General features: G+C 41.3%; 1 protein-coding gene across 6 annotated transcripts; it reads right to left on the reverse strand.

Annotated features, from left to right (window-relative positions):
* Window positions 1–22,018: 22,018 nt before the first annotated feature.
* AGFG1 (ArfGAP with FG repeats 1) lies at window positions 22,019–97,755 on the reverse strand. 6 transcript variants are annotated; one of them, XM_054722888.1, is made up of 14 exons: window positions 97,310–97,755; window positions 85,474–85,567; window positions 51,194–51,309; window positions 47,677–47,839; window positions 46,517–46,667; window positions 39,128–39,247; window positions 38,396–38,467; window positions 36,895–37,104; window positions 35,665–35,845; window positions 31,072–31,151; window positions 30,334–30,426; window positions 26,889–27,047; window positions 24,801–24,886; window positions 22,019–24,233 (listed from the first exon to the last, which is right to left on the reverse strand). In XM_054722888.1, exons 1-14 carry the CDS (start codon window positions 97,474–97,476, stop codon window positions 24,174–24,176), a joined length of 1,752 nt encoding a protein of 583 aa, XP_054578863.1. In that variant the 5' UTR covers window positions 97,477–97,755; the 3' UTR covers window positions 22,019–24,173. The 6 variants fall into 6 exon arrangements, with proteins under 6 accessions (XP_054578863.1, XP_054578862.1, XP_054578867.1 ...); XM_054722887.1 differs by having other exon boundaries at window positions 24,801–24,892; XM_054722892.1 differs by having other exon boundaries at window positions 24,801–24,892; window positions 97,348–97,406.
* Between the last annotated feature and the right edge of the window lie 46,424 nt (window positions 97,756–144,179).

Here is a 144,179-nt window from a genome sequence, read left to right on the forward strand (position 1 = left end):
TGCTTATAGTTCTATTGCTAACGATAAACACGCGAGCAGATGCAAATCAAATCAACAAATACTTGTTGGACACATTTTATGTGCCAGGCAATGTGGGCAATACAAAGAAATGTACGTCTAAGCAACTTCAAACTAGTAAGAGAGATGAGAAAAAAAATTGATTAAATTAAGGACAGGAAAAGACTTAATAGTCCAATAAGAGTTGACTCAAAGTACTGGCTGATTAAGTTCCAAGTGAATATTAAGGTTTACAAAGATTCTCAGAGTTCCAAATTGCTTCCAACTAGATAGTGAAGAAAGGAAGGCTTTATGCAGAAGGCAGGGCTTGAGCTGGGGCATGAATGGGAACTGGCCATGCAGAGGGTGGAGGAGGAGTGAAGGGTGGAGCGTGCCATCTGCCATCATCCTGCTTGACTTGCCTCCTTCCTTCACCTCCAGCTATGTGACCTGATCCTTCTGTACCTCGAGCTCCTGATGGAAATAATAATACCTATATCATAGGGTTATTGTGAAATGTAACACTTAGAATAGAGCTTGGGACACAATAAGTGGGCAATAAATATTGGCTATTACTAGTATTTCAAGTTAGGCTACACGTTGTAAGGGAAAATGCAAGAAATATTCAGGAGACAGAAAGAAAAGCAGAATTATGTGTAGTGGAAAGTTTATTCAAGGGAGTTAGCAGATATTCAAGCTGGAAATAAAAATTGAAACTAGGTATGAACTTTAGGAAGTGGAGACTTTGATAACGCTTTTGCAAGTGAATTATATAGCATGGTAAAATGGTTTTTCAGGAAGATGTATCTGGCAGAAACTTATAGGATACATTAAAGAAAACCTAAAGAGAGACCAGTTAAATGCTTATAGGTTGGGAATTTAATCCTCATTAAAAATTGAAATTCTTTTTTTAATCCTTATCCAAGGACATACTTAGAGAGAGGAAGAGAGAGAGAGAGAGAGAGAGAGAGAGAGAGAGAGAGAGACATTAATAGGTTGCCTTCCATACATGTCCCGACCAGGGATAGAACCCACATCCTGGGTATGTACCCTGACTGGGAATCAAACCAGCAACCTTTCAGTGCATAAGATGACACTCAACCCACTGAGCTACTCTGGCTGGGCTCTTATTAAAATTCTTATTCATCACAATATGTTACACTAATGAATACAATGATGGTAGTTCTTCAAGGGACAGTTGACAACAGAAACACAAGCCAGCTGACCGACAACCAAATCATGTTGCATTCTGCTTTGCCATTCTGAGCACTGGCCTTGGATGGGGGTGGGAGGCTCATCTACAAAAGTGACTGAGACAGGGTTCCTGCCCTATGCTTTGATCATCTCATGGGCCGACGGAAAACTGAGCAGATGCTCTTGGTCCAATGTCAAAGGGTTTTGTTAGGGATTTGGGAAGGGGTATTGGGTCTTGGGAGAGAGCAGTCACAGGACCCCAGAGATGGGATCTGACCTAAACCCTGAGGAACGAGGAAAAAGCCCACTCCCTGAAGGGGCTCACATTCCCTGCATGGTCTTGCTGAGATTGGGGCCTACCAGCACACGCAAGCACAAAGGTGTGTTTTTTCCAGTTGCAGAGAAAGTCAAATCCATTCTACAAGTACTTCCTCCCTAATGCTTAACCCTCGTCTGGTTCCATGTACCAATCAATAGTTTTGAGCTATTACAAAGTTCCAGGCATAATTCTAAGTATTTTACGTGTATCATTTTAATTAATTTCTGCCAATAATCTCCCAATGAAGAGACTGTTAATACTCCTATTTTACTGATGAAGAAAAAGTCGGACACAGGAACATTCATTGTCTAAGGTCACAGAGAAATTGGAGAGTCAGAAAACAAGCCCAGCAGCCTGATCCCGGGGCCAGTCCTTGGAACCACCATGCGACACTGCACTGCTTATCTGCAAAGTTCAATGTCTAGATCAGGGATCAACAAACTAAGGCCCACTTGTTGGCCGGCTACCTATTTTGTAAATGAGGTTTTATTGGAACAAAGCCACTCAAGCATTTACGTGTTTTCTATCGTTGTTTCAGGTCTCAATGGCTGGACTGAGTGGTTGTAGCAGAGATCATGGCTTGCAAAGCAGAAAGCATTAACTATCTGGTTCCTTTTTATTTATGTATTGGAGTAGCTTGGTTAATAACATGACATAAATTTCAGGTATACAACTTCATAACACATCTGTCTACACTATCGAGTTCACCACCCAAAGTCTAGTCTCCTTCTGCCACCATGTATTTGAGCTTCTTTACCCTCTTCAGCCTCCCTAACCCCTTTCCCTCTGTTGTTTCACTTGAGGTTTTTGTTTTGTTTTGTTTTGTTTTTGTTAATCATCCGCTGAGGGTATTTTTTTCTACTGCTTTTTAGAGAGAGTGGAAGGGAGTGAGAGAAACATCGATGTGAGAGAGACACATCGATGGGTTGCCTCCCACACGCACCCTGACTGGGACCAGGGATTGGGCCTACAATCGAGGTAGGTGCCCTTGACCTGGAATCAAACCCATGACCCTACAGTCCGTGGGCCTGTGCTCTAATCATTGAGCACCAGTGAGGGCCCTATGAGATTTGTTGTTTGTTTTGTTAGTTCATTTGTTGCTTTTTGTTTTATATCCCACATATGAGCAAAATCATAGGGTTCTTGCTATCTGGTTCTTTATAGAAAAATCTCCCAAACACTGGCCTATTTCCTGTAGAACTTTTAGTTAGGCAATTTTTGAGTGCAAGCACGTTGTTTTAGACCTGATTCACTGTGATAAGCTGCAATGCAAAGGAGTTAGACACCCTTGTTCTCTCTCTCAGCCCTAATAAGCCACAGCTTCGATGAGCATTTACACTTGACTTCCCTCCTTAAGTGGAACCTGGTTTTGTTTCCATAAGTGTTAGGTGAGCTACCTGTTTATTTACCAGTCCTTGGGATCACAGAAGCCATGTCAGGGTAGTCATTTGAAGTAGTCATTCTTTCCAACAAATGAATATGATTCCATGTAGACAATCTACTTAAACCAGCATAGAAATAACAGTGGGGGCGGGGGTGTATTTGGATCTATGTAATACTTCTTCCCCTGGCCAGGACTAGGATGGAATGAATGAAGCACTTGCCTGGGTTGCAAAATTTAAGGTGGCACCAAAAAACTCAAGTTCTCAAGATAAATAATATATTTTAAAAATGCAAAATATCCATGATGAGCCAAATATCAAAATTTTATATGAAGAGAGGACTGGACTCTGCACTTGCCTGACTCGTCCTACCCTGGTCCCAGCCCTTCTGCTTCTTGACAAAATTTGATACAGTTTAGCACCAACTACAAATTTCAATGGTGCCATGATTCTGCAGATATAAACACGACTCTACCTCCCATCTAGTAAAGATTGTAGCAGGAGGAAAGAGACCTGTGGTTAATAGTAGGGAATCCAAAGGTTCCATTCCCCATGGAGCAGATTTTCAGTTATATTCACTGCACAAAATATTTCTGGGAAGCTCCACCATGAATACTGTGCCAAGGTCTGAAAGGCCACCAAGATGAGCGAGGCTCACTCCCGACCCCACTCCTCCTCTACTGCCTGCAGTCTGGGAGCTAAGAAAGCAAGCTTTTGTGTCCAGGAGACTGGATGTGAATCCTGGCCCTACCATGCAGTGGCTGATACTTCTCTTCACAACCTTGATTACCTGAAGTCGCTAGTGGAGATGATATTAGTACCTGCCTCTTAGATCTTTGGGAGGACTAAATGGGATGATGCTTCTTGGCCATGTCAGCTGCTACCATCATCATCACCATCTCAGTGGGTGACCAAATGATTAATTCACCCTGTTCCCCACCGGTCCAAGTTAGATCGCCACCATCTATTACTTGTGCAAGCTGGAACCATCGTTCTTGAATTCTCCTTGAATCCCACTCTATATCTAAACCGTTCTTGGCCAAGCCAGTGTGGTTCAGTGGTGAGCATCGCCCTATGAACCAGGAGGTCACAGTTCGATTCCCAATCAGGGCACATGCTCAGGTTGTGGGCCCAGGTTGTGGGCTCCATCCCCAGTGTCGGGTGTGCAGGAGGCAGCTGATCAATGATTCTCTCTCATCATTCATATTTCTCTCTCCCTCTCCCTTCCTCTCTGAAATCAATAAAAAATATACTAAAAATAAACCGTTCTTGAATCTCTCCATTGTGGTTCAGGCCCCCACCCCCAGCGCGCAGATCCCTCCAGCAGCGTCTTGTCTGATTTTCCGCCTCTGGACTTATCTCCCTCCAGTCCATTCTCCCTGTGCTGCCAGACTGATATTTTCTACAAAGGACCTCATTCGCCCACCAAAATCCTTCAAAGAATGTTTCTTAGTGTGGAATGTAGCATCCAAACCTTGAATGCAATCTTTCTGCATCTGGACTTCGCTCACCTCTCCAGCCTCCTCTCTCATCACGCTACCCCCTCACACTCAACTCAGCCTGAGCTTAGCTGTCCCCACTGGTCACACTGCCTCTCCCCTCTGGTCGTGGCACACAGAGTCACCTCTGCCTGCGATGGCCTTCCCTCAAATGCTTCCTGCCACACCCTTGTCCCAGAGGTAGCCTTCGTCCTTCATGACTTGGCCCAAGTGTCACCACCCCCTGAGATTTCTACCCTCTCCCCTTACACAAAGCCTGACTCAGGTACCCTTTCTGTGTTTCCATAATAGCCCAGGTGTGCCTGGCACATATTCTTTTTTTCCCCCTTGGGACCCCATTTTTCATGTTTTGAATGTTTCAGGAAACAAAAACCCATCACTACCACCAATTCCCATCACCTTCACCCCACCTCAGAAATCCTTGGGTGAGTACAGGGATCCCTTAGGCAAAATGTCAGCCAAGGGGGCTGTCCCTCTCTCTAATAAATGGCCCTGGACGCAGGGTCCAGTCCCCACACTGGCTGCAGGGGAGCACAGCAGTGGGGGAGCCAGGACTGGGTTCACAGTGCAGTGGCGGGAGCAGCCAACAAAGGAAATGATACAACGTGTGACTGATGGAGAGTTTGATCATGCAATAAGTCATTTTATTAGCAAATTGAAAATAGCAAATGTTGACAGAGTAGAAAAGACTGCATACAGGCAGAAAGCTCCACATGGCCAAATCCAGGCAGGAGTTATTTATAAAAAAGTAGACAGTACAAGTGAAGAAACTATGAGGGTTCCCAGGAGACTCTGACTTTGCCCAGGGAGCATCAGTTCCTTGGTCGCATATTTAATTCATGCTATGTGGTTTGGGCAACTTTGTGCAGAGTGAGAGCAAAGGGAGATCCCAGGAAGACAAAGCCTGAGGCATAAGAAGCGTGAGGGGGAAAGCTTGTGACAGAGGGCTCGAAGGAAAAAGTAGACAGAATGGGGTGAAGCAAAGTCTTACCAGCAGGATAGAGTGTGGCCTCCCTCAGCTGCTGGGCCGGGGTGTATCCCAGCCACTGCCTAGCAGCAGCATTTCTTCTGGCAGCACTTCTGACAGCAGCCCTTCCCACAGCCACAGCCACAGGAGCCACAGCCACAGGAGCGGCGGCAGCAGCAGACCATGGGGACGCTGCAGCAGCCCCCGCAGCAGCCACGGCAGCAGGGGCAGCAGCTGGAGCAGCAGCCGACCCGGTAGCATCTGCAGGTGGTGCAGCTACCACAGCCACCACAGCCACCACAGCCACCACCACAGCCACCACAGCCACCACAGCCACCACAGCGGCCACCACAGCCACCACAACCACAGCACCCCATGGTGTCAGTAGAGAGGACTCAGGAGAGGTGAGGAGTGATAGTCAGGAGGTGAGGGAGGTCTGATGCCCCTTCTGCTGGGGGAGCCCTTATATACCACCTCTGGGGATGGGAGAGGGAGGACACATGACCACTTCCTTGTTATTGTTTATTTCAGTTTCTATAGGAAAACATCAGGCTCCTACTGTTTATTTCCTTACTAGATACCTTTAGTCTTATTAAATCACATAGTTTCAGTTTAGCTAAATTTAACTCTGTCTCACCCAGTGAGAATATTTAGCAGAGGACCTATCCCTATTTTTAAACACAGCCTCTCTTGGAATGGATGAGCCAGGGAGACCCATCTTCCCATGGACATTGTCCTTGCTCACTAGCATTTTCCCAGGGACATCGTGTGCTTCCCTCAACACCTCTCCAGGGAACATTCCTGAGGTCCCTCAGCAGGAGAAGGAGGACATACAAACTTAAATAAAGAAGGTAACTTCCAACATTGCTATTGGGGCCACGTATATCTAAACTTGCGGTTAATGTCTGCTTCTTCTCCCTGGGTAGATGCCCTGACTGCAAACCGTGAACTCATTCAGTGAATTATAAAAATCACCCCACTTGGGACACCCACAGGCTCTCGCTTCATCTTAAGGAACACCTCACCTTTCTGCCTACTAATTAATTCTTCCTGCATGAGTCACATCTGTAGGCGCAGGCTTGATCATAAAGTAGGCAACAAGGCCACTGACATGAGGTTTCAGAGGCCCCAGGAAGCTCCTCTGTCCCTTTTGGGGACTCTGTCATCTAAGGGCTGGTTTCTACAGTATTAGCTCAAGACCCACTGGCCACAGAGGCTTCCCAAGATTTGTTTGGTAGAACGCTAGTTCTGTTACAGGACACTGAGGAGCTAGGCAAATTCCAGGACAAGAGGAATAGGGAAACTGAGACAAGAAAATTTAACAAGAAAATTAAACAAGAGTTTGGGCAGCTTGCAGCTAGTTTGCAGTAAAATCTTATCTTACCCAACCAAGGACTCTTGAGAACAAATGGGTATTACCTCTCTAACCAAAGAATGCAGGCAAGAAAGGGGCGTGTCAATGCCTCTTCTCCCTAACCATAGAAAGCATGGTATAAATCACTCTGGAACTGCTAAGGCAGGAGAGGGGAAGGGGGAAGGAAAGAGGGAGAGATTTATCTCAAAGAAGTCAGCCGTTTGGGGGACATAGGAGAGAAGAGGGAGTGTTCACTTCACTGTTTAAACAGAGAAGCCAGCAGTCTCAGGGCTTGTCAAGATAAAATCGCCAAATATTTCTCATAAATTCTGGGAACGCTGTAACAGAGCAAAAGGAAGACCTTGAGAGTTCATCTGTACCAAGATATCTGGCAGAGGAGTTTTAAAGCCTATAGGCAGAAGGGTATAAAACCTCTTGAACCCCCCCCCCCACCAGGCTCACTTCACAAGTTAGCTAAAAAGCCCATCTGTGCTCTAAGCCAGATGTAGTTTAATAGATTTGCTTGCCTGGCTTCTTTAATAAAGTTATTTGTTTTACTTTTTAATAAATTGGCTTTACTATAATGCAATTGTTTGGAGTCACTCATTTGAATTCCTTCCTACAAGAACCAAGGAGGGGGCTGTCCAGTTAACACCTTTTCTGGTGCTGATGACAGTTCCTTGGGATATTAAAGCACACAACACCAAAATGATTCAAATATGCTTGAAAGTAAGCCATTTAAATAAAGCTAAACAGTTTTTTTTTGACTCTAGATCTTCTTAGAGGCTTCGATTGGTCACGATCCTGTGACTCACAAGGAGTCAAACCTACTAGACCACAGAACTTACTTTCACTCTAGTCAGGTGAGAGCTCAGATTTTGATGGTGGATTTAGAAAAGCACATTAACACATTCACTGCAGAGAACAGAAATAGAAAGAAGGAGCAGTGGTTCTCAAACATCCATATAATTGAAAAATTCAATGACTACACTCAGTAGACTTAGAAATTGGAAAGAATTAATCTACACTTTGTGGCATATCATATAGTTTTAGAAACTTAACCACTTACTTTTAGACAGGAGTACTTCTAATTAGGGCAAAGGATGGCCTATGGACTATTTTCTTTATGAGGACTCTGGGTATAGAAAACTCATGCCTTCCATTGTTGGCCCATCCCAATGCATTATCCCGCTAGTACTTACTAGTAATGTCTTCTGTAGGTACAACAGCAATCTTCCCTGCTTTCATGTTTCCGCTTGTCCACTGTAGATCCAAGAGTGACATCTAGGAGTCTGGTCATCAAAACTATAGACTTGAGGACAGTCTTCAATAATTTTCTTGTAATAGCTAACAACCCTAATTGTTTTAGCCTTCAGTGGAGTTAGGAATAGATCTCAAGGTGGGGCCCCTGGGACCAGCAGCATCAGCATCACAAGAGGTGTTAGAAATGCAAATTCTCAGAGAGTTTGGGGGTGGAGCCCAATAATATGTGGTTAATAAGTCCTCCCAGTGATTCTGATGCATGTTCAAGTTTGAGACCTTTGGACTGTGTCAATATAGGGGAAGATCACTTTTTACTATTTTGCATTATTCAGTCACTTTTCTTATGTTTACTTTGCCTTCAGTATTTTTTTCCATATGTTTTCTTAGAGCTTTGAGCTGATGTTTACTACTTTGAAAGCAGCATCTTTTTCTGGCTAAGACTTTATCATCTGCTAAATTTGCACAATAAAACCCATAACACAGTGCTTCCTGATAATTCTCTTGTACTTCTAGGCTCACATCTCAACACACACATCTCAACATATATGTGATTTTTCATTTCAACAAATAATAACTCAGAGCCCATTTACTCAACTATAAGCCCAGTTTGGGGTCTGGCAGCATGATCACCCTAACAATATCAAGTGCGGAACACTCTTTTTATAATGTCAGTTAGTTATACAATAAGAAACAGAGTCACCGTTTTTGGCTTCATATTGCTATTCAAGCTAAACCATGTGCCAATGCCCTGTCATCAATGGCCAGCTGCCTAATTCTAGACACATCTGAAAAGACAAAAATAGCTAATGCAAAGAGCAGTGTAGCCATCTGGCCATCAACAAAATCTTTTTCTCTAGATATCAGGCTACCCTGTTGTCCCCCACACATGCAGTCCCAATGAGTCTCAACCAAACATCACAGGTTTCCAAGGATGCAGAGGTGGTCTAACCCCTACCCAGGAGAAGATTCCAGAAAATCGGGACTGAAATTATGTTTGGGAAATTGCAATTCTAGGACCTGTGATTCTCTTAGTGATTTCTATACACTGCAAGGAACAATTTTCCACCTGAAGACAGATTCTTTTTAAAGGGAAGAGCAAAAAATAAGCTCTATACTAACAAAAAGCATATGGAAACAGATTTAAAACCATACCACTTGCTTTCATGTTTCCCAAAGGAAAAAAAAATATTTATGTAGAAATACAACAAAACATTACAGGAATATATATACATATATATATTACAGGATTGTTTTCTGCAGAAGGAAGAAATCAAAGAAGACCTAAATAAATGGAGAGGCACGTCATGTTCATGGATTGGAAGACTCAACAAAGTGAAGATGCCAATTGATCTATAGGTCTAATACAATTCCAAAATTTCAGCCAGGTGCTTTGTAGACATAGACAAGCTTATTCTGGACAATTGGTGCAGCCACTAGGGAGAGCAGTATGGAGTAACCTCAAAAAAAATTAAAAATGGAACTGTTTTATGACCCAGAGATCCCACTTCTGGGAATATATCCTAAGAATCCCAAAAAATGGATTCAAAAGAATATATGCACCCCTATGTTCATTGCAGTGTTATTTATAATAGCCAAGCTCTGGAAACAGCCTGAGTGCCCATCAGTAGATGAAAGGATAAAAAAGCTGTGCTACATTTATGCCATGGAATTATACGTGGCCATAAAAAAGAAGGAAATCTTATCTTTTGTGACAGTATGGATAGACAGACCTAGAAAGCATTATGCTAAGTAAATAAGCTGTCTGACAAAAACAAATACCATATTATTTCACTTATATGTAGAATCTAATGAACAAAGTAAACTAACAAACAAAAATAGAAACAGACTCATAGATACAGAGAACTGACTGACAGCTGTCAGAGGGGAAGGAAGTTGTGGGACTAGGTGAAAAAAGGGTGAGGGATTAAGCAACAAAACCCAACAAATTTATAGACACAGACAACAGTATGGTGATTACCGGCAGGAAAGGAGATTAGGGGAGGGAGAAGAGGGTAAAGGGGGGAAAATGATGATAGGAGACTTGACCTTCACACACAATACAAATACAGATGATATAGATTGTACACCTGTAACATATATAATTTTATTAAGCATCACCCCAATAAATTCAATTAAAAAATAAAGTTTATTGGTCAAGCACAGGACCTATGTAGTTAAAAGAATTCTGAAAATGAAAAATAAAGGGAACAAAATCACTCTACCTAACAACCCAGATTATTATATAGACACGGTAATCAAGACGGTAATCATGGGTTGGGAAGAGGGACAGACACCTAGATCAAGGGAACAGGGTAGAGGTCCAGGAGAGGACCCACACAAAGAGGCCCAACTGATTTCTGACAAAGGAGAAAAAGTGATTCAATGGACGAAGAATAATCTTTTCAACAGATGATATTAGAACAATGGCACATCCATGCAAAAAATCTTAACCTAAACCTTACATCAAAATGGCTACTGAACAAATGAAAGGAAGGTCATTCACAGACTCGATTACCCCCTCACCTGTGTGAGCACCTGCCTTTTACATGGTCTGACTGGTATGTGCCTGTTTACAAGACCCTGAAGTTCTGGAGGGCAGGAACCACGTGGCTTTGATTTTGAACTCCCAGGTCCTTTCACAGTATAAGGCATCAATTAATATTTGATGAATGAATGACTTCACCCTCTTTCCAGGGGATGGCAGCAGGTGGTCACATCACCAAGAATCAATTTAAGGCCATTTACAAGGCCAGAGAGGTTGGGTTTTGAACAGTGTCTATGTGAGGCGTGTGGGTCACACAAAGATCTGACCCTTCTTTTGTCGGTAGAGTATGCAATTCAGCCGCGTCATTAGGCTTCGGGCCAAAGACATTCTTCACAGAAAACTCACCAAGCAGAGAAGCAAAGCAGTAAACCCAAAGTACAATGTGTCTTCCAGGAACATTTTAAATTGAAACACTTTAAAAAATGCACGTCATCTAAAACAGCAGGGGGAAAACGCCCCATAATAATACAAGGAAGTTCATTTAAAATAAAATCAATGGTTTTCATAAAGGATACCCAGGTGACCTCTGAGGTCAGTCTCCGAAGCTTCTGGAGGTCACCAGAGCAGGTGATGAAAACTCAGAAAATAACGTCATCTTGAAAGCAAAACTTCCGTGTGTTTTTTAAGATTGAGCTGGTACTTTTTAAAAAAGGCATAAAAATAATCTCCCAATCCATCTAGAGTTGATTTTTTCTTTTGCTATTGTGGTTTTTGTTGCTTGTTAAAAAAAAAAAAAAAGTGTAATTAGATACAAGCAAAATTGAGCTACCAAAAAACTAAAATTCAGGCCAAATAGTTGTGCAATAAGAAGAAAACCTTTGGAATGAGGTATCTAAAATGTCTAATCTATGATGATATTTCATGAGACCATCCAACGTGCTTCCACAGGCTGGAAATTCAGCCTCCAGAGAGACCTACCTGCCCCCATCTCCCACCCAGATTCCACCCACACTTAGCCCAGGGGGCAGCACCTTTGTTTCCTTCAATCACTAGCCTCTTGATCCTGGGTTAAGACATTTTGCCAGCAGGACCAGGACCAAGGCAAGAACAGAGACACAAATCTATTTCCTAGAACCTAAGGCCTTCAAAATAGCTTTTGACTACTTTTTAGGGAGGATGTTAATGAACATTCTTTTTCCTTTGAGTTGTTCTGACACAGAACAGAATCAAGAGTTAGAAACAAGGAGTCATGGAAGGGAACAGAAAACAGGTGTCAGGAAATGTTTGCTCACCTACCAGGAGCCAGTCCTCATCAAACACTTCTCCATGGGAGCCATGGGACGTAGGGCTGAGCATTTTTACCCAGAAATAACCAGATCTGTAATCCTTCGTAAGACTGTGGGAATACAGTGTGGGAGGCTATAATTGCCACAGGCGGATCTACGAAGACTTTGAACTTGAGGTCAGAGAAGAACCTGGGTGTTGTAAGGTTGATGAGCTAGGATGGGTCATGAGGACATGAGAGGGGGGAGATGTCCACCAGAATTCACACAGGTAATTGAAGGGATAACATACAGCAAAACGTTAAGGGCAAGTGACCCGTATCACTATTTGTCTTTTTCTTAGCTCAGAAGTTGATGCCTTGGAACAAGCATCGAATGGGAATGGGGGACAGCGCCCTCTGGTCTTGTCCATATCACGGTGCACCTGTCTGCATGTCAACAAGCCGCTAACCCTCTCTAAGCAGCCATTTCTTCCCTTTGTAAACATTGAGCTCAGATTCTGCCAAGGGTCCCTTCCAGCTCCTAAATTCTTCAGAGTTCAGTGATAAGAAAGAATGGTCCATTTTAACTAAAATGTATTCCCCAGATATATGCTTATTAAGGAAAGTACCGATTTGTCTACCGAAGGCAGGAGTTGTTTTTATTTGGTCTGGATTGAAGATTTCATTGTTACTAACTTGATGTATACAACTAATGTGAAGTGATTTCAATCAAATTTACTTTCTTGATGAGGGTTAAACAGATAATGCTAGAATTGTAATTTACATTAATATAAGGATATAGAATCACATTCTATTCTTAATATTGGGCCAGATACAAAAGAAATATAAACTTGGAACACATAAAAGCTCAAAAATAAAAGCCATGAAGACAATAATGAGGACATAAATCATTGCCACTTATGGAGGGCGTACATACATGAATCAAATTTAATTCTGAAGACAATCTTGAAAGATATCATGTTCCCCTTTTTACAAATGGGAAAATTAACATCCAGGGAGATTAGACAAGTGCCACATGTGCAAGGCTTTGAGTTGGAATGGGAATCCAGATTTGAGAGATTCTACCGCCCCGCTCCTGGTTGCTGCCCTTCAACACCAGCAGTTGCACCCAGCAGGTTGCTGGGTAAACAAGGGCAAATGCGGGCTGGGATGACTAGATGCCCAGGTTATGTTTTAGCATAACTTCTAGCATTGTTCCTTCTTCCTGGATAAGTAAAACCAATTTATCAGGAAATACTTGGAGGACAACTAAACTCTTTTCTCGATTTGAACAGTGTCAGCTTTCTATCACTTTAAAAGTAGCAGAGACTTGCAAAATATCAGGTTCTAATGGAATGGGGGTGGGGGTAGGGTGATTTTCCAATTGTTCCTTGCTTTTCTCCCCGACACCTGTATTTTCTCTTCTTCCCCCATGTCCCCCATCTCAACCCATACATGGCATGACAAAAGTAGATTCTTTCATTGCAGAAACATCCATCTGGGGTCTTCCCCCTTTATCATGGCATCACATGTGAACTCTTAGGCTAATCATCAATAAGTGCTGGAACATAACCAGTGATGACGAGGCTGCTCAGCGCGTCACTTGAGCAGGTGGGTAACATTTGGCAAGTGGCTGATGGCAAAGCCATCCGGCAAGGGAGGCCGTGGATGCGCCCAGAAGCAGGGCAGCCACCTCCCCACTGGGTAATGAGTCACAGGAAGTGAGCCAAGGAATTCAATTTAGGATGACTTATGTATTTTATCACCCCAGGAAGTGAGCCAAGGAATTCAATTTAGGATGACTTATGTATTTCATTCATTTGGTTAAATTACCCCAAAGAAAGAAAAAAGTGCCTGCCACTTGCCAGCACTGGTTTAATGTCAGGGATTCGGATGAAGTCTCCATAGCCCAATACGGCAGAGGAAATATTGGGATAACTTATTCATGCACAGTCTTTATCTTATTTTTGCATTTTAAATTAAGATATCATTCACATACCATAGGATTTACCTTTTTTAAAGTGTACAATTCAGTGGGTTTCAGCATGTTTACAAAACTATTTAATTCTAGAACATTTTTATTGCCTCCAAAAGAAACCCTGTATTAATGGTCATTTCCTATTTCTCCTCACCACCATCCCCCTCCCCCCCCCCCCCCCCAGGTCCTAGAAACCATTAATCTACTTTGTCTCTGTGGATTTGCCTGTTTTGGACGTTCCATACAAATGGAATTATATATGAGGCTTTTTATATCTGGCTTATTTAACTTAGCATAGTGTTTTCAAGGTTCATCCGTTACAGCATGAATCAGCACTTCATTCCTTTCTCATGGCGGAAAATTATTCCACTGTATGGCTATACATTTTATTTATCCATTTACCAGTTAATAGATGGATGGTTGTTTCCACTTCCTGGCTATTGGGAATAATGGTATGAACATTGGCGTACAACTTTTTGTGCAGACATGTTATTTCTCTTGAGCATACACCTAGCATTCGAATTGCTGGGTCACATGGTAATTCTACTAGTATGTTGAACTTTTTGAGCAACTGCTAAACTGTTTTCCAAAACAACTGCATCATTTTCTTTTTTAAAAATATATTTTTATTTATTTCAGAGAGGAAGGGAGAGGGAGAGATAGAAACATCAATGATGACAGAGAATCATTGATTGGCTGCCTCCTGCACAGCCCACACTGGGGATTGAGCCTACAACCCAGGCATGCGCCCTGAGCGGGAATAGAACCGACCTCCTGACTCATAGGTTGACGCTCAACCACTGAGCCACGCCAGTCGGGCTGCACCATTTTCAATTCCCACCAGCAGTGTGTGAAGGTTCCAATTTCTCCACATCCTAACACTTGCTATTGTCTATCTTTATTAGAGCCATCTCAGTAGGTACTTTAAAGCTGACATCATGCTATGCTGCAAGAGATCACAGTACTTGTTGTTTGGGCTTGCGAGCTAACTTCATATCCTCAACTTCTAAATTCCCATGTCAACACAGAACTCTCTCTGGTATTATTAACAACATTCATCCAAAGTTAAAAAATGTTATCAACCCTGAATATTTATATATAAAAACTAAACCACAGAAACACTATGAGAATATATAGGTAAATATTATATAACATCAGGTTGGTTAAGGTTTTGAGCATAAATTCAAAGTTAAAAATTATAGCCGGAACCGGTTTGGCTCAGTAGATAGAGCGTCGGCCTGTGGAGTGAAAGGTCCCAGGTTCAATTCCGGTCAAGGACATGTACATTGGTTGCGGGCACATCCCTGGTAGGGGGTGTGCAGGAGGCAGCTGGTCGATGTTTCTCTCTCATCGATGTTTCTAGCTCTCTATCCCTCTCCCTTCCTCTCTGTAAAAAAATCAATAAAAATATATTTTTAAAAAATTATAGAAAAGACTGTACCCAGCCGGTGTGGGTCAGTGGTTGATGTTCGAGTATAGCCCAGGCACATGCCTGGGTTGCGGGATTGATCCCCAGTAGGGAGTGTGCAGGAGGCAGCCAATCAATGATCCTCTCATCATTGATGTTTCTCTCTCTCTCCCTTCCTCTCTAAAATCAATAAAGAAAATATTTAAAAAATATAAAAAAGATGGATAGATTTGACTCTATAAAAACACAGAACTTCTATACATAAAAAAATAGGAGAAATATTTGCTAAATACACCAGTGATTTTACTTTAATGTCAATATACAAAAAGTTCTAACGAAACAGTTTTTAAAAGATGAGCATTCCAGAAAAGAGGTCTCTTCCTCGAGGGTGCCTCTGTAATTCCAAAACAACATACAATGTGATGAACAAAAATATAAATTTAGGTGATCCCATTACTATGTCTACATTAACCTTTAAAACAATTATAAGTAAAAAAATAAAACTAGTAAAACATGGAGAAAACCAACCTCAGCAGTAATTGAAAGAAAAGTAAGATGAGGCATTATTTAATCTCCCTTAAATTAGCACTTATTAAAAATAATCCCCAGAGATTTCTGACAACCAGACATTGAGGTAAAAATGGCCCATCTGCCTTTTTGTTATTTGTGAAAAATTAAAGCAATCCCTGTAAAAATATCAATTTAATTGAGAGGACAAAATTTTAATGCTTATAAGCCAATAGTGTGACTTTATAATTTATTCCAAGATATAATACAAATAAAAGGTATACACAGCAAGGTATTCAATTAATGTTATTTAAATTATGAAAAAATGATAAATGACCAGGAAGACTACAGAGCAATATAGAAAATGTCTGAGATGTACACTGTTCACTCAGCGATTCCATTTCTAAGACATGATGCCAAACCGTACATGTGCAAAAGTATAGTTCCAAAAGTGGGGTTCCAATTTTTCCGATGCTGAAAAATTGGAACCCCACCTAATAAATCACTGAAGAGAATGGAAATCTATATTTGAAAGTAAAACCCATGATATATTGAGTAAAAGGTTACAAAATAGGAAGCATGATTCCATTCTGTATGAGGTCCTTATGTTAACTATACGTGGAACACAACCTAGTATTTATATCTGCAAAGGATTTTTTTAAAAAAAATCTTCTCTACTTTCAGATTCTTTCCAAGCATATTTTATTTTCACAATCAGAAATATGTTTCCACTTTGGAAAATTATATGGCAAAAGTACATTAAAAACTGGCTATGCTTGTGATGCAAAACTTCCTATGAGCAAAAATATAGTAGGTCCTCAGGTTACGTCAGATCTATTCCTACGGCGAGACGTAACACAATTTTCGCCGTAAGTCGGAACCCACCTACATAAGCACCTACGTCACTCACAAGGAACACATACACAGCAGTAATGAAGTGAAAGAGTAAAAAAAAATTAAAAGAAATATAACAATTCCTGACCTTTACTTGTGGTAAATAGATAATAAAAAACATAAAGCACATATGTACATACATCAAAATGACGGAACTTTTTTTAAAAAAAAATAAATGCGAGATGGCCATGTAACCACGAAATGACATACGTCAAGTCCGACATAACCCGAGGGCTGTCTGTATGGAGAAAAAAACAAAATTAGACAATTTCAGATAGAAAGGCTGTGAGTAGTATTTTAACTTCGATTAACCCTTTGCACTCGACTGCTTTTTTCTCGATTCCTTTATTCTACTCGGGATTTAATTTTTTAAATACCCCAGATTTTACAAAGTGCAGCAGTAGAATAAAAACTGGAGTTTCTTTTCATACAAACTTAATTTGGATTTTTTTATATTTCAAATTATTGATACATTCAAAGAGTATAAAAAGAGCTGCTACCCATGCTAACCGTGTCAAGTCACACTCGACATCCGAGCGCAAAAGGTTAATGACGACGAAACAAGTTTTTTAAACCCAAACTCTGCTGGAACCAGGAGCTTCAAAGTAGTAATCTTCTATAATAATAAAAGGGTAATATGCTAATTAGACCAGACATCTTCTGGATGTCATTCCGGATGTCCTTCCTGATGAAGCTGGGGCCAGAGGGAAGCCAGCTGGGAATAGGGTGCCTGTGGGCGGCTCGAGAGAAGCCAGCCCGGGTCATGGGTGCTAGAGGGAAGCCGGTGCCAGCAGCTGGGGGAAGGAAGGCCTACTCTTGCACGAATTTTCGTGCATCAGGGCTCTACTGCAATATAAATGAGAGAACTTTAAAGTCAGCCGTAAGTCTACTCGCCACTTGCTTGAATAATCTTGGCCAAGTAAACAACGCTATGTCAATTTTCCTGTGACAAATACTGCCTGGAAGCAGTAGTGTACGGTTGTAGCCATTAAATGACATCAATTGTATGAAGTGCTCCTGCATTAAGACTGATCTTCATAATTCTTGGCACATTAATACAACTTCCAAGACATACACTGCTGACTAAAAGTGTCTGTCTCATTCTTCCTCTGACTACTCAGAAAGTTCTCTGGTTCCGGATTCTTAGACTTCATGTGCTAAGATATCTTTTCTATTAATAATTAATCAGGGCTGATATTATTCCTCATAAATTACTCCAGGAAGCAAATCCTGTCCTTGACTAATGATAAATACATTTAGAGAAACTTTCTGAACTTTAATCTTGTAAAGAATGAAAAGAACTTTTCCATTTTTACCTGAGTCTTTTCTAAGGCAAAGAGAAATAATTTTTAAGAAATAATGAATAAATACTGTGCAAATAATTTGGCACAGTAAATTTGTATTTTTCTTCTTAAAAATATGGTATATTCTGCCTGGCCCTGTCTGGCTCAGTGGTTGAGTGTCAACCCAAGAACCAAGTGGTCACAGTTCAATTCTCGGTCAGGACACACGCCCGTAGTTTTGGGCTTGATCCCTACTGTGGGGTGTGCAGGAGGCAGCTGATTAATGAGTCTCATCATTGATGTTTCTCTCTCCCTCCCTCTTTCTGAAATCAATTAAAATTTTTTAAAATGATATATTCTAAGATAACACAGATAAGGCACAATACCAACTAGTAAGCAGATCCCCAAACTGGACATTTAGAAACTCCAAGAGTCATGGGTAGGAGCAATGGCAAAATCAACAAGCAAAACAAATGTGACTAAATGCCAGAAAGCATAGGATTTTTCCACATATTTTAAGGTACTTGAGAGATTATTTTTTCTTCTTCAGATGAAACAATTTCCTAAGTGAAAGTGCAAGTTCATACTTAAACAGCTGGTGAGCCTCAAAATAGAATGACTATTTTATTGAGTTTCCCATCAGGCAGAATCAAGACTAATCTTCATATATATATTATACATAAAGATATTTACATTGTAACAATGTTTTTAATACAAAAAAATCTATAAACAAATGTTCTTCAAAAGGAACATCCACATAATGAAATCTTGGAGCCATTAAAATAATGAGTTAGAACTGGATGTGATAATACAGATAAATAACCATGTTAAAAAGAACCAACATACAAAACTGTACATCTGAAGTAAGGGGGGATGAGAGGCATATATATGTATACATCAGTATTAAATAACATTCCTGAAAGACTATACAAGACAAAATATTCCTCGGGGGTATGGGAATAAGATCACAGGAAGGAGACACTTCTTTACTTCATACCCTTTGTATATTGCATGATTTTAAAAAATCGTAAGCATGTATTATTTTAATATTAAAAAAACAAAGTATTTAAAAAGCTTGACTATACCCATGGTCTTCTATGAAACAGTTTACAATCCTTTGCTGCCTTTTACGTAATGACATTTAGTGAAAATGAGAAGGCTCTTTCGTGTCTGCTTCCTCTGTCCCTGCAGATTGAGGGAAAATGTTGGGAATTTAGTTTAAATATTGCTTAAACTACAACTTGGGTAACATCTACTCAAAATTCCAAAGAACCAATTAAAAAAATAAACAAAACCCAATGGGCACTTAAATTCCCAACTGAAGTATTTTACCAAAGATCACTTTTCCTTTACATGAAATCCTGAATAACATCCTTTTTGTCATTCAACTCCAAAGTTCTGTGAGTTGGACAAGCAGATTTCAAAAATGTATTTAAAGGTATGTTAAATTCTTACCCATTGGCATGACATAAGCAGATTGCACAGAGGTTACCAGGTTTGAAAGACAATGTATTGTTGGCAAAAGCCTTCACTGGAAAATATCATAAATTCAACTACTACAGGACTGGCCCCAAAATCAGAAGAGGAAGCATAAGAGTCCTTTTATGTCAAGTTGGATTTGCAATTGAATGGCCTTAAAATTCATTTGAATGTTTTGAGGCTAAGAAAGCTGGGAGTGGTAGGCTAGTGGCCAACTTAAGAGCACATCTTCCCTTAAAACTATTCAAATTCCAAGTTTTTAAAATACTGTTGAACAAAACACAAATGTAGACAGAATTCAGAGTATATGCCATGAATGTACAACCCCTGCAGCACAGTAACTGGACTTTTAAAAACCAAGGTTTCACAATACTTATTTTCAGATTAAATACCTCAGACCCAGTTTGCTTCTAGAAATGAATTAGTGTTAAAACCTTGCTGAACAATACAAGACTCTTCAAATACTGGATACAATCAGCAAATAACCAATAAATTTAATGAATGAGTTGTCGAATTATATGTCAGTGTGTGCTAGTGCTGGCTTGCAAAAGCTTAGGAGAGCTGCTAGTATGTTACTTCTTTCTAACTCCAAGTTTAATACCAGACTGGTAGGTGAAATCAGCCATAGTGACAATATTTATACCACAAGTATCAATCAGTCAACACTACAAAACAGGGCACTGTTCCATCAGAAGCAGTTGTTAAATATTCACCAGTAAAACATTCAATTACATCTTGGCCATATATTTGCTTGTCCAAATACATCACATAAAAATTTTATTGACATTATGACATTTTAAAAGATGCAAAGAAAATTTTAACTAATGAGGATGCATTCAATGCAATAGGCTAACAATACAGATGTGAGGAACATATTTTACAAATTTAAAAACTGGGGAACAAACAATCAAGTTGTTTCACAAATTGTGATACTTTAAAGATCTTTAATTTAAAACATGCTCCACTAATTACCCTATTAATTTACTTGTAAAGTTTAAATAAGGCCCTAAAGAATAAACTGTACTGATTTTATCAACTTATAAATGAACCCAAATTAAATTGTTTTATTAGATATATAGGATATGCAAACCCTCTCAGGATTGGGAAATATTTTTAAAAATCTTACATATTATAAGCATGATAGCACTTTTAAAAATATATTTTCTTGATTTCAGAGAGGGAGAGACAGAAACATCAATGAGAGAGAATCATTGATCGGCTGCCTCCTGCACGCCCCCTACTGGGGATTGAGCCTGCAACTGGGCATGTGCCCTGACTGGGATTCAAACAGGAGTGAACTCCTGCCCTAACTGGTTTGGCTCAGTGGATAGAGCATTGGCCTGCGGACTCAAGGGTCCCAGGTTCTGTTCCCATCAAGGGCATGTACCTTGGTTGTGGGCACATACCCAGTAGGGAGTATGCAGGAGGCAGCTGATCAATGTTTCTCTCTCTCATTGATGTTTCTAACTCTCTATCCCTCTCCCTTCCTTTCTGTAAAAAATCAATAAAATATATATATTTTAAAAAAGTAGTGAACTCCTGATGCTCAATCACTGAGCAACACTGGCTGGGCTTAACATTTGCAACTTCAACAGGAATTTTCATTTTTCCCACCAACTAAGTAAAAAAAAAAAAAAAATACATAGAAGTTCAGGGAGTGCTATGCTTTCAACTAAATGCTGTTGTTCCAAAAATATACACATTTAAAGTGTAGTGCAGTGGTTTTCAAAGTCTGGTCTGAGGACCCTTGAGGGTCCCCAAAACACAAGATCCAAACTATTTTGATAACAGTACCAAAATGTTGTATCTCTGCTTCACCCATGATCTTGCAAGTTCACAGAGGAGTTTTCCAGCATCCACATGCCACGTGATAGAAAAAGAATCACAATGAGACTCCGCTGTGTCTCTTGGTCCAGATATTTAAAAGATGAGCAAAACAGAATGTTCTCATTAACTGTTTTTGGATAACACTTATTTTTATAAAAATGGTATTTATGTTAACATGTAATGGATTTATTATTGTTATATTTAAATAAACATAGTTCTTAAATGACTTAGTATTAATTTCTAATACAGTAAATTCTGACCAACACATTATATAAACAAAAGTTCTTTGGGGATTATGGTCTTGAGACCCAGTTTCTCAAAATTGTTGGGAAAATGGTAGGAAAGCATCCATTTTACCAATTTCTAGGAACTGTATGTAGCAAAGACAATGTGCACTGGGGGAAGGGACAACTCACAGGTAAACCATTGATATGTTCCTTCAAATTTAGAGGAATTATTTGAACAAAGAAAGTAATTATCTCTATTTTGCACAAAAATGAAAATACAGCATGCCTTTAAACGTAACAAAGTTCGCCACCCTGAAAGAAAAGAAAATTTTCTTTCCTGAGTAAAGATAGAAGATCTGATTCAACCAGGAAGCCAGGAAACAAGGTCTTCAGCCTTGTCACCTTGAGAATTTTCTCCTCTTCAGTACTCTGTGTTCTCTCCATGAAAAAGGGGCTGGAGGGAGACCCCACAAATGTAGAGACAATTCTGGTGGTCTATCGGAAACCAGATGCAAACCTGAATAGGAAAGTCTAACTGAAGTTGGTTTAAATCCACTATAAATCTGGACCACTTCTTAAACTAAGTATTTAATTTTATAAGCATTCATTTCAAGTAAGTCATTGAGAGTTCAGATTTAATTACAAAATTCAGAATTTACTCAGAAGAAATAGTCTTTAAAATTATTTTCATAATAACTGTTTAATTTACGTATTTCTTAGATGGAAAGCTGGAAGGTTATTTGGGTAATGCCTATAATTATATATTATAACTTTGTACATGTGGATTGACTGGGACCCAATACAATCTAAAACAGAGACATTCAAAGACATTTCTTTAGTGTCCCCTCCATGAAAAAAAGGTGGAGGGAGACCCCACAAATGTAGACATTTCAAGTATACACCAACACACACCACAACCGTTGCAGCATTCATTTAATTCTAAAATAAGAGGCATACTGCTCAGAAAAGGGGCAGACATCTCCCAGTCTTCTTATCAAATGGGTCAGGTAAACCACACATTCAGCTAGATATGCAACAAACAGCAATGTTTTAACAAGTCTAAAACACTACACAGGTTGAGTATAGTAGGATAACTCATGTAGCCACCACTGAAAAAGGTATTCAACATGAATAAAATGTTTGAGGAAACAGATGTTCACCTCTTTTAATACCAAAGCTTTTTAAAAAATGTCTAATCATTATAAGATAAAACGTTATAAACACATGCTACCCATTTGTATATGTAATTTCAGCTTTTCTTGATGACAGAGAGTCAGCGAAATAGACAATTATTAGAAGATGATGTGATTTAGTGATCTAGGCTGGGCTGGCTGCCCCTACACTAAAGTCTTCAAGAGTATACTCTTCATAGTTTTTTTCTATCTCCTACCTTTTGAGCAACAACCTCTGAACTGCTAATTTGTTATGGGCTGGGAAACCAAATAATCAGTAAAGACTTCATGACTTAAGTAGGTTGCTCAAAGGCACTAAAAAAAAAAGCTGATTCCAAGTTTCCCAGCTGTGTTGTTTTGATGAGACTGCCAGATTATCTCTGGATGAATGAGGCATTGCTGCACATAAATATTTAAACAAGTTCATTTGAATATTAACAAAAAGATATAACTAAACATTAGTATCATTGCCCTTTTAAACAAAGTATTCTATAACTTCAAGGTAATACTGGGTTCCAGTTTCTTTACCCCCCCAGAGATGAACATAAACAAATGTCCTATTAATAATATCAGTTTGTCTAAACAGAAAACAAATCTGAGGTGCAATCATGTCACAGTTAATGCATGTCTGCTTCCAATACATTCAAAGACAGTATTTTTAAAATCAATATTTAAAATAGGCCTTTTGAAGTCTGAGAATTCAAGATACTTTAAAAAATTTGTAAATACACATACATGCAAATTCTTCATATTTACAAATTTCACAAAATTAAGAAGTTGCAAAGAAATTAGAAGGATTATGGTGAATCTGACAAGCTACATGTAAATGCTTTACCACTGACATATTCCTGAATATAGCAGTCATAGTAGTTTTAATACATTTTCTACATGGCCTTTTTATAAAATTTTCTCTTTTAGACATAAAAGTTAGTCACTAGAAGTCTTCTGAAATCCTAATTTAAGAATTCAAGATGTTCTCAATTCACTACTCACATTTAAGGCCACTTTGGTAAAGGCATTGCAGCAAGAACACAAAAACAATAGCATATTTTCTAATATTTATTTTTTTCACCTGCAAACTGTAGCAAAACATGATCAGCTTTATTATGCAGACAGGTATCCTTCTACATTTTTAAAGAATTTAGGCATGTATAAATAGAAGAGCTCTTTAGGAGGGAAAAATTCAAGACTGAATAAAACCTTCCAATTCTGAGTTTGTAACTTTCCAGTAGCAATGGTTAAAATTATTTCAGGTCATTCATTCCGAGGTACATGACAGCACCTTAAAAGTGGCTGATCTATTTCCCCAGTAACATTTTCCACATAACAATGTGTTAAAAGTTACAAATACTGATATGCACAAATAGCTAATTTCTAAGAAAAATATGTACAGTACTGCAGCATAATGAATGTGGTATCTGCAATAACTTAATATTAGCCAATTTTTAATATACATGATACCGCTACCTTTTTCTGCCAATTCACAGGTTAAAAGTTGTTACTGGAGCCCTCTGTTTTGCACATATTACCTGGTGTTTAATACACAATGCAGGCTTTTTAAAGACTTCTCTTGTGTTTAAAGCTAAGATCAGTGAAACAAGACAACAGTGCAAGAGGCGGAGAGATGTAATGTGACCATGTAAAAGTTCTTTCCAGTAAAATGTCTATATAAGGCTATAAGAAAGGATTGGTTGATGAGCTTCCTGTTGGAAATTGTCCTGTCGGTGCACCAGTCTAAAGGAAAACATAAAACAAAATAAAGAAACAGATAAAAGTGATGAGTGATGAAAATATTAAAGAGTATTTAGATTAGGTTTAATTATTGGCAATCACATTTATTACTATTATTAGCAACATATTATAATAAAATGATTAGGTATTAGGCACTGTGTTGTGCCTTTTATATAATTATTTCATGTAATTCTCAAAATGGACTTGACTCTAAAAAAATGCATTTATGATTCAAACTAAATCTGACTCCAAGACCCCTTTCCACAATGTTTACTACGTCTACAGCTGCTCATAAAGTGTTCCTTTTGCAAGAAAGCAAATTTCATGTTATAAAATAGCTTATTTACTGTCAATTCTTTGATTTCAACTGATTAATATATATATTTTTTTGATTAATGTTTTTTGAGTCACAAAGGAATCTTGCATAGTGGCTCCCTCAATGTGTACACTCCTGCAATGTCTTATCAGTACAGTAGCAAACAGCATCCAGGAGGAGACACATCCTGCTTTTCCTAATTTGAAAATAACATGCAACAACTTACAAAGTGCTTAAAATTGCACCTCACTTACCATAAAAGGATTACTAGATACTCCAGCAGCTGCAACTTGACCAAAAGGGGTTACCATTGGCTTTGTTTGTCCAAATGCTGCAAAACCTGCACCTTGTAAAAACAGAACCACCAATTATAACCCATTCCACCTTTGAGAGACAATCTGATGTTTATAAAACCAATGCGTTTCAGAGAAACTTCTACCAGAGCAACAATAAAATATCAATGTTAAATTGTTAGGTCTTATGCTTTTTCAAAACCAGAAATAAACTTCCTGTGGCATATCTTAAAGAGCTTTTATATTGTCCCCAGAAATAGTTAATTCCAATTTGTCTCAGGTACATAAACTACTGACATTCAAAGGATTTAATAAATAGATGAGCACTGGTGGTGACTATCTGAGAGGGGCTGTAAGACCACACAGCAGTTTCTATGTGAACATCCTAGTGTTCCTTAGGAAACATTTCATCATTATGGCTGTCACAGACCCTATTTCCAAATTTTTAGTTAAGCACGACTTTAGAAATGAATATCCATAATTTTAGGATAATCTTCAAATCTCTGGAATTCAAACTTTAGCCATAAACAAAATTGGGGGGAGGGGGAGCGGGGGAACCACACAAACTAGTCTCTACTGAATCTTCCTGAAAACAAGTAAATATTCCTAACCATAATATATACTGTTGCCTATTTATTACTCTATGTCACCACCACCCACCAAAAAAACCTTAAACAAAATGGCAGAGTTTTCTGATGCAAAACAAAAACACTCAGAGATCAACCAAAGGACTTGTATGCTTGCATATGAGCATAACCAATGGACACAGACGGGTCGGATTGGGGGTGGCTGGGGAGAGGTCAATGGGGGAAAAAGGAGACTTATGTAATACATTAAACAATAAAGAATTTAAAAACAAAAACACTCTAGGCCAGCCGGCGTGGCTCAGTTGTTGAGCATCGACCTATGAACCAGGAGGTCATGGTTCAATTCCTGGTCAGGGCACAAGCCTGGGGTGTGGGCTTGATCCCCAGTGTGGGGTGCAGGAGGCAGCCAATCAATGATCCTCTCTCATCATTAATGTTTCTATCTCTCTCTTCCTCTCCCATCCTCTCTGAAATAAAAAAAAAAATTAAAACAACAACAACAAAAAAACCCAACTCTAGCCCTAGCCAGTCTGGCTCAGTGGATAGAGCGTTGGCCTGCGGACTGAAGGGTCCCAGGTTCGATTCTAGCCAAGGGCACATGCCCAGATTGTGGGCTCCATCCCCAGTTAGGAGAGTGTAGGAGGCAGCTGATCAATGATTCCCTCTCATCACTGATGTTTTTATCCCTCTCTCTCCCTTCTTCTATGAAATCAATAAAAATATATTTAAAACAAAAACAAAAAACACTCTATGTCCTCAAAGTTTCTTTTTAAAATCAAGAGATGTATTAGAACACAGATAAATGAATAAGAAAGACACTGGGGACTCTTTAGAGTCTCTGATTTCTCCTGCATCGATAATCACAAAAACTTACTAATTTAGTCATTTTTCTGAGGCCCAAATACCCATTCAGTAGACCACACTACAGTGTTCTTCAGTTAAGTTCTTTTGTCCAAACACATACCATTATGACATACTAGAGGCCCAATGCACGAATTCATGCACCAGTGAGGTCCCTCGGCCTGGCCTGCGGGATTGGGCCGAAAAGAGTTCTCCGACATCCCCCAAGGGGTCCCGGATTGCGAGATAGCATAGGCCAGGCCAAGGGACCCCACCGGTGCACGGATGGGGCTGGGGAGGGATGCGGGAGGGCTCCAAGGCATGTCTGGCCCATCTCACTCAGTCCTGATTAGCCGGACCCCAGCAGCAAGCTACCCTACCAGTCAGAGCGTCTGCTCCCTGGTGGTCAGTGCACATCATAGCGACTAGGCGGCTGGTCGACTGCCCCCTGGCAGTCGGTGCACGTCATAGTGAGCGGCTGAGCGGTCTTAGCATATCATTAGCATATTACGCTTTGATTGATTTAACGGACGACCGAACAAACGGACACTTAGCACATTAGGCTTTTATTATATAGGACAAGAGACCTACAGGGGACTTACAATTAAATGTCAGATCTTACCATTGGGCTGTTGAGAAAAAGCTGTCTGTTGAGGGAAAGCTGCTTGGGCTGGGAAGGCAGGCTGCTGGAAGCTGCCACTGAAGCTGGTGGGAAGACTATAGGGCGCAGGCGTCCCGAAGCCCGCAGGCATGCTCATGGATGCGGTGCCAAAGGTTGCCGCTGACAGGAGAAGAAAAGGGCTGATCACTTACATTTAAAAGGGCACATTTTGTTTCTCATATTCAACATTACAGCAGAGATATCATTGACCTTGAAAAATATTAAGATGTACATTAAAGGCATTTTAAATTTCAAAACAACAAAGTCAGTTAAGTTTTAGCACTATACAGTATAACAACTTATAAAATTTTATTTTCCTAAAACCCAATAATCAGAATAAAACTAATGAAGAAAAATTTCTCAAAGTATATTAATAAAATTCAACTCTAAACAGCAATCTACTTTTTAAAGCCCATCATCCTGGCAATTCACATGTATACATACTAATTTTTTTTCATTTTGTTTTGCTATATATAGTAAAATAGCCAAATATTTAATTGTATCTATTGAACTGTGTACTATAACATAATATGTGAATTCCTGAAAAAAATTTTAGAACCTGTTTAAAGTAGCTCACCAAAAATAACAAAACTTATAGGAGTTAGATGCAAGCCACGCAAAACCTATGCAGCTTTGTAACCAGAGCCAAATGGGGGAGGGAAATCTTAATAAAAACACGAACACAATTAAAAGGACGTGTTACACTCCTAATAAATCACTTCCAAAAGAAATATATGGACTCCCACAATCCTTTTATGGATGGTAAATAAAGACTGCTCTGGATAAAGGGTTAAGGAAGGTTAGGACTGCTGAGTTATAAAAATTAGGGCACAATGCACAAGATGGAAAAGGACTTGAACTAAGCATTCTTGGAAGAGACAAAGCACACAGTATAAATGAACACGGTGTTCAAAACTGTGCTTCTCCACGGCTTGCCACGTCTAGCCATTATTAACTTTGTGGAACAGAGCAGTCACAGGTTGGAGAAATCTGTGTGAACTACCATTACATATGTGGTATGCTGCCATCATTACCCATTGAAGAATTACTCAGGAAATAATTTGCGTTATAGAAACACAGGTAGTAGCAGAACAGTGTATCACTACTGTTAGAGAAGATTATGTGTTCTAGGAAGGCCTCAGTGAAATAAGAGCCAATAATGTTGTTTTTAATACAGAATAGTAGTAATTATATAGTGAAATAGTTTTAGGTATGCTATCAAAAAACATAACTCACTTAATTTCCTGATTTAAAAATTTTACTCAAATGCTGATTTTAAGCACAGAAATACTAAAAATGTTACAAAAAATAAAAAAACTAAAAAAATGTTACAGATGTTGTCCAAAGTAATCCTCATAATCCTAATGTTTATAACAATGATCCTCAATGAAACTAATTAGAATGTAAAAAAAATTTTAAATTACTTCTTCATTATTAAGGAGAAAAAGAAGGGAAACAGCCACTGGGGAGCAAGTGAATAAAGAATAAGCACACTGCGAGGAAACAGGAGGGTTTCATAACAGACAATGCACTGACATAACTTCGACAAATCACTTTTTAAAAAGCACTAAGAAGCAGAACTTGGGCACAGTTAAACAAAACCAAACTCCATGGAATAATGTGGTAAAATGGTTTGGTATATCAAAAAGGTGTCACTCAAACTACTATAAATTCAAACTCAAGAAAAACAATTGAAAAAGCTATGACATTCTAATATGACCATGGAGGTAAGCAATAATACTTTTTAGCATTAAAACATAAATCACTACAGAAGATTTCCATGTAATTTTAAATATAATGCAATCCCAATGCCACACATTCATGCCCACTCCATTTTAAAACATGGAAGAACTTAATTCCACATGCAGGGATTCAGAACACTAGCAGAAGCTTCCACAAGCAGGCAGACAAACTGCCACAGAAATCTATACATTCGTGGTGGCCACCTACCAAAATGAGCGTGAGGAAACACTTGAGAATGCATTGCTCCAGAAAGGCCTTATGGAAAGCCATAAAGAGACCAATGTCATTAACTTAATGGTAACTATTGTTAAAATAAAAGTAAATGTATTTCATTAAAAGTTCTAAAATTAGAATGTACTCTTACAAAGTGGGTAGCATAACACATGATAAAACACATCCAGTTTATTTGAACTATATTCATGACACTGTAATATTTACACAGTTTGCAATAAAGGGGAGATTAGATAATACCAAATGAAGAAACCTTTATGAAATACATCATTTTAAATAAACACTTTTTTTTTTCATGTGAAGATATAATTATATCCATAAAGACTTGTAGGCCTCATGAGTCACACCCAAAAATGCTATTTACAGGATCATCTAAAAGGACCTAACTTCTGCAAAGTCAAACCTTGGAGAGAGCACCTGGATAATACTTGATTTTTATTTACAACTTTTTATATTAACTAGAAATACATAAAGGTAACTCAAATAAACTGAGTACTACAAGGGGAAAATTATTCGCTATAGTTCATTAGAAGGTGAGTGGCACTTTCAGTTTAAAATATAATAGCTGAAAAGACAGAATAAAAAAAACCACATCTTGTGTTTTCCCACTTGGCATGACTGAGATCAGAGAGGCTACATATAAATAAATCTAATTAATAAAAAACAAATTTAGGTTATGTAATAGAAGCTTTTTGTGTTTGTCTTAACCACCTGGGGTGGAATTATTTCTAAAATATATGTCCATTCATTTTAAATTAGCATACTTAACAATTAAAATTTGGGGAAGCAGCAATTGAGAAAATACTCAAAACATTATACCCCAAATTAAATCAGGTTCCCAAAATTTTTAAAATGTTAACATCCTATACTCTGGTTTCTCTTCAGATCATATAAATCTTTCACCTTTTACTAAAATGTTAACGTCTTAAAAGAGAGATGCGCTAGAAAACCTGATCTTAAGACCTCATGTAATAAAGCCCATTCAGCCCTTGGAATCTCATGTCGAGAGTCAGAAACAAGGCAAAAAACCTTCTTACACTTTTCTACTATGATTGAATGAGTTATATCTCTAATTCTGAAAGCAGACCACCACAGTAAGTCAGAATTACTGTGTACGAGTCCCATCTCTCCATAAATTGGCTGTGTGGTTCAAGGAAGTCTCATCTCCATACTTGGGCTTCCTCCCTGGAAATGAAAGCTGTGACCGAGTGTGGTAGGCCCTAGTTAACTTCTAAGGTCCTTCTCAAATGTGCATTAAGTTCCAGGATTTTATAAACTTTCAGCAAGTATTTGTCTTTAGGAACAAATTCTCCTATCCACTATCCATTCATTTCAGTAAGAAAGAATCCTTATTTTTCTAGTTTGCTCACATGGTTTCTTTGCAATAAATACCTTTTTCAAAACTTGCTGTTCCGTAATTTATATTTCTTACCTGTTGTTCCTCTGGCATTGGTCTGAAATGGATTTGTAGAAGATGCCACAGAAGGACCAGCAGCAGCCACAAATGGATTTGTGGAAGGCGTAGCTTTAAAAAAATTATAAAATACACTATAAAATCATAATACACTTATATTAAAATATATAAAAATATATTTGTTAATATATTTATGAAGATAGAAAACTAGAGCTTTCTAATAATAAACTGTTGCTCTGTCATCTGGTTCTCCATTTGGCCTCTATACAGTGTCCACATTATTCCTCCCCCCTTATCCATGACTCCCACTTTCCGTGGCTTCAGTTACCAACAGTTAATGGCAGCCCAAAAATATTAAGTGGAAAATTCCAGAAATAAACAATTGGTAAGTTCTAAATTATGCACTAATCTGAGTAAGGTGATGAAATCTCTCTCCACCCTGCTCGACTTTTACTTATTAATGGCCCAAAGTGCAAGAGTAGTGATGCTGGCAATTCGTATATGCCAAAGAGAAGTTGTAAAGTGCTTCCTTTAAGTGAAAAGGTGAAAGTTCTCAACTTAATAAGGAAACAAAAAAAAGTTGTATGGTGAATAGCCAAATTTTATGAATTCAACTTTATTTCATCATAGGTATGTATGTACAGGAAAAACATAGTAAATATGGGGGTTGGTACTATCTACTGTTTCAGACATCCGCTGGGTGTCTTAGAATGTACCTTCCACACATGAGGGCGGACGACTACCAGAAACACCTACCTCCAAATGGAGCGGGCACACTTGAAGAAGCAGGCTGTGTCTGTGCAGAAGCACCCACTGGCATTGTTCCAAAAACATTGCTGAAAACAAGTATTAAAAGAGTTCTAATTTTTAAAAAGAGCAAGGATATTCTATCTATAGGATGGCCATTAATATGTGAAAACTCGTCATTAGAAACATACAATGTATCACAGAAGTTCTCAAACTTTAGGTCTCAGAGCTCATTTATATTCTGAAAAATTACTGAGAACCCTAAAGAGCCTTTGCTTCAGTGTGCTCTATTTACCAATATGCATTTGGTACAAAAATTAAAACATATTTAAAATATTTTTTTCATTTAAAAATAATAAGCCATTACTACATGCTAACAAATAAATAGCACTTTATGACAAATATTAGAGGCCCGATGCATGAAATTCGTGCACGAGTAGGCCTTTGCAGTCGGACATCCCTCTCACAATCCAGGTCTGCTGGCTCCCAACTGATCACCTGCCTGCCTTCCTGATTGCCCCTAACCACTTCTGCCTGCCAGCCTGATCACCCCCTAACCACTCCACTGCCAGCCTGATTGATGCCTAACTGCTCCCCAGCCAGCCTGTTTGCCCCCAACTTCCCTCCTCTGCCGGGCTGGTCACCCCTAACTGCCCTCCCCTGCAGGGTTGATCGCCTCCAACTGCCCTCCCTTGCAGGCCTGGTGACTCCCAACTGCCCTCCCCTGCTGGCCTGGTCCCTCCCAACTGCCCTCCCCTGCTGGCCTGGTCCCTCCCAACTGCCCTCCCCTGCTGGCCATCTTGTGGTGGCCATCTTATGTCCACATGGGGGCAGCTATATTGTGTGTTGCAGTGAAGGACAATCTGCATATTACTCTTTTATTAGATAGGATAGAGGCCTGGTGCATGGGTGGGGGCTGACTGGTTTGCCCAGAAGGGGGGTTCCCTTGGGGCCTGGGGCGGTCTGAGCGAGGGGCCTGTGGTGGTTTGCAGGCCGGCCACACCCCCTGGTGACCCAAGCGGAGGCCCTGGTATCTGGAATTTATTTACCTTCTACAATTGAAACTTTGTAGCTTGGAGCAAAGCCAAGCCTGCTCCTTGCTCCTCGGCCAGCAGTGATTTCTGTTGGAGTTAATTCACCTTCTATAATTGAAACTTTGTAGCCTTGAGTGGAGGCTTAGGCCGGCAACAGGATGGCTTATTTTGTTACCGCGGAAACCCAAGCCTCCCTCCCGCTCTCAGTGGCTGTAGCCATCTTGGTTGGGTTTATTTGCATATTTGCTCCTGATTGGCTGGTGGGCGTGGCTTAGGCGTAGCGAAGGTGCGGTCAATTTGCATATTACGCTATTATTAGGTAGGATAGTTGAACAAGGAGTATTTTAATAGCTTTTTTTCAGATAATCCTATATAATAAAAGGCTAATATGCAAATCGACCAAACGATGGAACGACCAGTAGCTATGATGTGCACTGACCACTACGGGGCAGAGGCTCAAAGCAGGAGCTGTCCCTTGGTGGTCAGTGAGCTCCCACAGGGGGAGCATTGCTCAGCTAGAAGCCGGGCTCACGGCTGGCAAGCACAGTGGTGGTGGCAGAAGCCTCTCCTGCCTCCACTGCAGGCTGGCGGTAAGGAGCGAGGGGTCCCAGATTGTTAGAGGGATGTCTGACTACCAGCAGGCAGACATCCCCCAAGGGGTCCCAGACTGCTAGAGGGTGCAGGCCAGGCTGAAGAATCGCCGCCCCCCACCCCCCGCCTGAGTGTACGAGTTTCGTGCACCAGGCCTCTAGTTGTGGATATTTTCTTTGTTATCATACCAAAAACAGCAACAATTCTTAAAAGTTCGTTTCAATATGGAATTTGAAACCTTATCAGTGAACTGTGTTTTGCTGGATTAAAGTTAACATTCATTAGTCTATCTTGCACTTTAAATGAATTTTTTACTGATGTTCTATCATCTGGAAAATACTTGATGCCAATATTCCAAATGTCAACACATTTCCTTATGCAAAATTTCAGGAAAAAAATACATCACATTCATAAATATCACTACTCACTCATCAGAAAGGTAATGGGAAGCTGTCACGCTCATGGTAAATAAATTTTTCAAAATTCTAATATTTGACTGAATGTGTGATTATTATCAGTTATTTTCATTAAATGACAGGCTTAAATACTCTATTTTTTAGATAATACTGCCAAATATCCAAATCTGAATAATCTTGGTTTGCCTATCAGTCATCTTCCAAGGAAAAACAGTGTTTCAGAAAACAAGTGGCTGGTTCATCCCACAACAACCAAACAAGACAGTCATCATCTACACTAATAAAATAGAAACATGCAAATTAACTGTCACTCCGCCACTCCCACCAGCCAATCAGGAGTGAGTATACAAATTAACCCAACCAGGATGGTGGCCGGCAATGGAGCTGGAGCAAGCAGGAGGCTTGGGTTGCCCTGGCAAAGGAGGAAGCCAATCTTCCCATCCGCCCTGGCCAGCCCAGGCCTCCGCTCAAGGCTACGAAGTTTCAACTATAGAAGATAAATAAATCCCAACAAAAATGGCAGCGGCCACGGAGCTGGAGCAAGCAGGAGGCTTGGGTTGCCCCCGGCGATGGAGGAAGCCAAGCTTCCCACCTGCCCTGGCTGGCCCTGGCCTCTGCTCAAGGCTAGAAACTTTCAATTATAGAAAATAAATAAATCCTAGATACTTGCTTCCAGCCAGCCCTGGCCTCCGCTCAAGGAGGCACTGAAAAAAAAAAAAAAAAAGAAAAAGAAGAAAAGGAGGGGCTGGGACCTTGGGTCACTGGGGGTGATCAGGCCAGGATGGGACGGCAGGGGCCATTGGGGGTAAGCAGACCAGCAGGGGGGGCCAGTTGCGAGTAAGCAGGCCGTCAGTGGGGGTCAGTTGAAGGTGATCAGGACAGAGCGGGGGAGGGCAGTTTGGAGTGAGCAGGCCAGCAGGGGGGCAGTTGGGAGTGAGCAGGCCAGTGGGGAGGGAAGCTGGGGGCGAGCAGGCCAGCAGGGGGGGCAGTTGGGGGTGAGCAGGCTGGCATGGGGGGTAGTTGGGGGTGATCAGGCCGGTGGGGAGGGAGGGCATTTGGGGGCGAGCAGGCCGGTGGTAAGCAGGCAGGCAGGCAGGCAGGTGAGCGGCTGGAGCCAGCAGTCCCGGATTGTGAGAGGGATGTATGACTGCCGGTTTAGGCCCGATCCCTGTAAACCAGCAGTAGGACATCCTTCAAGGGGTCTCAGATTGGAGAGGGTGCAGGCTGGTCTGAGGAACACCCCCCGACCCATGCACGAATTTTGTGCACCGGACCACTAGTACCTCAATAAGCAGCAGACCTACCTGATGCATACTTTACTTCCACACACAGAAAATAGACATGTTTAAGGATCAAGATTTAATAAAATTAATTTCTTGACTGTTTCATCAAGAATGTTCATAAGCCCTGGCGGGTAGCTCTGCTGGTTGGAGCACCACCACCCCTACACCTTTTGCGAGTTTTGATTCCCAGTTGGGGCACATGTGGGAGGCAACTAATTGATGTTTCAATCACACATGATGTTTCTCTTCCTCTCCCCCCGTAAAATCAATTAAAAAAAAAAAAAAAAAAGCATGTCCTCGGGTGAAGATTAAAATAATAATTAGAAAAACAGCCCTAACTGGTTTGGCTCAGTGGATAGAGCACCAGCCTGTGGACTGAAGGATCCCAGGTTCAATTCCGGTCAATGTCATGTATCTTGGTTGTGGGCACATCCCCAGTAGGGGGTGTGCAGGAAGCAGCTGATCGATGTTTCTCTCTCATCGATGTTTCTCTCTATCCCTCTCTGTAAAAAATCAATAAAATTAAAAATAATAATAATTAAAAAAACAGAGTTGAATAAAACAATGTATATGTAAGTCACCTGTATTTCTGTATAACTTTAAAATCAAGAAGTCAAAACTGCTTCTTGATTAGAGCTTTTAAAGATCTAATGTTAAAATGTGTCAGACTTCCTGTTACAAAGAATTCCTTTGTACCAGATATATTTGAACACAGTAATAGATATGTCTATTGATAAATACCAATATGACATTGACGAGATATAGAGTTAGTGTTCTGTTCTGGTGCAAACATTTCTAAAAATGTATATTTACAACTAAGGCTACAAAATGTTACTTTCAATGTTTAGTCTTCATGACTAAAAACTGTACCTTAAAAGTATATAATTTCCTAAATGAATTCTCCACTGAGTATAATTAAATTTGTATATAGCTGTCCATTTTGAGACGTGTACATACTCTTATTTACATTTTGGTGTTCAAGAAAATGATAAAACTTTTGATTAAATGAAAAAAATAGAATTAACCTTTTGCACTCGGATGTCAAGTGTGACTCGACATGGTTAGCATTAGAATAAAGGAATCGAGAAAAAAGCAAGCGAGTGCAAAGGGTTAAGCAGTTAATCAAGGATTATATTTTAATTAGCAAATTAAACTCAGTTTCCTCAAATTTATAAAAATATTTAATAATTTTAAAATTATGCCCAGTCTTTATTTAACATTATTATTCAGAGCTGAAAAAAGATTAAAACACGAAGCAGGAACACAAAGACAAGGTACCTGCTGGCATTACTTGTGGAAGTGTACGCATTATTGGAGGTGGCTGCAGAGCTGAAAACGCTGTCTAGTTCTGCCAGAGCTGCATACTTGTCTGAAGACGCACTTGGCTGACTGGGAAGTGAAACCACAGAACTAACAGGAGCTTTACCTGTCGTTCCAAAGCCACTCCCCTGATCACCACCTGTGAACAAACAAATTATCCCCCAAATTTAAAGGTATACTTCCAACTTATCAACCAGATTTCCCATGCAACACATGTAAATTTACAACTGATTTGGAGCTAAGCAAATAAATAGGATTCTAGAGTCATATCTAATAATGTAGAAAATATTGGGCAAGATTAGTTGCAACACATACTGCTGTGGAAAAGACAGAATACTGCTTCTATAACAAAAAAACTTAACACTCTGTGCCAGTAACAGGTTTAGAGTGTGCATAAAGAAGAAATTCTCAAAAATCTCTACTTAACATCTCTGACACACGTGTATTTCATTCAAATAAACATATAAATTTATAAAATACAGGACCCTGATGTGAACAATCAATTAATATCATATTCCCAGGGTTGTCCATAAGAAAAATACAGAAAGTAATGAGAAGAAATATTTACTGCACTTACTATGTGTCAAGCACTGTTCTAAATGCCTTACGTGTAATAACACAACTCCATGAGTTCAATGCTATTTACTACCCTCATTATGGAGATGAGAAAGTAGGTCCTGCAGCCTGAAAGCATAACCTTGCTCTTCCCTACTCTACTATACACTTTGAGAGGCAAAATACTGGCCTTCAAGACCAAAACTCGGCATAAGAATATACTGTAAAAATCATTTTTAAAAAATTACCAAGATATTAATAGAAAGTCGTTCAAAACAAATATATTATAGAAACCACCAAATGTATTAGAGAAACCACCAAATAGCCTTACAGTCAATTCTATTTTTAAGATTCTTAACCGTGTATAGCCATAGATCAGGAAAGCAGGCTTTCTAAGACAAAATTAAATTTCTGTCAATTATTTTCTTTTAAAACCAGAGGTAAACCAATTAGTTTGTATAACTTCAGTTTTGTAGTTGGTATTTCAGATCCTAGAAGTCTTGAACATTTAGTGTAAATGAAATTTCTATACAACCACTAAGTAAAGCATAGCATCCTTACATTTTAATAAATACAACCAAATGTAAAGAACTGTTTAATACAGAAATTTGTATTTGTTTAAAGTCTGATTACCTTGTCCAGCACTGAAGATATTGTCTAAATTAGCAAGTGCCGCATATTTGTCTGCAGCCTGAAGACCAGCTTTATTTGTTGCAACTTTACTAACAGTTGTTGCTGTTTGATGACTCTGGGACGTACTGAAGGTTCCAAAATCAGCACTGGAGGATTTAGGGAAGTTATCAAAATGAGCAAAATTAGCATTTACTGATCCAGCACTTCCACCTGTAACAGAATAAACAGAACACTTGAAATATCTAGATTTTCCCCAATATCCTGTGGTAGATAATATGATCATTTCTTAAATTAAGTATTTTATAAGCAATCTGCATTCCTAAAGATAACAACTGGCAAATAGCATTCAACTTTAACCATCTACACATAACTTATAATTTGCAAATCTAGATTTCCAAAGGCCCTGGCAATATGAAGAGTTACAAATTTCAATGTGTAATTATCTACCCTGCAGTAAAGGATATAATTCACCTGGTTTGAGACTCATTACGATATATAACATTCAACTATATACTATCACCTTTTACTAGTCCTCCTGCTAATAAGATGCCAAGTATCTGACAATACAAGTTTTGTAGCTTCTAACGAAAACTTGGTTGAAACAAATCCCAGGAATAGAAATTTAAAATGTCTTAAGATGACTATTTTGATCCAGAGTTTCTTAATAGGTGATCTTTGAGATCCAGACTTATTTTACTTGAAGAGCTATTATTTAATTCCACATAATAATTTAATGCTCATACACCATGGTTTCCTCATAAAAATCATGACCTATATTATATATTTCAAAGAAAATTATAATATACAATATCAAACTAGTTTAAATATTATAGCAATTTTTTTACTGTAGAGCATAATTCACATACAGGTATATATCCTACTAAGATTTTAAAGTCTGTTCTGTAATCTAGAGACTTCTTTAAAGTATTACCAAAGACTAAAGCTAATATATTTCATTCTATGCTTTTGATACCAGTTCTTTATGCCTACACATTAGTTTCAGCAATCAAAATAATTTGTATATGTAGTTTTATATTAAAGAGATACAAAGCACACATAGATATTTTAAAAACAGAACGGATACACCCCTATTTAAAAAAACACACACACTTTCCATCTATCTGTCTTTTAAACATTCTAAAACAATATGTACAGATAAAATTTCTCAGGCATTAAAACTCTGGTTGTTTCCAATTAAAATTAAGTAATGTGCATATTTAAATGATTGTGATCTGCTATAAGTAACTGGTGAACAAAGTACATACTAAAGCTTTCAAAGTTCATATGAAGAATTTTATTTCAAATTAAAATGGGAATTTTTAAATTAACTCTTATTGTATATTACTGTGTTCTCGAGTTCAGGAATAGTGAAGGGAAAGTAAAAGTGAAATTTATGAAGATTATTAAAAGATGATTAACATTCTATAATTGAAAAATACATGAAATACAGCATAAAACATACAAATTAGTAAAAGATGCCTACTTGACAAAGAGAACTTACTGTGGGTAGCCTGGAGAGGAAAAGCAGAAGTAAATTCACCAAAACTGCAGCTAGATGAAAGCATTCTAAATGCTGGATAGCCAGAAATTATGTAAATGATGAAAGTTAAAGAGGGGGGAAAAAAGAAAATTGAAAGAAAAAGCTTTAAGACAATACACAGAGTTCAAGTAAAGAAAAGTAATCAGCCAAAGATCTAAACATGGGTTCAATGAGTTTCAGAAAACGATATAGTTTATGGAAGAGTATTCAATGTTTAAAGACCAATTCCTGCACAGAAAATGATTTCCCAGTTTGATTAAAGCAATCCTTAAATAACCTACTCTTGACCGATAACATTTATTTTTCAAGTTTGTTGCCTAAAAATTACTTCTACTTTTAGTTCTATGGAAGCAATAAATCAGCTTCCTTTACTTAGAGCCTAAATCACAATGTGTTTTTTGAACCTAAAAAACTTTAGTACTTTAATCCTTCCTTACATAAGAAGTTTAAGATTCATGCGCAGGAAAAGGAGAATTCTGTGAATTAGACAACATACCAAAGAGTTTAGAAAAACAAATGAACACAGAACAAAATAAAGATTTCAGGTTTCCCCAGAGCTTTGCTAGATAGAAGTATTGTAAATTCAGAGAATTATAGAATTTAAGTTTAGAGTAATTTTCAAAACTACATCTAGAGAGTTTTACTCTATTTTTTTAAAGCAAACATTTAGGCATAATGCTGGAGAAGCTCTACCTGTAGTTTGGGGCTGAAAAGGAGAGTGACTTGCTGTGGGGAAACCTCCAAAATTACTCGAACCACTAGACTGTCCAAATGCATCAAAGTTTGCAAAATCTGCATTTGCAGAATTCTGAGCTGTAAATGGTAAGGAACAATACATGTTAATGAATATGAAAACGATAAATAAAAAATATGACAAAAGAATTTGAGAATTTTATGAAAGGTTTTTACATCTTAGAGCTCACTTCAAAGATATTTAGAGATCAGATTTTAAATCCTACCAGTGTTTACTTAGCCTAATTTCAAACAATTTATAAAAGGTTATCCAGAAATTTCCAAAATCACTTTGTACAATGATAAATTTGTATGCAATATACACTGAGTGACCTCAGGAACAGTATCATAAATGTAACCCTATTAAAGAAAACTCTGAATTAAGAGGACTAAATACATGAGTTACAATAAAGCAGATAGAAATTTAGGATATAGGATACATTCTGGAAAATTCATATTTAAAATGGCAATGAGTGATTCACTGGCTGGATGAAATCTGAAACATTGATATAAAGATTAATATCCTCTTTTTGATTCTTTCTTTTTTAAGTTCACAACTTTGCATACCATGGCATATAAAAATAAACTTGAATGTATAACAAGACATGATTGTCAAACAAATAGAAATATTCACATTCTATTAGAAGCTTGCCACTTTCAAACACATTAAAATGTAAGAAACTAGGAAAAATAGGAAAAATTATAACATAAATGCACTCATGCTCAGTGAAAAAGACCCACTGGTATTTCCGACTGGCCATCACCTTAGAGCAAAATTCTAGGCTTCTCTAAATTATGCAATTATATCCTCTAAAAAAATCTCAAGCCAAGAGATTTTTTTTAGAGGACAAAACAGATGCTGGGTAAGATTTTTATAAAGGATCTGATGAGAATAAGAAGTGGTTGATATGAGGAAAAAGAAATGCTAAGTGACAAGAATGAAAAGAATGTCCAAAAAATAGACATCAACATAAATTCTTTGCAGGCATTTCTACTTCTAGAAAGTTTTTGTAAAGCAATAATCTTGCAAATGTGTACGGCTGTTTGTAATAGCTAAACATGTATTTTTATGATAAAATAATTAGAAACTCAAATAGCCAGCAAAGAGGAAACACTGAAATACATTATGGAATATCATATGATGGATATAATACAGCCATTTAAAAAATCATCCTATCTAATAAAGGAGTAATATGCTAATTGACTGACCCTCTGCTATACCACAAAACCACACCCACCAGCCAATCAAGAGCGAGTATGCAAATTAACCCAACCAAGATGGCTGTGGCCACAGAGCAAGCAGGAGGCTTGGGTTTCCCGGTGATGGAGGAAGCTAAGCTTCCTGCACACCCTGGCTGGCCCAGGCCTCCGCTCCATTGAAGGCTACAAAGTTTCTATTATAGAAGATAAATAAATCCCAGATACCAGGGCCTCCACTTGGGTTGCTGGGGGGTGTGGCCGGCCTGCAAACCACCACAGGCCCCTCGCCCAGGCCACCCCACTCCCCAAAGGTACCCCCACCCTGATCCAGGACACCCTTCAGGGCAAACCAGCTGGCCCCCACCTGTGCACCAGGCCTCTATCCTATCTAATAAAAGAGTAATATGCAAATTGACCATCACTCCAACATACAAGATGGCTGCTCCCATGTGGACACAAGATAGCCAGCAGGGGAGGGCAGTTGGGAGGGACCAGCCCTGCGAGGGCAGTTGGGGGTGATCAAGCCTGCAGGGGAGGACAGTTAGGAGTGACCAGGCCGGCAGAGATGGGAAGTTGGGGGCGACTGGGCCTGCAGGGAAGGGCAGTTGGGGGGGATCCAGGCCTGCAGGGGAGAGCAGTTGGGTGGGGGGACCAGGCCTGCAGGGGAGGGCAGTTAGGGGTGACCAGGCCTGCAGGGGAGGGCAGTTAGGGGCAAACAGGCTGGCAGGGGAGCAGTTAGGCATCCATCAGGCTGGCAGGGGAGTGGTTAGGGGGTGATCAGGCTGGCAGGCAGAAGCAGTTAGGGGCAATCAAGGTAGGCAGGCGAGCAGTTGGGAGCCAGCAGTCCTGGATTGTGAGAGGGATGTCCGACTGCCCGTATTACTCTTTTATCCCTAGTAGGATCGGGCCTAAATGGGCAGCTGGACATCCCTCGAGGGGTCCCAGATTGGAGTGCGTGCAGGCTGGGCTAAGGGACACACACCCACGTGCACAAATTTTGTGCACCGGGCCTCTAGTGTAAAATAATATTCAATCTTATACAAAAGTATTTATGACAAAGTAAATACGGTTAATAAATTCCAGATACATTTTCAGCTACTTTTTAAAATATGGTATTACATACATAAAAAATCTGTATTTTAATTAACTCGAAATAGGAAGATTTCAAATAGTTACCTATTTCCTTCTTTGTTTGCCTGAATTTACCAAGCTTTTGTAATGAATATGTATTATACTTATAAACAAAATAATAAAAGGTACTAAACAACAAAATTTTCCATTAACGGAGCTCAACAAATTATAGGAAGAAAATCAGGAAAACTTACAGCAGTTTATGTAATTACTTTTCTGTATGTATCTGAAAGAGTATGACAGTAGGAGAGGAAATGTACCTAAAATAGACCCCTTCTAACTAGGTACCTGTGCCACTTCCCTTCTTGGGTACTCGCATCTAACATTGCTGAAATGTGGGGTGCTATTCCACGTCACTGGTCACACTTTGTTCTTGAGAACCTTTTTAAAACACATTTGTCCTAGCTCTCAAACAGTATACAGAAATACATAAATTAAAAGGCTGCTTATTGCTTAACAATATAAAATTCTATATTTGCAGGATGTCCCAATATTTTTTCATTACTTTTACTTAAAATTCAATTTCTTTATAGGCTAAAATTTTACATTCCCCAAAGTAAATATAATGGAAGAAATACTAACTAATAAATTTTAAAATTAACTTCTTGAAAAATATTTGGGAATATCTATACAGTTTAAGTAACAAATATACAAGTTTAAACAAAGATACCATTTAGTATTGCTAAGAACAGTAAGCAAGTACAATTTAGTGTAAAGGGAGTCAGATAAAAATCAGAGAATTCCATCCTAACATAAGTTACTATAAAGTCTTAGACAAGACCCTCAATTGTGCTGGCTCTACCAGTTTTCTCATTAGCAAAATGAGAGGATTCACTAGATGGTCTCCACTTACAAATCCAGCATTATGATTCTACAATTTATGAGACAATAGAAATTCTTCAAGAGTTTTGAAATACTAGGCAAAAAAAAAAAATTTTAAAAATCCTACTATAAGGGCAAAATATATAATATACATATAGATAATGCAAATATAAACCAAACAAATAGAGAACATGGTATAGAAAATTCACAAATTTAGAATGAATATATTCCAAAAGGTAAACTTCTTAGTTTTTTAAATAATTTAATTATACATTTGAGAACAAATGAAACATATCTGTCCCTTGTAGAAATAGGAATTAGGTCCCTAAGGTAGTTTATCCTTTATAACCTCAAACATGTATGAATATATAGTATATAATATATATTCTATGCTTATATTTATAACTTAAAAAGGGGAAAATATTCATTTGACTTTTCAAACATCGTTAGGAAAAAAATCAGTTCAATACATTTTCCCAGTGTTTTCCAACCAGAGCACTAAACACATTAATTCTTTGTGAAATTTCTATCCATTTTTATTTGTAGACCCTATATCTATTCAGTCTTCAGCAACTGGTTATAATGACTTTTAAAATTTCTAAGTACTGTGGAATAAAACTTTGGTAAACACGACTTTGGTAATTAAGCTCTAATAAATTTAATAATATAAAAATTACTATCTGGAACCTTAAGCAATCTCCAAACAAAAGAGAATGTGACAGACATGTTTTAAATAATTTTATTTCAAAAAGTCCAAAGGAGTCGACTAAGTTAAAAATTTAAGGTAACAAATTAATGACCCTGAATCTTGCTGAGAGCTGTGTTTCTTTTTCAACAAGAAACAGGTACTCATGAGAAAGGATGAGATGGAATTGAACAGCCCTCATCATATTCAGCTGACAGATACACTTTGTTTCACCTATGAAAAAATTTAAATTTTTTCCATCAATTTCCAACATTTCAAAAGAGAACATTTTACTTTAAATACGATTGCTGGCTTTTCTTAAAAGAAAATTAACATATTAGTAATCCTGAACCTGTATTTCCGTGTGGTAACAGGAGATTAAAACATCCTCCTTTATAAAGGGCACCATGGTTTCTTACACACTGTACTGTATTACTCATCTGTGTTTAACTGGGTAGCAAGGCAATTGAGTTTGACACCTCTGGTATAAGCTATGACAAAATTTAATTACCGTTTATAGTTCATAGGTTTTATGATATGTTTATTTAATAAAATAACTATCATAAGTAAGTAAATTGTTTCTAACTGCATGCATATTTGTGGAAGATAAAGTTTTTTAAAGAAGTACTTCAGCTGATAAAGGAATGATATATTTAGAATATCACAATTTTGCATAACAGATCCCAGTATTGGGCATCAAGAGCTAATATTACCAAACCAGGCAATCAATATTATGTGCCTCTTAAACCCTAAGTAGCAGGTTTGCCCCCTCCACCACCACTGTGCTCTAAGAAAGAACCGGCCCTAGCTGGTTTGGCTCAGTAGATAGAGCACTGGCCTGCAGCCTGAAGGGTCCCAGGTTTGATTCGGGTCAAGGGAACATGCCTGGTTGCGGGCTCAATACCCAGTAGTGGGTGTGCAGGAGGAGCCGATCAATGATTCTCTCTCATCATTGATGTTTCTAGCTCTCCTTCTCCCTTCCTCTCTGAAATCAATAAAAATACATTTTATAAAAAAGAAATAAAAAAGAAACAGTAACAGATCAAGTATCTATCAATTTACAGAAAATACAGAAGTCAGAAACCTGATAAAGGACCCCACAGTGGTACAATCAACAAACTCAGACTGCCCAAAACTCAACAGGACAAATAACCTAATTTCTTAAACAAATAAATTACAAAGAAAAAAGGGATAGAGGAAGAACCTATAGGCTAAGAGACATCTCACAATTGCTATGTGCAGACCTTACTTGAAACCTGATCTGAAAAAAACTGTGTATGTGTGATTGAACTGGAATGGAAATTTGAATACTAATGAATTATTATTATTACTAGTGGCCCAGTGCACGAATTTGTGCACATTGAAGGGAAATTAATTAAAAGAAGTATTTTAATATCACTATTCGCCCTTCTCTATAATATAAAGTGTCAACCAAATTCACGATCGACAATGACAGATGGAAACACACGCATGTTTGGTGCCAGTGAGAGTTTTATATGTATCGTGCATGAGCAAGTCAACTTAGCCTTTATAGATATAGAACAAACTTGCTTAATTAAACCTGCTTTCTGATTTAGCTAAACTTTTTCCAGCCCAGTGAAGCACCCCATCTTCCCTTTCAGGTAATTGTCAGCAACACAGCAATAAATATCAACACGAAGCACATTATTATTGTAGATCATGCAGGGAGAACAAAGGGTAAAATATTTAACTGCAGCAGTGTTTGACTATATTCTGTGCAGTGAGAAAACCTGAAGTTGTTGTTTTCAAGGTCCACCATTTCTTACTTCTTTTCAATCGGGTCAAGTTGCTAAACTTTCTAAATCTCCATTTTCCGGCTAATGAAAACAAAATAGGATTCCACTGAGTCTCCTATCTACCTACTCCAGGACTTCTGTGAGGATCAAATGAGATGAGGCATGGGAAAATACATCACAGACATTTGGTTACAGTGTAATATGTTTCCACCTGGCTATAAAGCAAGTCGTGTTCCTGGGTTGAAGAAACTCCAAGGAGGCTAGTCACTAGGGAGAGGAAGCCGGGCATTGCTACTTGAGGTGGCCTGTGGGGATCAGGCCAAAACCCGCAGTCCAACGCCGCCTGCTGCTCCTGCTCATCCCGGCCCCACTACAACTGCCGCAGGCTCGCGCCCTGTCAGTCCTGATCAGGAGAGGCTTGTGATCAGGAGAGGCTTGCACCGCAGCAGCTGCGTTCGCCAGCTGTGAGCCCTGTGTCTGGCGCCCATCCCAAGGGGGGGTGCAGGGCTGGGATGCGATCGGCCCTCCAGCGGGCGGTGGGATGCCCTTGCTGGCCTGGGATCCGGATGCATCCAGCTGATGTTCACGCTGGTTGTCGGGAGCCACCTGGCAGCCGCTTTTATATCATTTCTTCCTGGCAGAGTGTCTAGGAAGGGAAGTGGCCGCAGTGCCCAAGGCCAACTTCTAGGAGGCTGGCGGCGCTGTCAGGATCCTGTCAGGATCGTGTTGGCGGCGCAGGTCCACTGGTGCTGGGCCCTTCTCCAGAGATTGGAACTGCAGAACTACTGAGGGAGTGAGTGGCTGCCGCCAGGACGGGTTAGTCAGCTGAGCGGAGCTCCCACTGTGGGAGCGCACTAACATCAAGTGGCAGCTCCTGTGTTGAGTGTCTGCCCCCTAGTGGTCAGTGCGTGTCATAGCGACCAGTCATTTGGTTGCTTAGGCTTTTATATATATAGATTATTATTGTTATTATTATTATTTAGGGATTGGTAATACTACTAGGATTATGTTTGACAAAGGAAGTCTTATTTTATAGATACATATAAAATAGGTATTGAAGAATAAATTAATATGTCTAAATTTGCTTCAAAATAACTTGAGAAGAAATGACTAGAATGAGAAATAAAACCAGATAGCCATTAAGTGATGAGTACATGAAGGTTATATTATCTGATCATTTCTGAATATCTGAAACTGTCCCTATCAAAGGGTTAAAAATATTTAATTGTCTTTCCTTAGTGTTCTATGGAAAGAAGTCATGTCAATACCTGACATTAAGTATAGTCTCTTTTGTGATTAAAAAGTACCAGGGAGGGCTACATGATTTATACACCTCAACAGGTATGAGTGATCAAACATTCTCAACAGAATATGTTTCCTGGTATTTAAGTTAAAAAATAAATAAAATAAAAAATAAAAGGTTATTGCACTAGCCAGAGTGGCTAAGTGGTTAGAGTGCCATCAGCCCAAACACCAAAGGGCTGCAGATTTGATTCCTGGTCAAGGGCACATACCTGGTTGCAGGTTCCATCCCCAGACCTGGTTGGGGCGCATGCAGGAGGCAACCAACAGATGTGTTTCTTTCACATCAATGTATTGCTCTCCCCCTTCCCTCCCTCCCTTACACTCACCCTAAAAAAAAAAAAAAGAAAAAAAAATATCCTCGGGTGAGGATTATCAAAACAAACAAAAAAGGTTGTTTTTGGTGTTTTATACACATCTGTAATAAAAGTTCTTGGGGGAAAAAACACTTACCTACATGACTGTTGAAATGTGCAAAGTTAGCAAAATTGGCTGTAGCTGATGACTGAGAAGCTGGAGCAGCAAATATGTCTGAGCCAAGATCACTTAAAAGGTCAAACTTCTTTTCCTGCTGCTGTCCTTGAGAGCGACCTACAACAGGGGACTATAAACCACATATTAGCTATAAAGAGTTTCCAGTCAGATCTGCTAAATTTTTACCACACTATTCCCAACTAATCAAGCTTAAAACACAGTTTAAAAATTACACAGTCTTCTATTTGTGGTTTTGGTACTTTGATATTTTTTAAAAAGCACCAATTTTCACTATCTATTCCTAAATTATCTCTCAATTTTAATTACAGAGTCAAAAGCAAAGAAACACAATTACAATAGTGATCACACCTCACAAGAAAGGATGGACTTACTGCTAAGCCAGCGATAAGACTTTCACAGAATACATCCTTTATACATAAGAAGAGTTACAAAATACTGGCTTAACCCCTCTCTTCATTTTTCACTCAAACTTTCTGTAAAACAGAGCAATTTATCCAAATGCCCTAGTATGCATTATTAAAAGAGTGGGATTTAATTCAAATAGTACCATGCCTCAGAATCATTCTTGTGTAGGGTAGACGCTGTAATGTCACACAGTAACAGATTTGTCACAGCTCAGTCAACTGTAATGAAGTACAGAAGTACAAACTTTAGGTACCACTTATCAAAAACTTTCAGTCTATTCAGTTTTTTAGAATAAGATATATACTGCAATGCAAAGACACCTGTGCTTTACAAATCGGGCATGGGGGGGGATTACATTGCTTGAGAAATCCTTTCCTATAAAAGTACATCACAGAGGCTATATTGTTCTGACTCTGATGGTTATCACAGATTCATGTTTTATAATGTATATTATATAACAGATAGCTATAGCAATATTCCTGTAGACCTTCACAAAGCTGTGGAGAATTCAAAGAAATTCATATTAGCAACAGCAAAGGAGCAAATAAATACACATTCCAACCACTTAACCAACAATGCTTTAATGTAATATAAACCACTGGCACATAATGCTACTGGCATACAAAGTTATACTATTGTTTTTTAAAAAGTCTCAAATTCATGGCATTCAGTCCTCAAGTAGAAGCCTCTACAAAGACTTAATGACTACTCACCTGACTAGGTGTGCCCTTATTTAGGTGCAGGGCTGGTGCTGAATCTCCTAAAAGAGATTTCAGTGGTTTGACCTCAGGTGTGCTGCTTGTGCTACTGGCAGAGGAGCCTGAAATAGATGCATGAACAGATGCCACTACTTTGGCTTGTTCTGGTGGGACATACCTAAAACACATGAAAAGTTGAACAGGTAGTTAATTAAGAAAAATTTAGGAAATGTCATACTCAAAAATGATAAACAAAATTCTAATTTTGCATGAATGTTGATATTAATCTTATTTCAAATCCCTCTAGGGCCCTGTTTTGGTAGCTCAGATAGTTACATCATCCTGTCCCGGTACACCAAGTTTGTGAGTTCAATCTGCACTCAAGGCACATACAAGAATCAACCACTGAATGTATAAGTAAATGGAACAAAAATTGATGTTTCTCTTTCTCTCTCACTCTCCCTTTCTACTTCCCTCCCTAAAAACCAATAAATTTTTTGAAAATCCTCTTGTAATTTACTTAGTTTTTCTAAGATAAACAAAATAAGTTAACTGCTTTTTTATAAGACAGCAGACCAATCGTGATGAATAGTTAATATTATAATTAAATTTTTTAAAACTAAAGTATTTTAAGATCATAAGTAACATTTGGAAACAGAACAGAAAGCAGGGAAAACATTACAGTTAAGTCTAAAATATAAAGGCTTATTACAAATCTATAAGAATAAGGTCAACAGCCCGATTTTTAAATGGGCAGAAGCAACTCACAAAGGGAGATATAGAAATGAAAACACTTTTAACCTAATTCATTAGCATTTGATGTGAGTGTAAACGTTACAAATTTTGTTGCTATCTATTAAAATATGTTACTAGGTATGCTCTGTGCCCCAGAAATGCCTCTGCAGAACTCATCCTTAGGAATTAACTGAATGAGTGTACACAGATACATGTACATGTATGTTACCACAGCACTCTTAAATCTGCTTAATGTAACAATACACAGCTATTCTTTTGACACAGAAAGATGTCCAGGTTACTTTACGGTCTTTCAGGTTTGATCCCAGTTGTGTAAATACAGATTCACAGGAGGAAGGGAGTAAAGAAAGAAAAGAAAGGCAGTAAAAATATAATGCCCCAATATCGGCAATGCTGATCTCTAGAGTTAGGAATATGTGAGAGCTTTTTCACTCCTTGTATATCTGGGTTTTCTCCTTCCTCCCCAACCCTCTTTTCAGGTAGGTGGAGAAAGCTGAAAAAACGGTTAAGAGCACATATCCATTCCAGAGACAGTTCAAATCCCAGCTCCACTACTCAATAGCTGTGAAACCTAAGGCAAACTACTTCAACTCTTGGTGCCTAGGATTTCTCATCTATAAAGTGAAGATATGGTTGCTGTGAAGCAAAAACGAGTTAACATTTGTAAAGTACTTGGAACAGTTCCTGATATAGGTGTTAGCTACGTTAAGTGTTAGCTACTATCAAATTACACATTAATCACAAAAAATAAAACTGCTTTGCTTTTTCCAGTAAATGGGAGATGATGGAATATGACAATGAATAGAGGAAGTTATGCTTTCCTATAATTTGGCAAACCACTGATGATATCAATTTTTGAGTACAGCCACATCTTATCAAAGGATAAAACCAAATACTAGCACTTAGTTCAAAAGACTCATCTGACTAAAAGTAATAAGCTAAACGTATAACATAGGAAAAGTTTGAAAATTGGTCAAAAGAACTATTTAAAATCCCTTTAGGTGACAATAGTCTTATTGTTTTAAGAATAGTTGCTCAAAGTAGGGATTTTTAGGAAGTCTGCATTTGGAGAGCTCTTATGCCTTATTAAAAACCAACTGCACTGTTCTCTAGTTACATGTCACAGGTGTGAGGAGCATGGCTTTAAAATGCACAGCCCCTGGCCCTCCTGAATGGTCACTCCCCCTTCCCACCCAGCAATTAAAATTCTCATTTACTGTTAATCTTGTTACTACTATCCTGTTTCTTAGGGCAGAAAAAAAAAATAACACAAATTATAATTACTTGAGGTTTACAGTTACTTGGATTATATTTTGAATGGGTAAATTTCATTATTGTTTACTATTATTATTATAAATTTGGGGAAATATATGGTTTTATTTCTATTGACTCTTATTCACACAAAATTATCTTGCTAACTGAAGGTAAACTATCTCAAATTCCAGCTAAGTCCTATTCAAACTAATATTCTGAATTAGTAAAACTACTGAGAAAATAAAAAATTAGGCCAGGGCTATATAAGAAGAATACATTATGGGGTGGAAGGTCTCTAGGAAATTAACTAAAGTGGTAAAAATATAATTACATATATCATTTTAAAAGAATCATTTATGACACCATGCTTTCACTGTCACCCCATTTTCTAAAATTTTCCTCAACTAATTTTTACTGGTATATTTTATCTACATTCACACCTAATGGTATCTAGTGCTGCTGAATATAGCCCAGGCTAATCTTGCCTTGCAAAATGCAGTCTCCTCAAAAGAACAGTAAGAATACAAAGTTCGCAGAGCACTAAAATCAGAGCTACTTCTTTCTAATGTGCTCAATGAATACAGGTAGAGACACTTCACTTAAAAACCACAGCAAGTATTCCCTCAGGACCAAAACAGGCTCTTGACCGTATCATTCTCTGGGTCAAAATACAGCTCCTCAGAAAACAATAAGCCATTTATCTCTTCGTTATCTATTTCATTTGTTACTCTCTCCTTCATCTTCTTAGCCATCCCCGTAAGGAAAAATATACACTACTGAATATTGATAAAGAAACTAAGAATTCATCATTAATGAGTCTCAATAAATTGACTTAAGTTGTGCTCATATAGCTAAAAATTAAGAGCCCAAAGTAAACTCTAGCTCCACCCTGTTCTGCTTTAAGGGGTTTACTAGCCACATGTCCAACCTATTTTATTTAATTTTAAAATTTACCATCTGATAGAGTGAGGGGGGTATAAAGGCTCCCTTCTTAACCAGGTAGTAAAATGATTTCTTGGATGGGAAGTAAGGGATGTTTTGAGCAAAGACTTACTGAAAGCTGCAGTTAAGTGGATAGATTGTGAGTGGACCACATGAGAGCTTTAGCATAGTGCTTAGTTAGTATACAGAAGAATCTAAATAAATACTTGCTAAATAAAGATATTAAGAAAGGCTTTATAAGACTAAAAGTATCTAAGGAAGCTAACGGGGCTACAGAAGGATTCAAAGGAAGGATCCCTAACTTTCAAAAAAAGGGTAGGAGGCCTGGTAATTACAAGGAACAGGCTGCTGAGTTAAGATAAAGTAGAAATAAAGGTTTTTGGAAACCAAATCCAATAAAAAGCCAAAGTATAATGGGTATCTATCTACCTACCCACCTATTCCTTTATTTCCTATCTACCTAACCTGCCTATTTCCTTCCTACCTCCCTCCCTTCTTTCCTTCCTTATGTCAGACTAATCTTACCCATAATTAATATAATTTGGAAAACCTTTGCTCTAAATACAAACTATTCACTCACCATCTTTTCTTTTCATATTTTTCTTGTAGGAACTCTTTCACTTTTTGTGGATCCCTGAAGTCTGGAATTGCTGAAGATCTATCATCAAATAATCCTAGCCAAATCTGTTTACAGACCTTTGGAAAGAATTAAAAAAAAGTGTTATAAATCAACATCTTCACTTAATGAAATGTAAAGGGACAATTATTATCTCTCAAAAAACTAACCTACTTAATTGTAATAATACTGCTTTCAACGAGAATATTTATTACAATGAGAAATGAAGAGGCAACAAATGAACTGAATTTATTGTTACAGTGTACAGTAAAATCTTAGGAACAGCATCATAAAGAACAGCACTTCATAGGGAAACAAATAGTGAAATGGGATTGGAGAGGACCTGGGATTTTTTGTTGTTGGAACGATCAAGACTATAAGCTCTTAGCAAACCATGTACCCTTTATGAACCTCAGTTACCTCACTCCATAAAACAGAATAAACTAGACCCGTAGCAATTTCAAAAATCCTTGATAGGTTCAAAAATCAACCAAAAAGAACAAACAAAAATTACTAGAATCATAAACAATTTGCTAGTAAAGAATAACAACAACAGAAATATAAGGCAGATACAACTCTAGCTGTATAGTTGCCTCCTATGCATTTTTTCCTCCTAATGGCTAAAAAATGAGAACCTGAGCTATTTAACTTTTTAGACAAATCAAAGAAATGAAATGATGAAGAACTCAAATAGGACGCAAAAGCATAAAGAAAACAATGAAGAAAATTTTACAAAGTAGTCTTCATCAAAATTAAGTTGCTCTTCAAAAAACTAATATATTGAAAAGGCAAGCTACCAACTCATAAAAAGTATTTGCAAAACATGTAAGAACTTGAAGAAACTTGAATGCAGAAAATACAAAAATTTTCTTAAAACTCAATTATAATAAAGACAAAAAATTGTTTAAAAGAATGGGAAAATTTTATAACCACTTTACCAAAATGCAGCCCAACACCATTAGTCATATGGAAAATGCAATTAAACAACACTGAGATCCCACTACACAGATACTACTAGAATGGCTAAAAATAAAAAGATTGACCTTATCTTGTATTAGTGAGAATGTGGAACACTAGGAACTCTCAAGAATGTAAAATGGTACAACCACTTTGAGAAAGTTGGCAATCTCTTAAAAGTTAAACATACACCTACCATATGGCCCTGCAATCCCATTACTAAGTATCTATCCAAGAAAAATAAAAGCACATGTCCACACTCAGATCTGTACACAAATGTCCACAGCAGCATTGTTGATAATACCTCTAAACTGTTAATAAAATAACCCAAATGTCCATCAACAGGTAAATAGATAAATTTTGGAATATCCAAATAGGAGACTCATCAGCAGTAAAAAGAACTATTGATTCAAACAAGTACATAAATAAACCTCAAGATAATTATGCTGATTGACGGAAGTCAGACATCCACCCCCAAAAGTACATACTGTATGATTCTATTCATTTAAATTTTTAGAAAATATAACTCATCTATAGTGATGGAAAGCAGATCAAATGGATACATTACAAAGGGACAGAAAAAAAAAACCCTTGGGAATGATAAAAATGTGTGCTATCTTATCATTGTAGTCATGGCTTCACATATGTCAAAACTCTTCAAATTAGACACTGGAAATAAGTACAAGTTCTTGTAATTAATTATTCCTCAATAAAGCTATAAAAACAAGTCCACAAGTTTCCAAAATTGTATTATTTTGAAGAATACCAATTTTAATACTGCAAAAAGAACACAGTATCTAGCTTCAAAAGCTTGACAGAAATTTGAGAAATCAGAGAAGGAAATGCAGCATCTTTCTCAATCTTACCTGCTCACTGAAGTGGGTAAGGGAGGACAGGAAAAAAGACTCACCCCTTTTCTTATCAAATACCAACCATGTTTCAAAACATTTCTTCTGGCTCCTTCAATACAAATACTACTATAACCTCATTAAGGCAGAAAAGCTGACACGTCACTGCGAGGCCTGGGCTAAGATGAAATCTCATTATAAAAACATTTAAGAGGCAAAAAAAAAAAAAGTGCAGACACCCAGGAATGGTAATGCAACTTACTGCCAGAAATGCCATAAACCCTGTAGTGACCCAGCTTCTGCAATAGTATTTAGCTACTTAAAAAGAACCACAAGAGACTGTCCTTAGCCAGAAAATTGACTAATAATTCCCCAAAAATGTAATTTTAAAAGATTCTGTGACTTTACAGTTACATTCAAAATGGGAAAAGTGGAAGTTTCTAATTCTTCTATTTTTTAAAAAAATGTTTCCATTGATTTTTAGAGAGAGAAGAAGGGAGAGGGATAGAGAGCCAGAAACATAGATGAAAGAGAAACATTATTGATCAGCAACTCCTCCACACCCCCTTTTGGGGATCAAGCCTGAAACCTAGGCATGTGCTGTGACCAGGAATCAAACCAGTGACCTCTTGGTTAATGGGTCGACACTCAACCACTGAGCTACACTAGCCAGGCTAATTTTTCTATTTTAAAAATTCCCAAACAAGAAAACAAGAGATATGGTAGTCATTTGCCCAAAGAATTATTAACTGTAACTCACAGAATTAGTTCAGGATACCAAATACCATAAACATTTAGACTTTACATTCCAAAACCCCTGTTAACTACCACATATAAAAACAGTCCTTTATAATAAAAGCCTAATATGCTAAGTGTCCGGTCGTCCATTCACCCAATCAAAGTATAATATGCTAATGATATGCTAAGGCTGCTCAACCGCTTACTATGACATGCACTGACGACCAGGGGGCAGACGCTCCAACCAGTAGGTTAGCTTGCTGCTGGGGTCCGGCCGATCAGGACTGAGTGAGATGGACCGGACATGCCCTGGAGCCCTCCTATAGTCCCTCCCCAGCTGGCCAACCACCTGCGTCCCTCCCAGGCCCCGATTGTGCATCTCGGTGGGATCCCTCGGCCTGGTCTGTACCCTCTTGCAATCTGGGACCCGGGGGATGTCGGAGAGCTGGTTTCAGCCCGATCCCACAGGCCAGGCTGGGGACCCCACTGGTGCACAAATTCATGCACCAGGCCTCTAGTTAATCCTATCTAATAAAAGAAAAACAAGCAAATTGACCGTACCTCCGCTATGCCCACAAGCCACGCCCACCAGCCAATCAGGAGCGAGTATGCAAATTAACCCGACCAAGATGGTGGCGACCACGGAGCTGAAGTGAGCAGGAGGCTTGGGTTGCCCCCGGCAATGGAGGAAGCCAAGCTTCCCGCCCGCCCTGGCCAGCTCTGGCCTCCGCTCAAGGCTACAAAGTTTCAAATATAGAAGATAAATAAATCCCAGATACCTGCTTCCAGCCAGCCCTGGCCTCCGCTCAAGGAGGCGCTGAAAAAAAAAAAAAGCAAAAAAGGAGGGGCTGGGAGCTTGGGTAGCCGAGGGCTGTGGCCAGCCTGCAAACAGCCATCAGCCCCTCACCCAGGCTGTCCAGGCACCCCAGCAGGACCCCCACCCTGACCCGGGACACCCTTCAGGGCAAACCAGCCTGCCCCCACCCGTGCACCAGGTCTCTATCTATACTAATAAAAGGGTAATATGCTAATTAGACTGGGAGACCTTCCAGGAGACCTTCTGGACTTTCTTCTGGACAAAGCCATGATGGCGGGGCCGAGGTAGAGGCGGTCAGAGGCCAAGAGGGGAGGGCAGTTGTGGGTGATCAGGCCAGGATGGGATGGCAGTTATGGGTGATCAGGCTGGTGGGGGTAAGCAGACCAGCAGGAGGGCCAGTTGGGGGTGAACAGGCCGTCAGTGGGGGTCAGTTGGAGGTGATCAGGACAGCGGGATGGGGGGGCAGTTTGGAGTGAGCAGGCCAGCAGTGGGCATTTGGGGGCAAGCTGGCCAGTGAGGAGGGAAGGTGGGAGCAAGCAGGCCAGCAGTGGGGGGGCAGCTGGGGGTGAGCAGGTCAGCAGGGGAGGCAGTTGGGGATGAGCACACTGGCAAGGGGGGCAGTTTGGGGTGATCAGGCTGGCAGTGGGGGGGGGCATTTGGGGGCGAGCAGGCTGGCGGCGTGGGGCAGTTGGGGGTGAGCAGGCTGGCAGGCAGAGTGGTTAGGGGCAATCAGGCAGGCAGGCAGGCAGGTGAGCAGTTAGGAGCCAGCAATCCCGAATTGCGAGAAGGATGTCCGACTGCCGGTTTAGGCCCGATCCCTGTAAACTGGCAGTAGGACATCCTTCGAGGGGTCCCAGATTGGAGAGGGTGCAGGCCGGGCTGAGGAACACCCCAACCCCCACCCCACCATGCACAAATTTCATGCACCAGGCCACTAGTGAATAATAAGTAACATACAAACACATTTTTAAAAGATGGATTGAACAGGGAGAAGGGAATGGGACATATCTACAATACTATCAACAATAACAAATATATTTTTTAAAAAGATAGATTGAAGACAGATGATAAAGTCATTGTCTTGGCACTCATCATGGGAATACAAAGCAAAATGAAGTGCTTGATGGTAAACTTATAGATATTTGACATGAGCAGCCAGTAGGATTTGCGCAAAATTCTTTACTAACTGCTGATAGTTTTGCTCCTTCTCTTGGATAGGCCAAACTGCTAGGGAAAATCATTCAAACTAACTGCTTGGGTCCACTACAAATTAATGCTGTGTCACTAACAGAGCTTCTTCACATTCTTAGCTCTTATTTCTAGCTACATTACCCCACAAAGGCTATTCTAGGTTGCTCAAAATCCTAAACCTTATCTGCCACTCTTGGCAATGGAGTTAAGTGAAATGGCTTTCAAAATGGAATTCCTTAATTCCCTGGACTGGTAGCATCTGAGTCACTTAAAAACTTGTTGTAATGTAAATTTTCAGGAGCCAATGAGACCTATGAAATCAGAACCTCTGGAAGTAGCAAGCCCGCCAAGTGATTGTGAAATAGGCCAAACTAATGCTTTAGAAAAATCTCAGCCAGCAGATGGAAACTTCCTTTCCATATATATATACTATACACTTCTGGCATTTCTCAAATTTACTTAAGACACTAAACCTGTTACTAGGCAAGGTTCTTTCAACAGAGACAGTGTTCCGGGGACACAGTGTCTATAGTTTCTGTGACCCAGTCACATTTTAGTCCTTGAAAAGTTCGTTTCTGCTCCCTAGAACTGCTCTTTCAGGTTTGTAGATTTGCTGATAAGAAAGTATCAAGTTCTATTTTCTGCTTATTTTGCTTTCTTTGTTTTTTGTTTTAGCAAAATAATAAACATCATCAACTCAAAAGGGAAGGCTTGTCAAGGTTGAAGGTGAATAGAGTGAATCCACTACAACTGCAGGCAGCATTTAGAATCTGTGGTCATGAGTATTAAAAATGAAACTAGTTAGAATAGTGTTTTCCTCCAGGCTCACCTGGCTGTTTAGGTACAAAGTAGGTAGAGTGTTGGCTTTAATTAAGTAAAATATGATGAGTTCAAAGGGAATGATTAGAACAGGCCATGGAATCTAAGGTAGACGAAAAAACACGAGAATATGATGAATGATGGACAAGAAAGAAGTTTCACTTTAGTGGGCCGGAGGTCCTGACAGTTGTCCCAAAACTGCTTGACTTAGAAAAATGAGAGGAATGAGCTGGGAAGAAAGAAGCAGTAGAGGTGAGAGAATAGGATGCTTGAACTTGAAATCTGAGAGGTGATATAGTTACTGATCTAGTCTAAAATAGGATGAAAACTCACTGGAAATAAGAAGTCAAGGAATTCAGGAAATCAAATTATCTATTACTAGAGGCCCGATGCATGAAAATTCAAGCAAGAGTAGGCCTTCCTTCCCCCGGCTGCTGGCACGGGCTTCCCTCCGGCACCCGGGACCCGGGACCCGGGACCCGGGCTGGCTTCCCTCTGGCCCTGGTGTTGTCAGGAAGGACACCCGGAATGACATCCGGTCTAATTAGCATATTACCCTTTTATTATTATAGATTATGATAATCATGTGGCTTATATGGACACTGGAATTGGCAGAAGTGACTTACACTAGTGGAAAAAAGGACACGTAAGATGCTTAAATCTATAATCAATGAGGGGAGTGCCTGATATGACTGCAGCAAGAAACAGCAAGTGATAAAATCTATTGACTTGAGGATCACGGGCCTGGAGGACCAGAAACATCACTGAGGACCCAGATACCTAAAAGCCATCATCTGAAATGACGGAATTAGTTATGATGACCTCTGTGGGGGAGTGGATAATCAGTCCTAATTACAGAATAATGTAGTGGTTGTGGTAGTTATAAGCCTAGACAAGGGAACTCTGTTTAATAATAGTACCTGATTCACAGGAATGTTGGAAGGAATGAGTTAACATATGTTTTGCACTCAGAACAGGCATATAGAATGAACTTTAAATAGTGTTACTTATTACTTTGGGGCCTGGTCTCTTAAGTGGTTCTGCTGACCTCTTCTCTCCCCCCCCCCTCTCCGCCCCTTTCACTGTGGGTGGTGGTTAGGCCCTGCTGAAGGATTATGGAGTGATGAAGAAAGCAAGACCTGGAAGTAGAAATCTCACCAGAAAGAAACACAGGTAATGTAATGGGGTCTCCATTTATTCCTGCTGCAGATAGAATCAAAGTGGTCCTGATGGGACAATCTCTCTCCTCTAAGCTTCCATAGCACTTTGTGCCTCTCACATGAAACTCATTACAAACTGCCTTATATTACAATTCCTGAGAATATATCTTATTTACTTCTGAATTCCCCACAATGCTTAAAACAATGGGTAGTGCCGTAATTGTTCAGTAAGCATATTACTCAAAAATGGATCTTACAGTGGAATTAAAAATAGCCACATACCAGCTAAGAGAATAAATTCATCAAATTGTCAGAATAAATTTTCCTTATTCTAGTGCTAATCCACTTTAGAATTGCAATTGTAATAGATACTGACAATCTAAAATATTTTAAAGTATACTTATCAATCAGATAGCCACTGGAAACAGATGGCACACTGGGTTTGGGTCAAGTTTAATAGAGACTGTTTACAATGCATAGGTAGGCTTTGAAGAAATCACAAGTGAGTACTGTACCCCAAGGTTAGTAACAGCAGGGCCTAACCACCACCCACAGTGGAAGGGGCGGAGAGAGGGAGGGGGGAAGAGGTCAGCAGAACCTTAAACAAAAGGACTACTTGATGGAGCTGTGATTTTCAATGGAAGGATGAGCCAGACTGTGGATGTCCCACAGGAACCAAGTTAAGAAGTATCCTAACCTCTCCCTCCTTCTTTTCTTTGATCTGCTGACAATGTCCCCCCACAGTCAGACCAGATCCAACTAGAAGCCAGGAGGCAAGAAAGCCCATTTGTGTATCCAGACAAACTAGTTGCCTGGAGCCAGAGCTGGTCAAGATTCCAGCTGTAAGGGCAGATGAAAGGTATTCCAACACAGCACCCAAATCATAACAAATATATGCAGTGCAAACAATTTAATAAAATCAATTAGGAACACCAAAAACAGGAAATTTCCTTACCAATTCTCAATTACTCATATATAAAAAGATAAGAAAACAGTGTTATATCAGGTTTGAGAAGGAAAATAGATGAGGGTAGTGATAATACAGCTTTGTAATCAATCCTCTCAGGGACAGCAAAATAGAGCAGAAAATTGCTGGAATGGATATTTCATTTATTCAGGCACTTATTTTCATAAGTATACGAAGAATAAAATATGACAGGACTGCTTGCAACCTGTATGTAGAAAGATATAAAAATATGGAAAGGACAGAAAGATGCTCTGAAATTAGAAAATCTTTTTTTTTTCATTAAGCCAATCTATATACATCCAACTAGATTTGACTCTTATTGTCCTTTTTCTCCTTAATGGAAAGATGGAGGATTACTGCCTCCTCCTGTGTGTAAGATATAATTACACCATTTCATAATACTGCCCACAAAATACAGGAATTGGACACTTGAAGAATTGAATAATTCATGAACAAGTAACTAATATCCACATTTTGAAGAGGGTAAGAAAAAAGGAATAGAAATAAATATTAACAAATGGGAAATACCATTAAAGGCTCTCTGGAGAGCTACCATGAATTTATACACAACTCTACAATCAACATATTACTTTGCACTAAAAGGAAAAAACAATTTTTACCTTAAAATTTTCTCCAAAAAAAATCCAGTCAGAAAAATATCTCAAATACCTTTATCAAACATATGCAATGATTCAAGTTAAATATACTGGAAAAACAAGTCCACTGTTAACATTTCCTATACTCATCCAGACTATATTTGCAGGACTATCCTATAGTTCTAGACCACTAACTGATAGATATTTCTCAGTAGGCTATCTGAAGAATATATACTCATTATATATTGAAATGAGAAAAAAAACACTATCCATGTGCCTCATGCAGGAGAAAGCTCTAGTCAGTCCTGCCATTTATATTCATCATTCTAGGTTTGTTTTACAGTGGCCAGCAAACTGCAGCTCGTGAGCCACATGCGGCTCTTTGGACCCTTAAGTTTTTAGCAAAGGCCAGCTTAGGAGTACCCTAACTAAGTTAATAACAATGTACCTACCTATATAGTTTAAGTTTAAAAAATTTGGCTCTCAAAAGAAATTTCAATCGTTGTACTGTTGATATTTGGCTCTGTTGTCTAATGAGTTTGCCGACCACTGGCCTAGGAGATCGCTCTGACTCCTGTCGACTCTATGAATGAGTGATGCCCACAATGTCCTATTCTCAACAATCCTGCTCAGCTCCTGTGGACTCATGCCTCTGATTTCTTTTACAGTCAATCCATCTCATATTTGGTCTTCCTCTTTTCCTGCTACTTTCTATTTTCCCTGCATTGTCTTTTCCAAAGAATCCTGCCTTCTCATGATGTGCTAGAACTAGGACAGCTTCAGTTTTGTCATTTTTTTGCCTCCGGTGATGTTTCAGGCTTAATTTGCTCTAGGACCCACCTGTTTGTATTTTCTGGCAGTCCAAGGTATCCACAGAGTGCTCCTCCAACACCATATTTCAAATGAATCTTTTTTTTCCTATCAGCCTCCTCCATCGTCCAACTTTTGTATCCACATATAGAAATTGGGAATCTTTTTAGACTGTGAAGGGGACCAAAGTTTTGCCTTTTGGGATATTGATTTTAAGCTAGTTATTACAAACAAAAGACTAAGAAAGAACCTTTGACTCTCCTCACCTGCCGAAAAGAATTTAAAAAAGAAAAATCTGGGGCATCTCCTTTGCATTACACTATAAACTCAATAGGGAAGACAAGAAGAAATTGGCAAAGGCCTATCCTTGGACTTCCTTCTGTGTCCCACTGTTTCTGGGTGGCTCAGCAAGAATTTGTTTACCATGTTTGCTCCTTCTCCTTTACCTGTGAATTGCTTACTTTGCCTTTGAAATCCCAGACCTTTGTCCCCTTCCACTCCTTAGTTCAGAATGGCATATAAACGTTAACTGTACACTGGGTTTCAGGTCTCATATTCTTATGCCATCCCTGCATGAACATCCATAATAAATTTTAGACATTTCCTCCTGTTAATTTGTCTCATTTGATTATCCCAGTCAGAACCTAAAAAGGTGGGAGGAAAATTGTTTTTTGCATTCCACGGTATATTCCATCTTAAAATTTGGTTTTATAAAAATGTACTTGCAAGAGCTAGAACTTATGAGTCACTGAAAACTGGCTATATGTGCAGATCATTAAGACACCAGAGCCTTTGTGAACCAGAAACAAGAATAGATCCGTGAAGGATTATCAGATTTATGAAATATCAAATCCAATTTATTTAATCCAGTGTTTTTTTTCAATTTAAGAACAAACTACATTATAATGGCTTCCTCATTAGCATAAGTGTCAAATTATTCATCACAGCCAATTTGGGCCCCACAAGATTCTAATATCCTGATTAACTCTCCAAACTCCTATCAGCATCACTCTTTCCAGTAACACAGGCCTCCCCAAAGTCTTCCCTAACCAACGCATCCAAAGAGGCAACATCCACCACACCAAACTTCAAATACCACTTATCCCAACATGTTATTTATTTTCACACCCTTTATATCAGTTTCTGAATGTAAATTTCATAAGGCAGGAACCTTCTCTCTCTGAGTCACCACTATTTGTAACTCAGTGCCACCACTACTTGCATACTATGGTAGACACAAAATAAATATCTGGTGCATGAGTGAAAGCAACTTCCTAACAGTCCTGAAATATATGTACAGTACAATTATCTTTTTCTCCTTCGTTCCATCTGAAGTATACATGCTGACCTAGAATATTTAACTTACCAACTTACTTATGCAAAGTAATAAATTAACTGATGCAAATTCTCATCATATATAGGCCAGAGATTAGCAAGTTACACTTCACAGGTTAAATCTGGCCTAAGACCTATGTTTGCAGCTAAAGTTCAATTGGAACACAGCCACACCCACTTATTATCTATTGCCTATAGCGCTTTTTTGGTAGTTACAAAAGAGACTATATGGTCCACAAAGCCTAATATTTACTATCTGATCCTTTATAGAAAAAGTCTGTCTACCCAACTTACCTGAAACCACGGACTTACTATGATGCCATCCCAGCATCCATGAACAGTAACAATTTAAATAGGGTAATAAGTAAAATCCTGTTTTAGAGTCTGGTTATGTAATGTGCAGGGAGAATATTAGAGATGAGCATAAAAAGAAGCCTTTCCTGGAGGAAGGACTTTCCAAAGACAATTTACTATACTTACATATTCCCTTGAATAAAGGAGAAAAAGTACTAGAGTAAGTTTCAGGGAAGATTAGTAAGTGTTTAACACTTGTTTTCTAAGTAACTGATAAGTACAAAGAAATAGAAAAGATAAGGGGAGCAAATATTTAGAACACTAGAGAGAAATTAAGTAGTGTCAATAGCGAAAAAACTTACTTGCAAGTGTCTGTGGGTTGTGAAGGAGACCAGTAGCTCTAATTCAGACACCTACTATGGAGGCTTAGTAAAAGGCAGTATACACAACTCAGCACATCCCATGCCTTATTTCATTTAATGTCTCTAATGTCAGATAGAACTGTATTCCAGTTAGGCTGCAAAGAACCACAATCCAGCCACCAGATCAGATAAAACAAGTTTAGAGAGGCATACAACAATGCTTGAAGAAAACAAGACAAAAAAACTTTATTGGAACCTGGGTTGCAAATAGGAAGATATTTGGGACCCAGGTGGTCTGAGTATTTCCAAAGCCCTCTCTCCACGTCACATACACACTCCCACCCCAAACAACACAGAGATTATCACTTTTGTTTCTCACGCTATGTCTAATCCTGCTCTTTCTATCTTAGTAGTATAATTTTTTCCTGTTTATTCATTAGATAGCACATCAAGTGATTCATCACTTAAATCCAGTTTCTGTGAACCTGAATTCAATTTCCTACGAGAGGATCTGATTAATCACCAGCCCCAGGGTTAGGTATTCATTCCTGGTCCAATCAGCTGTGCATTTTGTGGTTTTCTTGGGACAGGAAGTCTTCCCCTCTTCTTCCCTCAGTAAGGTGCATTAGCTTGGTAAGCATACACGTTTATTCATGAATGTGCTTCGCAAATTATAGTTTTATAAATGAAGATTTTATTTCATTTTTGAAACAGAATAGTTTTGGGGAAATTGCCCTACTTTCTCAAACTAAGATGTCAAATTACCCTGTATGGGTAACAAAACAATTATTCTGCCTTTTAATTTTGTTTTCGTTGTCTTTTAACAAGTTTCCACGTTTTAGCTAGTTACATTTACCAATTTTTACTTCTTTATTTCTTCCACTGCTTTTAGTCTATCAAGTCCTTACACATTTAAATGTTAAATACATAGTCAGCTGTATTTTCTAAAATTTTTACAATCACTTGTTTTTTTATTGTCCACCCCAAGTCATCCTTAAACAGTCTGTTTTACAGAAAGCTACAATAGTGGAAAGAAGTCACATACACTCTTTATTCAGAGTCTTTACTGTTAACATTGCTATATCATTCTTTCAAGATAGATACAATTTTTTCCTAACCATTTAACCATTTGTAAATCATAAGCATCTACAAACGAAAGCTGTGGACCTTTTTTAAATTAAATTCAAAATATTGTGGCAGTTAACTGGTTAAATTAGAAACATGAACATTCACTCATAAATGTATTTCTCCTCAAAATAAGAATTCTTTTATATAACCACAGCTAAATTATCAAAATCAGGAAATCAACATTTTATATTATTATTATTTAATCCACAGCCAATTATCACAAAAAGCTTCTTTAGAGCAAGCATGTCAAACTCAAAGACTAACACAGGCCAAATAAACAAGGTTTAAGTTTATGTGGGCCGCAAAAAAACAAAAGCTTCAATTTTCATAGAAACATAGGTTTATTTCGATAGAGACATGCTGAATACAAAGGGCTGAAATAAATGAGTAATTGTTTACATAAAATAGAACATTTTAATAAAAATTAATATTTTTCTTGAACATTAACTTACCAGACACTGAATAACTGCACAATTAATAAGTGTAATGCAAATAAACCTATTTTTCTTGTTCTCCGAAAGCAAAATATTTCCTGTTGCGCACACCAAACAAGTCAGTACAAGACTAATGACGTGCCAATCAGAAATAGTGCGCCAGCGCATAAGGGAAATGAATGCAACACGATTACAGTAATCAGACATTAGCGAACATTGTAGTTCGTTATTAATAATCCTATCTAATAAAGAGAGAATATGCTAACTGACTCTCAACGCCATTGCAAAGATGGCGGTGCCCACAACCAATAAGGAGGGAATATGCTAATTGACTGCCACGCCCTCAAAGATGGCGGCTCCCACAGCCACAAGATGGTAGTGCCCAGTCCCCTCAGTCCCACTGGGGTGGCAGGTGGGTCCGGCCTCTCTGTGCACCTGCCTCCGGAGCCCCCCAGTCCCCACAGCCGCCCAGGACCGGCCCGAGGCACAAGCAAGCCTCAGATGGCAGCTGCCCAGCCACCCAGGGCCGCCCAAGGCGCAGGTATCCAGGGCTGTCCGAGGCTTGCGCTTGGCAGTGGCAGCAGCAGAGGTGTGATGGGGGCGTCGCCTTCCTCTGATTGCTGGGTCACCTCCCTCCCCTGAGGGCTCCTGCACTGTGAGAGGGGGAAGGCTGGGCTGAGGGACTCCCCCTCCAGTGCATGAATTTTCATGCACCGGGGCTCTAGTTCTGTATAACAGGATATTGTAAAAATTAAAAGTTACGAAATTTTTATTAAAACATTGTTTACATACTGTTATATTGGCTGGGCCAAAAAATATTCATTGTGGGTTGCATGTGGCCCTTGGGTGCCAGAGGGAAGCTGGTGCCAGCAACTAGGGGAAGGAAGGCCTACTCTTGCACAAATTTTCATGCATCAGGCCTCTAGTCCTATATAATAAAAGTCTAATATGCTAAGTGTCTGGTATTCCACTCGTCCATCAACTAATCAAAGTGTAATATGCTGATATGCTAAGGCCGCTCAACTGCTTGCTATGACGTACTCTGACCACCAAGGGGCAGATGCTCCAACTGGTACAGTGGTCGGCAAACTCATTAGTCAACAGAGCCAAATATCAACAGTACAATAACTGAAATTAATTTTGAGGGCCAAATTTTTTAAACTTAAACTATATAGGTAGGTACATTGTTATTAACTTAATTAGGGTACTCCTAAGCTGGCCTTTGCTAAAAACTCAAGGGTCCAAAGAGCCGCATGTGGCTCTCGAGCCATGGTTTGCCGACCACTGGACTTGTAGGTTAGCTTGCTACTGAGGTCTGGCCGATCAGGACTGAGTGAGATGGGCCGGACACGCCCTGGAGCCCTTCTGCGGTCCCTTCCTGGCTGGCCAACCTCGCGCGTCCCTCCCCAGCCCCGATCGTGCACCAGTGGGGTCCCTTGGCCTGGTCTGCGCCTTCTCGCAATCCAGGACCCCTCAGGGGATGTTGGAGAGCCGGTGGGCCGGACACGCCCTGGAGCCCTTCTGCGGTCCCTTCCTGGCTGGCCAACCTCGCGCGTCCCTCCCCAGCCCCGATCGTGCACCAGTGGGGTCCCTTGGCCTGGTCTGCGCCTTCTCGCAATCCAGGACCCCTCAGGGGATGTTGGAGAGCCGGTGTCGGCCCAATCCCACAGACCAGGCCAGGGGACCCCACTGGTGCACAAATTCGTGCACCAGGTCTCTAGTAAATTAATAAAATCTGAAGAACAGAAGGATTGATTCAAAAATTAAGAGCTTCAGGGAACTGTGAAACAATAGCAAAATGTCTAGCATACATGCAGTTTGAAGCTTCAGATGTTGAGCAGGAAGGAAGCAGAAAAAAAATTTTGAAGAAAAAAATGGTAAAAAAAAATGTACAACTTGATGAAACACAAATTTATAGATTAAGAAGCTCAGCAAACCCCAAGAAGGAGAAAACACACACACACTACACAGACATTAAAGTCACACTCTTAAAAAGTTAAAAAACTTCAAATTGACGTATCACTACAGAGGAACAATATAAATATCAGATAATTCTCTACATTTTGCACTGAACAATAAAATATAACATATTAAAATTTGTGCAAAGCAGTTAAAGCAAAACTTAGAGAAATTTACTGCTTTAAGATAATATTAGAAGAGAAAGTTCTCAAATCAATGACCTTAGGTTCCACCTTAACAAGCTAAGGAAAGCAAATAACCCAAAGTCATAGTTTATAGAGCAAAATTATTACAGACCCTATCCTAATATATAAAAGAGCTAGGTGCTGTCACGACCGAACCCCCGCCCCCCCCAAGTCGCTAGCCATAAGGGAGTGGTGGCGGTGGTGACTATAGAGCGTTGGCAGCAGTGAATTTCACGTAGCAGTCGCGGGGCAGGAGGAGCCTTGCGGAGCAGTGCTGGAAGTTTTGCAGAGCGTCCAGCAGCGAGCTTCGTGGGGCGGCAGCAAGGGGCAGGGGGAGCCTCGCGGAGCAGTGGTGGGGCGGGGGGAGTTTTGTGGAGCAGTGGCGGGGCAGGAGGAATTTTGTGGAGCATGGCAGGGCGAGAGGAGCCTCAAGGAGCAGTCGAGGGGCCATGAGCATCGCAGAGCATCCCGGGGCAGGGAGCTTCATGTAGCCTTACAGGGCAGCAGAGTCCAGCAACGAAGGGCAGGCTAGGCCTAGGGACCCTAACCATGCACGATTTCGTGCACACTGGGCCTCTAGTACACATTATAAAATAGGAACTATTATGAATAACTGTTCATCAATAAATATGACAATTGAGATGCAATAGGCAAATTCCCTGAAAAATACAACTCATCAAAACTGAAACAAGAAACAGATAACCACCCTGGGTCACTTTCATTCTCTGTCCCAGTGGCACTCAGATCCCAGTGCTCCTTTCTGTCCTCCCAAGAGCCCAGTCATTATTTGAGCAGCTGGCCAAAGGTGACTGTGTCATCAACTCCCAAAGGAGACTGATACCAGCAGCTTCCAATAGGGGAGGGGGATTATGAGGACAGAAAGGGACAAGTGACTTGCTCTCCGTATCAAACAATGGTAGATCACTCTAATGACCATATAAATTTGGCTGGGTGGCCATAGTTTGCCACCTCTGACCCAGAATATGTAAAGCAACCTTTTAAAAAAATGAAACTGAGGGGCTTGCATTAGCTGACTTCAAGACTTACTTCAACACAGTGTGATACTGGCCTTTATTCATTAAGAATGAATAACTTACTGATATATTCACATAAGTACCAATGAATAAATAAATGACACTGAATAGAGAGCCCAGAAACATACCAATATTTATAAAGTCATCTCATTTTTTGACAAAGACTCCAAAGCAATCCATTGAAGAAAGTGTTTTGAACAAACGAAGCTGGAACAATATAGATTCATGAAAATATCTGAACTTTGACATGATACATACACTAAAATTAATGAGATGATTCATAGATGTAAACATAAAAACTAAAGCTTTCAGAGCTTCTAAAATATAAAATGAGATTATTCTCATTCGAGAGCAGGCGGAGATTTCTTAAAAGAGAATAGAGAAAGTAGTAATTATAGAACTACGAATTGTTGTTATTTTACCAAAAAGCAAACTTCTGCTTATCAAAAGACACCAACATAAAAATAAATGAGTAAGCCACAGACTGAGAGAAAATATTCACTAAACTTATATCTGACAATGAAGAATGAATAAGTTATTGATATATTCACATAAAAGAATAGTGCTCAGTAACAGAGAGGAACAAGCTGCATAACTCAAAATAAGTTTTATGCACACACAAAAAGCACATTCTTTATAACTTTACTTATATGAAATGAATAAAAATCAAAACAGTGGGTGCCTCTGGAAGGGAGGGATTAAATAGGAAGGGATGTCTGGGAACTTTTGGGATGATGGCTTTGTTCTATATCTCTATAGAGCTTCGGGTTACCAAACTAGATGCATTTATCAAAACTATTCTAGCCCTGGCTGGTTTGGCTCAGTGGATAGAGCATAGTCCTGCAAACTGAAAGGTCCCAGGTTCTATTCCGGTCAAGGGCACATGCTCAGGTTGTGGGCTCGATCCCCAGTGGGGGACTTGCAGGAGGCAGCCGATCCATGATTCTCTCTCATCTCTCATCATAGATGTTTCTATCTCTCTCTCCCTCTTCCTTCCTCTCTGAAATCAATAAAAATATATTTTAAAAAAAAACTATTCTAAAGGTAACACTTAAGATTTTTACATTTCACTATATGTAAATTATAGCTCAAAAAATTAACAAATAATGAATTGTAATGTAATTAATGATATACTAAAGATTTTAGGTGTAATGTGAAGTAACATTTGCAACTTATTTTGAAATGCCATAAAAAATATGATGACTAGCTAATGGATACATAGATATTTGCTAAGTATAGCACAATGTTTACTGTACTTGCATAATTTCTCAAATTTTATGTATATTTGAATATTTCATAATAAAATGTTGGGGGGGGGGGGATACAGATTTGGCTGTTGTGCCATGGCTTTGAGCAGCCTCTGACCGAGATCAGAGTCTTATAATGGCCATTCATGAGTGGGAGTTTTGAGAGTCACTGAAGCAGGTAGCCGAACCAATCACGCTCACCCCAATCCGATCTCCCCCGCCCCTACAAGCAGAGCAGGTGCTGCATTACAGCATTCACACTACCAGGATACCCTATTCACCTGCACTAAGACCTATGGCACCACACTACACTAGATGGCACAAAGTAGAACAAGTTCTGGTACCAGATGGATGCTCGCAGTCACCCTATCCTTAAAAAGATCCCAGAATTACAGGTCAGTATGAGCTAGTCCTAGGGGAATTAGTGGGATCCATGGTCCAGTAGAATACTGAGAAAACGTATCTAAATCTTCAATAAGTTCCTGCTAGACATGGCCTCTGGCTACTCTTATACACAGCTGATCTTGCCTGCGCAGGATGGCTTGAATTTCATGAAACAGAACCAAGAATATCATCAGCAATCCTTCAAAAATCTATGGGCCCAGAGCCTATTTCAACTTTCTTCTTACCAGTTCATAAAGCACCCCACAACCAGATGGCACCCTCTGTTGCCAAGATGAATGCCAGATACTGTCCTAGAAGCCAAATAGGCTCCCTGCTCTGTAGTAAGAATCCAGCATCAATTTTCAGGAGCCTGAGCAGCAGCAGATGCTGGAGCAATGGAAAAGACATAGGTGAATGACTAAAACTGAGATGTGTACCGTGGAGCACCTGTGTTATGAGTTTGCTGCAAGGCCTGGAAGCCACCTGAGCGGCAGTGTTTCCCAGGGACTTAATGAGATGGCAGGGCCCCCAGGTTACAGAGTATCCAGACCCAGAGTAGCTACCAGGTCTGAGCACTGCCTCTCTCTGTCCTGACACAAACCTGACTCTCTCCTATAGATCAAGTAATACAGGCCCCAAAAAGTTGCCTGCCAGCGAGGCCTTTGCAGGTCAGACTGTGATCTTTTGAGCCTCCAATCCTTTATCAGCAGTTTTAAAACCCATATTTCCATTCATAACATGTAGGCCTTACTTGCATCATAATTCAAACAAACTCTTAAGGGAAGGAAAAAGGGGAAATTTATGCAACTAAAAGAAATTTGAACACTGGATAAATAACTATATCACTGTTAACTTTTATGTACACAAAAATGGTACTATGGTTATTTTTTAAATCCTTTTTTTTCTCAGAGATAAATTAGCTGATGAATTTACAGATGAAATTGTATTGACTTGGATTTGCTTCAAAAGAATAAAAAAGGGATAAGATTGTATGTTAATAGAAGTTTGTTATATTATTCTGTCTACTTTTGTAGATATATGAACATCTCCATTAACAAGGTTTTTAAAAGAACAAAAAACTCTAACAATTTTTATATATTTTTTTAAATTTAATAATTCTTTATTGTTCAGATTATTAGAATTGTTCCTCTTTTTCCCCCCAAAGCTCCCCTCCACCCGGTTCCCACCCCACCCTCTGCCCTTACCCCCCGCCACTGTCCTCATCCATAGGTGTACGATATTTGTCCAGTCTCTTCCCGCACCCCTACACCCCTTTCACCCCAAGAATTGTCAGTCCACTCCCTTTCTATGCCCGATTCTATTATATTCACCAGTTTATTCTGTTCATCAGATTTTTTATTCACTTGATTTTTAGATTAACTTGTTGATAGATATGTATTTGTTGTTCATAATTTTTATCTTTACCTTTTTCTTCTTCTTCCTCTTCTTAAAGAATACCTTTTAGCATTTCATATAATACTGGTTTGGTGGTGATGAACTCCTTTAGCTTTTTCTTATCTGTGAAGCTCTTTGTTTGACCTCCAATTCTGAATGATAGCTTTGCTGGGTAGAGTAATATTGGTTGTAGGTTCTTGCTATTCATCACTTTGAATATTTTTTGCCACTCCCATCTAGCTTGCATAGTTTCTATTGAGTAATCAGCTGACAGTCGTATGGGTGCTCCCTTGTAGGTAACTGTTTTTCTCTTGCTCCTTTTAATATTCTTTGTCTTTTGCTCTTGGCATTTTAATTATGATGTGCCTTGGTGAGATCCTCTTTGGATTCCTTTTGTTTGGGGTTCTCTGCGCTTCCAGGACTTGTAAGTCTATTTCTTTCACCAGGTGGGGCAAGTTTTCTGTCATTATTTCTTCAAATAGGTTTTCAGTATCTTGCTCTCTCTCTTCTTCTGGCACCCCCATAATTCAGATGTTGGTACGCTTGAAGTTGTCCCAGAGGCTCCTTACACTATCTTCATATTTTTGGATTCTTTTTGCTTTTCCGGTTGAGTGTTTTTTGCTTCTTTGTATTTCAAATCTTTGACTTGATTCTTGCGATCCTCTAGTCTGCTGTTTGGTCTCTGTATAATATTTTTTATTTCAGTCAGTGTATGCTTAATTTCTAGTTGGTCCTTTTTCATATCCTCGAGGGTCTTGCTAAATTTATCAGACTTTTCTAGAAAATTCTTGAAAAACCTTATAACCGTGGTTTTGAACTCTATATCCAGTCGTTTGCTTTCCTCCATTTCTTTCATTTGTGATGTTTCTTTGTCTCCGCATTTTGGCTGATTCCCTGAGTTGGCAGAGTGGCTTCGTGTGCTAGGTGTCCTATAGGGCCCAGTGTCTCAGCCTCCCCAGTTACCTGAGGTGGTCACTCTTGGTGCACCCCTTTGTGGGCTGTGTGTACAGTCTTGTTGTAGTTAAGCCTTGATTGTTGTTGGTATTACTGGGAGGAATTGACCTCCAGGCCAATTGGCTGTGAGGATCAGCTGTGTCTACGCTGGGAGAACATCTGTGCTGGAGACACCCTTATGAGACAAGATTTGCAAAAGCCTCTGTGCTCAGCTTAGATGGGGTGGAGTCTCAGGGCTGAGCAGACAACATTGGTTTCCCCGTCAGCCCTGCCCTAAGAGGCCCCTGGGTCTCAGTGTCCCACGGTAATCGCTGCAAACACCTCTGAGAGCAAGTTTTGCCCGCTGCCAGACAGTCCAGTTTCTCCCCATATGAGTCTGGGTCCTCAGAGTCTCGCCTGGAACTGGAGTTCAGGGCAGTCAGGAGCTTTTGTCTCCCTCCCGCTTGAGAAAGCCAGTCGCATACTCAGGTGCCCGCCCTCTCTGCGCGCATCTCAGTATCTCTGTCTTCTGCAGCTCCTGTGAGTCTCAGTATGCTTTTCTCTTTCCTTCTAGTTGTAGAATTTCCACTCAGCCAGCCTTCCTGTGGTTCTGGATGATGTCCGTTTTGTCTTTTAGTTTTGAAATTGTTGTGCGAGGCAGCAGTTTAGTTGTTTACCTATGCCGCCATCTTGGTTTCTCTCTCTCTATAACAATTTATATTTTTAACTAGTGGCCTGGTGCATGGATTTGTGCACATTGAAAATTAATTAGAAGAAAGATTTGTGCAATAATGTTACTGCAAAAAATTACATGTCAAAATAGTATATATCTATATATATAAAGAGGTGATATGCAAATTAGCTGGGGCACCTTAAGGCGTCAAGACCGGCTCAGAAGGAGGCTGCATCACAACTGGCTCAGGAGGAGCTGCACACACAAATGGGCGGGAGGGGACTGTGTGCCGCCGCCAGCCCCAGCGGCCGCAGGGAGGCGGGGGCTGGGGGCGGGCCGGAGCAGAGACACAACACACAGGGGCGCCTGCTCTGAGCCATCGCAGCCAGACTGTGTAGGACATCCCCTGAGGGCTCCCGGACTGTGAGAGGGGGCAGGCTGTGCTGAGGGACCCTCCCATCCAGTGCACGAATTTCGTGCACCGGGCCTCTAGTGATATCCTATAAAACAAAGAGGTAGTATGCAAACGGTTGTTACACCGTGATGTGTAATGACCAATCAGCAGGAGGACAGGGCAGTGAGCTACGAGCGGCGACAAGCACTGGAAAGCTAAAGGAGGGCGGAGCAGTGAGCTACGAACGGCGGAGAGCTACAGGAGGGCAGGGCAGTGAGCTACGTGCAGTGGAGAGCTACAAGCGCTGGTGGGCGGGGTGGAGAGCTGAGGCAAGGGGCAACGAGCTACGCACACACAGATTCGTGCGCAGGGCCACTAGTCTATATATATATAAAAGCCTAAGTGACCGTTATGATCAGTCAACCAAATGACCGGTCGCTATGACGCGCACTGACCACCAGGGGGCAGATGCTCAAGGCAGGAGCTGCCCCCTGGTGGTCAGTGCACTCCCACATCCAACCTCCCCCAGCCGGCCAACCTCCCACGGTCCCTCCCCTCCCACCCCCCGCCGGCCCTGAGTGGGACTGGGTGAGACAGCCCCAATCGGCCCTGATCGCCGGCCAGGCCGAGGGACCCCACCCGTGCACGAATTCGTGCACCGGGCCTCTAGTAGTATTATAAAATTACAGCATGTACAAAGCAAAGATAACATGCGTGTGACTGGTGCCAAGAGCTTCTATGGATCGCGCGTGAGCGAGTCAATATTTATTTTTAAATTGCCAGTACGGGTCATATGTACCGGCCAGTTGGTCAGACCGGGGAGATTAGCCGTTGGCCCCGAGGAGAGAGCTGGCCCACATTCCCTCTAGGAAAGGGGCCGTGTCTGGCGCCACCCAACCCCGGTTCCCCATCCCAGCCCGGGAACCCGGCCAGGGGAAAGGGCCAGAAGGTTGGCTGGCAGGCCCCATTGGTCTGGGGGTAGCTCCTGCATTGAGCATCTGACCTCTGGTGGTCAGTGCACGTCATAGCAACCGGTTGTTCCGTCATAACGGTTGCTTAGGCTTTTATATATATACTAGAGGCCCAGTGCATGAAATTCATGCATGGGGGGGGTGTGTCCCTCAGCCCAGCCTGCACCCTCTCCAATCTGTGATCCCTCTCACAATCCAGGACTGCTGGCTCCCAACTGCTCGCCTGCCTGCCTTCCTGATTGCCCCTAACCACTTCTGCCTGCCAGCCTGATCATCCCCTAACCACTCCACTGCCAGCCTGATTAATGCCTAACTGCTCCCCTTCCAGCCTGTTTGCCCCTAACTGCCCTCCCCTGCAGGCCTGGTCACCCCCCAACTGCCCTCCCCTGCAGGCCTGGTCACCCCTAACTGCCCTCCCCTGCAGGCCTCGGTGCCCCCCCAACTGCCCTTCCCTGCAGGCCCAGTCGCCCACAACTTCCCTCCTCTGTCGGCCTGGTCACCCCTAACTGTCCTCCCTTGCAGGCTTGATCACCCCCAACTGCCCTCCCCTGCAGGCCTGGGTCCCCCCCCAACTGCCCTTCCCTGCAGGCCCAGTCGCCCACAACTTCCCTCCTCTGTCGGCCTGGTCACCCCTAACTGTCCTCCCTTGCAGGCTTGATCACCCCCAACTGCCCTCCCCTGCAGGCCTGGGTCCCCCCCCAACTGCCCTTCCCTGCAGGCCCAGTCGCCCACAACTTCCCTCCTCTGTCGGCCTGGTCACCCCTAACTGTCCTCCCTTGCAGGCTTGATCACCCCCAACTGCCCTCCCTTGCAGGCCTGGTCCCTCACATGGTCCCTCACAACTGACCTCCCCTGCAGGCCTGGTCACCCCTAACTGCCCTCCCCTGCAGGCCTGGGTCCCCCCCAACTGCCCTTCCCTGCAGGCCCAGTCGCCCACAACTTCCCTCCTCTGTCGGCCTGGTCACCCCTAACTGTCCTCCCTTGCAGGCTTGATCACCCCCAACTGCCCTCCCTTGCAGGCCTGGTCCCTCACATGGTCCCTCACAACTGACCTCCCCTGCTGGCCTGATCGCCCACAACTGCTCTCCCTTGCAGATCTGGTCCCTCCCAACAGCCCTCCCCTGCTGGCCATGTTGTGGCGGCCATCTTGTGTCCACATGGGGGCAGTCATCTTTGACCACATGGGGGCAGCCATCTTGTGTGTTGGAGTGACGGTCAATTTGCATATAGCTCTTTTTATTAGATAGGATAGATTAGACTCAAATAAGACTTTAAAAAAGATAACACAAGAAAGAAATAAGAAAAGCTGAGAGATGAGAGGGAGCTAGAATGGCTGAGATGAATGGATATCAATGCAACAAAAAGTTAAATAAATGCTCAGAGTAGTCACGAACTAACATCTGGCTCCGTCCAGATACTCTGGGTTGTCAGTCATCATTCAAAAAGACCCACATATTACAGCATGTACAAAGCAAAGATAACATTTCCTACATTCTTTTTAATTACATATTCTCTGAAAGCCAACAATTAGTATAAAAGAATACACTCTGTATATTTTAAAGATTACTATGTTATTACTGATTAGATTCAGCTAGAACTAAGAGAGAACTCTAACACCATGCATTTATTTCAAAATACATATGTGTATTTCTTTATAAATAATCAAAAATTAAAAAATTCAAGTGTGCCAAATATTTTAGTTAGATGGTCTTAAACCTCAAATACCTCACTAGATAGATATTCTCTCAAGTAATTAAATTTTTATAGTTAATGTTTTAATATTATCATTAATGAGCTACCTTTTCATATTTATTAATACTACTAGAGGCCCGGTGCACGAAATTCGTGCACTGGGGGTGGGGGTGGGGGGGGTTGTGCCCCTCAGCCCAATCTGCACCCTCTGCAATCTGGGACCCCTCAGGGGATGTCCAACTTCCAGCAGTCGGACATCCCTCTCACAATCCGGAACCGCTGGCTCCTAACCACTCACCTGCCTGCCTGCGTGATTGTCCCTAACCCCACTGCCTGCCTGCCTGCTCGCCCCTACCTTGATCTCCTGCCAGCCTGATTGCCCCTACCTTGCCCTCCCCTATCAGCCTGATCACCCCAAACTGCCTGTGCCTTGGCCCCCCGTCTGGCCTCCCTCTGGAGGCACCACCCCCATAACCCCAATGCTGCTGCCACTGCAGCTGGTTATGGCTGCCTGAGCCTTGGCCTTTGTAGCCACTGCGGCTTTGTCTGGAAAGATGTCCGGAAGACAACCACTCTAATTAGCATATTACCCTTTTATTAGTATAGATTTGGGGACCATTACAACCACGCAGAACTTGAAGAAAACACATGGCCCTGGTCAGTTTGGCTTAATGGAGAGAGCATCGGCCTGTGGACTGAAGAGTCCAGGTTTGATTCTGATCAGGGGCACACATGCCTGGGTTTTGGGCTCAATTCCCAGTAGGGGGCCTGTGGGCGGCAGCTGATCAGTGATTCTTTTTTTTTTTTTAATATATTTTATTGATTTTTCACAGAGAGGAAGGGAGAGGGATAGAGAGCTAGAAACATCGATGAGAGAGAAACATCGACGAGCTGCTTCCTGCACACCCCTCACCAGGATATGTGCCAGCAACCAATGTACATGCCCTTAACCGGAATCGAACCTGGGACCTTCCAGTCCGCAGACCGACGCTCTATCCACTGAGCCAAACCGGTTTCGGCTGATCAGTGATTCTTATCATTGATGTTTCTATCTCTTTCTCCCTCTCCCTTTCTGACATTTTAAAAATATATATTTTTTAAAGAAAACACATGAGCTTCACTTTGGGCTTTGTCATCTTACAATATCCTTTGTGCAGTGTTTTAACTTCCCTCAACTTTCTTTTACCCACCTTTAAAGTGCAATCTATTTTGGGGAAGATGATCAGGAAAGTGATTCCAATGGGTAGAAGTTTTTTTTGGAGGGGATGGGTCATGAAGATATTTAAAAATTGAGCATGGTGATGGTTGTACCACTCTGAATTTACTTTAAAAAACCAGTTCACTGTACACTTTAGGTGACATGTACAGTATATGGATATTTCTCAACAAAGCTGTTCTTTTATTTCTTTTTAAATAAAGACCAGTCTTATAATCAATTGCAGATGTTTTCAGAGGCCCCTCAAGATTTGCTCACCATGTCCCAAATCACGGCTGTGATTCCCAGTTGCCTCCAGTCCTGGTGGATCTGGATGGTGTGGTTTGCAAAGGAGAAGGTGGCAAGAGGCTTATGGAATTTCGGCAACCCCATTCCCCCGGTCTCCTCATAGGGCACCAGGGCCATTCCCACTGTGCCAGCTCTGCTCCCTTTAACCTGTTGGGCAAAAGAATCCTGCGTGCTCTGGCCAGAAAGTGCATTCTTTCTTAGGTGGCCCGGATGCTTTTTTTAAGGTCGTTTTATGGATTCAAAAGAATAAACAGAGATGTGGAAAGCTTTTGTCAAAATCCTTTTACATGGTTCTTCCAGTCTCATGGGAAATGAGATGTGGCTCTGAATTCATCCCAAAGTGTGTCTTTGGGCAAAAGCACCCAGAACAGCACAACTCCTGCAGAATGCCCCACACACTTTGCTGTCAGGACTCAGAGGGCTTGAGGGTGAGCGAGGCGGCGGTGCCAGCACAGGACCTGGGAGAAGGTAGCGCTTTCTCCACTGCCCAGGCCATGTGGACTACAGCAGTACCCGCCCAGGTGGGCAGGGTGTTTCTGCTGTTTTGTTTTGGTCTGGCCTCCACCCCGTCAACCACAGACCTGTGCCTGCACTGAGACTGAATGGTTTGATGGCCCTACTTTTTGGTGGACAGTGGATGCACTCCCAGAGACTGGCAGTTAGACTCTGGTGGCTTCTGAGTCCCTTGTGGGGAGAGTCCGGCTCTAGGTCAAGAACAGACTCAGGTGTCCTCGGCCAGGAGGCCTCCTTGGGCTAGGGGCCGCCACAGTTTGAAGGCTGGCCATGACCCCAATCCTGGCAGGGGTCTCCTCTGGGGTGCTGGCAGGCCTGGGCTAGGGCTGCGGGCGGTTTAGAGGCTGGTCACGCCCCCGATCCTGGTGGGGATCTCCTCTGGGGGGCTGGCAGGCCTGGATTAGGGTCACTGGCGGTTTGGAGGCCGGTCACGCCCCCGATCCTGGTGGGGGTCTTCTCTGGGGTGCTGGCAGGCCTAGGCTAATGGCCACCCTGGTTTAGAGACTGGTCACGCCCCCGATCCTGGTGGGGGTCTCCTATGGGGTGCTGGCAGGCCTGGGCTCTGGCGCTGCAAAGGGAGAGGTTCCTGAATCTGCTTCCCACACACCTAGGCTAGGATACATCTTGTAGGAGGCGGCTTTAATGCCCGGGGTCGGTGACCAGGTCCTCCGGAGCCTCGCTTTCTGGGCTGCAGTCCCACGTCTCCCAGTGCCCCAGCCTCGGATGCGCCCATGCAGTTGCCCCCACCACCAGCCACCTCAGCGCAGGCCACAGCAGCTGAAGCCAGCCTCTTGGAAGCCAGGCCACCACACCCACCACCTCTAGTAGCTCTCTGCTGCTTGCTCTCTGTGCCCTGTCCACTGGGGTGGGGGAGTGCTCCCAGCCCAGAGGCCTTCCCTCCCTCCGCAGCCTGGCTTGGGAAGCTGGCCTCGTGCTGGGGCTACTATGCCAGCATGCCCACTCGGCTACTATGGGTGCGACACGGGCCCCACGGAGGCCAACCTGGAGAACGTGGACCCCAGCTCTGCATCCGGCTGCTGCAGATGGCCTCAGTGGTCAACTACCACCTGCTCCTTCCACTGGCCCCATTGATCCCTCTCAGCACCAGCCATTTAGGCCAGGGTGGCGATCACCCGGGGACCTCACCCCGGGAGCGGCAAGCTGGGCACGGCCACGCCCCCGGGGTCGCGATGGGTCCCCGGACCCCCGGGAGGCAACTGGGGTGCTCGGCCACGCCCCCCCGGGTCGCGATGGGTCCCAGGACCCCCGGGAGGCTGCTGGCTGTGCCCGGCCACGCCCCCCGGGTCGCGATGGGTCCCAGGACCCCACGGAGGCTGCTGGCCGTGCCCGGCCACGCCCCCCCGGTCGCGATGGGTCCCAGGACCCCACGGAGGCTGCTGGCCGTGCCTGGCCACGCCTCCCCGGGTCGCAATGGGTCCCAGGACCCCACGGAGGCTGCTGGCCGTGCCCGGCCACACCCGCCTGGGGGTCCCGGGACCCCGAGGAGGCTGCTGGCCGTGCCCGGCCACACCCCCCGGGTCGCGATGGAACCTGAGACCCCCGGGAGGCTGCTGGCCGTGCCTGGCCACGCCCCCCGGGGTCGCGATCCAGCCCGGGACCCCGCGGAGGCTGCTGGCCGTGCCCGGCCACGCCCTCCCGGGTCGCGATTGAACCTGGGACCCCCGGGAGGCTGCTGGCCGTGCCCGGCCATGCCCCCCGGGGTCGCGATCCAGCCCGGGACCCCCGGGAGGCTGCTGGCTGTGCATACCACGCACCTCTAGGGTTGCCATCACTCACCAGGACCCCCGGAACTAAGAGGATTTGGCGCCGCCATCTTGGTTTTCTCAACGGCCAGTTAGGCCACCCGGAGTCCCGCCCCCAGCCTCTGGCAGGCCCAATCATGGGCATAGCAGAGGTGCGGTCAATTTGCATGTTTCTCTATTATAATGTAGGATCATAATAATGAACAATGTAAACAGATGAACAAAAATTTATTCAGAGACAGACCGTCAAACCTCAGAGGGAAGGCAGGGGAGGGTATGAGGGGGGTAAGAGATCAACCAAAGAACTCGTTTGCATGCATATAAGCATAACCAATGGACACAGACAGTAGGGGGGTGAGGGCATGTGCTAGGGGGTGTGAGTGGCCAGGGAGAGGTCAATGGGGGAAAAAGGGAGACATATGCAATACTTTCAACAATAATGAATTTAAATTAAAAAAAAAAAGAATGCTCAACATGGAAAATAATACCACCATATTGGCTGAAATTCAGCAAAAATTTCTTTCTACAGTAAACTCACTGAATTCAGTTCAAAGCACACTATTTTTCTATACGATGCTTTTTTTCTCTGAGCTTAGGAATCAATTGAAAAGATATCTTTGCACATAAAACTGGCATCTTACATTTACATGTTATATTCAGTTTCTAAACATTTTCACATACACTATCTTCAAATCAACCCCATGAAATAGGCAGGACAGGTACTTACCATGGATTACAAAGGAAAATGAAGCTCAGGAAAAGAAGTCTGCCCAAGGTGAAAAGGTTCATCAATTAGTGTTGCTAAAACCAGATCACAGGTTCTGAGCCCTAGTCTGGAACCTTTAGAATCTATATTGATTTTCTCAAAGGTGGTCCATAGCAGTCAGCATCAGAATCATATGGGATTCTGGCTGAAAATACAGATACTCCTGTGCCTCAACCCACATATGGGGTCAGAATCTCTGGGGAGCAGGACCCAGGATTTTTTACCAAAAAATATTTTAAATTAAAAAATTTTTAAAACCACAAGTCCAATAAAACTAACGTGTATAAAGTTTGAAATTCCCTTAGATATTATATTCTTATATATTTTCACTGCTCTAGGTATAATGAACAAGTATGAAAGATTATGCCATGGAAACATCTAATAAAGAAGAAACGAGAGCAATAAAAACAAAAACACATGTAAAATCTTATAGTGAATGCTATTTTTTTTTTTTTTGAAGAGTTTAAAATATGAGTGGAGGTTTTCATCACTATGGGCTAAAAGACTCCTGGAAGATTTGACAGGAAAGTATAAATTCTGATAGGCCTTGCAAAAAAGATTCAGTATAAATAAAATAGCATCAGCAAAATGGCAAGAAAACTGGAATACAGAGAGCAGATATGGAAGACAAAACCCGAGGTCACTGTTATTAAACATTTCTTCTGGGAATGAAGCAAGAAAAAGCCAGTTATAAAAGGATTTATATTGTGAACTGAAAACATTGAAATTTTACAGACTAGAGTCTTCAACCAACCACCTACAGGTCAAATAGGACCACTGGCCTGTTTCTGAACTATTCTTCATCTAAGAATGGTTTTCACATGTTTAAAGGGTTATAATTTCAAACAAAAATATGCAACAGAGACTACAGATGACCTGCAAAGCCTACAATATTTATTATCTGGCCCTTTACAGAAAAAAGTTTCTCCACTTCTGCTATAAGCAACAAGGTACATGTAAATCCTGGAATTATTAAGTATGAAACTTAACTCTGCCACTCAATGATGAGATTTAACATGTAAAAAAACTGCCAGTTTTTATTATTATTTAAGCTCACATAATTCAAAGTTAAAATGCTCTAAGAATTTAAATACATAACCCAAATCTATTTATATAAAACTCTAATATGCAAATCGACCGAACGGCAGAACGACCAGTCGCTATGATGTGCACTGACCACCAGAGGGCAGACGCTCAACACAGAAGCTTCCCCTAGCCCGCAGGCTCCGACCAGCGAGCAGGTGGCACCAGGCCCGCCAAGGCGATGCGAGCGGGGGCCACCTGGATCACCCTGCTGGTCGCCCCACAAATCAGCCATGATCACCAGCCAGGCCTAGGGACCCTACCTTTGCATGAATTTTGTGCACCAGGCCTCTAGTATTAATATAAATAACACTATTATATTTTATGAAAACTGAAAAATCTCCCTAATTAAATTACTCTGAGCAAGGAGTAAAACTAATATTAATAATCCTATTAACATCTTCTATCTTAGATCCTGATTCAATAAGCATATGAATCTCTATTATTCAACAAGAAATATGCCGAGAATTTTCTTTTTTAATATGCATTTTATTTATTTATTTATTTATTTATTTATTTATTTTTTTACAGAGAGGAAGGGAGAGGGATAGAGAGTTAGAAACATCGATGAGAGAGAAACATCGATCAGCTGCCTCCTGCACACCCCCTACCGGGGATGTGCCCGCAACCAAGGTACATGCCCTTGACTGGAATCGAACCTGGGACCCTTTAGTCTGCAGGCTGACACTCTATCCACTGAGCCAAACCGGTTAGGGCTATGCTGAGAATTTTCATAGGTTGCCTGAGTTCAAAGCATTCCAACCTTTTTACATCAAGATGTTATTGTTACTATTTTATACTTGTAGAAATTGAGGTTCAGAGGCACTTCGTCCAACAATCTTAACCTGCCAAGTCCAATCTGATCCTTTATGCACAAACCACACTTCAAGAAATATTTAAAAAGCCCCACCCAACTTTATTTCCCTATAGAGAAACAATTTAAGTTAAGATTGCTTAGTTTATAATCAAAAGATGTAATAGTTCCAGTGCTCGCTTCGGCAGCACATATACTAAAAGATGTAATAGTTCCATGCACTGATTTAGGATTCATTCAAAAGCTTATTGTTTCTGCTCTGATAATGTCCCTTAGGCTCTTTCTGATACTGGCCTTCCACTTTTCAGAGACCACTACTCTGTACTGAGAATGACCAACACTTATTATAGTTTATAGAACAGGATGCTTTAGGAAATAGCTACTAGTCTTTCACATCAATGTCAATGTCTCTCTCTCTTCCACTCCCTCCCTCCATTCCACTCTCTCTAAAAATCAATGAAAAAATATCCTCGGGTGAGGATTAACAACAACAACAATAATAATTGGTGTTTGGGATTATTTTTATAATCTAGCATAAAAATCAAATACTGTCAATCAATGCATGATTTTCTTTCTACATATAGTTTATATGCCTGTGGAGCATCAGTAGTAACCCTTTATTCTCAGTCCTAAAAAAATCAGGAAAGTAAATTTGCTACTGGAAAAGAAAAACTGTAGGTTTCAAAATAAAATTACTTCTACATTTTCTTTTTATTGAATTATCTATAGCACTGTTCATCAGCCCTCCTTCCATTAACTCTGATAATCAGAAGTTAACCCAATAGTGAAATTTCTTTTAACTATAGAGCCATGATTTAACCATATCACAAGAGGACATATGGAGGAAACCACTACATACTGTCTCTTTTAAAGGAACTTCTAATACAAAAGAAAGCATTATAAGATAACATGCGGAAATATTTTAATTTTGGAATAAACGTCAAAACCATTTCAACAAATGCTAAATGCAAACTGCTTTGCTGTAAAATAGTTTACTAAATTCTGGCATACTATATTCTATAACCTAAAAACATATATATCTGCTCCACTGAACACACTGTTGGACTGAGGATACTAACTAGTCAACTAATTTGTAAGCCATACCTGTAGAAACTAATGATATACTGTTAGATATATCAATCATGCCCTTGATACATAATGTAATAACACTACTTGCTTACCACAACTACCAAAGCAGACCAATACAGATATATTTTATTAATGACCCAAATACCATGAATTATGTTGCCATCAGTGTTGTGATTCTCCAAACAATAAACAATTTTCAAAGTTCTGAATGAAAAGTGAAATCATTTCTAGATAGTCACATGTACTAAGCCACTGCATTAATGGTCTCAATTACTGGCTTCCCTGTGCCCATGCCCTTTGCCAGGTAACTTGGTAGTCCCCTCCCATCCTAATGCTGGACTTGGCAGCATGACTTAAAAAGTTGTTTACAATTGTAAAAAGTTGTTTACAATTGTAATGCAAGCATATAAAATAGACTTAAGTTATACATGCAGATGATTATTAACAGGTGTTTCCCATATAAAATGTCTGGAAGAACATGAAAAGCATGTGTAATGTAGGTTATTTCTGTTCAACACATTCTGAGCTATCCAATAACCATGGAATTTACCTGCTGAAGCCAGTAACACCCCCAGGCGTGAAAACTCAACATGATCCTCAGAACAATAAAACTCCCACATGGGGGCAGAAGATCCAAGATTGCTTCCAAAGTCAATATACTTTTGATCTTTTAACTTCAGAAGCACTCATCTTCACGTGTGAAGTCATTCACATACAAGATGCATGATAGTGCCTTTTTAATCCAAAATTGTATGTGATTTAAGTATGGTTCTTTACAAACATATTAAAAATATTTTGAAATAAGTTAAAATCTGTATACTTTTCTGTATGCATGTTATCCTTAAGATTTAAAGGTTTAAGTATGATAAACTGATGATAAAGCACATGCAGTTGAAGTCTGTATTTTTATGAAGTTGTACCAACCATCCTGCACTTCATAATATTAGTCCTCACATTTTACACATATCTTAAGTTTTTAAGAATACAAATATTGCTAATATTGTAAAGAATCAAGTATACCCTACCCGAATATTTTGGTTCTAAGATGTCCTTAGGGACACAAGAAGGTATGCCTGTATTCCTTAACAAGCATTTAAAAGGTCAGTATGTTTTCTAACAGTAAGAACTATTACAAATTTCCCCTTTTCTTTGTGCACTGTTTGATCTGCCTTCAATACCTTTTCCTGCCAGCCTAAGTCCTAGTCTCTCTCAAAAACCAGCAAACGTGTCATGTTCTTTGTGAGAGCTTCCCAACACCCTCCATGTCACCATATAACTTCTGAAATTCTTACCTTAATTATCTAACGCCGTGTTATAATGTTACATATCTGTCTCCCTCAATTCAACTGCAGTGTTATGTCAGCTAAGCCGATGCACACAGATCTGTAACAGCATCCACAGTACTGAGCTCAGTGACCATCATGGTGAGGATTCCAAATGTCCTATAAATTTGACTGACTCTTTAGAATTTAAGAGTCATGAACCCATTCCAGGCATCTCTCATATTTATATTTTGTTTCTACCTTTTGACATAATGGGTTGCCTAAAATCAACCAGTGCCTTTCATATTTTCTAAATTCATTTTGATATTACAGTCTTAAAAAATGTTCCTTCAGAAATCCTTGCCATATGCGAGACATGGACGAATCTTGAGGACTTTTTGCAAAAGTGAAATAAGCCAGTCACAGAAGGACAAATACTGTATGACTCCACTTATATAAGATCTAAAATAGTCAAACTCAGAAGCAGAAAGCAGAGCAGTGGCTGCCAGGGGCTGGGAGGGGGAATGGGGAAGTGCGTTCAATGGGTATAAAGTTCAGTCTGTAAGATGAGTAAGTGCTAGAGATCGGCTGTAGCACGGGGTCTATAGTCAGAACACTGTATTGTACACTTTAAAAATGTTTAAGAGAGATCTCACGTTAAGTGTCATTACCACAACTTTTTTTTTGAGAAATCTTAATATTTTGGCACCAATCTCCACCTAAACTTATCAACTAACAAGTTTGGATATTTTTACTTATTTCCCCAATGAACTGTTTGTTACCTTTCTGGTTCTGTTACAGTCATTAGATTTTTAATCTAAAAAAACAATAATATACTTTTATTTCTGATTTCATTCTTACGTCCAAAATTTTGCATACTAGGTCAACATTCTAAGAAAGTAATTTAAAATTTTCAGTACTAGGCTAATTCTAAAATTTATACAAATAGTCCAAATTGTATTTTAACCTGTAAATATATTATTCTATACTAAACTGTCATTACAAACTTTCTGCCCTTTCTTCTAGCTTTAGATTTTCCTATAATGTACCACAATCAGTCTGGAACTTGATTACTCAAAATGTGTTATGAGTAAAATTTGGAGACTGCAAACTGCTCACTTCTAGAAATCCATGTACTTAAAAATATTTCATATAATCTTGAATTTACACTTCTTCACTATTTTAGAACCAAAAACACATGTGCATCACAAGTAGGCAAGCAATTTTAAGATATTATTATCAAGTGTTTGGAAGAAAGACAGGCAGAGTGCAAAATGCTTGCATACACCTTCTGAAGGTGAAAGAGACGATTGAAACTAACAAAATCTTAACACTTAACTTCTCTTGTATCAAAAAAATACAACCAGAACACAACAAAACTACTCTTCCCTTTATCGGAAATGATAAGAGTTGCCTATAAAAATATAATGGCTATTAATTAATTAGGTGACTGGCTCATCCTTACTCCAGGTTATAAAATATGCCCGCTTTCTTTGTGATTTTTTTGTAATAGTTTTTAAAAAATATTACATCACTAACTTTTACTAATGCAAAATATGGAACTAAAAACAAAAAAGCAAACAAACAGAAGGGAATTACTGGAAGCCCAATAAAGCGGAGTGGAAAGACAACACTCCTCTCCAAATATTTACACTACTGGGTTTCCCAGGACACTATGCTGTGCCCTCAGAACTACCAGCCTCCTCCCTTCTAAGCACCAGCTCAATATAACATTAAACATCACATAAAATGTAGTATATAGGAAGGAGGGAACATCAAGTGAAAGCTTACAAAAGTTTACGATAACACCATAAAGTTCTTTTTTTTTTTTTTTAAATCTTTTAAAGCAAAGACTAACGGTTACTCCAATACTGGACATTTTCTAAAATGCCTTTTATAGTCATCAGTAATGAATTTTAAATATATATATTTCACCTCAGGTTAAAGCAAAGTACTTAGATAGCAAACATTAATTCTAAATAAATTAAATGAGTATATACTAAAATCCTAAATATAAAATACAAAAATAACTTCTTTTTAGACAGTGAAATTCACCATTCTAAACAACTTATTAAATCTTATTAAAATGGCTGCCAACAAAAAAGTTGAAATTGTAAAAACACTTACTTCATTTCCATGTTTTTGTAGAAATTCAATTTCCTGTTGTGTGAATGTTGTCATGGAGATAGATTTCACCCTGTGTGGTGGATTTAACCCTCGCCTAAGAGAGAAAATATTTTACACATTTACTATTATATACTATAATTTTAAAATTACACATCAATGCAAAACATTTTTAGCTAGCACATTTAAACTTGGAACAATGGTTTTATTTCATAAACTAAAGGTATCTTTAAAAATTATTTTAAACTATTAATCTCCACAACAGATATGTCAAGCTAAGTTTTGCTAGACCCACACTAAATAATATACTTAGAGATAAATTCAGTGACTACCTAGTTAGAAACACATAGTACCTATTAACATATGACTTCTAGGAAACACAAACAAACAGTGCTTTAGTGTGTTTTGATGAAGGGAGAAGACAATATTTGTGGGAGAGCCATATAGTAAAGAATTTAAAAAGTAATTATTTAAATATTTTCATTTTTTAAAGAAAATATGATAATGTGTTATGTATGGAGCTACACAAATACTCTAATCAAATAGCTATATCTTTAAATGTGAGGCTAATTTAGAAAATAAAACTAACCTAAGGAAGCAAAGTTATTAACAATAAGAATAAAGTTCTATCTCTTCATCAATTCAAGTGAGGTTTGATAATAAGGGACATTATTAATCAGATCATGAGGCAGTAAGTGTTCAAGAGAAAACTTCCCCCCCTGGAGAAGGGAATTGAAAAAATAGGTAGATACATGATTAAATGATTTTTAAGATCTTTTACAACCTTGATGTCTTTTCTGTACAGACGGCCTTAAGAAGCTATCTCTTGAGTTTCTTGATGTTTTATCATGCACATAAAAAAGTGAACAGAAATGTGCTCAGAGAGAGTAAGATCTATTTACATTTTGTCCAAATATCACAAAGTGGCTACTCCATCCAGAAGAATAAGGGTCAAATAATCTCTGCAAAGTAACAAAGTAATTTATACAAAGTTTCATAAAATTACTTTGGCAGTCATGTCCTCTGGTAAAGGGGTCATTTGGAATCCAGGTTGTAGAGCAGATTATCAATATTCTTACAGAATAGTCATCTTGCAATCATCCACGCTAACTGAAATTTAACAATGCTGTAAAATTACAGACCAAAAGTCTTTCAAAAATATTCTGGAAACACTTTTGAGTAATTATATATGGTATGTAATGATATTTTAAATCAAAACAATAAGGAGAATTCATAAGTAACAGAGCCCCTCAACCTTCATATCCTGCTCCTTCTTTCTCTCCCTCTAACTTTCAGATATAGATGGCACACTCTATTGCACTTTTTATCTGCTTCACATTTCAGTAGAGAATTCTGTGTTGAGTTAGGTTTGGTTTAAATTTTAAACAAATTATTTTCCTTCAAGCTCTTGGTGGTAAGTCACAACAGAAATGGAGATTGCATAGCAGAAGAAACTGATCACAGAAATTTCATCCTAGTAAAACTTTCAACCTTAACAATAAAGAAACAACTACAGTATGAATTAATTTGAAGTAACTTTACAATTTCCAATAATTAAAGCTTTAAAGATAACAAATTTCCAAGTGAAAATTTACAAAAATCATTATTATTCATTTAAAGCATGACACTGTTTTCCACCTCCATCCTTATCATGAGAACTAAACTAAATTCACCATTTTTAGGGACACTTATTCATCTATGATATGTATTTACACCTACCTAGCTCCGAAACAATTTAAGGAAAACTTATTATTGTTCTCTCAAATTCCACTACTCCCTCCATTCTCATGTAGCCACTTGTCTCTCCTTGTTCCCTAATACCTCCTTCCTTATTCCAGTAAACCCTTTACCATTCCACTCCCCTTAAAGTAGCCTTTTTAAAAATAGAGAAGGCAAATGAATTACCTTTTAATGAAAATATGTCAAACAACATTACAAGGCTTTATGTTTTGGAGAGAAATCTTAGAGCAAAGAATGATACCCCTATACTTCTCAAATCGTTAGATGAGGAAATCCTTGATTCTTAAGTTATTTATACAGCTGTGATATCATGAAAGCAGTACAATGTATACAGCTTATTCACTCATATATCAAGTCCCTACCATATCACAAGGTCTATTTATGCTTAAAGAAGGTATTCATTACTGCTCTGGCTGGGTGGCTCACTGGTTGGAGCGTTGTCCCCTACAGCAAAAGGTTACAGGTCTGATTCCCAGTCATGGCACATAGGTAGGTTGCAGGTTCAATCCCTGGTCGGAGTGATGTTTCTCTCTCTCTCTCTCTCTCTCTCTCTCTCTCTCTCTCTCTCCTCCCTCCCCCCTCCATTCCTTTCTCTAAAAATCAATAAATATATTCTCAGGGGAGGTTTAAAAAAAAATCTATGATCACCCAAAAATCTGTACATAAATATTTGTACCAGTCTATTCATATACATAAAAAAATGGAAACAACTCAATTGTCCCTCAAATGGGAAATACACAAGCAATGGAATACTACTCAGCAATAAGGAGAAATGAAAACTATTGGAATCCATTAATGACTAACCTGGATTAACCTTAAAGGTACTATGGACCTGTTGAGTATTATGCTAAGCAAAATAAGCCTATTAGAGAATGGCAAATAGGATCTCATTAATATGTGGAATCTAATGAACAAAATACATTGGCAAACAAAATGGAATCAAGCATGGATAGTTGGAACAGACTGGCCGATGCCTGGGGGTGGGGGGAGCGGGGATTTTATTCAGTTGTGGGGTGACTGAATAAAGAAGGTGCAGGGATTCGCTAAAGAACATATATGCATACCCCATGGGCAGGGACAACAGTGTGGTGAAGGCCAAGGGAGGGGGAGGGGAGGGAGGGTGGAGGTACTAGTAGACAAAGAGGGGAGAGTGGGACATCTGCAATAATGTCAGCTTTAAAATTAAAGGTACTATGCTAAGTGAAGAAGGCAATCTGAAAAGGTTATGATTCCATTTACATGACATTCTCAGCAAGAAAAACTACAGTGTTGGAGAACAGATCAGTAATTGCCAAGGACTGAGGAAAGACAAGATTTAAGACAATCCTTGAGGGGTGATAGAACATTGCCATGTTCTGACTATGGTGGTAGTTACATAAACCTATACCTATTTGTTAAGACTCATAGAACTATACAACAAAAAAAGTTAATTTTACTCTATGGTAACTTAAAAAATAAAACAGTGTAGTCCTGATTCCATATTAATATCTATAGTAACCAAAGTTTTTACAGTAATTAAAATAATTTTTTTCTCATTAACAGAACATCTCCACCTACAAGGTATCATTAATGAACAAAATCTTTAACTGATCAAAAATGAATTTTTATTTATCTAATTATTTTTAAGGTGTATTCCTGGAAGCTAATGCTACTTCCCTTTTTCTCTAACCTTGTCTAGCTGTCATGTGAATTCAGTGTTTGTAAAACATTTTACTGTAATGACATTAGTCATAACTATTGAATAAGTGTTGAGCAAGTATACCACATCATTTTTACAGTGCCACTACTGAGGTACCACCCATTCTGAATCCTAAAAAAACACATTTTAAGTCTCCAGTTTAATTTAAATAATGACTCATTTAATAATAGCAGTATTGATATTTTGAAAGATGTTTGCCAGTTAATTGGTTTCAAGACCTTCCAAACTCACCTACTGGTGGAGTCCAATATGATTTTACCGTATAATTAAGTCATATGCAGATCCCCAGGAGTTGGGAGTTTTAACGACCACCACCCAGGTATCACTGCAACCAGATGGTGTGACTCATTCCATATGGCCACCAGTATGCTGCTCTTAACTATGCTTCAAACAATCTTGCTAATACCCATTTGTTCATCTCAAATAACAATGTGTGCTGGATGAATAAGTAAGAAAGCTTATTTAGTTAGTGTTATTAAATTGTTTTTCCCCTGCTGGGGGAGAAGCTGGTAAAATATTGCCAATAGGCTATGGAAATTTATGGGATTGCTATTGTTGGCATAAAGTAATAAAGTTAACTTGACACTTAAATCTATTCCAATACTAGTTATTTAATATCATCCAGAACCCAACTTTAAAACACTGAAAATAGACACACATACACACACCATGGCATAAAACACAGCTGTTATTTTGTTTTTCTGAAAATTACAAATATTACACTGTAACATCCTTTTAACACTTAGGCAAGCATCTAGAAAATAATACTCAAGTAACAACTTAATTAAGATATTCCAGTAAAGAGTAGACAAAACTCAAGAATGTCTTTACTATCTCTCTAAATCCCTCTGAAATAACAACAAAGCCATAAAATGCATTAAACCGAGAAAGAGACATTGGCAAAGAGAACAAGGGAGGAGCCCCAAAGCACAGTATTGCTCGTGAATAACAAAATTTGGAAGATAAAATGTTAGTATACCAGCAGTAACTGACTACAGAGTAAACTAAAAACGGAAGCTCCTGCAGACGTGGGAGAAGCCAGCTAGAAGTTGATTCCCACCACAGAACCCTTGAAAGATTACCAAATGAATCAGACAAAGGTTGGGGGGTTTGGAGGGTCAAAAATAGAAAGAGGAAACAGACAACAGTCCAACATCACTGTCTATAGTAATAAGAAATGGAAGAAGGTAATAGATGTCTATTACTGTTCACTATAAGCCTTCCTATTTTTAAATTATATGCATGTATTCTTTTGATAAAAATAAAAATTGAATTAAAAATTAAACAAAAAAGAATGAAAAATAAACAGTTCTTGTCAATATTAAACTTAACATATACTTATAGGGTGTTTTCTTTAACTGATAAAAAAAAAAAAGGCATTCCTAGAAAACTTGAGTGACTTTTTACATTTCCCCCAAATATCAAGTTTCTTCACTATATACTAGCACTCTTGTAGAAATACATGCCTACTGAACACAACTGTTCTAAGTTAGTGTTCCAAGTTCGAGCCACCAAGATTTATTGAGTAAGAGATAAAGATTTGAAGAGAGAAATGAGGAAGAATTTTCATATCTTCTCATATTATTAGTTGTACTGATTTTCCTACTTCCCCCATCATAGAGCCTACAAAATTTAGCAACTGAAAATGTATCAAATAGTTTTCCTACTTACTAGTACAGTAAATTTAAATTGTACTACATTGTCAAAGTATCTCCCTGAATGTAACCACGTTATAGTACTGAAAAAAAGTGAAAAGGAGATCGGCAGGAGTGGCTCAGTTGGTTGAGCATCGTTCCATGAACTGAGAGGTCACTGGGTTCGATTACTGGTCAGGGCACATATCTGGGTTGTGGCTAGATCCCCAGTAGAGGATGTGATGGACGCAGCCAATACATGTTTCTCTCTCACACTGATGTTTCTCTCTCCCTCTCTCTAAAATCAATAAAAACTTTTTTTTAAGTGAAAAGGAATTTAAGGATATGTCACTGCCGACCATGACCTCATGAGGAACTAAATAGTATATATAAGCAGAGCTCCTAAAGGATATTTGATTGCAACCTAATGCTAATCTATCTATGATAATAATCTATAATAATAAAAGGATAATATGCTAATTAGACCGAACGTCCCTCCTGACAAAGCCAGGCAGGAGGGAAGCCAGCCCAGGTCCCAGGTGCCTGCGGGAGGCCCGAGGGAAACCAGCCTGGGTCCCGAGTGCCTGCGGGCGGCCAGAGGAGCGAAGCCCAGGCCCCTGGTGCCAGAGGGAAGCCAGTGCCGGCAGACGGGAGAAGGAAGGCCTACTCTTGCACAAATTTTCATGCATTGGGCCTCTAGTAACTATATAAAAATAAGTAAAATGCCTCTTCATCTGTTCAACTTTAATTTTAAAAAGTTAATATTCTTGCAAGATTCACCATAAATCAAAATGCACACAAAATTAATAACCAGCTACATTTATCCACCAGTAAAATTCCAAGATTAAATGTACTGTCCACATAAAATAGCTGGTATTAAGAGAAACAAAACAAAGTATATATTTCTCAAATGTTATTTTTTATTTTATCTAAACACTTTCTGAAAGATTAATGAATAACTTTTTTGTTAAGCCGCACTCTAGGATATTTTTCTCATTAACAGAAAGTGGAAGGGAGAGAGAAACTTCCATGTGAGAGAGACACATCAATTGGTTGCCTCCTGCATGCTCCTGAACAAGGCTAGGGAATGAACTCACAGCCCAGGTAGTGCCCTTGACTGGGAATCGAACTCGAGACCCTCCAGTTCACAGGCTGACACTCTAACCATTGAACAACACCTGCCAGGGCTATGAATCATTTTTTAAGGATAGAACAATTCTTATATTATTCACTGATTATACTAATGTTAGTCTACACAAAACAAACAATTTGGTCTAAAATTAAGTATTTTACTGGAAGGCAATGTTTTATTATTGGTTGTAATAGAAGTATTTCTGTTGATAGAACCTGACAGTGACAAATCAATCTGCTACATCACTCCATTCTGCCTCAATAAAGAACAGTTTAGCTATATCTAAATCTAAAGTCTATTTTCAAGTTTCACAATCTGAAATGAATTATGTACTCTGAATAAACATCATACACGAATACAGGACAGCCCTCTGAAAATAAAGAAAATACTAGCTGAGTCTAGTAATATTAGTATTTAATTTATTTAAACAAAGATATTGTTAAATTAATGATGAAAGATGTGACTATCTTAAAAGTTTAGAATTCTGATAGTATACACCATTTACTGTGTATTGGCATTTTCTAGACACATCAAGGTTTCTGAATGGCAGCTAGCATGCCCTCTTTAATATACAGGGCTGGGCAAAAGCAGGTTTAGACTTGTGAGTACACGAAACACAGTTTTCTTGTATTATTATTTACTAACTAGAGGCCCAGTACTCACGAAATTGTGCGCGAGTAGCCCGCTGTCGCGACCTAGAGCAGAGCCCCACCCGCCGACGCTGCAGGACCAAGAGAAGAGTCCCGCCTGCTGGTACCACGGGACCCAGAGCCCCGGCCGCCAGCACCGCCAAGGGACCCCATCAATGCACCTCCTGGTGAGTCCAATTGTTGGGCATCACAGCGTTATGGCAACAGGCCTTTTATATATATAGACTAGAGGCCCGGTGCACGAAATTCGTGCATGGGAGTGGGGGGGTGTCCCTCAGCCCTGCCTACACCCTCTCCAATCTGGGACCCCTCAAGGGATGTCTGACTGCCCTCTCACAATCCAGGACTGCTGGCTCCCAACTGCTCGCTTGCCTGCCTTCCTGATTGCCCCTAACCACTTCTGCCTGCCAGCCTGATCACCCCCTAACCACTCCCATGCTAGCCTGATTGATGTCTAACTGCTCCCCTGCCAGCCTGTTTGCCCCCAACTTCCCTCCTCTGCCGGCCTGGTCACTCCTAACTGCCCTCCCCTGCAGGCTTGATCGCCCCCAACTGCCCTCCCTTGCAGGCCTGGTCCCTCCCAACTGCCCTCCCCTGCTGGCCATCTTGTGGTGGCCATCTTGTGTCCACATGGGGGCAGCCATCTTGTGTGTCGGAGTGATGGTCAATTTGCATAATACTCTTTTATTAGATAGGATAGAGGCCTGGTGCATGGGTGGGGGCTAGCTGGTTTGCCCTGAAGGGTATCCCGGATCAGGGTGGGGGTTCCCTTGGGGCATGGGGCGGCCTGGGAGAAGGGCCTGTGGTGGTTTGCAGGCTGGCCACGGCCCCCTGGCGACCCAAGCGGAGGCCCTGGTATCTGGGATTTATTTATCTTCTACAATTGAAAATTTGTAGCCTGGAGCGGAGCCAAGCCTTCTGCTCACTCCGTGGCGGCAGCCATTTCTGTGGGGATTTATTTATCTTCTATAATTGAAACTTTGTAGCCTGGAGTGGGAGGCCTAGGCCGGGCAGGGCTGCAGAGGCTTGACTTCCTCCATCGCCGGGGGCAACCCTAGCCTCCTGCTCTCTCCAGCTCCATGGTTGCCGCCATATTTGTTGAGATTTACTTATCTTCTATAATTGCAACTTTGTAGCCTTAAGCGGAAGCGTGGGCCGGCCAGGGTGTGAGGAAAGCTTGGCTTCCTCCATCGCCGGGGAAACCCAAGCCTCCCTCCTGCTCTCGCCATCTTGGTTGGGTTAATTTGCATACTCACTCCTGATTGGCTGGTGGGCGTGGCTTGTGGTTGTGGTGGAGTGATGGTTAATCTGCATATTACTCTTTTATTAGATAGGATAATTATATTACTAAAGGCCTGGTGCATGAAATTTGTGCACTTGGGGGCATCCCTCAGCCCAGCCTGCGCCCTCTCACAGTCTGGGAGCCCTCGGGGGATGTCTGACTGCTGTGGAGGCGGGAGAGGCTCCCATCACCTGCTGCGTTTGCCAGCCATGAGCCAAGCTTCTGGCTGAGCGGCGCTCCCCCTTGTGGGAGTACACTGACCACCAGGGGGCAGCTCCTGCATTGAGTGTCTGCCCTCTGGTTGTCAGTGCACGTCATAGCGACCGGTCGTTCCACTGTTCGGTCAATTTGCATATTAGCCTCTTATTATTAGCCTTTTATTTTATAGGATTTCCCATATAGTATCCGTCTTTTGCCCACCCGTTTTATATCTACTACTTAAGCCCTGCCCTCACATTTAGTATGCGTTCAATGAATATTTTAAGAATTGTACCATTTCATCCTCATAGCAACCTTCTATCATCTTAACACGAATGAAGAAACTGAGGCTGAGAGGATGGCTCTAGGCCAATCTGCACACATTATGGTCTGGCTAATACTTGCCCTAAGTCATAAAGCTAGTGGAGGTGTAAGAAATCTGACTTCAAAATTCACATTCTTTCCATTATGCCATGTCACCTAAATAATAAATATTTAATTATTATTAAATTCAATAGTTACGTTACCCTTAAATTATTTTCCTGCATTATTGATTTTGAAAGAAAAAAAATCCTCAGAAGCTTACTGTCCCTTCAATATTTCTGCAGTAGACATTTGATCCAGCATCCATTCCCTCCTTCCCAAGAATACCAGATTTCTGACTTGGGAATTCTATTTGGGGATCCTCGTAGTTCCAAAGAAGTCAGCATAGAACAGGTGTCCAATAAAGGCACTGGTTCAAGCTAACCAGGAGTGAACTGCAGAATATCCAGACAAGCTGGAAGGACATTATGCAGCTTCGGGAGCTGGAGGCAGCCATCTTTGGACAAGGGAAATCTAGGCAACCTCATTAAGCCATTGGATAAAGTCTTACTTAAAACCAAACAATAATCCCCTTCATATTTTTAAACCAATCTGAGTTATATCTAAAAAATCAAAACTGATTTTTATAGTTATTCTCATTTTGATGTCTTTCATATATTGTTTCCTACCTGGGAAATGTCCTCTCCACCTTGTTAACAATGCCTCTCATTTATTGAGCATCTATCATGAACCAGACATTGTATGAAATGTTAGACACATTATTTCAAATATTGAAACCTAATCTACATCCAAAACCTACAGGGCAAACCATTTCATAGATGAGGAAACTCAAGTTCAAAGAGACTGAGTGGCATTCTCAATACCACATAGCTAGTAGTGGAGCCAGGATTCAAAACCAGGTTTATATAGCTCATAAATACCTGTTCTTTCAACTCCATGAACTACCTGCCAAATGGATCTTGGATTTGAAGGTGTTTGCTCAGGCATCAAGTCCTCTATGAAATTTTCTCTACCATTTACATATTTCATGGGTAGCTCATTCAAAGAAAGGAAATGTTATAATGTATTATAACTAAACGTTTTTTCTTAGAATGCAAGCCCCTTAAGGATAGGAGGATCCACCTAACACCAATATCTCCCATAATGTCTGACACAGGCCAAGTGACCAATAAATACGTGTGGAATCACCACTAAACAGAGATCTGAAGCACTATCTATTATAGATTAAACCCCACTAAAATAAACAATTGTCATCACACTGAGGTATACTTTTATATAGAATGCTTCTTGAGACATGGACTCTAGAAAGAAATTTGTAAATATTTCTTGATATTATGCATTTGCTTCAATAAATTAAATGTTCCCCACTATACTTATAAAGGGCTACAAAGAAATGTCAAAATCCAGAAGAGTAAATACATATATTTTTCAAACCAAATACTTAAAATATATCACAGGACCTTGTGTTTAGTAAAAGACATACTTATTACGCACATAATAAATGTCAAATACACTTAAAAAAAATTGGACTACTGACTTCATTTTTAGAACCAAAGTTGCCCAACGTGTCACTTAACTATTTGTAAGTGACAATCATGAACCAGACAATCTCAGATACCACCCTAGCTCTACCATGCTTCCCTGACTACAATCTGAAAGTAACTCTCAGAGGCGGTCTCTCCTATCATACTATTTCAGTGCATACTTACCCCTGACATTTTTCTCATCTAATTACCATTTCCCCCACTAGAATGTAAGCACCAAAAGAACAAGAACTTGGCTGTATTTATAAGAACACCCCACACCTTCACACAGAACCTACGAGGCACCAGTAAATGTTTGTTGAAGAAATAACAGTCTTAGAAGACTAATAATGCCTCTTTGTGCCCAACTTAAAAAAAAAAAAAAAAAAAGTAAATCGTACACTACTGGATATGTCCTGCATTTTCCAAATATGTTTTCTCATATGCCATGTACTTTGTCTCAGTATTAATATTACAAAGGTTGTGTGTGTGTGTGTGTGTTTAAGTTGGAGAGAGGGGAGTAACTAAATTATTTGAAAGAACAGTACAAATGAAAAAAACTAGGTGTTTTGGAACAATAAAGCTCTTAGCATTTAGTAAGCCCTACTTCGTCCATTAACTTACTTTGAATCTATACATAATTACTGCATAAAAGCAACGGATCAGTTCCCAAACCATCTGCAAACTTTCCAAAAAGAAATGTCCCAGCAACAAAAACCTTACCAAAATAAAGCTTCCCGAAGCAAAGATAAACAAATACCACCCGCCCCAGTAAGTCAAGACGGTGGCCCCCGTTCTCCTTCAACAATGCCGCCTCTCCGCCTCTGCCCGGTCCCGTGCACAGCCAGGGCACTCGGGCATTGGTAGGGAAACCGCGCGGATCCCACCACCACGTCTGGAATGACACAGCTCCTGGCCAATGCCTTCTTTCCATTGAAACTTTCCCCAAACTCCTCAGTTCGCTCTTTGGACCCTGACGCTCACACCCCTTCCACCTCACATCTGCTCCTCTCTCCTCCCTCGCCCGAAATAAGCCTCCCGAACTTTTCCCTCGGGATTCACGCCTGTGCCGTCAGGACATTTCCATCTTGTGACTATTTCTAAAGTGCCAGCTTTCTCCCAGGGACTCGGGGGCTCTGGACCCGCGGGGGGAAGCCCAGGCGAGGCGCCCTCCCGGCCGCTCCCACCCCCAGCTCCCCACAACCCACTCCAGCGGCGCCTGCAGGTGCCTCGCCGGGCCGCCCGCCCGCCCGCCCGCCCGCCGCCGAGGGGCGGGGCACCTAAGGACCAGCACGCCCTCTCCGGCTCCTCTCCCCCGGCCTTCCCCCACCACGGCGGCACCGGTCAGCGCCCCCAGGGGCCGGGACCCGGAGGCGGCGGCTCCGCGGGGGCCAGAGATGCTCGCCCCGGGCGCCCCGTCCTCCCCCGCCCGCAGCCCGCCCACGCCCCAACCCCGGAGGCTGCACGAGCCTGGACCCTCGCCCGGCGAAAGCGAAAGCTCATCCCAGCCCGGAGCCGGGGCCGAGCGCATCTCAGCGGCCGGCCTCGGCCGCCCACCCGCCCGCCCGCCCGCGCCCCAACGGCCGCCCCGGCCGCCCGGAGCCCCCACCCCGGCCCGGCGGGCCTCTCCCCACGCCGCCGCCGCCGCCCCACTCACAGGCTGCCGGAGCAGGAGGTACAGACGAAGGAGCCCACCGTCATGTTCACGTAGGTGGGGCCGCGCTGGTCGCAGTCGAAGCACTTTCGGTTGTGCGGGAGGCCGGTCATGTCCCGCAGCATCTTCAGGTGCTTCTCCTCCTGCTTCCGCTTGGCGCTGGCCGCCATGGTCGCGGCGCCCGGGGGAGCAGGCCGGCAGGGCCGGGAGCCGGGCGGCGCTGCGCCGGGGGCCCGCGCTCCCACGGGCCGCCCTGGCCGCGGCCGCCGCCCTCCGTCAGCGCGCGCCCCGCACCGGGCCGGCCGCCGCCGCCGCTCGAGTCCACTGGGCTGGGCGCGGCGCGGGCGCTGAGAAGCGCGGACTGACCGGCCACACCAACCGGCCCGGCCGGGACAACCGCCGCCGCCGCCGCTGCCACCTTCCCGACTTCTCCAGAAGGGAGAAGACGAGAGAGGGGGACGGCAAGAGGAGGCCCGCCCCGAGCGGCCGGACGCCAAGTGCGGCTGGCGCCCCCTGCTGGCCGGGAGGAGTCACTGCGGCCACGCTGAGACCCGGATTCTGGCTGGGGCCAAGTGGGGAGCATAGACAAGGGATGATGATAATACACAGTATTTGCCTTAGCCGGGCCGGCTCAGTGGATAGAGCGTCCGCCTGCAGGCTGAAGGATTCTGGGTTCGATTCCGGTCAAGGGTACATCCCGGGGTTGTGGGCTCGACCCCCAGTAGGGGGCGTGCAGGAGGCAGCCAACCAATGATTCTCTCATCATTGATGTTTCTCCCTCTCCTTTCCTCTCTGAAATAAAAAATATATATATATTTATTTAAGTTCTTAGATGTACATCGCGCATTACATGGGTTAAAACTCTTAAAGAGCTGCTCACTGCTTTGGAGATAATTCCAGGTTCCACATTGTGCCCTAAAATGCATTCTATCTTCTAGCCCAGCCTCCATCACTTACTCCTGGTTAACTCAGCTACACTGGATTTCCACTTGCATCCTGACCACAGCAAACTCCCTTCTGGCTCAGGACCCTTACCCTTGCTGTTCTCTCTATATCAGGGTTTCTAAACTTGCCACTATTGACATTTGAGCTGGGTCATTTTTGATGTGTGGGAGGTCTATGCAGCAGCTCTGTCCTTTACCCACTAGATGCCTGGAGAACCTCTCCCACAGTTGTGGCAACCAAAAACCCCCAGACATTGCCAAATGGGGAACCGTGGGAGAAGGAGATGAAATCAACCAAGCTGAGAACCACTTGGAAGGCTGCATCACACCTGCCTCCATGGAAGGCAACTACCCTCAGCCCAATCAACCAATTTAAGGTTGCAGCCCACCTTCCTGGAAAGTTACTCTCCATAAATTTGCTGTGAGGTGTTTTCTTCACTCTTCTAGCTATTTGAAATCCTGCTTCTTATTTGGCGTTTACTATGTGTTATCTAGAAATCTACCTTTAGGCTCCAAACAGCTCACCCTCACTGAGCCAGAGGCTATGGGTTCAATGTTTATAGATTGCATTCAGTACAGGAACCCTTTAAAGTAAGCATTCTTTACATTTTACAAAATCTAGATATACACTGAGTGGTCAGATTATTATGATCTTTGAACGCATAATAATCTGGCCACTCAGTGTATATCCTATACAATAAAAGGCTAATATGCAAATTGTCCCCTCAACCAGGAGTTCAACCAACAGGCAGGCCGGCCAACTGCCCATGTCTCCTCCCCCTGGCCAGGCTGGCCGGACCCCACCCATGCACGAATTCATGCACCGGGCCTCTAATACACACACACACACACACACACACACACACACACACACACTCTGAGTGGCCAGATTATTATGTGTTCAGAGATCATAATAATCTGGCCACTCAGTGTATATCCCAAGGATACATATGGGAAAACTAAGATTCCAATCCAGACAGTCAGGCTGTAGGACCCAAATCTCTTAATCATTGTAAGAATCCACAGCCTGCAGGATGTTAGAAACCCTTCCTGCCCCTCAGAACCAGAGAGGGAAGTTTCCAAGTCACTCAGCCGGTGAATGCGAAAGTAGGATTAGAATCCAGGTTTCATATTGGTTTCATATCACCTTGCAATAGTGATTAACATTTTTTTCATTGTCATTATAAACTCAAGAATTTCATCCTATTTGATGTGTGTCAAATCCTTGGTGCTCACATTGTCTTATCACTGGCCAACAAGAGCCTCTTAAAGTTGATTCTTGAGTCTTTTGGGCAACACCCTTGACTTACGGTCAACTGGAATGTCACTGTAGCAGGGCCCTGGGCTATTTAGGAAATGAGAAATGTCCAATTCTGGACTGATCTACCAGCCCCACTCTGGCTAAATATAAGATACTGGCAGTCACTTACTCAACACCAACACATCCACTTACCAAACAGCCAGTGGCTTACTTCTTTGTTTCTATACTTACAAAGCTCACTTGTCATTTGTATGTTTTTGGCTTGTTCATCTCTCCGTGGTCTATCATCTGATAAATGCCCAAGCCAGGAGGCATGACTGCAGCACCTTGTACAAGCAGTTGTTTTATTATTGTGTTGTTCTTATTTCAAAGAAGTGGGAGAAGGTATTTCTAAGGTGAAGTTCAAGTGAAGTCCAAGATGTTTTCTCCAAGCAGAGCTGAAAGGCCATATGACCTGACTTTTGGTTGTTTCATGCCATATATAATATCAAAGTGGGTTTCTACTTTTGAAAATCCCAAGAAGAGTTTTGTGTCAAGCAAGACTATTTATTAACTTTAATTACCTTACCCTCACAACAAGACAGAAGGAGGTATTATTATCCCGTTTTATATTTGAGCTAACTGAGGCTCTAAAAGGCTGGCTTGCCCAAGACCATGGTCAAAATGAACCTGGGATTGAAACTCAGATCTGGCTGTAAGACTCCAGCTTCTGATTCCAGTAACTGAATACTAACCCTGCTTATTGGATTTGCAAAGCAGAAATTACTTTCTAAGATGTTCACACTGAAGCCAGAGTGACCTTTCAAAACACAAATGTGATTCCTGCATCCCCAGTCTCCTCCCCCTGCATCTCAGTGACTTCTAGTTGCTCTTAAAAAAAAAAAAATGAAAGAAAGCTGGCTCAGTCGGTTGGGCGTCTCCAGTGCACCTAGAGGTCACCGGTTCAATTCCAGGTCAGGGCACATGCCAGGGTTGCAGGCTCGATCCCCAGTGCCAGGCATGCAGGAGGCAGCCAGTCTGTTTCTTTCTCTTTCCCTTTCCTTTCCTCTCTCTCTAAAGTCAATAAAAAAGAAGGAAGGAAGGAAGGAAGGAAGGAAGGAAGGAAGGAAGGAAGGAAGGAAGGAAGGAGGAGGGGAGGGGAGGGGAGGGGAAAGAAAAGAAAAAGAAAAGAAAAGAAAAGAAAAGAAAAGAAAAGAAAAGAAAAGAAAAGAAAAGAAAAGAAAAGAAAAGAAAAGAAAAGAAAAGAAAAGAAAAGAACCATTGAGACCCAGGTGCCCTGCACAAGGGGCCTGGTTCTTGCCTACCTGCGAGGTCACCCTGACCCTGACCCTGCCCCAGCCCCACTGTGCCCCTGGTCTCCTGGGCACCACCTATATCTCCCCCACTCTGCTCCAGCCCTTATCCGTTTGTTTTATTCTCCTTTCTTCCGCCTCAGGGCCTTTACACATGCCATTGTTGCTTCCCCAAACAGCCTTCCCTCTCCTCTTTACCATCTCATCCCTCAGAACCAGTTCAATATCTGTTTTTCAGAGATGCTTCCCTGTCCTGCCTAACCAAGTCAGACCCCATAAACATGCGCTCATAGTACCACGCACCTCTCCTCTCAGGCACTTACTGCATGGCTATTGACACCGCTTTGTGGTTTTCAGTTGGGGTCCCTAGCCCCGCAACTGCCCTGCAGGCTTCACCTGGGAGGGGACCAGGCCTGTGTTTGCTCACCATTATTTCTCCAGCACTTAGCGTGGGGCCTGGTCCTTAAAGGGGCTCAATACATACTGGTTGAGTGAATAAATAAATGCAGCAGTGGGGAGCCAGAGAATAAAGCTTCCCTCAGTCTTGTGCAGCAGGTTCAGCATTTTGTTCATCATTGTCTCTGGTGCTTTGGTTCCCAGAATGACTACAGTTCTGTCAAAGCTACAATAGGTTGTGTTAAGGAACTTGCAAATTCTGAAATCAAACCTCTGGGGGTAACATTCTAAAACCTGGCTTGCTTCGCGGCTCCCGCCAGTCTTATCACCAGGGCGACTCGGAGAAAATGTCCCGAACAAACGCTGGTGTTTGGAGAGGCCCCATAGAGCCAGCCATCCAGCTGCCAACTCATCCTAAGCCATCCCACCCTCCGCGCCCCTCTGTCTGCTCCAGAGCAAAGCAGGACAAGCAGTAACAAACAGCATAGGATGGCCAGCGGTGGCTCCCTAGCTCCGAGTACCCGAGCGAGGAGAGGAGGGCTCCTCCCCATTCATGAAGGACTCAAATTTAGACTTCAGACAGTACCTCTGACTTCCCGACTGTATCCACTGACAAAATAGAAAGATGTTGCCAGACACGCGTGCGTGTCCCACGTCCATCCTTGCCACCTGCAGGACTCTAGGAAGTCACGCTTCTAATAAGTCCTGGATTCGCACAATTGCCTTTTTCTTGGTTTGCTTGTGTATTAAAAGGGCTAATTTGTTACGTACATAATACCTGGCCCTGTTGGGACACCTTTTCATGTTTTAACATTCGGGGAACCTTGACAGAATTAAAGTGGCCAGGCACCTTCTCTGAGGTGAGCCCCCTTACTCTGCAGGCCCCCCACAACTTCGCAGGCTCTGCCTGACCCCAAACCTTGGAGCACAGAGCCTCTCAAAACCCGTCCATCCTCTCTTGACGCCCAGTTTCAAGCAAGTGTGTCTGGGTTGTTGGGGGAATCTCGATTTTTCATTCTTGGGGTGTTCAGATCTTTCTTTCCCTTGCGCGCCCCACCCGCACCCCCCATGCTGGAAGCTGATTTTGATTAGAGGAGGGGACTGAGCTGACAGCCGTGAGTGAGCCTTTCCAATGCAGGAACAAGAGGGCTGTGGGTTTAGCCTCTTTTTTTATTAACATTCTTCTCTCCGCATGGCGTGACTTTTTCCAGAGGAGCCAATGCTAATTTTTATGGCCCATTAAAGCAATGCGAAGGGAAAGCAGTGCCGGCCTGTGAACTCCCCCAGGCCCCCGCAGATTTCACAGGCTGAGTAATCACAGGGCCTGGCGTATGAAGCACGGTGGAATAATACTCAACTCGAGTTTTCCCCCTTTCTCCTTTTGATAGCACCTTCCTGTAGCTGTGGTTTGATTATTTTTAACATTGCTTCCTGCCTTGCTTTTTAATTTGTCAGAAGCAGTGAGAGAGAGAAGGCAGGGGGAAAAAGCCCCTACAGAGCACAAGCTGTTGGTGTGTGCTTCCTGGAAACACTGGCGTGGTTTCTGGGTACACGCTCAGGGCGCCAATGCTGGGGGGCTGACGGGCAGTCACCTGGCCTCCTTCTCCCCACAGGAGCCGGAGAAGTGGAGGCCCTGCAAGCCTGCCCTCTCCCCCTCCGAGCTCCTGTGTCTAAGACCCGCTCTCCTTCTGCCTGGGTTCCTTTCACACCGTCCTTTGGGCACTTTGTCTCACCAGCTGCGTTCTGTCTGCTCAGAGACCGGGGACTAAGTCCTCACCTTCAGTCCGCCAGCCCATAGGGGGGTCCTGCCAGGTGGTTGACGGAGCCAGCCTCAGTGCATTCCAGAAACCCACGGCAATTGCAACTAGGCTTCAGTTATCCGGTTATCAGAAAGGCCTTTGCTGGATTTTAGAGGGAAATCAGAAGTAGCGTTCAGCCTTCATTTATTCATTCATTCACGCTAATATTTATTGAGCATCTACTATCTGCCAGACACTGGGGGTTTGGCAATGAACAAGCTTGTGTTCCCGGGAGTGGGAGAACAGGCAGTAAACACATTAACAGAAGTGGGCATGGTGATGCCAAGAACTCCAGTGGAAAATGAAGCAGAGTGAGGGCATACAGTGTGAAAGGAGAGGTTGCCATGGGTGGTCAGGGGGGGCCTGGAGGGAGCTGAAGTCGGGAAAATTCTAAGCCTGGCATGTGTCAGAGATCACTGGGGGAAAGGCCTGGCGTGGAGCAGGCTCCCTTCTTTAGTTTGTACCAGAATCGGGAGTCCTGGCGGCCCTGGTTGCCTGAGAACTTGAAGCATCCTCCTCAGAAGCCAGGGGAGAGAGGAAGTCCCCGCCGCTGCTGCAGCAGCGAGAGTCTGGGCAAGAAACGCTCCATTCACGTCGTCAATGGAACGTTGTCAATGGAACGTTGTTCTCGCCCGTCACTGGAGAGAGAGAAAGGCAACCTTCCCTTCCGGTTCAGGGAAAAGAAAGGGATCCCTGTGGGGAGAGAAACCTGCTCCGGTTATCAGGGGGGGGGAAAAAAATCAACAGAGCCTCCGGGCCCTACCGAAAAGGAAATGGACTCTCCTGTCCGCCCTGTGTTGGGGTGGGATGGAAGCACTTCGAAGGTGGATCTCTGAATTTTAGCGACGCTGTATGAGCAACAGTGGGAACCAGCCGGCTTCCCTTGCAACTCACAGTCGAATGCCCTGCACCCCAAACACGTGGACGGATTGTGCAAAACGTTACATGCCCAATTCCCAGCGGCCCTGGCTTTCTCCCTCTTTTGGATGTTGTGATTTTTGTTATCGTGTTTTGCTGTGATGTTACATTGGTAGGTGTGTGTGTAGTTTTAGTGTCACCTATAGCAAGATGTGTTTGTAGCAGATTGTCCAGAAAAACATTTTAAATGAAGAGGTATAACCCTTTAAGGGCCAAAATTCTGTATGTTAGGTTGCTCTTACAGGAAAAACCAGCTGCCGCTTTTATGTACACGTACAACATACAAGTAGGTAGTAAACTTTAAAACTGAAAAAATAAATAAAGAATTTAAATTTAATAAATAAATTTTAAAAATGGAAACAAACACACAAACCTAGGCATGTTGATGTTGCAAAATGCTGTATAAACCTGTTCATTCAGTGCCACTGTGATTGACATAAAGTGATTGTTAAACTGTCTCTGATTTTTCTCTGGTTTCTTAAAATGCCAACTAGAACGTGTGTGTGTGTGTGTGTGTGTGTGTGTACTTCGGATGTTTCTTAACAGTTGCGATGTTACTGTTCCATTTTGTGCTCTTATTCCAATTTCATTTTTCATGGTTTGGAAGCTACTTTTGTACCGAATAAATTTTCATGCCGTACAGTATCGGTAGCATGCCATGCTGGGTTAATAAAAGCAACTTAGTGTACGCAAAAATGTAAAAAAGTGTGGTTCTCTAAAAAGTCCTCTCCTCCTTCCTTTTCTATTTCTCACCAAGTGCTGGCAGATAGGCAATGGCTCATTACACCACATGGGGTGAACTGAGCACAAAGTAAATCTCTTGAGCCCATGAATGATGTTGCCACGGCACCCAAGCCCCTGAGAAGCAAAGCTATGGCCCAGAACTCCAGGGTTGATGACCCTGCAAGGATGGTGAACATTTCCTGGGACTAAGCATCAGGCGTTGCAAAGCACACCCTGTACAGTGACTTCATTAACCCTCACACCAGCCTTTGCAGCAGGTTTTACCATTATGCCCATTTTACATTTGAAGAAACTAAGGCTCCCCAGCTGAGGACCTTGGTAAGGTCACACGGCTGGGACATAATGGGGCTGAGACTGAAGGTCAGCAGTGTGACATCGGAATCCACAATTTAATCCCTAACAGTTGCGATGTTACTGTTCCATTTTGTGCTCTTATTCCAATTTCATTTTTCATGGTTTGGAAGCTACTTTTGTACCGAATAAATTTTCATGCCATACAGTATCGGTAGCATGCCATGCTGGGTTAATAAAAGCAACTTAGTGTACACAAAAATGTAAAAAAGTGTGGTTCTCTAGAAAGTCCTCTCCTCCTTCCTTTTCTTGTGAATGCTCTTGTGAATCAAACCTGGCCCTCCCTGATGGGCAGCAGGGAAAACCCCGAGGAGTGTAGACTTTCCTAGTATTGAGCTGGCCTCTGGGAGACAAACACAGGGGGACACAGCTGAGCTGGTGTAGCCAGAGGTGTCTGCTCTGCCCCCAGAGCTTCAGGCTGGGCACTGGAAGGACCTGTTTTTACTGGGAATGTTATTCAGATGAGGGAAAGTACCTGACAAGTTACACACACCGTGCTCCCACAGTGAAAACGTAGTCAACATCATGTAGATTATTTTTGACACATAGAACTGTCCTCCCTGGATGTGCATAGAACCATATAGCAAAGTCCACTCCACAGCGGGGACAGCCCTGGGGGAACGTTTACAGGAAGAAGCCCATAGTCATCTTTACCGCAAGAATGGACCTACTGATTCTATTATTAGTCACCTTTCCAGCCCTGAGGCTATTCATGATTCAGAAGAATTAACTGAGAAAATATACTCAACATAGCACCTGGCATATAGGTAAGCACTTCGATCATTCTTAGAATTGCAAATATGCCAGCTAAAACTCCTTCTTCTCCACTCTATGTGTGCTGCTTGTAAGATACCAAGTCAACCACAACTGCAGTTTAGTGGTGGTTTGCTGGAAGCTGCAGGAAGTTAACCCCTCGAGGTATCTATCTGGCTACCCATTGACCAGAGCGATGCTGCACTCTGATTGGCTGAAATCACTTGTGGTCTGAGTGGTCTGCAAAGCCCTGAGTACAGCACATGAACAACTATGTTTTGCTCAGTTCATACAAGTTTATATTTGTCCTAAGTAAATACCTGACAATGTGCAGTTCAATAGATTCTGCCGATGAAGTGCTCCAAACACATCCAGCCATAGAAGCTGTGTTTTATGTGGAGGGGCCGGGGGAGTATGTGTGTCTGTGTGTGTTTAGGAAGTGGTGACAAGTTTCTTTAAGCAGGCCCGTATCTCCTATACGTACCGGCGTGAGGAGAAACAGTACAGCAGGGCAGTTGTGAGCACGGATACTGAGTCAGACTGTCCAGACTACAGTCCTGATCTCCCCTAGGCGCTTGAGCAAGTAACTTAAGCTTCTGTTTCCTCACCTGTGAAACGGGGATAATAATATCACCAACTTCATAAGTTGCTATAAGGATTAAGTGATTTAATACACAAAAAGCACTAAAACCGGGTTTGGCACATAGTAAGTACTCTACGAGTGTTAGCTATTATTATTATTATTATTATTATTATTATTATTATTATTATATTCCCTGCCCTTCCCATCAACCCCCTCCACTACAATCAAGCCCAAGTAAGCAAGTGTGTGGTGTGTGTGTGTGCATATGTACTGTTTTCTGGTATAGCACCTTGTTTTTTAGTTTCATTTTATTTCTTTTTTTTTTTATAATATATTTTTATTGATTTTTCACAGAGAGGAAGAGAGAGGGATAGAGAGTTAGAAACATCGATGAGAGAGAAACATCGATCAGCTGCCTCCTGCACACCCCCCACTGGGGATGTGCCTGCAACCAAGGTACATGCCCTTGACCAGAATCGAACCTGGGACCCTTCAGTCCGCAGGCCGACGCTCTATCCACTGAGCCAAACCGGTTTCGGCTCATTTTATTTCTTAATATCTAACATAAAGCATGAATACAATCTCATAAAAAAAAATACTTCAGACAATACTGGTGTGGGTTGAATACTGTTCCCTCAAATTCCCATTCATCAGGGAACCTCAGGATGTGAACTTCTTTGGGAATAGAGTCTTTGAAGATATAATTAGCTGGGGATCTTGAGGTGCAATCTTCCTGATTTAGAGTAGGCCTTAAAGGACTGGTGTCATTTAAGAAGGGGAGAGGACACCCAGAGACACACAGAGAAAAGGCCATGTAGCAATGGAGGCAGATATTGGAGTGGTGCTGCCACAAGCCAAGGAACACCTGGAGCCACCAGAAACTAGAAGAAGGGGAAGGATTCTAAAACATTCAGAGGAAGCGTGGCCCTGCTGACCCCTTTCTTTTGGGCTTCTCTTCTCCAGAGCTGTGAGAGAATAAATGCCTGTTGCTGTCAGCCACCCAGTTTGTTCCAGGAATGCTAGGAGCAAGTACAGCCAGTAAAGCTAAGTTCACCCATTTACGTCCCCTCGTCCGGTAGGAGAGTCACTTTGTTACCTTTCCAGGCTTTCTTTGTTCTTACATGCATTTCTAACATATTGCGTCCAGTGGACAGCAACCACATTTGGGGAATGTAGCTAAATTGTTTTCCCTCCAGTCACCCAACATGCCGGACCTTGGCAGCAGGTGGCTGTGGCCCACAGCCAGGACAAGGGCAGCTGCTGCTGCGGCCTCTCCCGGGGGACCACAGGGACCGGAGTTATTGCCTCTGATTTAAAGCCATTGAAAGACAAGGAAGTTTGCCCTGGCTGGTGTGGCTCAGCTGGTTGAGCGTCAGCCAGTGCACTGAAAGGTTGCTGGTCGCACATGTCCAGGTTGTGGGCTCAATCCCCAGTTGGGGTGCGAGGCATCCAATCCATATTTCTCTCTCTTTTTCTCCCTCTTCCTTCCTCTCCCTCTAAAATCAACTTTTAAAAAATATTTAAAATAAATAAATAAATAATAAAGGGCAAGGAAATCCTCTAGGACAGGGTCTTCTTTTTCATAACTTGTGGGCTAAGTAGTTTTAACAACCCTACTTCCTCTTTCTTATACATTTTGTGTTGAACCTTAGTCATCTTCTAAAATCTGGTTCCATTAATAGCAATGAGTCCATTCTCTGTAAGAACTGGAAGTTACCATTTGAGAATGCTTTGCCACGTCTCCCAGGGGTGAGCATGATTATTTCAAAAGGGGTGCTCACATACAAAGCTTCAAATGGAAAGAATATTAGAAATCACCTAGGCAGTGATTCTCAGCAGTTTGGGATTTACAGCCCCTTCTGAGAATCTGATAAAAGATGCCAACCTTCCCCCTTCCCTCTTCTATGCACTAAACACATGGAACCACCATATACTCTTAGGTCAGTCCTTGTACCCAGGCTCGCTCCCTCTTGTTTGACAGATGAGGGATATCAGGCTCCAAATAGTAGAGCAAAAAGGATCTCAGGGATCTGGTGGCAGAACCAGGGCAAGAACCCAGATTCTCTACCACCCACCATCTCCCTGAGGCTCACTCTGCCCCAGTTTGCCAGCCCGGCTGACAAAGGTCAGAAAGAGGACATTGAGAAAAGGGAAGCCCCGGATGAATGGAGCCAATATCAGAGCAAGGAGACAGTCAATACCTTAGACACAGATGGTGGCCAGGACACCACAGTGGATTCCCAGGACATGGCACTCCTCCATTCTCCCCCGAGGCCAACTCAAAAGAGAAGAACTTGACATTAAAGCCACGGGGTCTTTGATCATGCAAGGGGAATCTATTTTAAGTAGCAATCTTTGCATTTCTGGAAGATGTTTATATGTCTTCTTCAGGCCTCTTAAAAATAGAATAGCATCTCATCTTTCTAAGATGATTTGAATGTAGACAGACATGGAGCCAAGAGGACCAGCTAGTCAGGAATGTTAAACATGTGGTCTCTGTACACCATTCCTGTCCCCTTGGCTGAGGGTAGACATCACTCATCTGCAATGTACTATTTCTAAACCAACACCAGGTGTGGCCTCAGAATTCTTCACAACTCGGCACTCCAGAAGTTACTCCCAGTTGGCAATGAGGTCTGCAGCCTATTTGCCACCCTACAGCTAAATGACCTGCCAACATTGTTCGAGTCTCTTGTGATTAGATATTTTCTTGTGGTCTCCTTTAAACATTCTGCTGGCTTTACTTGGTCAGCAGAGGCCTAGAGACCTCCTTTTCTAGGGCGGCAATCTCTCCTAGGATTTCTTCTAACAGCTGTTCGCCTTTGTTTTCCGTCACGTAAAATAATTGAGAATCCCCAAGTATTCTTGCTCATAACTAACTTATGTTTACATAGACTATGAAGATAGCTCTTTAGAAGTTTCAAGTTCAATCTTATTATTGCTGATAGCTCTTGTTTGTGTCTTGATTTTTGACACCTTCTTTTGTAGTAGGGCTCTCTCTCTCTCTCTCTCTCTCTCTCTCTCTCTCTCTCTCTCTCTCTCTCCCCTATCAACTAAATCCCTAAAGTTAGATTTTTGAGAAAGAAAAAAGTGGACTGACACAAGTCTACATTGCACCATGAAGTTAAAAAATAATGACAGAGTAAGATATGGTGTGGTATTTTACCTCTTGTTATTCTAAATATTAAAGAATAGGAGCTCTATATATCCACTCAATCAAGCAGATACATCGAGGGTAGAGCCCAGTGCTGGCCCCCTTTCTTAACTCTGTTCTTTGTTGGCATATCACCAAGCATTCCAGAACTACTTCTGGAATGCTCCAACCTTGTGTTTGCCTTGGTGTCTCTTGATTTGATGATTTGTCTTCCACACTCAGCTCCATTTCTTAATATTTTAAATATTAAGTCGGGTCATGTCATATGGCTACTCAAAATCCCATCATGCCTGCCCCCCATTTCTGTCCTCTTCCTCAAGGCTACCTTTCTCTCTGCTCCAGCCACTCCATCCTCATGCTTGTCATATTGAGAAGACACCAGGCTCCTGCCTGGAGCCTGTACTCTAGCTGTTGCCCCTGCATAAGGCAGGTGTTTGGCTAACTCCCTCACTTCTATCCATCCCAATAATCCCTCCTGCCACCCACTCCTATACTCCCAGTTCTCCATCCCCTTTATCTTGCTCTCCTTTTTATTTTTTTCCAGAGCACTTACAAACTTCCCAGGTACTATGTCCTTCTCTGATGTGTTATGTTTATTGTTTATTATCTACCTAACTCCCACAGGAATGTAATCTCCAGGAGGGCAGGAATCTTCTCCTGCTTTTTCCCTAATGTATTCTAAGTATCTTAAATAGTGCTAGGCACTTAACAGATGCTCAGTTAATATTTGATGAAAAAATGGTTGAATGAATAAATCAATGAATGAATAAAGCCTTTGTTCTGGAATGACTACTGATTAGTAGCAAAAACCACCCCTAAAGGGTTTCTAAAGTAAAGAAAAAGGGGTAAACAACATTTTTTAAACCATTTACAGGTTACCTTTTGCTGGAAGCCAATTCCAGCATGTCAGCAGGGCTGAATCATCTGGGAAAGGCTAAAGGCATTTCCCCAAACCTTAAAAGGATACATAAATTGATTGCTTGCTGCCAGACAGCTGAGGACTTCTTAATCTACATGTTATTGCCTCCTACTGGCCAAACACCTGAACAGCCATGGGCAAATTCTTCCAATCTGACAATGGACTGTGTATAGGAAACCTTACCCTTTGATGTGTATATCTACCTTGCCTTAGGACAAATTGTGTTAATAAAAAGCAAGGGGTCCTGAGATGAGGAGAACTTGGTTTCTTTAGCCAAGCTCCTCTGCCCCCAAATGCCTTCCAAAATTATGTTTTGTCTCTGGACTCTTATTTAATTTACTCACAGTGCCTTCTCCAGGTTCCTAAACCCTTCTAGATGCTGAATCAAGACCACCGGCAATAACCTTTATTAATATGACATCATTATCAAATGCCTTTATGACCGACATTGTTTTATATCGCAGTCAGGCCATTATAAGCTTCTGGGCCTGTGAAGTTGGGCCTGGAAGCCAAGACCTGGTAGCACAAGCCTGCTAAATTCTCTCTCCTGTCTGTAATAGTCATGCAATAGGAACATGAACTTCTCATTTTTTGTTAGTTATATATTACAAAAAAGAGTGCTTTACCCATATTTGGCTTTGGAGAAGATAAAAACCTTTATTTACAAATATTCTATTCCTTTAAAAATATCCTTTTCTGTATAATAAAAATCCAGGAAACAAAGCCAAGTTCTGATAAAATCAAGGAGAAATTGGTGTCCTTGTGGGAAAGGCTGCATCGATGATAGCATCGACTTACAAAACTTCCAGCAGGTAGTTTATACAGTCATTTTTTTAAAACAAAAAAAGTTACAGCAGTTCTTTGGATCTTTCTGGAAAAAAACAACAAACAAAAAACAGTTGCTTAGATTACTCTAATAGAACACTAGGTTTTCCTTCAATGGGTAAGAAGCAAAAATGCATGTACCAAGAAGTTACTTAAAAGTCATAAATATTTTGCAAAAAAAAAAAAATAAATAAATGTTTTTGTGGTAGAAGGATGGAATAATTTATGCTAACTATCTTGCAGGGGCTCTAATTTTGCAGGCAGAGGTGAGCTCATGTGATCAGGAGCCAAAAAGCCTGAGTGAGACCTGCTCTCTGGACTGGTAATGAAATGAGAGGCCCACGGGTAACACTAAAGCAGTGTAATGTGTTCCCACTGACATCCACCCTCCTATCTGATTATCTTGTGCAGAGGAAGCAACCTTGCATCTGAATGCTCACAGTATTAAGCCGTGTATAGATGTCATGATTCTATTGGAAAGAAAGTCTGACACTTGAGGCGCAATGAACTTGTGTCTGTAAACCTCAGCATTTGCGAAAAGAGAGGAAATACCATGCAAAATAACATTTCAGAATAAATGTGCCCTGAGTCTTTATGCTTCTTAAGGAAAATGAGCATGTTTGCGGTCGTTGGTGTTTTAAGACTGAAGGTGCTTATTGTTTCCTTCCATGTACTCTGCAGAGGTGCTTTTCCCAATCTAGATGCCAGCGTGACTGAACACGCACAGGACGACATTCTGTGCAAGCTTAAACAATTCCAAGTCTAACCTTTCTAAAAAGGACACATAATGGCTAGGCCCTCATGAAGGATGACACCAAATGAAAGCTTTTCAGAGGAGTCTCTGGTGAAAGGCAAAGGTCAGCAGCATTTTGTAGGCAGAGAAGACGATAACCTTGGGGTCTTAGACAGGACAGCCTTGTAAGAAAACCCAGGTTGCACATTTAAATCGGTTGCAAAATCCAGAACCCTCCTGCTTTCTGCATGCACAGTCAACAGGCACTAACTGGGCTCAATGGCAGGCCACTCTCTGTGACGTCTCTGTGGCCACTGTGACAACCCTGTCGCTCTTGCCCTTTCATCCCTAAACATTGTCCACCACACAGATTTTCCTTCTGGCCATGTCTCCTTCTTCTCTTTATGCCACTTCCTCTCAGGAGAAAAAGTTCCTCAGTTTTTTCATTCATCTTCCCTGTTCCTATAGTGCTTCCCACCCCCTCCCCATCTCCTCCCTGTCCCCGGGCCCCAATCTATGCCACAGGTATAAGGTGCAGCTCAGGAACCCCACTGCTTGTGTGCCTAGTCCCTGCTCAACTCCCAACTATCTGCAATTCTTTGGATTAGTCACCTCGACCCTCTGTGCCTCAGTCTTCTCATTTGCCAAATGGGGATGACAACACTAACCATGTTTGGGTGAGTATTCAATGAGATAATACATGTAAAGTGCTTCGGACCCTGCATGGTAGAAATGAACCATTGCTGCCATTATGCTCAAATGCGGAAATCTATTTAAACTTTAAGCCTCAAATCGTATTTTAATGCTCAACAAAGTCAAGATTTTTCCCACCAGATCTAATGGTTCTTGTGTATTCATTTAAACCCTTGTAATATGAGGTTGGCACCTTTTCTTATTTATTGGAAAGGTACCATTTACTGAGCAACTAGATATGTCAGGCCCTGGGCTCAAGACTCCCTTTGCATTGTCTTGTTTTTGAAAAGTAAGCATTTCTACTTCCGGTTTACAGACGCGGAAGCCAACACCCATAAGAGAAGCTGCTTTTCCAGATTCACAAAGTGAGCGTGGTTAAACTCATTTGTCTCCTTCGCTTCACTTCGAGATGAAATGCTCTGAGAGGAGGGTCAGCATCTCCGGCTCAGCTTTCTATCTCCGGTACCTCCATGGAGAAGGTGCTCATAAACACCACGTGCGGCTGATTTGAATGAGTGTGTGGTTTGGATATCAGAGAGTCTGGTGATATCCGAAGAACTGGTGTTCATATAGCATTCGACAATCTTCAGTGCAGTTTCACATGCATTACCTCACACTCTCACAACATTTCTCGAAGGTATGTATTGTTGTAGACTTCATTTCTCAAATAGAACACTGCCAGGCAGAGAGGTTAATTGGTTTTCCCCAAACTAAATTGCCAATAGTGGCAGGGCCAGGACTGCAAACTAGCTGTCTTTCCATAGGCTATCCCAGAGTACCATTACCTTGTCCCCAATACTGTCTGAGACCCAACCAATGGCACGATATCTTGCAGACAAAATAAACTTTATATAAATCTCAAATATTGCAAAAGAGGCCATGTCCACAAATTAGCAGACAGCATAAGATGGTTTTTCTGGATGTTAGTTCTTCAGAAGAAGGAAGACAAACAGACCCAGGGCCAGGCCACATTAAAGAAATCCAGCTCTCATTCTGTGGGAGGAAATATTCTGCTCAAATAGTTCCTTTAATCCCAACGTGGGTTTATATAAAGTCACAAGCCAACAGATTTTTAGGAACTCCAAATTTCGACCGTCCTCATTTGTTAGAATTCACTTCTGCAACATTCTTTCTGGTCTTTCTGAAAGGTCAGGTGGGGTCTCATTTCAACCTCTCTCTGGCAGTGGCTTCCCTACAAAGGAGTTCAGCTGGATGATGTAATTGTTCCTATGTTTCTAAATATGAAAGAACAGGTTGGTGCATTATACAACAGAGATAGAAAAAGAATGACAGTGTCTTTAGTAACAGGCCCGTTTCAAGAAGCAGCCAGCGTTTACTGGGCGGCTTTCTCACCACAGATATGAAGAAAGAATGGGAGCGAAAACTCTGACACACACGGTTGCAAAGGGAATGATTGCAGCAGCGGTCCGGGGAGTTGCGTGAAAACTGGCCTTTGCCTCTCTTCACCTGAAGGGACTGGAGAGGAGCTGGACTGCGTTATCTTGCCCTCCAGGCAGAATGACTGGGGTAGAACAAATATCAGTCACGGACACGGTATCTTAAGGGTCGTTTAACATGTTATCTACTGAGCACAGTGTGCAAAGTCCTAAGCCACGTGGTAGGAGGAAGAGAATAAGGAACAACATGCAGATCCTTCCCTCCAGGGGTTTTCTAGGCAATAGAAAAGGAAACACAAAATGACTCAAAATGAGACAGAGAGTGAAGTGTCACAAGAGCCGTGAGATCCGTGCCGAGGCAGGTCACCGGGAGGCAGGATTTCCTCAGGAGACTTCACGGAGGAGGTGGCAGTTCAGATGGGCAAGATTTGCAGAGCACGTGGCCCTGGGAAGAAAGAAACAACCTGGGCTAACGCTGGAAGGGGGAAATACAAGAGCTGGACGAAGAATAGAGACTTTAGTTTGTTTATAGTGCAGGGCGCTTGAAGATCAGACTTTTAATGACAGTTTTCATTATTGAGGCTTAGAAAGCATTAGTAAGGATGCTTTTCAATAAAGTGACATTCTTATCAGTTAGCCAGGCACTCACCGGACCCCGTCTTCCCTCCGGTAGCAGATGCTCTCGGACATATAAAGCCACACGGGCGGTGGAGCCGGCGGGCCAGGCTCCTACTAGGAAGCAGGCCACTGAATAGTTTTACCTTTTACAGCTCAAGACCTGTCCTTGGTTCTGCAGGCTACAGAGAAGCTGGGAAAACCCACGCTCCCTTCTCTACAGAGCCTGCTAAGGCAGCTGCTTGATTTTAAATGTGCAACTGAATATTAACAGTGAGCAATACTTGTACCGACACAACCGCGCCTCGTGCCTGATTTCACAATCCAGATGTGTTGAATCAACTTTTCCTATATGTGTGAACACTAATGGGGGAAAAAAAGGAAGGCAGGAAAGAAAAAAAAGAGGGAGAGAGGGGGAGAATGGCTTTTTTTGATGTTGTTCCTGAGTCTCAATTTCTGTGTTTCATAATTCAACAGCATCTAGGAAGCATAGTGTGATATTTTTCTCAAAAAGGAAAGAAGGTGTTTTACTGCCAAACTCAATATATAGATTTGGCTGTGATTTTTTAAGCCACCTGTTAACAATTTTTAAGATTTCTCCTTTGACAACTATATTTTAGCTCCATCTATATACCAGTGTGTACTGGAATACAATAAAGAGGCTGATCTTTTTACTTTGCCTTAAGTCTCTGCTTTCTACCTTAAGAAAAACATCCCCCAGAATGTTGTGATTGGCCCAGGCTACTAAAAAAATCTTTCTTCAGGAGAATCTCACCCAGTTCCCATTGTTTTCTCAGCGTGATTTCTGCATCAGCACATTGATTATGCTGTCATTAGCCAGAATACTGAGACGGGAGAAAGATCTCTTAGGTCATTCAAGTCCATTCCTGGAGCGGGCCTAAGTCCCCTGGGAGAGACTGCGACCCACCTCCTTGGCAAGTGACCAAGGAAAATGCAGAGGCATGTAAAAATGTACCCTGCTATGGTTTTTAATTTTTGAAAGTTTCTGAAATAACTCTCTGAGACTGTTCATAAAAGAGTTACGCCGCTGAATTTAGGTCATTGGTTCTCAAGTGGGGGCAATTTTGGCCCCTCCCCCCAACCCCCAAACACGCTCCCTAACTGAGAGGGCTCGCTGGCAATATTTGGAGACATTTTTGTTTCACCACTTGGGGGAGGGGAGGGTGCCACTGGTATCTATTGCACAGATGCTGCCAAACAGTCCACATTGCAGGAGACAGGCCCCCACGCCCCCAGCAAAGAATTCTCCAGCCCCAAATGTCAATAGTGCTGAGACTGAGAAGCCCGGCTTTTGGTCTTTTCCTAAGATTTTTTTTTTTCCTGCTGTTTAACTATTCACTCAGCTGCACACAAAGCCAATTCCATGGCTCCGAGGAGCACATGTTATTCTGAAATAAACTATTCAGATAAAATTCCTACTAATTTTGGTTCTTAGTCTGAACATAAGCAAGTATTAATAACACAGAGAGAAATAAGAGTGCCTTTTCCAGTTATTTTAAGAGTTAAATTGTGTTAAATTTCATTAGACTCCAGATCCAGTAAATTATATTCCAGAGATGTAAGGAGAAGGAACCATTGAATGCTTAAGAAAAAAATATCAAACTTGCCTAAATCATTAGAGCCCTATTGTTAATCAGAAGGTTATATTTTTCAAGAATTAATTTTTATAGGGACAGTGGAGCTTAAAAATCAAAAAGTTAGGTGGAAAACTTACAGTAGCAAGCACATATCTCAAGAGTATTCAATAGATGCCCTATCCTCCCACCGTCCCCCAAATCCACCATTCAATCTTTTTTAGGAACTAAATAAAGAAGAAGAGAATATGAGGTAGAATGGAGAAATAGAATAAGGGCAAGGTAAGGAAATGAAAGGTGAAATGAAAGGAAAGGAGAGAGATAAATCCAAGTTGTGTTTCTGCAGGTTGGAGAGGACCTTGGCTGTTCAACCCCAACTTTCTGTGGCGTTTAGCCCTGGTGTTGGTCTCATCTGTAACTTAGATTTCAGTGCTACAGAGGTGTGTGTTGGGGCAAGGGGGTTACAAAGAGAAAAAAATGATAAAACAATTGATTTATGAACTGTTACTGAAATACTAGCATCAAAAAGGTAAGCAGGCCCTAGACAGTGTGGTCCAATTGGTTGAGTATCATCTGTGCACCAAAAGGTCTCTGGTTTGATTCCCAGTCAGGACACATGCCCAGGTTGCCAGTTCCATTGCCGATGGGCGTGTGTTCGGGAGGCAATCGATCACTGTAACTCTCTCTCCCTCTCTCTTCCTCTTTCTCTAAAAAATCAATAAAAACATATTTTTTAAAAAAAGGTAAGCAGCCCTAGCTGGTTTGGCTCAGTGGATAGAGTGTCAGCCTGCGAACTGAAGGGTCCTAGGTTCGATTCAGGTCAAGGACACATACCTAGGTTGCAGGCTCAATCCCTGGCCCTGGTCAGGGCCCGTGTGGGAGGCAACCAATTGATGTGTCTCTCTCACATCGATGTTTCTCTCTCTGTCTCTTCTTCTCCCTTCCACTCTAAAAAATCAATGGAACAATATCCTTGTGTGAGGATTAACAAAATAAAATAATAAATAATAAAATAAAATTAAGTAAGCAGTATTACAAATACATCAGGCATCAGGTTAAGCTTATCACATGTCATAATTTTTTGCTTGTTTAGAGATTCTAGTTTGGGGAATCTAATTTGAGTTAATATTTTCAAAGACTAAAGAGCTGTTCCACATTCCAGGTTAGCTCAGACGTTTTGAAAGTGTGAGGACCAAGCCAGAACCACTTCAAATCTTTGTTAAATACATATGTGTTTTTTTGATATCAGCAGCAGAACAATAACTGTACATTTGAAACATTAAAGACATTTCCTCTTTAGCCTCTTAAGGAGTTATCCCTCCCCTGAAATGGTGCTTTGAGTATGACATTTTCCCCGCTCCCTCACCCCAAACAGAATCAAGGTTAGACTTTTCTGCACTATTGCGCTAACTTGAGTTAAAATCTGTCACTTGTGCTCAGTTACCAGTCTGTGGCATTTCCTAAGGAACTGTGTCTGATCTTCAGACGTTTCCTGGAGTATTTACGAGAATGGTGCAGCTCAGACTCAGTGGTGGCTTCATGGTGGTATTTAGTACGTGAAGCTTTCTGCAAAACATACAGTCTAGAATCTTCATCCTTTATTGTTATTAAAATCAGGCCCAATTCCTCCCCTCTGAGCGAGGCTGCCCAGGATAACTCAAACAGGAATTCATCCCAGCGAAGACAATAGATCATAACAGAACCCAGAATGGATAAATCGGGTCCTGACTTTCTCTATAAGCCGGGGGTACTAATAAACTCTTTTCCGTTGTTTTTATTTTACTTAACTTGCACAAATTACAATAGCCATGTAAGTTCATGCTGAATGAAAAAAATGCCAACAGCACAGAATGGAAGTGAAAATTTCCCTTCCCAACCTCCAGCCCCATTGCCCAGAAATAAGCACTATTAATAGTAACTCATGTGTTCTAGAAATTTTCAGAGAGAATAGAAAAAAATTATTTTTTTCTGTGCCCCAATTTCTTTCTTTCTTTTTTTATTTTATTTTTTTTTATTTCCAGAGTTCACAGTACTTTATGTCACTATTAAATCTTTGCCAGGCCAGTCCCATAAATATTTTTAACTCTCCCAAATAAATTAGACAGACAATTAGCGAAAATTATCGCTTTAGATTAGCGGCAGACATTAAATAACACTTTCTCCAGCCTTCAGTGCTTCTATGTTTGTCTGCTTTTAATCCAAGTTCCCAAGTTCCTTTTGAATTTTGTAGCTCTTTTTCTGTAATTACCAAAAGGGCTTCATTTAGTGAAATCAAGTGGAGCCTTAAACTAACATTGATCTTGCAAATCCTTGGAGACCGTGTGGAAGGAACTGGGACATTCATTAGCCGACACACGGACCTGAGTGTTGTGGTCCACTATCCTTGAATATCTTGCTGCTTCCAAATGCTTTAGCATCGATATTCCCTTGAAATCCTAAAACAGGAATGCATCCCTCTCCTAGGCTATCTTCCTGGCTGGTTTCCTGTTCTCCCTGGACCTACCTTTAACCTTTGTGTTTTTTAAACACATACCCGAAATGCACTACTGTATCTAGGTTCCCCCGCCCTTCTCCTTCCTGGGCTGTCTGTGGACTCATCCTGGCTGCCTCCAGTGTACTTTTAGGGAAACTCCCCAACTTCACCTTCACATGAAGGGCCTCCCAGGTGACAGACCCCTACCTTCCTTCTACTCTCTGGCTCTCTAGTCACTTGGAATCAGAGCTCCTCCTGAGTCATCTCCACAAGCTTGTGAATCCCTCCCTGTGACTTTGTCAGTAACATGCCCCATCTGGCTTATCCTGAGGCCTTTAGCATACACTATACAAGAGGCCTGATGCATGAAGATTCATGCAAGAATGGGCCTTCCTTCCCCTGGTTGCTGGCACTGCCTTCGCTCTGGCCGGAGCCACCTTTCTGCCTTCCCGCGCTTCCCAGAGGCCCGGAGCAGCTGGGGTGGTGTGGAAAGCCTGCGTCATCGCCATGGCGACAATGCAAGCATCCTGCCCCGCCCCCAGCCTCTTGGCACCTGTGTATGCAAATTAACCCGCCATCTTTGTTGGGTTAATTTGCATACTATTATGACATAGTATGCTGGTGGGCTCCTGATTGGCTGGTGGGCTTCATGAAGGTACGGTCAATTAGCATGTTACTCTTTTATTAGGTAGATATTATCGTGGAAAGAAAGCACATGGAAGAAAGTTTCTCTTTTCTTAAATTCAAGTCAGCCCAGGATTTTAAACTCCTGGTATGACCTCATTAAGAGAAATGAAACAGAGTAACTTGCAGAAAGAGAGAGGCACGAATAAAAGCCACAGCATGAGAGAGGGCAGACAGGGAGAGCAAATGGACTTTATTATTAGCCTCCATCACCCCTTCTGACCTCGTTTTGCTCAGGACAACTCTCAGGTCCTTAGGAGCAGCCAAACCCCCAGGATGGGAAGGGGACTTGGTTGGTCTGTCCTGAATGCCATGCCCGCTGCCAGCAGCTGATTCAGGGATGGGTGAGCCAACCAAGGAGAGAGGGGAGGTTTCCTGGGGGATCTGACGAAGTCTCACAAAACAATGTCTACTCCGCAAATAGTATTTTGTCCTCAGGCAAAGAAACTGCATTGGAAAAAAGCACACTGTACTTTTTCAATGCCCTATGGTTTCTTTGAATTTCTATAACATATTTGTTTTGTCTTGTTTTGTTGTTGTTGTTGTTGTTTTCCTTTATGGAATGAAGACTCAAATTGTGTGGTTTCTGTTTTTCTTTCTTTCAGGTTAGAATTCTAGGACGCAGCTAAATGTATAAATGCAATAGTATCAATAAGAATAGCAATTGCATTCAAGGCTCTGGACTAAATATGGGGTTATGGTAAGAGGTATAATAAAGGTGAATAACATGGCGTTAGACTTATGATGCTCTGATTCTGAATCTGTCTCCATAGAATTGTGGAGAAAGAGAAATTAATGTAGTTTTAACTGGCAGCATCCTTGAGTAGAGGTGACATTTGACCTGAATCTTGAAGCATTTTTTTTTAAGTAAAGGAACTTCACACAACAGTACAGAAAAATATATAACAAGCACTCATATACTCACAAAACTATTTTTATAAATACTAATATATAGTCATTTTCTCTTTAGATCTAGTATTTAAATTAAACTTTTTATTTTGAGATAATTGAAGATTCACATGTAGATGTCAGAAGTAATACAGAGCGATCTCTAGTTTTCCCCCAGTGGTAAATCTTGTAGAAGTATAATACAATATCACAAACAGGATATTGACATTGATTTGCATAGAACATTTCTATCACCCCAAGGACTCGTCATGGTGCCCTATTACCAGCACACTAACACCTTTCCCACCGTGACCCTCTCTTCAACACCTGGAAACCATTAATCTGTTCTCTGTTTCTATACTTTTATCATTTCTTGAACATCATGTAAATGGAATCATATAGTATGCAACCATTGGGATTTGCCTACTTTTCTGGAGATTCATCCAAGCTGTTGTGTTAAGTATGAGTAGATCATTTCTTTTTATTGCTGAGTAATAGTCATGGTACAGATGCACTTAAGTTTGCTTGGCCAGTCATCCATTGAAGCGCATCTGGATTGTTTCCAGTTTGGGGCTATCATTAATAAACATTATTATTATTGCCAAAGATATTCACGTATAGGTTTTTGTGAGAACGTAAGTCTTTATGTCCTTGGAATAAATGTCCAGGACTTTGATTACTAGGTTATAGGAATTACATGTTTAATTCTTTAAGAAACTGCCAAACATTTTTCCAGAGAGTCTGTACCATATTAGATTTCCACCAGTAGTGGATGAGTGGTCAAGTTTCCCTGCATCATCACTAGCATCTTGGGTCATCACTATTTTTTAGAACATTCTGATAGATGTTTAATGATATCTTATTGTGTTTTGATTTGCATTCCACTAAGGATTAATGATATTGAACTTATTTTTATTACTTATTTATTTTTTAAAGATATTTTTTCCATTGATTTTTAGAGAGTGGAAGAGAGTGGGAAAGACAGAGAGAAACATCAATGTGAGAGAAACACATTGATTGGTTGCCTACTGCACAAGCCCCGACCAGAGCCCGGACTGGGGAGGAGCCTGCAACTGAGGTACATGCCCTTGATCAGAATTGAACCCGGGCACCTTGGGTCCACTGGCCAACACTCTATCCACTGAGCCAAAGGCTAGGGCGAACATCTTTTTATATGCTTACTTGCCATCCTCTTCTGTGAACTGCCTCTTCATGTCTTTTGCCTATTCTCTAGTTGTTTGTTTTCTTGCTGAGTTTTGCGAGCTCTTTATATATTCTATATACTTGTTCTTTGTCAGATATCTGGTTTGCAAGTATTTTCTCACATTCTGTAGTTGGTCTTTTCATCCTCTTCACAGGATCTTTTGCAGAGAAATGTTTTTTTTTTAATTTTATGAAATCCACCTTAGCATTTTATTCCTTTTAGGGATTGTGCTTCTATTGTCAAATTTAAGAACTCTGCCTAGCCTGAGATCCTGAAGATTTTCTCCTGTTTTCTTTAAAAAAGTTTCATAGTTCCATGTTTTACATTATTTCCATGACGTACCTGGAAATAATTTTTTTATAAGGCTTGAGGCTTCGATTGGAGTTCATATTTTAGCCTGTGGATGGTTGTCCCTGTGCTCCAGCACCATTTGTTGGAAGGGGTATATTTCCTCCATTGAATTGTTTTGCACTTTTTTTTTTAATAATGTATTTTATTGATTTTTTTACAGAGAGGAAGGGAGAGGGATAGAGAGTTAGAAACATCGATGAGAGACAAACATCAATCAGCTGCCTCCTGCACACTCCCCACTGGGGATGTGCCTGCAACCAAGGTACATGCCCTTTGACCGGAATCGAACCTGGGACCCTTGAGTCTGCAGGCTGACGCTCTATCCACTGAGCCAAACTGGTTTCGGCTGCTTTGCACTTTTGTTAAAAGATTAGTTGGGCATGTTTGTGGGGGTCTATTTCTAGGTTCTTAAAATTCTGTTCCACGTATCTATGCATGCATCCTCCCACCAATACCACACAGTCCTGGTGACGGTAGCTATATAATCAGTCTTAAAATTGGTAGACTGCTTCCTGCTCCTACTTTATTCTTCTTGTTCAAAATTGTTTTAGCTATTTTGGTTCCTTTCTCTTTTCATGTAAATTTTAGAACAATCTTGCCTATACATACAAAAAATCTTGCTGGGTTTTTGATGGGAATTATGTTAAAGCTTTACAGAAATTTTGGAAGAATTGACATCAGTATTATGTTTAGTATTCCCAATCCATGCACAAAGTATGTCTCTCAACAAAATAGAAATTTGATTTTTTTCTTCAGTCAACATTGTATAGTTTTCCTCAAACATGTTCTATACATGTTTTGTTAGATTTACACCTAAGTACTTCATTTTTTAAGCTATTGTGAATGGTGTTATATTTTTAATCTCAGTGTCCACATGTTCATAGCTAGCATATAGAAATACAATTGATTGTTGTAGGTTTATCTTATATCCTAGGACCTTGCTAAATACACTTATTAATTCTATGAGTGTTTTTTTTTTTTATTTCTCTTGGGATTTACTATGTAGACAATCATATAATCTTCATTGGGTCAAATTTTGAAATGTTGTATTTCCATTTTGAAAATGTTAATGCAATTTTAAATTTCCTTTGAGACTTCCTTTTTTGAATTATCTAGTAGTGCGTTGTTTAGTTTCCAAGTGTTTAGGGATTTTCATGTTATCTTTTTATTTTTTTCCTAGTTTGATTCCATTGTGGTTGGAAAACACACTCTGTATGATTTCGATTCTTTTAAAAATGTTGAGGCTTGTTTTGTGGCCCAGGATATGGTCTACCTTGGTATATGTTCCATTGGTTCTTGGAAAGAATGTGTATTATGATATTTTAGGTAGAGTATTCTTTAAATGTCAATGAAATCCGGTTGGTTATTGGTGTTGAGTTCTGTATTAGGAAGATTTTCTGTTTAGTTGTTTTATCACTCGTTGAGAGAAGAGTGTTGAAGTCTCCAACAATAACTATGGATTTGTCTGTTCCTTCTTTTAATTCTAACACTTTTTGCTTCACATGTTTTTCAGTTTTATTGTTTGGTGTGTGCACATTTAGGGTTTCTATGTATTCTTGGTGAATTGGCTTTTTTAAAATCATTATATAATGCCCTTCTTCTCTAGTGACTTTCTTTGTTCTGAAGTCTAATTAATCTGATACTGCTACAGCCACTCCTGCTCTCCTTTGACTACTGTTTGCATGATGTCTTTTTCCATTCGATTCCTTTCTTTTTAAACATTTTTCTTTATTGATTTTTGGAGAGAGAGAGAAAGGGAAGGAGGGAGAGAGGGAAATAAGAAAAGAGGGTAGGACTCTAAGTACTACCTATAGTACTTAATTTCAATGCCTATATCATTATATTTGAAGTAAGTTTCTTGTAAAAGCATATAGTTGGGTGATGTTAAGGCTTAAGTCTGGTATTTTGTTGTTGTTTTCTGTCATTTTTTTGTGTTTGCTTCCTTCCCCCCCCCCCACCCCGTGGGTTGCCTAAACATTTCTTATAATCACTAAGGACAACTGCATAGCAGTTTCTTATAAAGTTAAAACATGTACTAACCATCCAACCCAGCAATCTGTCTTCTACATTTTTACCTCAGTAAAATGAAAATCTATGTTCACATAAAAACTTGTATGGAAATATTTATAGCAGCATTACTTGCAATGTCAAATGCAAAAAAAATCTAAATGTCTCTCAACTTGGGATTGGATAAACAAACCAAGGTCTAGCCACAAAATGGAATACTACTAACAATGAAAAAGGAACTACTGATACACACAGCAACTTGAACAGATCTCAAGGGCATTATGTTGCGCGAAAAAAAAAGTCTTGAAAGGTTACAGATTATTCCATTTATATGACATTCTGGAGAAGGCCACAGTGACAGTTTACAGATCAGTGGCTGCCAGAGAGTGCAGGGGTCTGGGGAACAGGGTGAGGATTGACTATCAGGAGATTCCATAAGGGAATTTGCATGTGTGTGTGATAAAACTGTTCTGTACCTTGATTGTGGTGGTAGTAATATCACTGTATGCATTGGTCAAGATTCATAGAACTGTACACCAAAAAAGGGTAAATTTTACTGTTTGTTATTAAAAAGCAGAGAACAAAATTTACATGAATGTTGTTATACTATACACATCCTTCTGCAACTTTATTATTCACTTAAAATTTTTTTATTTCCAGATCTACCCATGTCTTGAAAACATTTCAGTAGGTAGAAGAATTCATTTCAAGTGGTGGAACTATTAGGAACATTTTGTTGAGTGAAACAAGCCAGTCTTGAAAAGAACAAATATTCAGTATTGATATGACCCTAGAGTCATCTATGCACTTGATTCTAAAATGGAAAACATCACTAAGTGGACCAGGTTCCAGATGATTTCCCTGGAGAACACTGCTTTGACATGAAGGTCCACAGAGGTTATCCATCACAAGGCATTGACTCTGAACTTTAAGGCTGTTATTTTCAAAAGGTGACATTAGCGATGTCAACATTAAGTAAAAACATGGGGTAAAGTAGTCTCTACATTCTCTCTAATTTGTTTTTATCCAAACATGTAAGTTATTTACATAAACTGCATTGGAGAACCAGATAAGTGCCAGTCATGTTCTTTCAACTAAATAGATGGCAAATCATTTAACTACTCATAGTCATGTTCCTCTTCCATAAAAAGTCGCCTTGTGCTACATTATTTAAAGTCTCTTTCCACCTATAAAATACTATATGATGTTAATCAAACCTCTGAAGCATTCAATTGTCCATTCAACTGCCTAACATGTCTCAGGAACTTATCTAGGTGCCCTAAATAGAAATAATAATAAGAGAGAGTCCACGGTTTAGTGGGAACATCAGCACAGCCATAGTCCAATGGATTGGTTGCTCAAGGCCTTATGTGTACTGGGGAGGGACAACAGGAGAGCAGCTCCCAGCCAATGTGGGAGTCGGGAAGGACAGGAAGGATGAGAATGCCCAATAAACAGCCAGACACCCCACCTTCCAATTCATGATTGCTTCTCTTTTCTTTACCTCTAATTTTGTTTGAGAAAGAAAGAAGGACATCTTTCTTCAGCTTCCACTGGTCTGTCCATGGATGTAAATGAACAGGAAGCTACAGACTCAGTCATACTCAATGCTGTATATCCTCTCAAGTCTTCATTTCTCATTTAAGAAAACGTAAACAAGGCATCTGCAACTAGAGGCCCAGCGTTTCAGTAAATGTGAAGCTGTGAAAGCTTCCCTGGTGGTGAGGAAGCATTTAGAAGCTGGTCGCTTTGGTTTTTTTTTTTTTTTTTAAGTGGTAACAGTCTAACTTTGAGAAATGCATGTAGCACATTTTCCCACACTCCTTCTAAAGAAACAACAAAATAAGCAAATATTCTAGGAGATGATTTTAGAGAATGAACACAATTCCTGCCCATGTATTACCACATGATTTGATGCTGGGAATGTTCATTTAAAAACAGTTAACCCATAAAGGTTAAATGGCAAGGGGAATTATTATGGCAAAAATCTAAAGATCCATGAATACAATGTCACATGTACGTGGAAAAATATAAAAATATCAAATATGAAGTAAGTATTATATTTGTATTAGGGATATACTTGTCAAAGGTGGAACAGGGTTTCCTTATATGCTAGAGAACTTCAATTAATCAGGAAGCTTTTATTCAAGTTTAAGAGGGAAATGGGAAATCATTTAATTTAGCACTTCAGCATCATTGTTGAAACTCTTACAAGAACATACAAGCTTTCTTGACTTTCTAAGCACAGAAGAATGATCACAGTTGAGTTTCCCCTTGAAGATGGAGGTGTCAAAACATCTGTGATAGGGGCTGACTACCGTGATACCAGGGTTGAACACCAGTATTCAGAACCTCAGGTGAACCCTAGAGAATCCCTGTGGAGAGAGAAACTCCTGGTGCTAATTTTGAAAGATTGTTTTAAGTTTTTCCTTCCACCAGGCGGTAGGGAGCACACCAACAGTTTAGCAAAGGACAACTTCTGCTTCATTCACTCTGAGATTTTACTGTCTTCAGAGAAGAATGCTCATGATATAGATCAGGGGTCCTCAAACTTTTTAAACAGGGGGCCAGTTCACTCTCCCTCAGACCGTTGGAGGGCTGGACTATAGTTTTAAAAAAAACTATGAACAAATTCCTATGCACACTGCACATATCTTATTTTGAAGTAAAAAAACAAAACGGCAAAAACACCCGCATGTGGCCCGCGGGCTGTAGTTTGAGGATGCCTGATATAGATGTTGAGTAATATAGTGGATCTCCAGGAGAAGTCCACTCAAATACTTTTAGTTCCAAAGGGGTAAACGGTAACTTTACAATGGGGAAATCTGGCAGACACCACCTTAATCAAATGAGCAAAGGTGGCCTTGCAGCAATGGGACTAATCAATAGCATGTTTCTTCAGATAGGATGCTCAGGGAAGAACTCAGCCTCCGTCTCATGGAATTCCTGCCCAAAGTGCACAACCTGAACCTAGTCATGAGGAAATAGCCAACAAACCCGAACAGATGAACAGTCTACAAAACAACTAGTTTGTACCCTTCAAAAATACCAATGTCGTGCCCTAACCGGTTTGGCTCAGTGGATAGAGCGTTGGCCTGCGGACTCAAGGGTCCCAGGTTCGATTCCGGTCAAGGGCATGTACCTTGGTTGTGGGCACATACCCAGTAGGGAGTGTGCAGGAGGCAGCTGATCGATGTTTCTCTCTCTCGTTGATGTTTCTAGTTCTCTATCCCTCTCTCTTGCTCTCTGTAAAAAAATCAATAAAATATGTTTAAAAAAAATACCAATGTCATGAGAAAGAAAGACTAAGGAAACTGTTCCAGATCAGAGGAGACTGAAGCGACAAGATGACTGAATTCAAATTTTGGGACAATTATTGAGACAATGACAAATCTTAATAAGGTTTGTAGATTGGATTAATAGAATTGTTTCAGTGTTCATTGCCTGATTTTGATCACTGTCTTGCAGTCATGCAAGAGAATAGATGTTTTAGGAAATACATTTAGGGAGTAAAAGGTCATCATATCTGCAACTTACTCTTAGATGGGCAGCAGAGAACCTTTTGCCTGATGAAAATGTCCCATAGCTTGATTGTGGTGATAGTGGTTACAATGATTACATGAACACGTTTATTTGTCAAAGGACATCAAACTTAAACGCATGAATTTTATTGTTTGGAAGCATACCTAAATAAATAAAGCTGAGTTTTTAAAAAAGTGTTTTGATATTGTTTTGCAAAATAGTTACTCAAATAATAAGACATATAAATGAATTTCCTGGTGTTTGTGGGTATGGTTTCATATTGATTGATTGATTGCCTAATCTGATGCATGAAATTCAATAGATTGTCACTGAACTATTACAAGCTCACTCTCTCCATTATGTCATTCTATCTCATCAATTTTAAGTAGTTTGCAAAGAGGCATGTAAATTCTTATTCAAATCTTGCTTGCTTTTTAAAGAGCTGCAAACATTTTCTATCTATGCTAATAAAAGATATATCTGACATAAAAAAATCCCTATGTTTTATATTATATAAAAATGAAGAAAGGAAAAAGAAGAAAGCATGTTGGCCGCTTCAAAGGAAAGGGAAAACTAGGGCTAGGGCCATTTCTGATCACTAAATAATAGGATTGCAGTGGTTCTGTGTCCCACGGGAGCTTGGCTATTAACTCAATTTAGAAAGGGATTGCAAAATAGAGTGTTTCCTGTGGTGAAGCCATTCTGATGCCTTTACATTGCATTACCAAAGGCTTGAAGGGAGGTGAGCAGCTAGGGTCAAGCAAATGCCATAGAAATTGGCTCCCAAACCTCAGGAGTGAAAGACTGTTAGTGTGGATTTGGACCTGACCCACATTAGCAAGGCAGAATGAGGCTGTAGGCTGCCTCCAGGGACCAGGACTTCACAGAGAAATGGCTGGAAATGTGGCAGCTCTCCTTCGTCCTGGCTCTACCAAATTAACCAGGAGTCCTTGTGCAAGCTCTTGCCCTGTGGCTCAGTTTCCTCATCTGCAATATGAAAGGTTGCACCAAGTGATCCTTAGAACTAACATCCTATAATTCTGAATGTCAACACCTTTGGTATGGAACTCAGGTCTTTTCCCCCCCTAATTCCTGCTATTTCTCTCCTCTTCACTTCCCCAAACTGACAACATGTCATACTCATTGTCTATAGTGCTACTTTTAATAAAAGGAAATGTTCTCATTGTAGTTTTAGCTTACTGGGAGACAGAAACCTCCCCTCCATCCCCAATAATTCCTGGGAGTATGCATAAAACTCTTCACAGGGTACAGATAGAGTTCTAGATAGAAATATTTTGTTTGCTTAACTTACATTCCTAGGGGTTTCTAAGTAATTAAATATTTTTATCTAGAAGACAGTAATCATATCTGTGTGAATGAGCCTGTAGATTCTTTTATCTTTCTCAAATTAACAGATTCTGCATTTAAAAATGACTTGCTTAACATGGGAACATTATCATATAATCAAGAAACACATAAAAGAACCATCCCAGACAATGTATGAGACCAGTTCAAGCTCCAGGTAAGACCTCACGCAGCTTTCCTTTATGGTGAAATGGCTGGTTGAAAGCCAGCTCAGGTTGTGAAGTTGAGAAGTGCTGATGGGTCCCAGAATCCATCCTCCCCGCAAATCTGCCTCTTAGGCATATGGATTATTTTGAGAACCACCAGACACAGGAAACACTTTAAAAACAGGGCACATGTTTACCCTTCATAAAGGAAATTCCCATTTGTATATTTGTCTTCTTCTTCCTGGTACAGGACTGTTGACAATTTTACCAGTGGAAAAGGCGCCATAATAGGTGTCACTAAACAACCCTTGTTTACCATACTTTTCCTTGTTGCCTTCTCACAGCCTGTGTTCTTACTCAGAAGCCCAAGACCTCTTTCCCTTTTTGTTTAGCCCACAATGGTAGATAAGCCTGAGTTCAAACCACCTCTTTGAGTTACTCATCACTGGTGCTCCCACACCTATGCATGATGTACAAGTTAATAAACTTTTATTTGTTTTTCCTTCTTAATCTGTTTTTGGCCAGGCTAAGGTATAGGGCCTCACTTGGAGAACCTAAGATGAGTAGAGGAAAAGTTTTTTTTCCCTCCCTTACAGTGTACAGTATTAGACTAAAATATTAGAATAAATATTTTTTACCTTAAGGAAGAGAAATGTACCCAGGCTGATGGAAGAAGCCACTTCTCATTCCTGTTGGGTATGTCCTGGGCACTGTTTGTCAAAGTGTCTTCCTGACAACAACAGTCATAAAAGATAGATGTGCACAAAAAAGAGATTCTAAGATCAAGTTGGTAGAGAAATGCTGTGTGCTCTACTGCCTGTGGGGCAGTCACAATCCACATGGCTCTGAGATGTTCTGCATTCATGAAAATACATTTAACATTATCATGAACTTTATTTAACTTGGAGCATTTCAAACTTCAGAAACTTTTTCCACATAAACTCTTCTTTTCCTGCAGAACACACTTTGGGAAGCACCATAGCTCATTTTACTGATGAATAGTCCAGAACAGGTGTAGGTCCCAGTTGAGCCCATTTTCTGAGCTGCTCACACCAACACCCCCCTCCCCCGCCCCTGCCCCGCAAGCTTCCTTGGCAGGGCTGGGATCTACTACAGGACACCAAACACAGGGCAGCAATCTCCCTGGGAGCACCATGCAAGGCTGACAGAAGAATAGGTGTGAGCTGTTTGGATTCCTCTAAGTAGGAAATAGCTATGGAGCTGAAATGATATTTAAAAAGAAAGAATGATCCACTCTTTCTTAGGACCAGCAACCCTCAGATTGCTAAACCTCAAATTGAAAGTGAGAGGGATCAAAGTTTTACCACCTCAAAATATACCTTTTGGGATATTGATTTTAGGCAGGTTATTAAGAAACAAAAGACACAGAAAGAACCTTTGACCCTCCTCCTTACCTGCCTAAAGGAGTTCAGATAGAAAAACCTGCTTAAAGGAAGAGAATATCACCTTAGCATCATAATATAAACTCAATGTGGCAGACAGGGAGAAATCTAGCAAAGCCTGTTTGTGGACTTCCCTCTGTTTCAGGGTGACCCAGAGGGAATTTATTTATCACGCTTGCTCTTTCTCATCTACCTGTGAATTACCTGCTTTCCCTTTGAAATCCCAGAATGCTGACCCCTTCTCCTTAGTGCAGAATGGCATACAAGCCCTCAACTGCTCAGTGCTTTTTGTTGTTGTTTGTTTGTTCGTTTGTTTCTCTGTGTTAGTTGTTGGGTTTTAGTATATTTTTATTGGTTTCAGAGAGGAAGGGAGAGGGAGAGAGAGATAGAAACATCAATGATGAGAGAGAATCTTTGATTGGCTGCCTTCTGCACGCCCCACTCTGGGCTAAACTCAATTTTCTTTGCAAAACTGTTCCTTCTGTTTTCCTTCACCCCTTCTAACCTAAACCAGAATCTGAGCATTGTTGTGCTGATAAATATGTAACAACCAGCTCTCTATAAACCCCAAATGCTCTGTCTGTGCACCTGCATTGATTAAAGTTTTACTGATGGAAAGAATGTTTACTGATAGAAAGAATGTGTGTCATACAATTTACAAATATTATAAAATATACAACAATCTTTATTGTAAATTCCATGAAGCCTATTGATCCCTACAGAATGCTTTAATTGATTTTTACTGACCTCTTGTAACCGTAAACATCTTCTGATGCAACTGATGAACGACTGTAGATCCACAAATGTTGGTTAATATTTTCATTTAAAATAGTGAATGTAAGGCAAAGTAAGATGTGTGTTGTAACTTCACTCATTTATCAATGATATGAATGACTTTTTAGCTGAATCAGATAAAAGGTCTAAGTACTGGAAGAATATTTCCTGCAGTGCTAATGCTATTCACAATGTAATGGCTGTAGACATGAAACCCTCTAAAATTTAACACATTATTAACACTCTCTTAAATCTAGAGCAGTGGTCGGCAAACTCATTAGTCACAGAGCCAAATATCAACAGAATGATTGAAATTTCTTTTGAGAGCCTTTTTTAAACTTAAACTTCTTCTATGCCACTTCTTCAAAATAGACTCACCCAGGCTGTGGTATTTTGTGGAAGAGCACACTCAAGGGGCCAAAGAGCATGTGGCTCATGAGCCGCAGTTTACCAACCACGGATCTAGAGCATGAGTTAGCAAACTATGGCTGGTGGGTAAAAAAACAGAACAGCCGAAACCGGTTTGGCTCAGTGGATAGAGCTCGGCCTGCGGACTGAAAGGTCCCAGGTTTGATTCCGGTCAAGCATGTACTGGTTGCGGGCACATCCCCAGTAGGGAGTGTGCAGGAGGCAGCTGATCATGTTTCTCTCTCATTGATGTTTCTATCTTTCCCTTCCTCTCTGTAAAAAATTAAAATAAAATAAAATAAAAAACAGAACAAAAAATGTACACTGCTGCCTGATTCTATCAATAATTTTTATTTACTGATTTGAGAGAGAGAGAAATATGGATTTGTTGTTTCATTTATTTTATGCACTCACTGGTTGATTCTTGTATGTGCCCTGACCGAAGATCAAACCCTCAACCTTGGTGTATTGGGACGACACTCTAACCAGCTGAGCTACCCAGCCGGGGCCCTATCAATAAAACTTTATTGGAACACAACCACACTCCTCATCTCTGCATTGTCTATGGCTTCTTCCACACTACAATGACAGAGTTGAATGGTTGTGACAAGGCCTGCACGCCTAAGAAAGGCTAAACTATTTGCTATCTGGCCCTTTTATAGTAAAGGTTTGCTGACCCCTGAGCTGGAAAATCAACAGAACAAGTTAAACCCCGATTTTAGCTTTGGCCCATTTCCATGGTGTATGTATTCTCACCGTGGCAGGTCTCAAGTTACTGCTCATAGAGTTAGGAAGAGATGAGCAGACACACATAACTAAATAGCATTTCCATCAAACAGATGCAGTAGGTGCAAATGCTCTCAAGAGCTTAGATAACAGTAAAATGTACTGAAATAATTAGGAAGTGATGACATTTTAGAATTTATTACCTTGGTTTTTTATGTAATTTATTTTATTGCAAATGTATATAATGTAATTTTGAGTGATGGCCATGCAGACTTACCATGGGATCTCCTGCTCAAAGATCACACACACTCCCCACCTCCCTCCTGCCAGCCACATCCAGCTAGTTTTCATGTCTTATAATGTCACCCCTTAGATTTTATAACATCTGCCCTCCTTCCTCAGGGTTAGTGCTTTCGCCCTGGACATCATCTCTTGCCCAGACTACTTCAATTTATTAAATCCTCTCTTGACTTTGGAATCTACCCCTCCAATCCATCCTCTAGACAATGCTTCTTCAATTATGTTGTGCATTTGAATCATCTGGGATTCTTATTAAAATGCAGATTTTAATTCAGTAGGTCTGGGAGGAACCTGAAATTCTGCATTTCTAACCAGCTTCCAGGACAAGTGCTGATGCTGCTGGTCCTCGGACCACCCTTTAAGTAGCGGGGTTTGGACTCTGCTAAATACCCTTGCACAAATGTGTGTCTAACTGGGTTGCTCCCCTATATAAAGCTACTTCCGGTTCCCTAAGTATAACAGCTGACATGCTCCCTCCTGCTGGGAAACGCCTTCTTCTCTCCCAAAGCACAGCTGTGTGGCAGCCTCCTCTATGATTGACAGCCCTCCTGACATTCCCCTTTGGAAAGGATCACCCTCCGCCGTCCCCGCTGCTCCCTGTCAGCACATCCATCTCAGGACACTGCTGCACTTGTGTGTTTGCATGACGTTCTCCCTCATTAAATTCTGTCAACCCAGATTCCCTCAGCCATATTCTGACCTCAGCTCAAATGTCATTTCCTCAGAGTTCCCTGATGACCCCAGGCAGCCCTGCCACCTTGTCACTCTCTGTTACCCCGACTGTCTTGTTTTAGGTTTTAGTAGAAGCAGTCTTACATAATGCAATGGAGACCAGTAGTGGGTAAGTTAATGAAAAATCAGGCACTAAAATTGGGGAATCATAAAAAGTGATATACGAGTATGTTAAATATTGTTGTGAAAATATAAATAAGTGCACATTCATTTGCTTTGATTTTAACCTAGAGGTAAGACCATCAGCATGAATATGGGTCTGTTGATTCAGGTTCAGCCATATCTTTCTTGCATAAACTATAGCCATAAACCATCATCTACAATTTCTGGCTTCAGTTCATTTAACGTGAAGCATGAACATAAGGAAACTTGCAAAGCAAGATTAAAAAAATATTTCCTTATCTTTTACAATTAAGTCTTGCCCACGCCTAATTTAACAGCATTGCTTAAAAGCAACCTACCATCATCAAATCTTCTAAAGCATGTAATTTTGTTTTTTTTTTAAACAAACATTTTATTTTAGAGTAATTTTAGACTTACAGATAAGTTGCCAAGATGGTACAGAAAGGTCCTGAATAACCCTCACCCAGTTCTCCCAGATGTTAACATCTGCATCTGTCAAAACTAACATCAGTACATAATTATTAACTAAACTCGGGGCTTCATTTGAATGTACTCCTTTTTCTATTGTCTTTCCGCTCCAGGATCCAATCCCTGGTGCCACATTGCATTTGGTTCTCATGTCTCCCCAATCTCTTCTGTTCAATGACGGTTTCTCATCTTTCCTTCCTTCCTTCCTTCTTCCTTCCTTCCTTCCTTCCTTCCTTCCTTCTTCCTCTCTTCCTCCCTCCTTCCCTTCCCTTCTCTCCCTTCCTTTTTTCCTTCCTTCCTTCTTTCCTTCTTCCTTCTCCTTCTCCCTCCCTTCCTTCTCCCTTCCCCTTCCTCCCTTTTTCCCTTCCTTCCTTCCTTTTTTCCTTCCTTCCTTCCTTCCTTTCGTTCTTTCTATTTTTTTGTGATGACCTTGACAGTCTTGAGAAGTAGTGGCCAGATATTTGTAGAGTGCCTCCAAATAGCTGGCTTTTCTCCTGATTCGACTGGAGGTATGGACTTTTGGAAAGAACACAGAGATGAAATGCCCTGCTCAGATACATAACACCTATTTGCATCACTGTTGATAGTAACCTTCATGTAATGTAGTTTTTATAAAAATAATGCTCATCCTTTCTGCACTTATGCCTTAATGGTTGACATACTATTTCATTGAATAATGTCATTGGAAATACAAATACAAATGGCAGGCACAGGATTGGGAGTGGACACAGCTGACTCATAAACAGGGTGGGTCTCAGCTGCTGGGATCAGAGCCTTTGGGAGCATGGCCATCAGCCTGACAAGGGCATTGGTCAAGGGGAAGCATTGGCTACTTCATGGTACAAGTCACTGAGAAGCTAAATGAGCATTGACTGTGTACGTTAGAGAATGAGAGCTTAAATCTCTCTCTCCAGTAAATGGAGGTGGGTTAAGAGATTCCAAGTGCTTGTCTGTTTCCCTCTTCCCTATGAAAGCAAGGAGCTTGTCTGACTTATCCATCATTGCATCCCCAGCACTTAGTGCAGTGGGAACCCATGACAGGCTTGTGGAATGAATACACCAACAGAGCAAACTTTAGGTGCATGCCAGTCAGGAAGTATTTTAACAGAGAGGACTCATTAATTAAGTAAAATTTGTTGACTAGGTAACAGAAATGGCAAAAAAAAGAGAGTACTAAATTACCATGGAAGTACCAATTGTAGGAAGTAGCTATCATCACCCCTAGGGCTTGGGGAACCAAGAGAAAGTTGAAACGATGAAAACTGAGATGCTTGGAGAAAGGGCTTCACAGAGCTGAATGCAGCCCTCTAGTAGGGTGCCAGCTGGTTGGTGCTGTTGTCTCTCAGGGAGTGTGAAGAGATCAGCTCCGTAAACATGGAGCTGCTGCTGCCAGGGTGGAGAAGCCTTGCCCGGTGCCGCTCCCAGGAACAGGAGGGGGTCAGGGAGGACCAGGTCCTCTCCCTCTCCAGCCGTGCAGTCTCCCTCTGGTTTCCTCCGGCAGGCAGGGCCTCACAGGGAGCCAGCTACAAAGCAAAGGTGTACTTTGCAGAGCCCCAGCCTCAGAATCACAAAGCAGAGTGCCTTAGGGTGGGTTCAGAGCTGAGAGAAGATAGCTTCATGACTCCCCAGGTCACAAATTAGGTCACAGTAATTGTTAATTCAGCATTTCAATACCTCGGTTTCCCTTTCCCACTCACACCACTGCAGGGCCTCAGGGCCTATATCTTGGCTCCTTTTCCTTCTGGTGTCCTGCGGTCCGTAGATGTGTCTCAGATACAGTAGGATGGTCTTTGGTGTGCAGATTCCAGCACTGCCCTTGTGTCCGGGCCAGTGACCGGGGCTGTGATGATCCTGGTCAGTGGTCCCATCTTGTTCCTCTCACAGGGAGCAAGTTCTCCCCTCTGGGCTCTGCTGCGTTAGCCATGCCCAAACCCGGAGATACTTGAACTCAACATGTAACATAGTTAGACTATTCTTTAATCTTACACAAGGCCCTTTCCTCCCCAGCTCATTGACACAGCTCCATTTTTCTGGTTGGGTCAGGTGCTAGAGGACAAGTGAGTCCTGATTCCAGACCTACTTGGTTTCTGAATCACAGTCACAAATGGAGCAGGCTGAAGACAAACCTTTATCCATTCTAATCCTGGAAGCCCATTCAAACCATGAATCTATAGACATTTATTTGGATAACGAAATAAAATACAGGTTGATGCATTTATAAACTATGAAGTTAAATGGGAAACCAAACATTTCATATACTAGGAAAAGCTGTTTTCCAAATGAGGACATTTTTCTTCATTGGGGTTTCCTAAAAATAAATCCAGTAGAGTTTGGATTAAAGATGCCTTCTTTTGCTGGTAATTCTGCTTGGCAAATATAGTTGTTCTTGAGAGATCAACCAAAGGACTTATATGCATGCATATAAGCCTAACCAATGGACACAGACAACAGGGGAGTGAGGGCATGAGTGGCGGCGGGGGGGGGGGGGTGGCGTAGGGGGGCAATAGGGCAATAAGGACACATATGTAATACCTTAATGAATTAAAAAAAAACACAAAAATATATATAGTTGTTTTTCATTGAAAAAAAAAGGACTTTCAAATTGAATTAAAAACTAGGATAATCTCTTTTGAAAAAATAATGGTAGTGTCAATATGTTGAGTACTAAGGTTTTCATTTGCTTAATAAATGTTCATCAAGTGAATGAATAAATGAGCACATGAGAAAAACAAATGGAGATTCAGGAGTTCTGTAGAGACATTTCGTAGACGAAAGATTTGAAGAAAAAAGAACAGAGAGATGGCAAAGCTTTTAGTATCCTTCTGTTCCTTGGCAACTCCTAAGTGAAGAGGGACAGAGGTGGGAAGCCTCACTCCAGGGTTAGAAAACAATGTCAGAAAAATCTAGTGCCATCCCTCCTGTTGGCTAACCCAGACTGACTCCTTCCTTGGGAACATGTGGTTTAGCAGTTGACATTTCCAACAGCCATGGTTTAGAGAACCCCAAGAATTTCAGTATCCAGAAATAAAGGGAAGAGAGAAATTGGGCGTGAGACTGGGTGGGTCAGATATAGCCACAAAAATGCACATGTGCAGACCACACACGTTCACGCGAGTGTTTGAAATGTGCAATGATGAGCACAAATAAATTCAGACCAGTTTTGACCTTTAACTTTGCAATGTAGTCTGACCAGGGCAAGGGCTCATAAACTGGGATCCTGTGGCTGCACCTAGCCCATAGACAAAGAAAAAAGAAAAGCTTGGCATAGGTTTATAAATTATTATTATTATTCATTGCCAAGATTTAGAAATCAGGAAATTTTAGATCAAATCTGGATTTCCGGCTTCTCATGAAAAAGCAGATCTGGGAACAGCTGGCCTGTTTCCTCATGGCCACACTGTGCTGGTGTGGGGAGGGGCAGCTTTCTCCACCTGACCTGCTTTGCTCTTTAAGCCACCAGCCTGGGCCTGTGGCACCAGCATTTGCACCCCCTGATTCTCAGGGCACTGCCCAGAAGAGGGTATTCACAGCAGTGAAGCTGACAGTGAGGGCAGGCTTGTGTGACACATTTTTGAAAGGATAATATCACACGAGTGAGCCAGTCTGTTTGGTGGGAATGGAAGCTTCTTGGAGCCTCTCAATTATAAGCGCGAATAGAGACTGTCACAGTACTGTAATTATATCGGGTGATTTAATGATACAGGGGTCATTTTTGGTAAATAGGACCGATTGTTCCTCTCTTTGCTCTGGTCCATTTAGCCCATTCCAAACGGCAGGAGAATGCCTTCATCTTTACATCATGTGTATATCTGAGCCAAATGTCCACATGAAGATAAGCTTCTCCCCCATTTAACATTCCATCGTAACTCGAATTAGGGAAAGATTACTGTAGGAAATAGTCTAAAATTTGGCTGAATTATGAAGTGTGTACTTATTTGAAATACCATTTCCTCCTGACATTTCCCTTCCGGCTGCCTTGGCATTAATGTAAGAATTATTTATGACTCGGCATTTCCCCACGACAGCTGCCCACAGCACAGAGCATGAACTGAGCAAAAGAAAAGAACCACGCCCACTTCACCCTCTCCGCTGCTGCAGCAGGAGGCAGGGCGCAGGCTTCCCGGGGCCAGCGTGGGTTCAAATCCTGGCTCTGGACTGTACCAGCCAGGTGACCTTGAAACTATTGTCCACAACAGAGGCCTGCAAACATTTTCTGTAAAGAACCAGGCCAATCCTGGACTTAGGGGCTGACGTTCTGGTGTGGGGGAGACAGACAGTAAAGACAAAGCCAGATGAGGGCATTGAGATGGAGAGTGAGGGGCAGACGGAGGGGCATTTTAGGTGTGGGGCTCAGCCAGGTGAATAGGAGTAGACACCTGAAGTAAGGATCCACAAGTGTTCTCTCATTCGGTTCCCTTGCATAGAGAATTCCCACTCTACCTGGTTACCAGGGAGACTGCCTCACTCCAACTCCTCTGTCTGGGTGGGAATGGTGTTAACAGAAATGAGAGGTGGGATTTGAGGGCTCGGGCTGATATGGGCACAGATCTTTCCACCCAGCTAAGGGTTCCACGTCAGGTCCTGGGCTTGGTTTCCATATTCCATAATGACTAACATGCAAACTAGATTAGGCACAAAGACATGCATCTGCATAAAGGATATTCTGCCAAGAGAACAATAGGCAAAAATAAAGCTCCCATGAAATGTCCCGAGAACGCCTGCGCCTCTCTCAGTGGGCTGGAGGTAGGAGTTGGCAGATTTGTTTGCCTTTGCTTGCCTGTGAACGGAAAATCAGATGAGTCAAAAATGCAGCCAGAATGGAACCTCAAGGATTACTCGGGCCCTCGGGTTCTCAGGAGCAGTCTTTCCACCTTGTGTCTCTTCTCCTTAAAGAGTGGGATGGCTTGGCTGAGTCACTGCCCTGGAATGTTGGACTTGAATGACATTTGAAAGACATCTTTGCATTCAGTAATTTCTCCCCAGTATGCCCAATACACCTCTTCCTGTGTGGCCAATGGGACTGATGAGAAGGAAACCTGTCTCCCATGAAGAATCCAGACAAAATCTGTAGCGTTGATCAACCAAAACAAAAGGATCCATCCCTCCTATCTCCAGAATCCCTCTCCAGCCACACAGCCTACCTCGAAGAGGAAGTGTATCCCTGTTACATGGGAGACATATTTGGCTGGCCCAGGGGCACCAAGAATTGTCAACCTATAAGTAAAGAATTTCAGTCAGATAAACGGCGGAACAACAGAGCAGTTGGGAAATTAGTGAGGGGGAGACAGACAGTAAAGACAAAGCCAGATGAGGAAGCTGAGATTAAGATTTAGGAAGCTGGGATTTTTTTTTAAAGAAACATTTGATTGATCACCAATTCACAGTTCTTACAGTTTTGAAGCTTCAACACAACAGGGGACACACACACACAAGCATCGCTCCGTTCAGTGTGCTGACGAGGGGAATTTGAAAGCTGATATGGATATTCCTGACAATCCCTTAGCAAGGAAATCTATTTCTGATAGTTCCTTACTTAGCACAGAATTCAGACATCTAAAGACATCAAACAAAAACAAGGTGAAGTGTCCAGGTATCTTTGAGTCTAGATCAAAGTGAAGAATTTCAATTCAAAAGTGAAACTTCAATAAAATAAGTGAAGAAATAAGAGAAGAAATTTGGTTTTTCTTGTTTCCTCATTTCAGTCGATACTTAAGGGGGCCTACTTTGTACAGGGTACTCTCCTGGAGCATCTAGAAAAGTATCAAGATGACTTTGACTAACTCTTGGGCCTGGAGAGCTTTTCCTTGGTGGTGGTATGAGGTGGAGCAGGGCAAAGAGAACAAGAAGAGCTTGTCAGACCCACTGTGCTTGCTCTGGCTGGGCTAAGCCTATTCATTTGAGATCTGGCCACTTGACCAGCTGCAGTGGTTCCATTCAACTCTAAGCCTCAGGAGCATAACAGACCCAGCATTCCCTGGACAGTCCAATGTGTCCCAAAATGACCAAGTATCAGCTCTGGGACTGTGGCCATTTGGATCCCCAGTTAGCTTTCCTCAGAGGCTTCAATAGCCAAAGGCCTCATGTTAAAAAATCTCTATTTCCTCATTTTCAAAGTTTGTTGCGCTCCTCTCCATTGCAAAGGGAAGTGACTAATCACCATAACCAAGAAACGATGAGCTGGATATTAAGGGACAAGCAACATGCTGTATCAGATTCCAGGACACCTAACATGTTTCCAGACTGATTACAAGCTCAGTCACATTTCTGTCAGAGCCATTTAAGGAAAACCCATCAAGTTATGTTACTCTAGTCTCAGGGCTTTAACTGGGCAAACCATTTTAGTATATTTAGCATATGTTCATGTATACTTAATATATTGCTTTGAAAATTCATCTGAACAACAACAACAAAAAATTCATCTGAACATATATGCATATATGCATAGCCCATGGACACAGACAATAGTGTTGTGAAGGCCTGGGGTGGGGCGTGGGCTGGGTGGAGGGGGCAAAGGGGAGAGAAATGAGGGACATCTGTAATACTGTCAACAATAAAAAATAATATTTTTTTTTAAAAAAAGAAAATTCATCTGAATTTAGAAATAGAAAAAGATACTCTCAAAGGACATATGGTGTTTACCAGAGGGAAGAAGGTGGGGGTGGGGGTGGGGGTGGGGTGGGGAATAAAATGGGACAAATATTCGGTGATGGAAGATGATTTGACCTTGGGTGATAAAAACAATGCACTATACAGATCATGTATCATAGAAATGTACACTTGAAACCTATATGGTCCTATTAGCCGGTATCACCCCAATAAGTGTAATAAATGAAGAGCTGTATTCACACACAATAAAGAACAGATGAAGAACACCCTGCTGGTTTATGCAGAGACTGTCTCTAGGAAGATGTGAGACCCTGGCACCTGTGGCCGCCCCTGTTGAGAGGAACCAGGGGCCTGGGAAACAGCGTGTGGGCACCTGGAGGTTTTCCTACTGAACCCACGTTTGAACTTTTGGAATTTTGTACCATGTGTATGTGTCACTTACTCTAAAATAAGCAATTTAAATATTAGTATTAATTTTATTATTAATAATATAATAAGTTATATTATTATTAAAGTTATATTATTATTAATTTGTCATAAAGCCACCCCCCCCCCTTTGCTCCTTTTCCTCTAAAGTAAGAAACTCTCTCAAGGCCTGAGGAAAATAATGGATTTAATTTTTCCTGACAGGAAAGACAAAGTCTGAAAAAGTACGCCTGATGGGGAGAAGGAAGAATCCTGGCAGGAGACATGGTGCTGGCAGATGGAGACATGCACGCCTGACAGAATATGGACAATTCACCCGAATTGAGATGGAGCAAAGAGCTAAGTGTATTTAGAATGATGATATCTACCTTCTTTTGTCAACGTCTTCAGCTAATCCAAGTCCTTGAATCCAGTTGTTGTCCCCATCAAATTAACGGAGGAAGCCCCCCCCCCCCATCCCCCACCCCATTTCTTCTGAGTTGACTGACAAAACTCAGGAGTCCCGCTCTGGGTCAGGAACACAGTACTGTCGGGGCACATTTTTCACTGCACAGTGCTTCCCTGTGCCCCGGTGATGACCTGTGAATGCCACTGAGGCAGAAAATGCGAGATCGAGCGATGTGACAGGAATTGCAAGATGGATTGGCAGCAGAAGAGCCTGTCACAGCACATGGAAGACACCAGCCTGGGGACAGGTGCGTGCCTGTTGGACCTTTTGACAGAATGTGCTGCTTTATGCACTAGGTCACGGTCAAATGCTACGTCTGGAAAGGGCAGCGGCAGCTCACCCCGGGCTAACCCCCTGAACCTGGCTTCCCTAGTCTCTGACTTCCCGATGAGCCACAGCAGCCCAGCCGAGGCTCTCCTGTTGCTGCTTCCATGCCCTTCCTTGTTTCACTGTCCTTAGTATGTCTGTGCTGCGGCCAATACATTCTTGCTTGCTTTTCTACACTTTGTCTCTTGATTGAAATCTTTCCTTCAAGAAGGCAAGAACCGAGGTCTCATAGACTCTCTGGTAACAAGGCCAAGGCAGAGACCATCTCTATGGTAAAGACTAAATACTTCCATCAAGTCCTTTCACCTGGTAGAAGGTGGTTGTCATCACCACTCTCCACTAACCAGTCAGATCAACCGGAAGCAGATGTCTCTCTGAAATGTGGCCTGGGGCCATGCTTAAGAATAAGAATAGATAACAGAGGTAGTGCTGGCTGGGGTTGGCTCCGAAAGAAAAGAATAGACAGATACGTGCCTGAGGCTATCGATTTGTGTCCTGGTTAACTCATCCTTCTCCCCATTAGAAAGTGAACTTCAGGAGCCCTTAGACCAGTGGTCGGCAAACTCATTAGTCAACAGAGCGGCAAACCACGGCTCCCGAGCCGCATGTGGCTCGCGAGCCACAGTTTGCTGACTACTGCCTTAGACTCATCCCTGGCACAAAGCAAGTACTCAGTAAATTTTCCTCTTCTTTTTTTTTAAATCCTCATCTGAGGATATTTTTTCCATTGATCTTTAGTGAGAGAGTGGAAGGGAGAGAGGAAGGGGAGAGAGAGAAACATCGATATGAGAGAGACTCATTGATTGGCTGCCTCCTGTGCACCCTGGACCAGGGAAGGGATCAAACCTGCGACCCAGGTACATGCCCTTGACTGGGAATCAAACCTGTGACCCTTTTTGGTCCACAGACCAATGCTTTAACCACTGAGCAAACCAGCCAGGGCCAGAATACAGTTTTTCAAGACAGCTTCTGACTCTCTGCAGTCTTGAAGTCTGTCTTTTCTCAGTATTCTAACAGACAAGTCATTGTTAGTCCAGGTTGCTATACAGTTTGCTTCACAGTTTTGAACCCCTCCCCCAACCCCCTGCCAACAAAAAATTCCCCTGCTCCTGACAGGCTGCCCTTCCACACTGGCATTACATTCGGCCCCTCTAATTAGGTTCCAGGGCCAATCTTGCCCCTTCAAACATTTTATTAATCCCTTTCAGGTCTAGGAGTTAAGCTAGGAGTTTCTGGAGAAGGTTGAATTCCTTTTCCTGGCCCAGGCTGACGTTTGAGCACACACTGCCCTCTTGTGTCTGCTCTTTTCATATTCTTTTTCTGTGTTCATTCACACCACAAACACACACGCTCTCTCTCTCACACATACTCACACATGCAAGCCGTGTGAGGCAATAAACATACCTACTTGTCTTTGTATGTCAAACATACCTGGGTTTGTACTCTCAGTCCCATGTAAGATTGCTCGTCTTGCTTACACACCTTCTAACGGACAGAAAAGGACTCCAGCCAGTCAGTCCTCTGCCTTCCATCCCTTAAGCAGTTGCAAAATGCCCTGAATCTGAAATTCCCGTGTTCACTGACCCAAGAGTGGCCTCTATTCTATTGGTTTTTAAATAAAGAAGCTGGAATAAAAGACACTTTCACTATTGACATTATAAAAATCATCCAAACATTCAGTTATGTGTTGTCCTGGGTAACATGTTACCAATAAAGAATGAAAAAAGACTCACTTTGTCATGTGGAAACATACGTTTTATGGCTCCACCCTTCACCCAGGCTCACCCCACCTTCAGCAAACTGCCATTGGGGCGGGGATACACACCGTGCCCTGAAGGTGTGCAGTGCGCAACCTGAACACCCTCGCAAAGCAGCCCTGATAGAACACCTTCTCCACAAGGGAGCCTGAATGCTCAGACTGTGCCTTTAACACCCCGTGTGGCTCACTACTCAGCAAACTCAAGAAGGAAGTCAGGTGCGTGTTTTCCTATCTCCCCTTTGGGGTTCCTGTTTGGTTAGTACTCTGACTCTCCCTGCTGACCTTTATGCCTCCTCCATCCTTTGTCCTTCCAGGTGCACCCAGTTTTTAACCCTTCCCTGACCCCAGGGAAACGAAGCTCCGCTGGCAAACTTAGAGACCCCACTAGTGAGCAGCAGGTGGGGAGATATTTGGGGTAGCCCGACATTCCTGATATTCCTTTAAGCACACTTTCTATGTCTGGCTTTGTCACCTCTGTAAACAAGAGGCCTCTTACTTTCTTTTTTTTCCTTATCCTGATCTCACTGACCAAAGGACACTTGGCCCAGTAGCGGGAATAAACCTGACCTTTGCCTCCAGGGGCTCAGAAAGGTGGCGGTTACCACTCCGTGTAACTACACAGGGATGCTATCTGCACTGAGCTCAATGACTCTGCTAATTTTTTTCCTGAGTCCATTGAGGTAAAGGGCAGGGCTCCTGGGTTCATGTGGAAAAGACATTAGATTAGAAACATAACAACTCCGTGGTCTCCTGGCCAGCTC

This window comes from Eptesicus fuscus, chromosome 11 (genome assembly GCF_027574615.1).
Source record: "Eptesicus fuscus isolate TK198812 chromosome 11, DD_ASM_mEF_20220401, whole genome shotgun sequence".
NCBI lineage: Eukaryota > Metazoa > Chordata > Mammalia > Chiroptera > Vespertilionidae > Eptesicus > Eptesicus fuscus.

Coding starts and splice junctions, on each gene's coding strand:
- AGFG1 (XM_054722887.1), bottom strand. CDS start 97,476: ATGGCGGCCAGCGCCAAGCGGAAGCAGGAGGAGAAGCACCTGAAGATG. Junction 85,568..97,309: donor ACCTCCTGCTCCGGCAGCCT/GTGAGTGGGGCG, acceptor TTTCTCTCTTAG/GCGAGGGTTAAATCCACCAC. Junction 37,105..38,395: donor TCCTCTCCAGGCTACCCACA/GTAAGTTCTCTT, acceptor ATTCTGTTACAG/GTGGAAGTGCTGGATCAGTA.